The sequence below is a fragment of the Mustela nivalis genome (genome assembly GCF_964662115.1).
Source record: "Mustela nivalis genome assembly, chromosome: 4".
NCBI lineage: Eukaryota > Metazoa > Chordata > Mammalia > Carnivora > Mustelidae > Mustela > Mustela nivalis.
In genome coordinates, this window is record NC_139023.1 from 151,740,610 (window position 1) to 151,884,788 (window position 144,179).

General features: G+C 45.8%; 1 protein-coding gene across 3 annotated transcripts; it reads left to right on the forward strand.

Annotated features, from left to right (window-relative positions):
- The first annotated feature begins 16,635 nt into the window (after positions 1 to 16,635).
- Positions 16,636 to 87,487, forward strand: BLK (BLK proto-oncogene, Src family tyrosine kinase). Of its 3 annotated transcripts, none has more exons than XM_082726919.1 (13): positions 16,636 to 17,017; positions 67,051 to 67,159; positions 69,324 to 69,375; positions 71,402 to 71,495; positions 72,390 to 72,488; positions 73,620 to 73,723; positions 78,130 to 78,276; positions 78,714 to 78,866; positions 80,169 to 80,348; positions 81,541 to 81,617; positions 84,322 to 84,472; positions 85,763 to 85,894; positions 86,639 to 87,487. In XM_082726919.1, exons 2-13 carry the CDS (start codon positions 67,052 to 67,054, stop codon positions 86,842 to 86,844), a joined length of 1,503 nt encoding a protein of 500 aa, XP_082583045.1. In that variant the 5' UTR covers positions 16,636 to 17,017; position 67,051; the 3' UTR covers positions 86,845 to 87,487. The 3 variants fall into 3 exon arrangements, with proteins under 3 accessions (XP_082583045.1, XP_082583046.1, XP_082583047.1); XM_082726920.1 differs by having other exon boundaries at positions 16,657 to 17,017; positions 86,532 to 87,487; XM_082726921.1 differs by lacking the exon at positions 78,130 to 78,276 and having other exon boundaries at positions 16,670 to 17,017.
- The last annotated feature ends 56,692 nt before the right edge of the window (positions 87,488 to 144,179 follow it).

Below are 144,179 nucleotides of genomic sequence, written 5' to 3' on the forward strand. Positions count from 1 at the left end.
GTGGAATTACACCGCCCTTACCGGGGCCCGGGGTGAGTAATCCGCTCGGGTTTGCTTTCAGGAGCTTTTGTTCCCTGAGCGCTTTCCGTAGATTTCCGGAGGACGGGAATACAAATGGCGGCCCCCTAGTCTCCGGCCCGGAGGAGTTGAGAGCCCAGGGCCCCACTCCTCAGTGCGCCCTCAGAGAACAGCGCCCAGTCACTCCCGTCTGCCTGACCTCCGGCCGCGCTCCGAGCTCACCGAGCCTGCGACCGGTTCAAGGTCACCCCGAGCTGCGAGCTTACTGTCGGCTCTGTCTCTGCAGCCGGCTATCCCGTTCCAATACCGGCAAGCTCTGCGACACTCAGACACCCCCGATCCTTCTGTGACCCTGCGGGACCTGACGCCACGCTGACCCCGTGTGGGCTTTGCCCCGGGTAGCCTCTGGAGCGATGTCCCTCAGCGGAACAGACTTTTAAAAGTCCTGATTTTGTGCGCGGTTGCTCTGCTGCTTGCTGGGAGCCGGCCCCTCCCCCCGGGGTCTATCTTCCCGTCGCTTTGGATTCACTTCTCCGCCGGTCCTACCTTTCAGAAAGTGGTTGTTTTTCTGTTTCCAGAATTGCTGTTCTTCTTCTCTTCGATCTGCCGATGGATTTTCAGGTGTTTGCAATCTTTAGATAAGCTATTTAGCTGATCTCCGGCTAGCTGAAGCAGTCTCAGCTTGCTACTTCTCCGCCATCTTGACTCCTCCCCCCAGATCCTAGGACATTCTGAGCACCCTGAAAATCCTAAACAACCACATCCAGGCTCTGCCCAGCCTTGTTTTTGTATTTACTCCAAATTAGGTATTGCCTCATGTGCAGCTCTCTCCTCTGTAGCAGGGAGAGGCAGGCTGAGGGTGTTAAGAGGCCATTCTGAGCAAATAGTACAACTACACTGCTTTTAAAAGATTTAACACCGACAAGTCAATATAGAGTTTGGCTGCAAACTGTCAGTGCAGCTATGCCAACATGGATGTGCCAGACGTTGAGTGCTCCCTGCCCTCCCTGGGGAAACTTGGATCCACCCTCAATGTCACTTGTTTCATGAATCCACCAGCACAATTACAGCAATGATGGTAAGATTCTACACAGCCTTCAAGTATTGCTACCATGGAGATGATAAATGTCTACACGGGATTCATGTCTCATTGCAGTGATGATGGTCAATGTCTGTACGGGATCTGTATGTCATGAATCTTTCTAAATGCTTTGTACTGTCAGCTCACTGAATCCTCACAAAACCCTAAGAGACCCTAAGGCATTTTAAGGCAAAGAAACCGATCCCCCCCCCCCCCCGCCCGCTAGGTTAGACACTTGCCCAAGTTCTCGGGGCTCTTAAGTATCTATGGCAAGATTAGACCCAGATAGCCTTGTTCCAGACTCCAAGATCTTAGCCACTAAGCTATTTTAGAGATCCATGAGACTCCCCTGTAAGGACCCACATTCTTGAGGCATTGTGCCTTTGATTAAAAGAAAAGATAATGAACATTTTCTGAGTGCCTTGTCAGGGCTAGGCACTTTGCATATCTGGTACTCAAGAACCCTCAGGGTTGGGTTTTGTTCTTTTAGTGTTAGAGATGGCAAAGTTGATGCTGGGGGCAATTAGGTGACACGCTAGATTCTCCCAGATGGTGAGTCTATAAAACTGGGGATTTCACCTTCAAGCTGTGCATTGGTCAAGCCTGTGCTTGGCACTCTCGATCCAGTTGCTTCCTAGGCTCCAAAAAGTCCCTTTGAGGGGCTTTATGTCAAGTTTTTGACTCTGTGGGGCTTGTTGCCTGAATGGTGGTCAAAATCAATTTAGTACATCAAAACCAGCATTTAAAAAAGTGAAATAGGGACCCCTGGGTGGCTCAGCTGGTTAAGCATCTGCCTTCAGCTCAGGTCATGTTTCTGGTGTCCTGGTATCAAGCCCTGCCTCAGGCTCCCTGCTCAGCGGGGAGCCTGCTGCTCCCTCTGCCTGCCGCTCTCCTTGCTTGTACTCTCTCTCACTTTCTCTCTGTCAAATAAATTTTTTAACTCTTTAAAAAAAATAAAAATAAAGCACTTTTTCATGTGTCTGTTGGCCATCTGGATGTCTTCTTTGCAGAAATGTCTGTTCATGTCCTCTGCCCATTTCTTGATTGGATTATTTGTTCTTTGGGTGTTGAGTTTGCTAAGTTCTTTATAGATTCTGGACACTAGTCCTTTATCTGATATGTCGTTTGCAAATATCTTCTCCCATTCTGTCAGTTGTCTTTTGATTTTGTTAACTGTTCCCTTTGCTGTGCAAAAGCTTTTGATCTTGATGAAATCCCAATAGTTCATTTTTTCCCTTGCTTCCCTTGCCTTTTGCGAAGTGGTGATGCAACATGGGGGCTTAAGTGGGTAGGAGAAGAATCAATGAAACAAGATGGGATTGGGAGGGAGACAAACCATAAGTGACTCTTAATCTCACAAAACAAACTGAGGGTTGCTGGGGGGAGGGGGGTTGGGAGAAGGGGGTGGGATTATGGACATTGGGGAGGGTATGTGCTTTGGTGAGTGCTGTGAAGTGTGTAAACCTGGTGATTCACAGACCTGTACCCCTGGGGATAAAAATATATGTTTATAAAAAATAAAAAATTTAAAAAAATAAAAAATAAAAAAAATAAAATAAAAATAAAGAACGGAAATAGAACAGAAAAAGAATAAAGCACGCAGAAGAAAGGAGAAGAGATAAAAATAGAATACAGTAAGATAGAATAGAATAGAAAATATCAAAAATAACAAGTATTTTTTGGTGAAACTCGGCATTTAGTAATTCACGTGTATACTGAGCTGTAATGTAAACTCTGGGTCAGAATAAAAAACATATTGGTCTGTGCTCTCCTGACCCTTTGTTCACAGGCATCTCCTCTAGGGCCCAGGGGGTGATGATATTTATGATAGGCCCTGTCCCTGCTCCAGTTTTGAACTGAGCTATTTCTGAAAAAACAAGTCCATTTCCTGTTGGAGTTCCCAAGGATTAGGGACCATTTTGGTCAACTTTGGGATGGCTGCTAAAAAAACACCTTTACAGGACACCTGGGTGGCTCCGTTCATTGAGCTTTGGACTCTTGATTTAGGTTCAGGTCATGATGTCAGGGTCATGGACCAGTCCCTGCTTTGGGGTCCCCACTAAGTGAGGGGAGGAGTCTGCTTGAGGATTTCTCTCCTTCTCCCTCTGCGCCTCCCCCAACTCGTGCAAGCACATGTGCCCACACTCTCTATCTCAAATAAATAAATCTTTAAACCAACAAACCAGCAAACAAACAGACAAACAAACCACATTTCCTTCGTGTCTCTTCCATCGAGCACTCTGAGGTTTCTCTCAGAGCCACAGTCCCAGAATCTCCTTTGTATCTGGGTAGTATTCCACCTGTGGGCAGAGAATGTTTCCTTCCCATATCCTAGAGAGAAGAGGGTCTCTCTTTTGATTCTTATTCTTTTAAAAAGATCTAGTGTTAGGGTCTACCAAGGTCATACATGCATGTGATTTAAAGACTCAAAGAGGCTTGCTATGAAAACAAAGGGCTTCTTTTGCCTTTGCCAACTGCCTGCCCTTTTCTGCTTCCCAGAGCCTTAGCTTTTCCAACTGATACTTGGGACATTTACCTCCATTTTGCCAAATAACACACTTAGATTGCTACTTCTTGATTTTTCAGCTTTAGACAAGATCTTTATATTTCTTACTGTAAAATAAATTTAGCTCTTTTTCAGTCTCTTTGAGACACCCTACTTATCTTTCCTATATAGGTATATAATAATTTTTATTAGATAAATGTTCATTGTTTGTATTATGATTATACAATCTAATACAGCTGAAAGATACCATATACTATGTTTATTTACAAATTGAGTTTTCCCTTGATATAATTGACTTGATTTTTCATTTGCTTAATTATCTATGTGTTTATCGCTAATTCAACCCTTTGCCCCAAACCAGTTGTTTCTGGTTGTGTAAATCTCTTCTCAAAGCATTCAGATATAACAAGCAATGTGGTAATACTGCCTTACTGAAGACATCCCCCAGAGACTCGGACCTGCTCCAAAGTGTATGGGTTGAATAGGAAACTGTACCTCTCTTAAAAATCAATATTTTAAAATGTTGCATGACCCTTAAATGTCTTTATTCTACTCTCACCATAATTAATAGTTTGGCTTAAGACAGAATTCTAAGTTGGAAATAAGTTTCCTTTGGAACTTTGAAGACACATTACAGCACTTTCTAGTTTCTTTAAAGAGTCTGAAGCTGTTTTGGCCATTGATCCTCTGTTCACTCTGGAAATGCATAGATATTCCTTTTACTTCATTGATCTGAGATTTTATGCTGTAGTGCATTAGTGTAGGTTAATCTTTATCCATTATGCTGACCATGCAGTGGGGCTTTTCAATCTGGAAACTTAACATCTTTCAACTCAGACATTTTCCTTTAACTAGTTCTTGGTTAATTTCCTCCTTTCTCTTTTATTTTTCTATCTCTGTAAGGTTTTTGTTCTCATTTTATTTAAAGTTTGGACCTTCTTGTCAGTTAATTTGCATTTCTTTTCTTTATCTCTCTTTTTCTCTATTTCTTTGAGATTTCTTCAGCTTTATTTTTTAGTCCTTTCATTTCTTGTTGATCCCTAAGACTCTTTATTTTTAAAGTCTCTGTTTCTTCTTTCTTAAACATCCTGTTTTTCTTGTTTTGTGGTTCAATATTATTTGCTGACTCTCTAAGAATATCAGTAATAGTCTTTTTGAAGTTGTCCTTTCCTGTATAGGTTCTGTTTTCTCCGAGTTGTTTTTTCCCCCTCCTGTTTGCTTTGCCTCTGCCTGAAGTAGTAAAGGCTTTTTTAAAAAAAATACTTATTCTTGACTGGTTGCTCATATTACAGACTGGTGTACTCAAAATTCTTTTTGGAAACTTTGAGCCCACGGGTTGGGACTGTCAACTGTTCTTCTTAGAGAGTGATACCATGTGAGCTGTTCCCATAGAAACTCCCATGCTAGCATCTTTAGACTCTGGGCTAGTCAGAGTGCTCAAAGAAGACCTTTCTACTCTCCAACTTGGAAGCACAGGACTGGATGCCTGTGCTTTGGACACAGAGTTGGAAAGAAAACTGAGGTTGGCAGTTCTCAATCTTCAGTAAACAAATTTCACTTACTCCCTCTGAGATTAGTATATAGCTGTGTCTTCAGTTGTGCCTGGAGTCTCCCAGTACAGAGTTCCTCTGTGGTAACTTTGACCGGGAATAAACCTCCAGGCTTCTGCTGGGATGAGGAGGGGGCAAATGCCAGTGTGTGCTGAGTAGGAGTCAAAAAGCAATGGAGTGGACTCTAACTGCTTTTTAAATAAACTTTCATCAATTAGTCTGTTTTTAGCTTCCTTTTATCCTCCTTTTAAATTCCTGAATCTTCTAGAGATTCTATGTTGAAAATGGGGTCTTCTTTTTTCTTTATTGGTTGGTTTAGCTAAAGGTTTATCAAAACTGTCTTTTGGTCTCATTGATTTTCTCTTTTTGTTGGTTTGTTTGCCTTCTATTTCTTTGATCCCTACTCTATTATTTCCTTTCTTCCACTTACATCACATTTGATTTGCTCTTCTTACTCATTGATTTTAGGCATTTCTTTTGTTATTTTCTTATGCTGACATTTAAAGCTATAAATTACTCTCAAAGTACTATTTTTTTTTTTTTTTGCTGCCATAAATTTTGATGTGCTTTCTAAAAAATTTTGATTCAGGTTAAGATATTTCCTAATTTCCCTTCTACTTTCTCTTTTTTGAGGTTATTTAGAAATGTGCTGTTCTGTTTCCACATATTTAGAGATTTATCAGATTTACTTCTATTATTGATTTCTAGTGTAATATCCTTTGCGGTTGGAGAATGTACTTGAATAATTTCATTCTTTTCACAGTTTTGGGGGCTTCTTTTAAGGCCTAGCATAGGGTCTATCCTGGTAAATGGCCCATATAGACTTGAAAAGAATGGGTATTCTGATGTTGCTGGGTGGAGTGTTTATATGTCAGATAAATTGAGTTCGTTGTTAACATTTCTCAGATCTTCAAACTTACTGATTTTCTTTTTACTTATACTATCGGTTCCTGATAGGAGACTATCAAAATCCTAACAATAATTTTTGGATTATAAACTACATCTTCTTTAAAATTTATTTATTTATTTGAGAGACAGAGAGAGAGAACATGTGAGTGAGGGGAGGGGTGGGAAGAGAGGGAGAGAGAGAATCCTCAAACAGACTCTCCACTGAGCACGCAGTCTGATGCAGAGCTAGATCCCAGGACCCTGAGATCATGACCCAAGCAGAAATCACGAACTAATTGAGTTAGCCAGGTGCCCCTAAACTACATTTTTTAATTCTGTCAGTTTTTACTTCACATACTTTAGGGATTTTGTTGTTGTTTAAGGCCATGCACATTTATAGTTTTTTATGATATATAGTATATATATATATATATATATATATATATATATATATATATATATAGTTTTATTGATCTTTTGTTATTATGAAATAATTCCCTTTTCTCAGTGATAGCTCATCTTAAAGTCTATTTTGTCTGATATTCATATAGACACTCCATCCATTTATATTTATTGTTAGCATCATATAGATTTTCTATCTTTTACTTTATTTGTTGATCTAGCTTCAAAGTTGGTTTGAATTTATTTATTTGTTTGTTTGTTAATTTTTTAAATTTATTTGTAGCATAGCAGTATTCATTGTTTTTGTACCACACCCAGTGCTCCATGCAATCCATGCCCTCTATATTACCCACCACCTGGTACCTCAACCTCCCACCCCCCGCCCCTTCAAAACCCTCAGATTGTTTTTCAGAGTCCATAGTCTCTCATGGTTCACCTCCCCCTTCCAATTTCCCCCAACTCCCTTCTCCTCTCTATCTCCCCTTGTCCTCCATGCTATTTGTTATGCTCCACAAGTAAGTGAAACCATATGATAATTGACTCTCTCTGCTTGACCTACTTCACTCAGCATAATCTCTTCCAGTCCCGTCCATGTTGCTACAAAAGTTGGGTATTCATCCTTTCTGATGGAGGCATAATACTCCATAGTGTATATGGACCACATCTTCCTTATCCATTCGTCTGTTGAAGGGCATCTTGGTTCTTTCCACAGTTTGGCGACCATGGCCATTGCTGCTATAAACATTGGGGTACAGATGTTTTTCACTACATCTTCTTTTCACTACATCTTTTCACTACATCTGTATCTTTGGGGTAAATACCCAGTAGTGCAATTGCAGGGTCATAGGGAAGTTCTATTTTTAATTTCTTGAGGAATCTCCACACTGTTCTCCAAAGAGGCTGCACCAACTTGCATTCCCACCAACAGTGGAAGAGGGTTCCCCTTTTTCCACACCCCCTTCAACACATGTATTTATTTATTTTTAAAGATTTTGTGTATTTATTTTAGGGGGGAGTGGGGAGGGGCAAAGGGAGAAGGAAAGAATCTCAAGCAGACTCTACACTGAGCATGGAGCCTGGAGCCCAATGCAGGGCTCGATGTCATGACCCTGAGATCATGACTTGAGCTAAAATAAGAAGTCAGATGCTCAAGCCACTGAGCAACCTAAGAACGCTTAATGTTGCTCTGAATTTAGAGTGCATGTTTTGTACCCAGAATGAGGCTGGATCTTGCTTTTTTTTTTTCAGCCTGAGACCATTTTTGCCTTTTGATTGAAGTGTTTAATCCATTTATATTTGATGTAATTATTTATGTTTATATTTAGATCTATGATGTTACCATTTGTTTTTTACATGTCTCATCTCTATTTTGTTCTTCTGTTCATCCTTTATTACCTTTTTATTAAAAAATATTTTTTGGTATACCATTTTAATTCTTCTTTACTTTTTCCATCAGCTTTATTTAGCTATTTATTTATTTATTTGTTACCATGTTGTCACAAATGGCAGGATTTCCTTCTTTTTAAAGACTGAATATTATGTATATATATATATATATAAGTTTTCATATATATACTTTATAAATATATATAAAGGTATATATATATATATATATATACATATATATATATATGTTTATATTTATCCATTCAATTCAACAGACATATTGTTTCCATATCCTAGCTATAGTGAATAATGCTGAACTCAACATGGGAGCGAAGACCTCTTTGAGAAACCAATTTCATTTCCTTGAGATATATGCCCAGAAGTGGGATCATAATGTAATTTGATTTTTTTATTCTTTAAGAAACCTCCACATTTTTTGTATAATGCCTGTACTAATTTACTGTCTCACCAACAGCGTAGAAAGATTCCTTTTCTGGGTGCCTGGGTGCTTCATAGTCAGTTGAGCAGCCAACTCTTGATTTTGGCTCAGACATGACCTAAGGGTCCTGGGATCCAGTTCTGAGTTGGACTCTGTGCTCAGTGAGTAGCTTGCTTGAGGACTTTTTCCCTCTCCCTTTCCTCTCCCACTCACTCTCTCCCTAAAAATAAATAAATACATCTCCTTTTTAAATATTTTATTTATTTGACAGAGTGAGACACAATGAGAGAGAGAACACAAGCAGAGAGAGTGGGAGAGGGAGAAGCAGGCTTCCCGCTGAGCAGGGAGCCTCAGGTGGGGCTCAATCCCAGGACCCTGGGATCATGAATCATGACCTGAGCTGAAGACAGATGCTTAATGACTGAGCCACCCAGGTGCCTCTAAATAAATAAATCTTTAAAAAAGATTCCTTTTCCTCCACATCCTTGCCAACTTGTTATTTTTAGTCTCTCTGATAACCATTTTAACAGATGTGAAATAATACTTCATGGTGGTTTTGATTTGCATTTTCCTGATAACTAGCGAAGTTGAGCACATTTTATGTACCTGTTGGCTATTTGTATGTCTTCTTTTGAGAAATGTCTATTCAAATCTTTGCCCATTTGTTTTTTGCTTTCTTGTTTTGTTTTGTTGATGAGTTGTATGAGTTCCTTATATATTTTGGATACTATCTACTTATCAGACACAGTTTGTGAATATTTTTATTCATTCCATAGGTTACCTTTTCATTTCACTGATTTTATCCTTTTCTGCACAGATGCTTTTTTCATTTGATGCCATCCTATTTAGCATCTTTTCTTTCATTCTGAAGAGTTGGAGCATTACTGTAAATCATGTGTAGTGGTGATAAACTCTCTTAGTTCTTGTTTGTCTGGGGAAAACTACCTTTCCTTCAATATTAATGGATAATTTTGTTGGTTATAGTATCCTTGGTTGGTAGATTTTTCTTTCAATACTTTAAATATATTATTCCAGTTTCTCTGGAGCAGAGAGACACTATTCCAGATTTACAGGAGTGCAAGATTTCTGGTGAGAAATCCACTGATAGTCTTATGGGGATTTCCTTGTATGTAATGAGTTTTTTTTTCTCTTGCTGCTTTCAGAGTTCTCTTTGACCTTGACTTTTGATAGTTTGAGTATATTATGTCTTGATGTAGTCACTTTTAGGCTAATCCTATTTAGGGACTTTTGAACTTCATAAATCTGGATGTCCTTTTTCCTCCCAAGATTTGGGAATTTTCTAGCCATTGTGTTTTAAAATAAGTTCTCTCACTTCTCTTTCCAGAAATCCCATAATGCATAAATTGATTAATTTGTTAATTTCCCATGAATCATGTAAGCTTTCTTCACTCTTTCTCTTTCCTTTTTCTTCTCTAACTAGATAATTACAAATAGTTGAGTCTTTGAGTTTGAAAATTTTTCTGCTTGGTCAAGTCTGCTGTTGAAGCTGCCTATTGCATTTTTCATTTTATTAATTATATTCTTCAGCTGTTCAGTTCGTTTTAATGATTGCTTTCTCTTTGTTAAGCTTCTCTTATTCATGTGCTGCTTTCCCGATTTTACTGAGTTATCTATCTCTATTTTCTATGACTTGCTAAGCTTCCTCAAAACAATCATTGCATTATCATAGATTCATAGATTTCTATTTTTTTGTGGTTGGTTATTGAGAAATTTTTGTGTTCCTTTCATAATGTCATGTTTTCTTGATATTTCATTTTCTTGATATTTCATATTTCCTTGTGTTGATGTCTGCACATTTAAGAACTCCACAACCTCTTCCAGACTTTACAAACTGGCTTTGGTGAAGAAAGAGCTTCACCTGTTGGGGGGGTTCTAGAGCATTGACTGGGTGAGGGGCTGTGGATCCAGATCTTGGTGGGGGGGGGTGTAGCTTTAGCTCTAGATCTAGATCTGGACAAGACACAATGATATAGTCTCTGTACAGCTCCAGCAGCTGAGGTCAGCATTAGCAAAGACTGTGGAGGTCCTTAGCAGCCAAGCCTGCAGGTGTCCCTAGTGATGGTGATGGATCCTTATGCGTTGGTGTTCCCTGTTGGCAAAGGCTGTTGGGATCCTCCTGTTCCCTTCATTCCCCACAGGGGAATGTTGTGGCCAAGATCTTTCTTGGTACTGGATTTGGCATGCAGTTGTGCTCACTGTAGAGGTAGCACTGGTGTCTGAGCACAACGAGTGGTCATAGTGCCAGGTCTGGTGCACAAGCATGTGGAGAGCAAATGTAGCTCCAGAGTCTGGGGTACAGACAGGCTTGGTGCTAAGGAGCACTTAGCACTACAGGTGTCTAAGATGTAGGCAAATGTCAAGTGACCATGGCTCTGGAATCAACAACATAGGTGGACTTGTTGTGGTCCTGCCATTGTCTGGGGCATGATTTACGTGGAGGAGCTGCTGAGCTAGGGTATGAGGCATATGTGCAGTTGTTGGGGAGGGGGAGATGGGGGGGCAGGGATGCTCCAGGGGGTGTATCCCCCAGGGCAATACAGTAGGGTTTTGGGGGCAGGAGAAAGGCATAACAGCAGCTTCTTCTTTGGGTGGAGGGCACAGCAGTATCAACTCCAGGGAGCTTCATCATCTGAAGTTAGCACCAATAAAATACTGTGGGAGCCTTTGGTGATGAAAACTTTTGGGTGTCTGCAGGAGTGGTAAGGGCTACTGCAGTCCTCTGGATCTCCTTTTTCCCCAGGTGAGGAGGTCATGCTGAGGGACTCTCTTGGTACCAAGTTATATCAGAGTGGGGCAGATGATGGTCTAGATAAGATACTTTATATGCTTTTCTATGCAGCCATTCTTGGTTTTGTGTTCTACTGAGTTGCTGCAAGTTCTTAATTATATTTAAAGGTCTCAGTGCTTTTTTCATCTGTTCATAGTCCTTTATTCATTACTTTTTTTTAATGGGAGGGAGAAGTACTAGGATTGCCTAATCTGCTAACTTGTTAAGATCACTTTTCATCTTTACCTTTTAACTAAGTTCCTTTGAGGGATGCCTGGGTGGCTCAAATGGTTAAACATCTGCCCTCAACTCAGGTCATGGTTCCAGGGTCCTGAGATGAAGCCCCGCAACCAGCTCCTTGCTCAGTGAGGAAACTGCTTCTCCCTCTTCCTCTGCCTGCCCGTCCCCCCACTCATCCTTTCTCTCTGTGTGTCTCTTAAATAAATTAAATTAAAACTAAGTTCCTTTGAATTTGTTTTCTTTAGTTACTGTCTTGGGCATTACAATATGCACCTTCAATTTATCACAATTTACTTCAAATTAAAAATGATATTTTTTGGTGAAAAGGAAACTTTGCACTGGTATAGTTCCATTTCCTCTCTCCTCCCACATTATTATTTTCATATACATTTATATGTGTTATAAACCCCCAGTATGATGTTATCATTCTTGCTTTAAACAATCCTATATGTTTTATTCAAATCATGAGGAGAAAGGGTACTATATGTTTATATTTTTATATATGTATTTTTTATTTACCTTCATGCTTGCCATTCCCAGAGATTTTCATTCCCTTTTGTGAACTGGTTACCATCTGATGCTATTTCCTTTCAGCTAAAAGAATTTCTTTTTTCTTTCTTTCTTTCTTTCTTTCTTTCTTTCTTTCTTTCTTTCCTTTTCCTTATTTCTTCCGTAGCTTAAGTCAGATAAAAACAAATTCTCTCAGGTTTTTTAACATGGAAAAGGATTCATTTTACCTCCATTTTTTTTACCTCCATTTTTAAAGATAGTTTTATTAGATAGTAAATTCTTAGGTGACAATTCTTCAGCTTTTTTTTTTCTTTTAAGACTTCAAATATGCATTCCACTGCCCTCCAGCATCTAGTTTTCCCAATTAGAAGTCAATCTTGAGTTGTTTTGTTGTTGCCATACATATGATGCATTATTTTTCCTCTTGCTGCTTGCAAAATTATCTCTTTTCTTTGGTTTTCTGTATTTTGACCATGATATCAAGGTGTGGTTCTCTTTGTATTTATGTTACTATAGACTCGGTGGCTTATAACAACATAAATTTATTTCCCATTCTTCTAGGGGCTATAAAGTCCAAGATTAAGGTGCCAGCAGGTTTGGTGTCTGGTGAGAACCCTCTTCATAGATGGCTATGTTTTCTCTGTAACCTCACATGGTAGAGGGGAGGATGGGGGCTCTTTGGGGCCTGTTTTATTCTTGGGCACTAATTTTCATTCTTTTCCAGATAAATACTACTGAGAGAATTTTATTCTACCCAATTTACATGAGGCTCCACTCTCTTGACCTAATCGCCCCCCAAAAGCCCCACCTCTTTATACCATCATTCTGGGCATTAGGTTTCACCGAATGAAAATTGGGGAGACACAAACACTTTGAGACGTGAGTGTTACCACTCACATGAGTGTTACCACTCACATGAGTGTTACCTGAGTGTTACCACTCAGATGGTAACATTGAATCTTTAAGCAAATGTTATTTACTATGGGTGGAGAAATTTCAACTATGTTTTCTTCACATTATTTTTCTGTGCCTTTTTTTTCCCTCTCCTTTGGGGCTCCTATTATATTTATACTAGAACACTTTACATTGGCAAGTTTCTAAAACTCTGTTCATTTTTCTTAATTTTTTTTGGTATCTTTTAGATTGGATTACTATTGATTGCTCTATCTTCAAATTCAAACTCTTTCTTCTGTCATCTCAGATCTGCTGTTGAACCTATCTAGTGAATTTTCAATGTTAGTTTTGTAGTTTTCAGCTCTAGAAAATCCATCGATTCATTTTTTTTTAGAATTTCCACTTCTCCGTTGAGATTCTATTTTTGTTAGCTCTTTAATGTAATTTCCTTTCATTTTTTGAGCATATTGTCCTTTAATTCCTTGAACATAACTGTAACATTTGCTTTGAGGTCCGTTGGCTAAATTGAACATCTGGGCCCATTTGGAATAAGAATCTAGTGACTTTTTTTTTTTTTTTTAATCTGGTCACAGTTTCCTGTTTCTTGGCATGTATGATAATTTTTAGTTGAAAATTAGATATTGTAGTGACTCTGAATTCTGTTATTTTCCTGAAAGTTGTTGATTTTTGTTTTGTTTTGTTTTACTAATTTATCTATACCTCAATTGTTTTCTTCTATGGTGTGCAGCACCTAATATCACTGTGCAGTTTTTATCTCTTAGTCTTCTACTTTGTTTTTTACTCTGGCTTTCTAAGGGTATCCCCTGGTTCTGCATTGTTTAATAGTCAGGCAGTTATTTGAATGTAAGTTATGCTCAGACACTTTGAAAACGCAAACCTTCCATCTTCTGCTGCCTCAACTTTATGTGGTTGGAGGAACAAATTCAAATCTACAGTTAGCCCTTAGGTTTCCCTTAGTTTTCACTTTCTGCTTCTCTCTCTTGCTTCTTCCCAACTCATGCATATTATATCAGTCAGTAAAAGAGGTACGGAGTGTTTATTAGCTCAGCCCTTTCATGACTCTCTTACTTTTAGGATCTCCCCCGTTATCTTTCTGGGTGATTTTCTGCCTACTCTGAACAGAGGCTATAACCTCAAGCAAGTAAAGCAGATTTTCACTTCCTATCTAGAACTGATTCCATGACCTTTAACCCATAAAACTGCAGATTTTCATCTTCCCATCACAGACATAGCTGTCACCACTAGCTGGTAAGCCAACTGGTTTTCACTAACTAACAGCTCTCAAACCAAGCCCACTGTTCATTCCCATTGGAAAAGCTGTGATTTTCACCACTCAGGCTAAGGGATGGAAGGAGGGGTTTGAACCTGTAAGCAAGAAGGCCACAAACTCATGGCCATTCTAATGCAGTAGCAGTTTTTCAATACTAAACATTTCTTCATTTGTTGTTTGGCTTTGGTCATTTTCTAGTGCTTTGAAATGGTTGGTTTTGACATCTTAGGCTAGTTTTTTGCTTGTTTTCTTCAAAGGGTGATTGCTTCTCACACCATCACTCCTCCAGTGAATTTTCAACTAGATTACTTTAATGTTGCTTCTACTCAAATATTTTACTACCCTTGGTTTTGATTTTGATCAGAAATGTACTGGTGTCAAGAGGTTGGCTCAACCAACATGGAAGGAGAGCTCCAAATTTTGCATAATTCACCTCAAAAGTGCAAAAATAAATGGGAGAGCCAATGAGGCTGAACATTAAACTGGGGTTTCAGAGTCCAATCTCGGTGTAGCCATAAGAGTCCTCTCTAAGGTTCTTTAACAAACGTGTCTAAAAAGGATACTCCTAGCCTCACCTTACACATTTCACAGCTTCCTATCTTCTCCCTTGGGTCCTGCCCCCGCCTCCTCTCTGCCTTTCTCATGGATTTTATGACTCTGGGAGGGTGAAAATGGCTGAAATTAACTTTCACTTCTGCTCAGACAAGTGAAACCCAAGAGCAAGGTCATTTCCCCGTTCTTTTCTGAGTGACTGCTAGAATCCATTTTTGTTTTTTTCCGACCCCTGTCTATTGGACATAGATAGAAAGGTGACACTTTTTTTCCAGACCACACAAAGGCTAGCTTACCCTCCCTTTCCTGCAGACATTCACCTCCCCTTGAGCTCCAATTTTGAACAGATGAGCCAGAGTCAGAGGAAAATAGATTTTCTCCTTAGGAAGGTAGATTTCCTGCTCCCCACGACACTTTTAATATGCTCAGGTGCAAGTATATAATTTGTCCAAAAGTCACTTATTTAGTCATTTATTTAATTAGACATAATGGTACATAACTCAGGCAGCATCATTTGGATGCTTGTTCAGTAAAAGATTCAACCTAAGTACCTGCCTCTGAGAGTTTGAAAGATTCTTAGTCACAAACCATGTTCAAAGCCATCTGTTTGGTAACTTCTTCTAATAATCCCTGATGTTCCTATTGCTTTTGCCCCTGTTCTAAAACTGTGCCTTGTTGGGATTCTGTGGCCCCATTTCCCACCCCGCATTATTATGTCTATCTACCAGACATCCTTTCCAGTCTCCCTAGGATGACTCCCTCAAGGGAAGATCATGCTTATTTATACCTCAACCCCAAACCTCTGGCATGTGCTTAACACAGAGCAAACGTTCACAAAAGTTTGTTGTGTTAATTGAATTGAAATAACAAAGCTAAATAATCTCATCTCAAGTCAGCAAGTCTTTAGATCAAGAGTTTAAGGAGTTTGGGATTCTTTCAAGTTGTATTTAATGCTTAGATCCGACTCTCAGGTGTCAGGAGATGAATATAATAATAAATTAATAAGAGCTATGATTCACTGAGCACAACTCGTTCGGGACACTGTTCCAGGCTCTTCACTACCAAGGATAGAAGAAGACAAAGCAGTGTTAAGAATTAGGTTTGGGACTTAGATTAGACATATTCACATCAGCTACAAGTTATGTAGAGTTTATTATGTACTAAACACTGTAATACAAATTTTTACGTGTTAATCCATTTACTGTGCAAAAAACTTTGGGGGAAATCAGGTAGGTTTTTTTCAAAGAGCCGTGGAACCCAAAACTCCGTGTTGCTGCTACTGTTGCTATGAACATCTGCAAAAAGCTCTTTCTTACCCAAAACTCTCAGCAAATTACTGTCTTAGTCTTAAAATCCATGAGGAAACTGAGATTCTGGACTGTGGTTCCAGGCCAGAAGTAGAAGCAAGCCTGTCTGAACTCCATCCCTGCCAATGTTCCCAGACATAAAGACAGGAGAGGATCAAGTCCATGGGCTCCCTTTGGTCCCTCGATCAGAAAGCAAGTGACCAGCGGCTTACCATGTCTGGCTGGACCAGCAGTTCTCCTAAGGTTGTCTCAGCAATCTTCTTGGTCCTGTTGTTTCCTCAGCTGGTGTAGTACGGGACAACACCTCACCACTCCAGATGATAGGGTCCTTTCCCAATCACTTCTATCATTCTCTGCACCCCTGAGTTTTCAGAGCCAAGGGCAGTGGGACAATGGAAGAGGCTCTGTGATCAGAATCAATGACTGGTTAGACTACTATTTTTTTTTTTTTTAAAAATGAGAATTAGCATTTGTTGAGAGGCAATTCTGTGCCTGTCACACCCATTCTGTCATTTGTACCCATGGTATCTCTGGGCTAGGTATTATCGGCACTATTTCAAGACAAGACAAAACCAACAAGGCTGAGAGAACAGCTGCCCAGGCTCACACAGATGGCACAAGACAGCAGAGACCAACCTCTTTCTTGTCTTGCAGATAAATGCTGCAAGGCAGAGAGAAATACCTTGTAGAGTTAGCTTGGAGGTTTACTAACTCTGCCAAGTCTGGTGCAAGAAAGCACCACCCATGTCATTAAACCAAACCCCCATGAGAAAACTTTCTAGTTAGCAGAGGGTCATTGGAACCAGTGTGGCCCAGGGCCTGAGAAAGACCAGCTGCTTGTGGTCCTTCCTCCCAGGCTTTTCTGGGTCAGCGGTGCCCACTGGACCCAGTGAGGCCACAGACGCCTTCAGAGTGTTCCAGGGAGGGGCGGGGCTCCTTGGAGGAAGCTGGTGAAGCTCTGACCACAGACCGGGGAGCCCGCCACCTCTGCTGGTGCTTGCCACCAGAAGGAAGCCACAAGCTATGGGAACTGATTGAGATAACCACGATGGGCTTTTTCTTTGGGATTGTATCAGGAGTTGCTGGTTATCACTAGAAGGCTGTGGCATCATGAGGGTGCTGGGATTGAAAAAGCTATGGTGACAAGCTACTGAGCCTTACCAAGGTAAGACTGCTTCTTTGTTTTGTTTTGTTTTTGATTTATAAAAGCTCATCCATCCAGGGAGATCTTGTTTTTTGGGATTTCTAAGCTGGAAAAGCCAGTAAATGTGCCACAGAGGAAAGACAGGAGAAGACTGTGGGGTAGGAAAGGGGGTGGGCACATGCATACAGGCCGTGGGGCTCCTGACAAGTTTTTCAGCATCTCTATAAACAAGGGTAAGGGTACCTAAGAGGCAGACGTGGCAGAGGCTAGCAGGGATGTATGGGGAGTGTCTGCCTCAAGACAAATAATTTCCATGGTTTTCCATTTTTCAGACATCAGGGGTAGCGTGATAGAATAGGTTTAATGATTACTTTTTGGGCTAAGCGATCAGTTTCTGAGAAGGAATGAACAGTTGACAACACATTTTGGGAGGGTTTTTCAAATTCTAGGGTTTTAACAACTGTTCCAGTCATTTGCTATTTGGCCACTGCTTTCACCATCAACTGTCCACACAATCAAAGGACTATAGAATGGTTATCATCGTGCTGCCACAGTTAGAGAGAAAAATTGTGCATGATATATGTAGATACTTCTCCTTCCTGGATGGAGTTTGATTCCACTCACCTTTGGTGCCGAAGAGAGTTAGAATAAAATATGGAAATGGAAGAACAGGAACTCCATAATGGAGAATGCTGGCAGACACCACCTGAATCGGGTGAATCAAGGTTAACGTCTCGAGGGATAAATCGTGTTGTATTATATAACTTTGGTTATGGTGCAAAGAGAAAGTACTTCCCCTCTGTGCTGTTCTTCCCCCAAACCCTTAGCCCTGATCTCATAATGAAAAAACACCAAACAAACCCAAAGTGAGGGAAAATCTACAGAATACTTGACCTGTGCCATTGTCAAGGTTATGGAAAAGGAGGAAATATGGAGAGACTCTTACACGTCAGAGGAGAGTAAAGAGACATGACAACTAAACTCAAAACTCACATCTGGGATTGGAGTGGGTCCTAGGGGGAAAAAGTTATTAATGAAAAAATAGGTAAAATCTAAATAAAGTCTGGAGTTTAATACCATTGTGTCAAAATGGGTTTCCTCGTTCTGGCAAATGTACCATGGTTAAGTAAGATGGTAATATTAGGGGGAACTGAGTGCAGGGTATATATGAAGTCTCCAGGCTATCTTTGTAACTTTTCTGTAAACCTAAAATTATTCCAAAATAAAAAGCTAAAAAAGATTATACTCATCCTGCCTCAGAGCAGATGTGGTCAAAAGGTGAGCTTGCTTTGGGAAAACTGGAATCCATGACATGGTGGTTCCTGCCCTCTCTTTGAACTTTCTGGAACACAACAGGACTTTTGCATTTTTTACCATTGTCTCCCCCAACCCCCACCTTAGTCCTAGAAAGTTCTATATTTCTCTCTCTCTCTCTCTCTTTTTAAAGATTTTATTTATTTATTTGAGAGAGAGCACACAGAGGGAGAGGAAGAAGAGAGTCCAATGCAGGGTTCAATCCTGAGACCCTAAGATCATGACGTGAGCCGAAAGCAGAGGCCTAGCCAGCTGAACCACTCAGGTGCCCTTATATTTCTCTCTCTTTGTGGCATTTCTCATCATTCATGTATTCTTTTATTCAGAACAGTTTTTGAGCCCTTACTGCATGTCAGGGGCTTTAGGGCCAAGTGCTCCCTGCTCTGTCTGCCCAGCAGTGCTCACTGTGCTGGTTCAGGCTCACAGTCCTCTAAGTATACCCAAACCTGACCTCCTCCTTGGTGATGAAGCAGAAGGCCAGAACGGAAGCAAGTGAGGGCCCTGACCCTGTGTGGAATGCCAGGATGGAATCTGCCATCCTCTGGGCCCAGTCATCCCCACAGAACCTGTGGCCAGCCAAGAAGCTGTGAGCCCAGCCGGGAACTAATTCCCTGGGAGCCCACTGTGCCACCCTCAAGTCTGCAGCAGCCCAACAGAGCCACCAGAGGCCAGCATCCTTGCTTGTAAGGGTTACGTGTGTGGGGAGGTAGCAGGGGAACCAGAGCAACTCCACCCCCCCCAACACATCCCTTACCCACCCCCACCCACCCGACAGGCCTAGCAGAGCAGGTGTGCTCTGGTTCACGGGTGATGTCCCAGCCAGATTAAAGAAAGAAGAAAGAATCATGAAGCTGTAGGAAGACAGCACTTAGATGAAAATCACAACAGTTAGATGAAGATCAGTAGGGAGAGCAGTGATTACCACTGGGTCTCGGGTCCTTTTCCTGTCACAGCTCCTGTTCCTCTACTACCAGCCCATCTGCTTTGTCTAAGTCAGCCCTGTGCTGCTCTGGAAAGGTCCAGACCATGCTCCTACTGTTCCCTCAGCCTGGGGCCCCCCTCCCTACCTTCTCATCAGGGCAAGCCCCTCCTGTTCTAACTCCTGGGACCAAAGCCACTGCCTTCTCTTCGTTCCCAGTGCCCAAATCCATCCCTGTGTCCCCGTGAACTTCCAACAGATGCTGAGGGTTCCTTGTTTGCAGGAATTCTGGATCTGTGCTCCCTCAGAATAGGGAGGTGGGCCTCTTACATCCTCCCCTGGGTCCCAGAGCTCAGGAAAGTATCTGGAGCAGGGTGGATGCCCTGTGAAATGGTTCTTGAGGGAAACAACAAGGGCAAGTTCTGGAGTGCCAGCCAAGATTAAGACAGGAGGAAGAAAGCTTGAAGGCAGAAATGCACATAAGACTTAACGACCACCCTTAGGCGCAGTGACCACCCTTAGGCACAGTGACCACCCTTAGGTGCAGTGACCACCCTTAGGCACAGTGAGCTTCAGTGCCATCACCACACCCAGGGTTTTATTGCGGCCCTTGTGGAAGAAGGTGGTTGTCACTAGGTCTCTGGTGTGTTCCACTAGCTGCAAGGTGCAGTACCGTCCAGAGGAAGACGATAGGCCTTGGGGCCAGCCAGTTTTTCTCTAGGACCTGGTTCTGCCACTTCCAGCTAGATGAGCATGAGCAAAGGACCCAAGTCCCTGTAAGTTGGGAGCAGGTGCACTCTGCTTTAAGCCCAGATATGAGAACTAGATAGAGCAGGATGATTAGAGCAAAGAAGAGGCTCTGCATTGGTCCCTGCTGACCCTGCAGGACCTCGGCTCACCTCAGGCCACTGTGTGCTTTCTCACCAGAGGGCTGATGCTCAAAACCATGTCATATAAAGAGGTTCTCTTGGGTGCCTTGTCCTTACCTCTTTCTTCAGGCTTCTTCACATACCTTGGTATCTGAACTGCTAAGTTAGGACCAGGGTGAGGCGAGCGAGTCACCTGGGGTACAGAGTTTAAGAAAGTCCTCAGTCTCAGGGTTGCTCGGGCTCAGGAAATGTTTGTGCAGGTTTCTGTAGTGTCTAAAATGATGCGAGGTGGTCTGCGCTTAATGGATGAGGTCAGGAGTTCAGACCTCCAAGACCGCAGACCCTTGATGAGTTCATGGGGTCTAAGAGCTCTCTGAACTTGTCTGCAAGGTTTTACGCACATGTACACTCCCACACCATGCCCGCCCGGCTTCTATCACATTCCCAAAAGGATCCACCAACTCCAAATATTTGGAATCACCATGTCCAATATTTAGTAATAATAATTTAATTTTAGCTCTCAGTGTGTTGTGGATCCCAGGAATTAGAAAAAACGTGGGCATAGGGGTACAACAAGGCAGCTACGGCTGAAAGGTTCTCTAGGATAGAGGTTGGATGGCCAGCCTGTGGACCAGAGCGCTTCAGTTCAAGGTGTTGCCCTGCAGCTTTCTGACTGTGACTTGGACAAGTCACCAAGTGTCCTTGTGAAAAACAGTAGTTCATCCTCAGTCCATACTGACATAATTCAGGTAGGTTAATTTTACCCTGGAGTCTTACTTCTTCATTAGTTAGTAACAGTTGAAACTGAAAAGTATACAATATTTCCATCTAGATTCTATCCAGTTCGCCATGTGAGGATCACCAGAAGAGTCCCTATAGCTTGCAAAGAGCACTTTGCATGTTGTAACTTTTTAAATTAGTTTTTATGTACAATATTTATTTTGAAGTTTCAGAAGAGAGACCATGGTTTTGTTATGTTTCTCAAAGAGGAAATGCATTTAATATGACTGAGAAATGAATCCAGATATTTTGGGTGTGCCCCCTCCCCTTCCTTCCCCACCATCAAGCTAGTCAGTCCAAGATGCATGGGGTGTTCAAGGGATTGCATTCCAGAATCAGGCTCGGGCACACTTTCCTGGTGAGGGCATGTCATCCTAGGCTTGAGCCGAAGGTTGCTGTAAGAAGTAAGGTAGGGAACTGTGTCATTGTAACTGTGATGCCACTAAGACCGCTGTTCACCGTTCCTCTCAGGACCACCCTAAGAGTTGCAGGAGAATTTCTGTCAGGCTCCAGACTTGGGAAATCCATGCTTCTCTGGAGCAATGGATATCCTAAAGACACTTTTCCTCCAACAAATGATTACCCATTCTGTGCTTTGGACTACAGCACACTTAGAGCCTAATTTGCATCTAACCACTAGCAATTGGGTAGCCCCATCTCATGTTGGTTCTTTGTAACCAACTTTACCCTCAAATTTGTTTCTCTACCCTAATTTACCCTTTGGTCTTGATTTATTCATCTCTTTTTCTCTCCTATTGTTTCATGTTTGCTTTCAAAAGTGGCTTCAAATCTTTTTGGAAGCCTCAGAAAATGAATAAATAAACAAAATCAGAATAGCATTTTTGAAAGAGCTTGGTGCCTAGTGTGGGTGCTCAGTAAGAATTAGTTCCCTTTCTGTGTACAAAACAGAAACCAATTCTTTGTTTGTTTTGCCAAAGGGGTCAACCTATGGTGAAATGCTCAGCTGTGAATCTATAATATGTGCATAAACAGCTTGTTACACTACTTATTTTTAGATGTTCCACCTTGAACTGTAGCAAAGATTATACATAGTTATTTCCTTTTATTCCTTACTATACAGCCATCAAAACAAAAACAAAAACAAAATCTTACCATTTGCAATAACATGGATGGAACTGAAGTGTATTATGCTGAGCAGAATAAGCCAATCAGAGAAAGACAATTATCACATGATCTCTCTGATATGAGGAAATTAAGAGGCAGGGTGGGAAAAAAATGGAACAAGATGGGATCAGGAGGGAGACAAACCGTAAGAGACTGTTAATCTCTGGAAACAAACTGAGGGGGTGGGTGGGGAGGGAGAGGGTGGCTAGATTATGGACATTGGGGAGGGTATGTGCTATGGTGAGTGCTGTGAATTGTGTAAACCTGATGATTCACAGACCTGTACCCCTGGGGCAAATAATACATTATACGTTAAAAAAAATATATTCCCTTTATTCCTAAGCAAAGTTTTCTAAGGTCTGTAAAATACTTTGTACAAATTTGTTTGTACCTTTGTACTATTGTAACTCTTTCAGAGGGAACCTAGGTGGCTCAGTTGGTTGAGCGGCTGCCTTCGGCTCAGGTCATGATCCTGGCGTCCTGGGATGAGTCCCACATCGGGCTCCTTGCTCGGCAGGGAGCCTGCTTCTCCCTCTGCCTCTGCCTGCCATTCTGTCTGCCTGTGCTCACTCTCTGTCTGATAAATAAATAAAATCTTAAAAAAAAAAATCTACAAAAATACTGTTTCTGTTAATAATTTATAATCAATAAGTTAGTAAAAGTAATAAAAGTTATGTAATTAAAAAAACAATTCCTTTTATTCCTACCATTTCTATAGTACAATCAGATTTTTTCAAAGAAATTTATTTATTTATTTACTTATTTACTTACTTACTTACTTATAGAACATGTGCTCAGGTTGAGGAGGAACATGAGTTGGAAGGGTTGGAGTGGGGAAGGGGTAAAGGGGGAGGGAGAGAGATTCTTAAGGAGCCTCCATGCGCAGCATGGGGCTGATGCGGGGCTTGACCTCAAGACCCAGAGATCACGACCTGAGTTGAAATCAAGAGTCAGGCATTAAAGCTACTGAGCCACCCAGGTGCCCCCAAAGAAAATTGTTTTGTTTTTTTTTAAAGACTGCATTTGGAGATGGGACTATAAGTGATAATCCATTTCATGATTCTGTTTGGGCGGCTCTATGGGAAAGACTCAAATCTCTTTTCCCTATGCATTCACGTGGAAAGGAATCATTTCCATGTTGTGGTATCTGTCTGTCTGATGGGTTCCTCTGTCAGTGCAGTGTTGGGTAGGGGAGATGAGAGAGATTAGGTTAAGATAGGTATCTTATAGACTGAGAGCAGTGGTATTCTGGTAATGCTGGTAAACGTTCAACAACCAGCTTTCTGGGAAACAAATATTCACACATATACACATGTAAGTTAATTATAAACTGTACTGGTATACAGAATATGTAACACATAATTCACAAATAATAACAAAATATGCAATATTCTTTATTATGGATACCATAGAGACATCGATTCACCATAGAGTGCTTTTGCTGACTTTCGCCAAATTCTTGTGTCCATGGTCAAGCTGTAGTTCCAGTTGACACACAAGTAGAGGGGTGGCATGGATGTCCTTGATAGTTTCGTTTATGTTAAGAAGACTAAAGTGACAGAGACATATCAGCCACGCATGCTGGGCATAGGTAGCAATTTTCTCAATTTTTTGTGCTGTTAACGGCTATGAACAGGACACATTTTAAAGTTGAACCTACATTATGGGCATTTTTTCTGTCACCGTATTAAGTCCAGAAAATCAACAACAGCAACAACAAAAACAAATCAGCCCCAGGTTTAAAGCTCCTGCCTATTCCTGTGGTGTAAACACTCCTAGAGAGCCAACTTCAAGCTGCTCACATGACCTGGCCGCACAAGGGGCTGGGAAGAGACACCCAATAGTTACACAGTCAGACAGCATTTCCATCCCACAGATGTGACTGATGTAAACAACCTCAAGAGCAGAGATAATAGTGAAATGTAGTGAAATAACCAGGGAATGGTGACATTTGAGTGGTTATTACCTTCATTTCTAGAATAATTCACTTAATTATATTTTATATAATTTACCATTTTATGTAATTTTAATTTTGTATGGTTTAATTTTGAATAGTGATGTGCTTAGCAAATGGCTCACAAAATTCCCCCCAATTTAGCAGTTGACTCCCACAAACCTATACAAGTTGGCCCCAGCACACTGCTGATGAGAAGCTGACTATATCAGTTTCGAACCACAGATCAGCATCCTGTCTGCATCTGGCTTTGCAAAGCAGGGACACGTGGAGAAGAGCCTGCCTCTTGGGATTTCCTGAGTCTTGAGCCTTTCAAAGTAGGTCTAGATACCCAGGGAATCCTGCTGTGTGCTTGGTGGCAAGAGGGGTATGCATGGTGCTGGATAGAGAGGTTTTCCCTACAAGGGTCATGTCCCTGCACCAGTTCTGGCTGCTGGTGACCTAACTTTTGGAGACCATAGACCCCTGATGAGTTTCCTGGAGCTTATGAGCTTCTTAAACTTGCATGCAAGCAGGGCATCTGGGTGGCTCTGTTGTTTAAGCCTCTGCCTTTGGCTCAGGTCAGGATCCCAGGGTCCTGGGATTGAGCTCCACGTAGGCTCCCTGCTTAGCAGGGAATCTGCTTCTCCCTCTGCTTCTCTCTCTGCTTGTGCTCATGTGTGCTCTCCAGCAAATAAAATCTTAAAACAAAGAACAAAAAACTTGCATGCAAGCTGTTGTGGAGGACATGAGCAACCCTCTGCAAAGATCATTTCTGCAAAGATCCTTCAACAGATTTCATCAACTCAGGAGGGGTTGGGACTGCTGGCACCAAAAAGATTGACTTCTCGTGAGCTGCCAAGGAGTGAATGCAGCTTTCCCATGTCATGAGAACATGGGTCAACATGGGATGCTCTTTCCGCTCCAAGAATGACTCCTGGGAAGACTTCACCACCAGTGCCAGATAGATGTACAAAGTAGAGGTATTTCTTCAAGTGGATCAGGGCTCAGTGAAGTACAGAGGGCTCGTTGTTGGCAATTGTCAGAGGCTGAGATTGGTGGGACAACACCTGTTTCCAACTGTCTTGACAAGCAGGCCTGGTGGCTCTATCACAGGTGTGGGGGAGGTAAAGTGGGGTGTCCCTTGTACCTTGATTTCTGCCAGAGCCTTATCGTAGCTGAAGCTGCTTGCCTCCTGGGCTGTCAGAGAAAAGAGCCAGTTCTTACTCTGTCTTCCTGGTCAAATAAATCTTCCCAGGCTCCTTTGCTCCACCCTGTCAAACAAGTCAAGTGGCCTCTGAGAACCAGCAAATGGGAAGTGAAAATAATACCCCAGAGGGACTCCTGGCTCAGACATCACAGGGGACAGGCCCTGTGACTGATGTCTTCCTCCAAGCTAGAACCCTGGCCTCTAGAAAGATCTCATTGACTTGTATAATAGTTTGCTCGCAGAAAGGTCACACTTCTTTGTGGCATAGGAGAAGGGTTTAAAAGCTTCCTGCAGGAGGCCCCTCAGTGAGGGAGAGCGAGGCACAAAGTGAGGGCAATGCCACCTTCACTTCACTGCTGCCAAATGACAGTGTAACATTCATGCAGGTGGGTTTGGAACCTTCTGCTTTCAAATCACCTTCCTCTAATGGCTGCTTGCACATAAAGCCACTATTAGGATGTGACCTCCACCCTCCTCCTGGTTCCTTCCCCACCTCCGATTCATTTGTGTGTTGTCAAACCTGCCAAGGAAAGACAGACTACATGTAAGCAAAACCATGCCTCCGTGTTTGGTCCTTCTTTTCCTATTGATTGGAAAGCCCCTTGACAACTGAATGAAGTAAAGGCATGAGCAGAGTGGGGAAGAACCACGGGCCCTTGGGAGCTGGTTTTGCCCATATATGCTATTGCCATAAGCTTTTGATAGTTAAGATTGTCTTTGAATCTCCATGGTTATATGCTTTTAACTCCTTGCAGGTGGGAGTGGCTGCTAGCTGGTCTCCACCAAACACGTGTCCAAAACTCTCCAGTGTGGTGGTTTGCTGTTGGAGGTCAGCCCGAGTGACTGAGGGTGTTCTGCATCTCCCAACTCTGTGATATTCAGCCTGAGAAGGGAGTGTTTGTGGTTTTAGCCTTGGATATCCTAGAGCTTTCTGGCATGTGGAGTTCGGGGGAAGCCATCCATTTTGGATTTTATTTTAAGGATTTTATAACTAGAGAGGCAAAAAGAAAATCTCTTAAGGGAAGGAGATATAGGTTATTTTCTCTGTCTGTCTCTCATATACACAGACACACACAGACACACAGACTCACAGGTCCATGCACACACATGAACACAGACACACACAGACTCACACACACAAGCACGGATGTATGCAGGCACATACACAGAGAAAACACACCCACATACCTATCATCAACAGCAAAACATCACAAAACCCACCATCACAAATGCTGTTGCAACAAAGTGAAGGAATAAATCTGTCCCATAAAGAGGTTCCCAGGTTTTATCCATGTGGTAGAAATCCAGTTGCTAAAGCACCATCTTCCCTAAAGTTCTTCTCATTCGTTCTTGTCATTGAACAGAGTTTTCTGCTGTCAGATGGCAAACAATGTCTGTCTTCTAGTCCAAGCAGGTCCTGAGAAGGGAGGGAACATCCCCTTCCTACTCCCCTCACCTCAGGGCTCAGACTGGTGTGTTGGTGGCCAGCAGGTTGACAGGACCACAGGGTTGGGGGACGTCCGGGTGTCACAAGAGGGGCCATGGAGCAGTAGAGGAAAGAGATGAAGGAGACTCCAGGTCTGCCTAAAATCCTCAGGATCCCTGCCTGGTCTTTCACCGCCCTGCTAAGGGTGACTAAGTCCCCTGGCATCTCTAGGAGGAGGCTCTGTTCCCCGCAGAAAAAAAACTAAAACATGGCCAAAGTGAGAGTCTTAGCAAAGGCCAGAGGGTGAGCGAGCACACACACCAGTTTCCCTGAGTGAGGGCAATGCTGTGGTAACATTTGTCCCCTCCTTTCTCAGATTTGTCCCCAGATCTCCACTGCTTTAGTTCAGACCCTCTTGCCTTTAGACTGGATGACTGCCGTATCATTAGAGCTCCTGCCTCTGCCTACAGTGACCCACATTGAAGTCTTTCCTCTCTGTTGCTGGAAAGATGTGTCTGAAGCTCAAATGTGGCCCTATCACCCCCAGGGTAAAAATCTTCATTGACTCTTCATCGAACAAACCCTAGGCCTCGAGGGACCAGACATCTGGTCTATCATCCCAGTTTCCCTCTTGTCATCCTTCTTCAGATGCATGGGGCCCAGTAGTCCTGTCTCCAACAACTCCCTGTTGCCCATCACACCTCAGAGCTTGTGCTGAGCCCTCTTCTTTGTTTCAAATGCCCATCTGCCTGAGGAGAGCTCCCGGGCATCCTTAAAGTTCCAATCTCAAGGTCTCAGCCTTTGCGAGCCTGCCTATGTTCCACCCACCCTGACCCAGGCACCAACAGGCATGGCTCACCACTTCTGCCACTGGGCCCAGCAGGGGGTTAGCATAGCAACAGCCTCAAGCTTCATGCTAGGTGAACACGGCTCTTGCGTTTGTTCTCCAGGTGCACCATCATCAGGTTGTATCTCAAGTTCCCAGTAACACACCCAGAGGGCAGAATCCCTTTTCTGTGGTCACACAGATAAGCAGCAACCCACCTAACCCTCAGGCCAGACCTCCTAACTCCTCACTCTGCCTGGCCACACTATGGGGTGTCTCTCTAAGGCATCTGTGAAACGACCTTGAAGCTCTCCCATGACCTTTTTGCAAACCTAAGGGGTAGACAACACGCAGCTGAATTTGTCCCTTGGCTTTATTCTCTTTTACCTTCCCAGGGTCACACAGAGAAATATGTATTTGGCTCATTTATCATTCATTTAAAAAAAGAGAGAGAATTGCTGTTTGTGAGAACAAAGAGGCTAAGGAGAAATCTTTGAAATTGTTGACAGGGACATCAGCTTCACAGAAGGTAGAAGAGTGGGTTGAGTGAGTTTATTATGAAGGTGGTCCTATTCCTGTGGAAGAACATCCAGAGGGCTCAAGGAAGTTATAACAGAGTAGATCTGTGTGCTGTGAATATGCATTTTGGTCCACACTTAGTGTACAAAAATAGAATATCTAATCTGAGCATCTTGATTTCTGCTGGGTGTTGGGAAATAACCCCAGTGAGCTCAGCAGTCTCCTCCTTTCTCCAGGGTTGGGCCACAGTTCTGGGGTGGGGCTCATGGGACTTAATTCTTTGGGGGAGCCCATCTGGTCTTCATCAGAAATTCACACCAGCCACTGCCAGGATGTCTCATGCCAGTCTCTGACCCAGGTCTAGCCTTCTTCCAGGATTTCTGTGCCACATGATGGGTCAGGGGAATCACTTCTGTGCCACTCTGGACTGAGGGACTCTCGTTGAGATGCCCTGAGCTCCTGTCTGCCCAGATTGGCTCACCACATTTCTCTCAATCTGAGCCAAGAGAATTCTCTTATTTCTACTTTATCTCCCTGTGGCGATGGCTTCAACATGGGTGAGGAAAAAAATATTAAGTGAATAAAAGAAGAAAAAAAATCCATTCTTATCTCAAAAAACACGTGTATGCTCTACCTGCTGACAGAAACCATGGCTAAGCAACACTGGAGTTGTTGTTTTAATTTTTTTTTTTTTTTTTTTTTTTTTTGCCAACATAGAATATATTTTTAAATGGTGTCTACAGACTTGGGGAGCTGTGAGAGCTCCCGTTGATCAGGAAAAACAAAGGGGAAAGGAACTGAGGCAGGTGAAAGAAGGGAGGACAGCTTGCCAACCAGTTCTAGCTATGGGAAGAATGGACACAGGAACTTAGAGAGAAGGAAGCAGAGAGCCCTAATCCTAGATCCTTTGAGTGTGGCCTAGATCACCAGGAGGATGTTGAGATGCAAGTGGGTGCTGATGGATCCTGCAGACGTGGGGCCTGTCACTGCCTCTGAGGAGGGCAGATTGCCCTGGTTGGAGGGGAAGACAGTACCTATGTCTCAGAGGAATGGAAATCAACGTTCTAAGGATACTTTAAAAGGACAGAAGCCTGGTTGGTGACTCCAGTAGAAATAAAAGATCCAGGTCAGGGGGCCAGCCAGTACTTGGAATCCAGAAAGACCCAATCAGGGAATTCCAGGAGGCAGACTTGAGAGTTTGGGGAGGGGATACAAGGGTACATGTGAAGACAAAGCTGAAAAGGTGCCAAAGCTCAACCAGGCATTAGGGGTACAGAGGACTTTAGTAAGACAGGACGGTGACCTCAAATTAGCACTGGAGGAGGAGCCCGAGATCAAGAGGGGGAAGAAACCAGGAGAGATGAGAAGAGAATGGCTGGCCAAGAGGGCCAGGCTGTACCAAGCTAGTTCTGTCCCCGAGACTGCGTTTCTATAACTGGGTGCTTGCCTCACCATCTTGGCTGGGGGACTTCTCTCTCTGGGCTTCAGGTTCTGACTCTGCCAAATAAGTGGGCTCTGAGCCTTCCTTCCAGTCAACCCTTTGCTTGTCTACTTGGCACATTATGCATATCAGGTAGATGTGGTACATATCACTCATGCGGTACGTGAGTGCTAAGAAGTGTGTCAGGTGCCTTCCGCCACGATCCCAATTCCCACAAAAAGCCCTGTGATATCATCAGGAACTCACAACGGCCCTGGGGGGCTAGAAGGCCAGAGCCCAGATGCAGACTCAGGTCTGTGAGACTCCAAAACCAGGGCTCTTAGCTCCTCATTATTTGGTTTGTCAGCTGCCTGCTGAGCAGAGCCCTAAGCCAGGCCTCCAGTAAGGATAGGAGAAGCTTGGCACCCAGGTCAAGGCAAAGGCTAAATGCACGCTGTGAAATTGCAGCTTGCAGAACCACACACGGCAGCTGAGCAGAAATGGACAGCGGAGGGTGGAGGAGTGCAGGGTGGCGCTCACTCAGCCTCCAAGAAACCCCCACCTGAGGCGGCAGCTAGCACCAGCTCGCCTGAAGAAATGGCCCTCCTGACAATGCCTCTCTTGTCCTGCAGGCCAGGTCAGCACCTGCCAGCTTGGCTTTTCTCATCTGGGTACCATCACCCCTCATCACCCCTTGTCTATTCAGTAGCTCAAACTTCCTTGACATTGCCGTTCATTTCTCTGTTGCTCTGACATCCATCCACCCTTGGGGATCCATCGTCTCCTGAAATTTCCCCCACCCCATGGTCCCCCCGCCCTGGAACTGTCAGTTGCCCATCGTTACTTACTGTGACATGCGCTACTCAGCCAGACGCATGCTAGGCACGGAGGACACAACGTGAGAGTTGCTGAAGTCAAGCATGTGCCACCATCCTCCCCACACTCATCTGTTCCTGAGGTCCTGCCATGAGCTTTGGGGCCATCCGATGAGGGAGCCACTCATTGATCCAGGGGCCGGAAGAGCCGCAATGGAGGAGCTTCAGGAAGAAGCTGGTTTCACCAGGCCCAAGAGATCAGACCCCCGCGGAGGGTTTGAGAAGGAAACGCTGGATGTGCAGTGCTGCGGCTAGTGGGCAAAGGGTGGAGGGCGGAGGGCGGAGGGCTGGGGAGGGAGGCAGGTTGCTGTGGGAGGGTTGTTGTGGGAGGGTTTCTGCGCCTACTGCTCGTGTACCGCAGCCGTCCCCTCAGCCGCAGGCATCTCTGGGACAGGGAAGCAGCTAGGCGCTTAGTCTGGGAGAAGGGAGCCAGAGCACGAGCTGCTTTTCCTTGGGAGGCTCGGTCCTAATGAGCAGTGTGCTGACCGTGACCTTTAAGATCCACTGGCCTCCTGATGGCTGGAGCTGCTGCCCTCTCTCCGGCAAGCTGCACTGCAGGAAGCTTTTTCTTTCTGTCTTTCTTCCTTTCTTCCTTCCTTTCTCCTCCTCCTCCTCCTCCTTCTTCTTCTCTCTCTCTCTTTTTTTAAAGATTTTATTTATTTATTTATTTGAGAGAGCAAGAGCACAAGCAGGAAGGGAGTAAAAGGACAGAGGGAGAGGGAGAAACAGACTCCCCACTGAGCAGGGAGCCCGATGCAGGGCTGGATCCCAGGACGCTAGGATTATGACCAGAACCAAAGGCAGACACTTAACCAACTGAGCCACCCAGGCATCCCCAGAAAGCTTTGCTGTAATTGTCTCTTCGTGATTGTTGTGAGAGCAGCCAACCTCCCAGCACCCATGGGAAACCCATAGTAACCCCCGTGTCTGTTTCCAGCACCAGCAAGCGTCAGACAAGTCATTTACCTCTGACTCTCTGGGTCAGCCCACCTGTGCATGGCACATGGGAATACCACAGGCTCACCTGGATTTAGACACGAATGGCCTCAGGCTGCTTGCATGAACCTGTCTCCTCGTTGGCTAGACTCGGATGCTGACCTAAACAGTAAAAGGTCCGCCAGGGTGATGGAGGGTAGGGACAATGAATGTGTTCCCACTGCTCTCAGTGGCAGGCTTGGTTTTGGGGTTTGGGGGAAGTCTGGGAAAACTCTGACCCAGTCTGCCCACCCTGTCTGCCTTCTCCGCCTACTCAGGCGGGAAGCCCCGGAAGGAACCACTATTTGGAGGCAGGACAGGGCTGCAGCCAAGTGGAAGAACAGGCTGATTTTGTACAGATTTATCATTTATTTCCTTACTTGACAACTGTAAACATTACATAATACCCCCCAAATTTGAAAGCAGATACAAACCATCAATAATTCTACTAACCTCACATTTTTTCCCAAGAACTACTTATCTTGTTCATATGGTACAGCTTTTAATGGCTAGAATTATAAGGGGTTCCACTTTGCTTCCTTCCTTCCTTCCTTTTTTTCATCATAACATAAGCTTTCACGATGGTCATTTTTGTGGCTGTATAACGTTTCATTGTGTTAACTCTGCTTCACCATTTCTCCTGGATATTTGGTTGGCTGCTGCTGCTGCTGCTTCTTCTTCTTTTTTTACATTATAGAGGGCTATGATTAAAAACAAAATAACATGTAGTTTGCAAAGCTATGCTGAGCCCCATGATGCCCCTGAAGGCTATTCTTTCCTAATCTCTCCAAGAAATGCCAATTATCCAGGGAGGCAAATTGCTCATTTTGAGGGTGGAGTCGGGTGAACTTTGAACTGCGTTTTCCGTCATGGCGATAGTGGCCTGAGCACTTCATCCTCTCCCATCCAGCTTCTTGTGGTGGGCAATCGTGTTTGCCAGCGAGGGTGACCCATGTGGTCTTTGGCTAGAGAACAGGCTTTCCTCTCTGTGAAATGAAAAGACTCATGAAGAAACAAAACCAGAGCGCCTGGATGGCTCAGTTGCTTAAACGTTGGACTCTTGATTTTGACTCAGGTCATGATCTCAGTGTTGTGAAGCGATCCTCCTACAGGGCTCTGTGCTCAGTGGGGAGTCTGCTTCTCCCTCTGTCCCTCCCCCCCATATCTCCTCACTCTCTCTCTCCCTCTCAAATAAATAAATCTTAAAAAAAAAAAAAAAAATGAAGAAGCAAAACCCAAGAGTTTGGTCTCATCTGTCCCAAAGGTCTTAATCAGAGGTCTGTTAATTGCTGTGGTGTTTTTAGGGGAAAGGGCACATGTTTGTATGAAAGTGTATTTTCTGGGGAAAAGCTATACTTTCACCAGGTTCTCAAAGAAGGCTGTGACTCCAAAACTGTTTTAAAAGACAACTGATCTCTCTCTCTCTTTCTCCCCGCCCCCCCGCCACATACTCCCCACAGCTCCTTTTGGAAGAGTGGGATTAAAATGAAAGGATCCTAAAGATCTGTGTCTTTAAACGGAGGTCATGGGACAGAGAACACATTATTCCCATTTTAAGGATGAGAAAACTGAGGCTCAGAAATTCTTCTAAGAGCATACACCTAGCATGTGGGGAACCTTGGATTTGAACTCATGTCTGTTTCACCAGCAAGTCTGTATATGCATACCCATTATGCTAAAGTGCCTTATGGTTAGGAGAATTGTTTCTATTTTTATTACTTTAACCAAAGCTAATTGCTAATGTGTTAGTGAGAGATTCTGCTGTGATTGTGGCCAACCATGGTGCTTAGATAAAAGAAATATTTTGGCTTTAAAAAAACAAAACAAACAAAAAAAAAACCTTGCATTTTTCTCCAGGAAGTCGGGCTGATACAGAAATATTTGTAGTTGGTTAATTGTTCTTTCCTGCTACAAGCATTAACCACAGGAGGTGAACTGTGTTGATCAAACTGAAATGTTCTCACTCAAGGCTTAAGGAGCCAAAGAAACTGAAATTCAAGAGACCAGATCTGTCCGTTCAATCCAACAAACAGGGTGGGAGATTTCGGCTTGTGATTCCCTGAATATCATAGGCCCTTTCAAAGAGATGTTTTTATTAACAACAAACTATTGGACACAGTAAGTGACTTTGGTTTTCTTTCTCTTAGTATTCCTGTGCCAAATCTCCTCAAGCTCCAGGGCTAGCTGGAGGCAAAGAAGGTGGGGCGTGATTTAATTTCACTCTCCTGGCTTCCTCTGGAAATCTCTGCTAAGTTAGCCACTTCTTATTACTGAAAATTGGCAGCCCTTAAAGGGGAAAGACTTCTTCAATGATACTGTAATAGCATTGCATGGTGACAGATAGAAGCTAGACTTGTCATGAGCCCAGAACACATAGACTTGTCAGATCACTGTGTTGTACACCTGAAACTAATGTAACGTTGTATGTCAACTATACTTCTATTTAAAAAAAAAAAAAAAAAAAAAAAGAGGTGAGGGGGAGACTTCCTGAAATATGGGAAATAATTATGCAGTCAAAGAAAGGAAATTATAATTTAATTTGGGCATCTTAGATGTAATACAACATTAAACATTAGATCAGCATGCTTTCTTGGTCCCAAAGTGTTGGTTAATGAACAGTAATCAGCATTTAGAATAACAATGGCTTTGGTATAAATGACATTTTCTTACCGTTGTCCTGGTGAATTAAACTGTTTACTCTTCACGGTGCAGGCTGGATAAAAAGGCATTTTCTGATGTTTGGGTTTGTCTAATTAATTCACTCCCATTCAAAATAAGAAAGATTTATTGCATATCTCATATGTTCCAAATGCTGAGAATGGTCCTGAAGATACAAAGATTGAAAACAAACAAACAAACAAAAACCCTCCCTTCCCTTGAGGCACTCACAAGGGGTCTGATTTAGAAAACGGGCAGGTGATGGGACAGAGTGCCAGGAAAGCCTGGTGATGCCTCGACTAAGTCTTAAATGAAGACTCGTCCTTCAATCAGACCCAGGGAACGACATGCATGAAAGTCATGCTGGGTGTTCTTCAGCTCTTTCCCAGAACCTGCTATCATTTTTTGACATGTTCTAGTCAAGATCATTAGCATGAAGTCCTCATTCTCAACACTGTGCTGAAATCAACCTGCCGACACGTCCGTTATCAGACTATCTTCCAGATAGTCTGAAGACTGATGGTTCTGAACTTTTAGGCTTTGTAACTGTGGTCTCAACAGACGTTTTTCCATGTTACTTTATAGTTTACAAATTACTTAATGATTTCATTTGATCCTTTAAGGCAAGTGGGGAACCCTAGTCCTAGCACCATTGTACAGATAAAGTGATCTCTGAGGCCAGGAGAGATTTAAAAATCTCTTCCCAGGGGTGCCTGGTTGGCTTGGTTAAATGCCCTACTCTTGATGTCATGATCTCGGGGCTGTGAGATTGAGCCTCACATGGGGCTGTGTTGGGTATGGAGCCTGCTTAAAATTCTCTCTCTCTCTCTGTCCTTCCCCCTCCCCCACACATGCTCTCTCTCTAAAATTTAAAAAAAAAAAAAAATTCTTGTCCCAAATCACACAGACTTCTAAATAAATAAATATTATGGTTTCTTGATGGTTTGGAGTCACTACTATTCCTGTGCTGTGTAATAATAATAATAATAATAATAACAACAATTGACATTTATTTAACACTTACTGTGTGGTATGGTATTATTCTAAGTACTTTACATATTTCATCTTAATATAAAGTCATCCAGGAACTTCCCTGCATAAAAGCATTTTTGGCCTTTGCCTCATCTTACAGATGAATCTAGATGATTCACTTAACAAAGTTTTCTGGGCAACATAACATGATTGCCTTTCTAAAAACGTACTTATTCAAGGAAGACAAGAAGGTTCTCAAAATTTTTTGGCCCTCGGTAAGAGTATTTCTTTTCACATTTTATCACAATCTACCTCATCCTTTCCCTCCATACCCACTGCCTGGATTAAGCCCTGATGTCCACACCCTGGGCCTGGCTGAGGCTGCTGATCATTGAGTGGTTGTTTCAGGAACCAGGACTCTGAATCTTAGAGTGAGTATTAAGAAGTTGGGAGGTGAAGCTGCCCAAGGCAGGGGAGAGAGCCAGAGGGCAGCTGAAAAAAGAGCCTGTGATTCCTGGATCATGATGAGGGCAGCGGGAGTTGAGAGTGGGAGAGAAACCAGAGAAACATTTCCCGTGGGATCTCTGAGTCACCACCTTGGGCTCCATTGGGCAGTGAGAATGCAGAGGCTGGACCATCTCTGTATTCCATCCTCATTTTGGGAGCCGTCAGCAAAGCCTGGGTTCCCCCCAGATCCCTCTGTTCCTCTGCACCTCCAGAAATCTTCAGTGGAATTGCAGCCCACTGAAGGTTGAGGGCCTTCCCATGTGAAGGTTGAGGGCCATGTGGTAATCATATTTGTTTGTTTGTTTGTTTGTTTGTTTGTTTTGGTGATCATCCTTCTAAAGCCCTCATCTCACGGATGAGGAGGTGGAAGCAAAGAGGTGAGGTGACTGACTGGCTGGAGACTGCGCCATGGGTTACTAAATGGGATACTGAATGACCCAGGGACTCCCTGAAGGCATGATGGGATGTTAAAGTGCCTTCTGGAATAGTCAGAAAGAGGTAGGACATGCTTGCAACAGGTTGGGAACATTTGTTAAATTCCACGTTATTTAAACTTGGTCAGTTGGCAGACCATGTATCTTATATTGTATGTGGAGGCTGTGTGTTAGCAAAACTTGGGGTAGCCAGCACAGTCCACCAGCCAGCCAGGCTGGGTCTCAGAGTTTACCAAAATGGAAAAGCCTATGCCTCCCAGAGTATTTAACTCATTGGTGTTTTCTGAGGGAAATATTTAGGAGGCGGCCATAGCAGAGGAATGAAAGCGGACAAGCCCGGTTTGTAGCCCTACTGAACTCCACACCTGGCTGAGGGATCGCAAGCAAATCTTGCCTCTGTCATCCCCATTTTTTTTTTAACTTTGTAAAGTGGGGTCATCAGTGCCTCCGTATGCAGAAGCAAAGGGGGTTGTGGGTGAGGATTAAATAGAAGCTGGAACATAGTGTGAACCCAGGGAGCTTCTCAGTGGCTTAACACCACGTCCCCAGGGCCTGGCAGAGTGCCCAGAGCAAGTAGGTCCTGGGACCCACGGGTTCTCCCCTTGGTCCTTCTAACTTGACATATTTCTCACAACATAACTTTCCTCTCTGTTGCTTCTTTGTTTCCTGTTGCCCTAATCTGTGTATTTTGTTTCTTCTACCCTTCCATTTTCTTTAACTTCATTCTTTTCCTTCTTACATCTTTCGTTCGCAGGTTCTTGTCTTTCCAAATAATAGTATATGCATTTAAAATATAATTTTTCCTTAGAAGGACAATCCTTTCTACCTTGTACTCTACACAGACATGTTGTAAGAGGCAGGGAGCTGGTGGGACATCAACTTCCTGAGCTGCTTCGTTCACCTCTTTTCTTTAGAGCAGTGGTTTCAAATGAGAAATCATGGCCCTTTAGTTGTTCATAAAATCTATTCAGTGGATTGTCACAGCCTTTAAAATATGAAAAAAAAAAAACAGAGAATAGGAGAAAATATTTACAAATCATCTATCTGATAAAGGATTAATATCCAGAGTATATAAAGAACTCCTACAACTAAAGAACTAAAAAAAACAACCTAATTTAAAAATGGGCAAAGAACTTAAATGGACATTTTCCCAAAGGAGATAGACAAATCAGCCAGCATATAAAAGATGCTCAGCATTACTAATTACTGGGAGAAGTACAAGTCAATGGCCAATGAGTTATCACCTCCCACTCCTTAGGATGGCCACTAACAAAAAAATAGAAAACACGTGTTGGCGAGGATGCGGAGAAGGACGACACATGTGCACTGTTGGTGGGAATGTAAAGTGGTGCAGCCACTCTGGAGAATGGTGTGGCCCTTCCTCAAAAATTAAAAATAGAATGACCCCATGATGCCGCAATTGCACATCTAGGTATATGCCCCCCATTGAAAGTGTCTCAAAGAAATGTCTGCATCTTCATTTTCAGAGTGGCTTGTTCCTAGTTGCCATATTTGAAGGGATAAACAATGGGCAAGCAAATTGTTGCCTATTCGTGCAATGGAATATTATTCAACCTTCAAAGGAAGGAAATTCAAACACATGCCACAACCTGGATTAACCTGGAGAACCTTTGCTAAATGAAATGAGCCCATCAGAAAAGGACAAATTCTGAATGGTTCTACTTACGTGAAGTACCTACAGTAGCGAAATTCATCAAGACAGAAAGCAGAGTGGTGGTTGGGGCTGGTAGAGGGGAATGGGGAGTTGCTCTTTAACAGATACAGAGTTTCAATACTGCAAGAAGAAAAAGTTCTGGAACTAGTTCCACAACAATGTGAATCTATTTAACATCACTGAACGTCACACTTAAAACTTAAGACGGTAAATTTTATGTTATGCCTATTTTACCACAGTTAAATCTTTAAAAAGAAATGTAGTAGAACAGACTAGAAAAGATCCACTCTCATTGCTTGCAGTAAGGGTAAAAAGTGTTTCCTGAACCTTTGCTTCACGGTGGCAGGGGTGTGTGTGCACATGCGTGGCTGGGTATGTCCTGGCTTACAGATGTACAGTATTTCTTACTGAGGGTCACAGTGAACAAGGAAAAGAGTTTTGACAAACACTGCTGTGGACAACCTCAGACCACAGAGTGTGGGAAGGACACCAGCAGTCTGTTTGGAGAGATGTCCCCTCCCTGTGTGGCGGAGCTCAGAGCCGTCAGAAGAAGGGCTGCTCCTAATCTTCCGTCACTTTCCTGGGTCTTCCCGATCTGCACTAGAAACACTTATTGATATCTATGGAGAAAAAGATCATCTAGTGGGTCTTGTACATTCTTCATCTTCTTCCATTTTCCCCAAGAACTAAAATCTGAACGCTCGATGGGTGTGGAAGGGTAAAGAAATGACGAGTAGTTAGCACACTCAGTAACTGTGAAGGGAATGAGGGGGAAGGACGGGAGGAAGGAACTACAGAGGGAAGGAAATGGGGGGCAATAAAGACGGATTGGTCTAGATTTCCCAGGCTTGCAGGTTTTAGGTAAACCCTCTCTACCCTCAGGAAGCTCAGAGGCTCACTGAAAGCCTTCCCAGAAGGAAGGCGGAACAAGGGGTCCTGAAATCTCAGGTCTGGTTTGTGGAAGTGACAGGGAGAAGCACTCCACGCTGCTGGGCCTTCAAGGCATACACAGGAGGTCTCTTCTTGGGGAACAAGAGTGGCTCAGCTGCCCTACCAGTACGCCCAAAGGGAGACATTCTTTTGTCTCCAGCAACTATGGAGGGGCGCCTATTGAAAGTGAAAGTGTGGAGTGTGTGTTTAATAAAGGAGCTACCATCAGAACGTGGTCTATAGCTTCTGTAGAGTGCTGCATACAGAAGGTGCCAGAAGCTCTCTGACTAGCTCCCAGATGAGTAGAGCAAGAGTCCTGCCAAGAAGACACAGAGCTGGGGCTGAAATGGATTCACTGTGATCCACAAGTCTCACTCTTCCTGCTACGACAGGGAAAGTGACAACACTGGTCTGGCCCATGAGGTGAAGAGAAAAGCCAAGGTTTAGAGTCGGGGGGTGGGATTCCTGACGCATCACCACATCACACCAACCTCAGCACCCTCATCTCCAAAGCCTCAAAAGGCTGCTGCAAAGACCATATTCCATGACAACTTCCATTGCCGTTGTAGATATTAGGATGGGTGCCGTGTTAGGAGAGAGGCCATCCATTCATTCACTCAGAAACATCATGCACGGTGGCTACATGCAGGGAGTGGGGTTACGTCCATGGGAAAAACAAAGGCCTAGCCTCATGCAGCTTACCTTCCGGTGGGGGAAGAGGATACTGAACAAATCTGCACATATACACCATCAAGGGGCAATCAGGGCTACGGAGCAAAATAAATCCTACTGAAGTGCCTGGGTTGGGCATAGACGAGGCTTGTGTTATCTTCAGAGAGCAGGGAAGGTCCCACTGCTACTCAGGGGACATTTGAGCAGAGCCAGAAGAGGGTCAAAGGAGCCAGCAAGGTCTGGGGAAAGATATTGCAGGCAGAGGAAGAATGAGTATGAGTGCTTGAAGGTGGGAGTGTGTGGGTTTTTTGAACTCCCAAGAGGGAAGTCAGTGTGCTGGAAGCAGAGTGGGTGCAGGGAGAGCGAAAGGAGACCAGGAGGGAGAAGAGAAGGGTGTGGCTCATGGGCTTTGTCTGATATCTGTGGACTTTGGGGGATGGGAAGTGTGCACATGCATCTGCGTGTGTGTGTGTGCATGCGTGATGCACACAGTAAAATATACATCACACAAAACTGACCATGTTAAATGCACAGTTCAGTGACACTAAGTACATTCCCATTGTTGTGCGACCCATGACTGTCATGAACCTCCCAGCCTCCAAGCACACTCAGACCTTCCAGACACCTCTAGAATCTGGAGCACCTCCTGCCGTCGCTGCTTATGCCTTGCTCCTCCGTGCTTCACCTGCTTTCAGAGTGTATTTGAGAGTTTCTCTTGGGCCTGTGGGAGTGAGTGGCACCTTGTAGGGATAGAAGCTCACCACCCAGCTCCTGGAGACCATGCTCCTTGCCCGGCCGAGCCAGTAGCCCAGAAGAACCCCTTCACCCCCGCCCCCTTTCCGGTGCAGCCCTGTTCTGCAGTCATAGCTCTTGGCCCCGTGACCTGGTGGGGTCTTATTCCCCAAGGCCCCAAGAACTGGACCCCTCTGAGTCAGGGGCCCCCTCTCAGAGCTGAGAGTGACTCCTGGAAAGCCAGAGAAGTACCTTTTCCCTGAATTTTTCCATAGAGGAAGCATCAAGAGCAGCTCAGCCCCATGACCACAGAGGGAGCTGGCGGGGTAAGAGAGCCCCAGGAAAAGTCATCAGAAGTATATAGGAGCCAGGCATCCTCAGATGGCTGACCATCCTCAGATAACTGACCTTCAGTCAGACTCTCAAAGCTCACATTATAGAAGGGGAAACAGAGGGCAAGGGAATGCGCAGGGCCCACAGCCCTTTGAAGGTCATCAGGTCTAGAACCTGGTTCTCCTAGTTGCTGAAGACATGGCAACCCCCCACTGAGCAGCCCTGTGGCCTCACACAGTCCCTGGGGCCCTGTGTCCACAAGGCACATACCAACTTCCATCCAAATTCAGGCTCTAGCTAAGGCTCTCGATCGTCTTCCCCGATCAAGTACCCATCTTCCCGTGTGTTTAGTCAGGGCGCTCAGTGTTTAAAAACGGACCTGCCAAATCCCTGCTGGACACTGGGTTCTACTTCTGCAGACGCCCCACAGCAGGGGGCAGGGGGTGCAGCGGAAGGTTCTGACTCTTCAGGAGGTTGGAGGGGTATCTCTTTCCTCTCCCTTCCCCACCACATCTGAAGGTCCTCACCTTTTCACTGGCACCTCACTGTTTCTATGCACTTCCCCCAGTTCCCCTGACAACACCCCGGTCCCCCCACTCGTCGCTGTGCCTCCTGGGTTGTCTCCTCCTGAGCGACCCTTCTTCTGGGCTCCCACCCCACTGTCTCCTCCACACAGCGGCTGCAGCGATCTTTCTAAAAGGTAAGTCAGCCTTGTTTAAAATACTTTAATGCGGTATTTTGAAAGAAAACCCAACTCCTTCTTGGCCTGCCCCCCCTTCTTTGCCTTCACCTACCCGGCCTTCTTGCTCACCCTGTACCAAGCACACAGACCCCCTCCTGCTCCTAGAATGTGCCAAGTGCGTGCTGTCCTCCGAGCCTTCCCCACCGCTGTTCCCACTGCCCTTCCCAACCTCTGCAGAGTTGTTGCCTCAGTTTAAAAATGTCACCCTCTGGGAAAGGTCTTTCCTCACCGTCTGAGTAACCCAGTGCATCTGAGATAATTCTATCACACTGTCCTCTACTTTCTGCGCAGCACTTATCTCTTTGGGAAACAGTTGGTCATTTCCTTACTTGCTCTCCTTCACCGGCCACTGGTCAACGAAAGCGAGCTCTGGAGGGGGAACCTGGGCTGTCATGTGAGTGTCTGGCATTCACCCCGCAGCACAGCCCAGGGTCTGTGCAGAAAGTTCTTTGCTGGGGACAGAATAGGTCCTCACATGGAGGAGAGATGGCTCTGGGCTGCCCTGGGTGCAGTCAGGTGGAGCTCCTTGTCCCACACAGCTGCTGGGAACCCACATTGTCACACTCTTTCTGGAAAGCAATCCGACAGTTTGGATCAGGATCCTGAAACAGCCGCACACAGTATTGGTCCAAATTAGTGTTCCTTCTGAGAGCCTAAACTGAGGTGGAAGAAACCCGAAATGTAGGCAGCAATTTTTGCACAAATATTAGATAAAGCTGTCCATGTATGTATGTGTGCACACACATACAGACGGTAGGGCAAAATTATAAAATTGTGTTTATTTTAAGTCTGAATGATGAAAAAAGCCTCTGGTGTAGTGTTTAGTGACAAGAGGAATACAAAACTGTACGTACAGCCGGATCATAGCTAAAATGTATTTAGAGACTATTTGCTCCAGGCACTGCGCACTTTGCTTCTACCTCCTGCCTTTCTCCTCTCTCCCCGTGAGGCTGTTATTATTTTACAGCCTGGGAAAATGAGATTTCAAAAAATCAAAGATACTGATGAATGTGGTATAGTTTATAAATCATGAAGTCAGGATTTAAGTCCATTTCAAAGATTCCATTTTCAACCATGCTCCATACTGGTTTCAGCTTTGGAAAAGCGCCCTCCCCCATGCCCAAAAAAGATGTAAGATAAAATACCCCAAATTATTAATAGAGGTTGTCTCTGCATGTTGGGATTATAGGAAACTTTCTTTTTAATTTTTTATAAACATATATTTTTATCCCCAGGGGTACAGGTTATAGGAAACTTTCTACTTTTTAAAGTCTTATATTTAAATTTGTTGCTATAATGAGTACATATTATTTTCATACAAAGTTTATCATTTTATTAAAAAATAAGTTGTCACACATAAAGCTATACATAAATTTGGCTTATCAATATAGAAGCAAAAATATTTTTAAAAAAGAGATTCGAGTCAAATATGATATTTCATATATTGTCACTAAGTGAAGCTCATTCCATCATGAGAGAATTCAACACTAAGAAAAATATTAATCTGTCACATCAAGTCAAAATAGAAACGTAATTGTTGATAATTGTCCAGATAGATATTTTGAAAGACATTATACAGAATTCAGTGACATTCCTGTGAAAGCTTCTTGTAACCTAGAGAAAAGGAAAAGTTTCCAGATATCTATTGAAAGGCAACAGCCAAATTCAAGATAAATGAGATGGGCCTAATATTGATATCAGTTAGCTTTGTTTTGGAAATTTTACCCTGTATAATGTAACAAGACAAAGCAGTAAAATTACATACTTAAGGAAAAGATGTAACAGATGACATATTTGTCTTCCTGAGAAATCTAAGACAAGTAATGGAAAAACTATCAGAATTAATAAAATAACTCAAATACAAAAACACCAATAGATTTCTTTTTTCAATAATAACATTAACAAACCCATGTTCCAAAATTAATGCATGGATTTAAATGTAACACCAACAAAAATTAGCATGGTCATTTTTAACTTGTCAAAATTGTTCTTAAATTATATCAGAAAAGTGAGAAAGAAAGAAAGTCTTAAAAGAAGAAATTGAACTGCATTATTAAACTGAAGTAATTACACAGGAACAAATAGAGTCCAGAAACAAGCCCATGAATACGTGGAAATTGAATATTGGACAAGCAAGCATTTCAAATTATTGAGAAAGATGGGTTTTTAAAAATACTAATTTGTTTGGAGAGAGAGAGAATGAGAATGCAGAAGCAGGGGTGGGTGCAGAGGGAGAGGTCGGGAAAGAGTCCCCAGCAGGCTCCGAACTGAGTCTGATGCCGGCCTTGATCCCACGACCCTGAGATCGTGACATGAGCCGAAATCAAGAATCAGGCATTTAACGGACTGAGCCACCCACAGGTGCCCCGAGAAAGATGTATTTTCTTTTAATTCATCATACAGTATTTGATTTGTCAACAAAAATGTTTCTCTTCATTCCTGAAATATTCTATATATTTTTCAAAAAATTTAATTTTTGCCCTTGACATTTAGTTCTTCCGTCCATTTGAACTGGACAGTTGAGAGCAATTGTAAAGTAAGGATAGAATTTCATGTTTTTTTCTGTATGGAAAACCAGTTGTCCTGGCATCATGCATTGAATGGCTCATCATTTTCTTGCTAATCATCTATATCTCTTCTGGAATGTACTATTTTCCAAATGGGTAAAGGTCAGCTTGGGTCTCTCTATTCCACTTCTCTATTCATATGCCTCCACTCTTAATTGTCACAGTTTTTAAGAAGCATTTGTATCTCATAGGGATCTTCTACCTTATTCTTTTTCTTCAGGGATATATTTCCTGTTTTGGGTCTTTGCTCATGGGTAAAATTTTTATTTTATTTTATTTATTTATTTATTTATTTGAGAGAGAGAGCACAAGCAAGGGGAGCAGCAGAGGAAGAAGGAGAAGCAGGCTCTCCGCTGAGCAGGGAGCCCAGTGAGGGGATTCATCTTAGGACACTGGGATCAGGACCCGATCGAAGCCCATTTTGGGAATTCACAGTAGAGAGGAAGGAGCTCGCCTTACTGCCCTCTCCGTCCACAAAATCAATCAAAGCTTTGTTGTTGAGAGAAATTCTCACAGATGGGCGCAAGGGATCATGATCATCATCGTGCAATTTGTCATCATGAAAAGTGGAGACAACCTCTCTTCAGTAAAAAATGAATAAATGGGAGGCACCTGGGTGGCTCAGTGGGTTAAGCCTCTGCCTTCGGCTCAGGTCATGATCTCAGGGTCCTGGGATTGAGCCCCGCATCGGGCTCTATGCTTGGCAGGGATCCTGCTTCCCCCCTCTCTCTGTCTGCCTCTCTGCCTACTTGTGATCTCTGTCTGTCAAATAAATAAATAAAATCTTTTAAAAAATGAATAAGTGGTTATATAAAATGAGGTTTATTCACTAATGGAATAAGATTAAAAAAAAAATAGAAGACCTAGAGATCTATGTAGCAAAATGAGCAAACCTTAAAAACACAGTTTGGGGTAAAAAAAAATGCAAAATGGTGACACGCATTATAAAGTCACTTTTGCAAAACATACCAAACAAAAGTGTAGAATGTTTGTGGCTGTTTATCCATATGTCACAAACATATAAACTCGCACATGGCAATAGCATTCACTGACTTCGAGATAATTATTTTTTTTGGAGACGAAGAGGAAAATAATGATCAAGCTTTAGTTTTATCTGTGACATAAAAAGAGAAGGGAGGAAGGAAAGGGAACTGATGTAGATGTACATCATATAGGTATCTGTTTGATATTAGTCCTATTACATTAGTGCGCTTTGCAAATACATGAAATATTCATAAATAATAGTGAAAAAATATAAACTAGTTGTATATTTCTTTCATCTTGGGGTGGGAAAGATATTTCTAAGTGTGAACACCCAAGGTAAAAATTGGTAAGTTGAATAGATGGACTGGATAAAGATGTTATCCTTCTATGTACAATAAATACCATAAATAAGAAAGCAGAAGATAAGTTGAGAAAAATATTTACAATATACATGACAAAGTAATATATGAGTTAAATATATTTATCATGGAAAGAGATTCTGTATATCATTAAGAAAATGATAAACACCTCAGTGTAAAAGTGAGTTTGATTAATACAGGATAAATATTATTAGAAAATGAAATTAAAATTATGGTTTTTTTTTTTAGTTTTAGTCAAAAAACTATGAAAAGCTTTTCCTCTTTTCTCTCTCTTTTTTTAAATTTTATTTTATTCTTCTAGCGTTCCAAGATTCATTATTTGTGCGTCATACCCAGTGCTCCACACAATATGTGCCCTGCTTGATACCCACCACCAGACTCACCCATCCCTCTTACCGTCCTCCCTTCCAAAACTCTCAATTTAAATTTTAAATTTTAACTGTGAGTTGAGCAGTTTGACAAAGATTTCTTTAAAATTTGATAAAAACCACTGACGAAAGGCCAGACAAATGGGCTTCCTTCATCGCTGTGAGAATGTAAATGAGCATTACCTTAGTAGAGATCAATCCAGCATCAGAGACGAAGATCCTGACATCTATGTATCTTCCTTGATTTGGTAGTTCCACTTACAGAAAAACAGCTTTAAAAATATTGGACCAACGACTAAATACATATTTTACAAAGATGTTTATTATGGGTTTATTTGGAATGATAAAAGGTTGCAAATAACTTATTTGACCAATAGTGGTTAAATAAATTAATGTTGAGTCTGCACCATGGCATGTAGTTACTAATATTGGCTCCAAAATTGCATTTATTTATATGTAGTTTACCGTACTCTTTACTGAAATAACTGTATTATAATACTGTATACACAGTTTGGCCCTATTTTTTTAAGATTTAAATATTTGTTTTGAAGAGAGAGTAAGAGGGAGAGAATCTTTAACAGACTCCCCACTGAGCACGGAGCCCCATGGGCGGCTCAATCTCACGACCCAGCAAAATCATAACCTGAGCAGAAACCAAGAGTCAGATGCTTAACCAACTGAGCCACTCAGGTGCCCTGGGCCCCGGTTTTTAAAAAGTGTAGATACATCTATAAAAAACTCTATAAAAACTCCAGTGTTCATGGTGATTCTCCATATGTGGTAGGATTACAGGTGATTTTTATTTTGTTCTTTGCATGGATCTGAATTTTTCTGACTTTCAACAGGTATGTATTACCTGCCTATGAAAAATTAGGTTAAAAAGTAAAGGAAAATTTTTAAAAAATACGTTAACTTAGTATGAAGAGCATAATAACATTTTTCAGAGAAAGTACAGGGAAATACATACTCATATACTGTGGTATGAAATGCCTAAAGGCCGATTTGGCAAAATAGATCAGAAGACTTCAAAATGTTACGACCTTACACCTAGCAATCTCACTTCCAGAACTTTTAACCTCAACCAAGATTCACGGGGGACATGAACAAGGATAAGTACACGAGCAAAGGGCACCCTTGCCGCATTCCTTCTGATACTAAAAGATGGAAACAGCTTGGGTGTGTACAAAAGCAGTGGGTGAAATAAGTATGGTACAACTTACTGATCAGATGCCTCGCAGCCTTGTAATGTATACTACGGGCAGAATGGGTAATGCCAGGAACAGATGGACATGATACACTCTTTTAAAAGCAGGTCACCACCAAACAGGATGTAGATAATGATCCCAGCTCTGCTTTTTTTTTTTTTTTTTTTTTCAAATGGCAATGGAAAATTATGTACCAGAATGTTCACAGTGGTTATCTCTCTGGATGACGGTGTTATAAGTAATTTCTGTCTTCCTCTCTACTTTCTGGATTTCCTATAACAGAAGCAGATTCCTTGGGTAAAGAGAAAAGCATATTTAATGTGATTCATAAGAGGAGGGCGAGTCCTCCCACCTTGGATGGAACACAGAAAGGACAGAATTCCATCACGTCATTCATGCTTTCTAACGCTGCTCAAGGGCACACGTGCCCATGTATTTTATTTTTTGTAGATAATTGTCTAGTTTCTTTTTTTTTTTAACTTCACATTTTAAAATAATATTTAACGGTATTATGTATTTGAGCATGTTGCTTTGTGTTTAATCCAAATCGCACTGAGGTATGTAAAACAAAAATGTAAAGTCTGGGGCACCTGGGTGGTGCAGTCTGTTAAGCCCGGGACTCTTGGTTTTGGGTCCTGAGATCGAGCCTTCTCTGAGCACTGCATTGGGCTCCATGCTTGGGGAATCTGCATGAGATTCTCTCTCCCTCTGCTCTTCCCACTTGTTCTCTCTCTCTTTCCCTCTCTCTAGAATAGATAAATAAACCTTAAAAAAAGAAAAAGAAAAAAAGTAAAGTCCTCCAATCTTTTGGCTTGTGAATTTCATTCTCAAGAAGTGGCTCTGTTAGCAGTTTCATTTATATGAAGGGCTTCCAGACATTTTCTTTTCATTTGCAGATATATTTATACACTGCCTGCCTCTGCACCCCTCCCCCACCCCCGCCAACAAAGATCAACCCAACAGAGATCATATTATACAAAGCTCCTGCAATTTGCTCTTCCACTTCACAAGCATGTATTCTGGGCCATTTCCTTTGTCAGACACCTTTTTCTTGTTGTTTGTTTAAGATTTTATTTATTTATTTGACAGAAATCACAAGTAGGCAGGGAGGCAGGCAGAGAGAGAGGAAGGGAAGCAGGTTCCCTGCTGAGCAGAGAGCCCGATGCGGGGCTTGATCCCAGGACCCTGAGACCATGACCTGAGCCCAAGGCAGAGGCCTTAACCCACTGAGCCACTCAGGTGCCCCAGCCAGAAGCCTTTTTTATTTTCCCTTATGTATTTGGAGTAACACTCAGTTGCTACTATTTCTCTCTCTCTTTTTTTTTTAAGTTTTTTTATTAATTTTTTTAATAATCTTTACACCGAATGTAGGACTCAAACTCATGACCTTGGGATCAAGAGTCACATGCTCGGGGCGCCTGGGTGGCTCAGTGGGTTAAAGCCTCTGCCTTCGGCTCAGGTCATGATCTCAGGGTCTTGGGATCGAGCCCTGCATCAGGCTCTCTACTCAGCAGGAGCCTACTTTCTCTTCTCTCTCTCTCTCTGCCTGCCTCTCTGCCTACTTGTGATCTCTGTCAAATAAATAAATAAATAATCTTAAAAAAAAAAAAAAAAAGAGTCACATGCTCTATGGACTGAGCCAGCCAGGTGCCCGTCTGTCACTATTTCTTTTATCTCACATGCCATCCTCTTTTTTGGATATTTCCCCCCATTTTTTCTAGAGTCATTTGTTTTATGCCTAATAGCATCATTAATTTTCCCCTGTGGGTGTGTGTGCCTTGTGCATGTATACGAGGGGAGATTTCATTCTCTTAAGGCTTAACTTAAGATGCCAGAACAGGAATAAATCTTTTCCACCATGCTAAGAACTCAACACACCATGGAATGTGCAATTCAACACCCTTCAATGGCCTCCAAATGCTCTTTTTTAAAAATCGGCTTTAATGAGGTATAAATGACATTTGCCCATTTTAAGTGTACAATTATGAGGTTTACAAATATATGCCTTTGGGTAAAGACCACAGTCAAAATGTGGGCTATTTCCATCACCCCCAAAAGTTTTCCCAGGGCCCATTTTGTTCAATCCCTTGACACCATCCCCTTGTCCCTGAGAACCACCTATCAGCTTTCGGTTACTGTAGTTTTGCCTCATACAGAGCTTCATATACATGGAAGCATACAGCATGTTTTTGCCTGTGTGTTTGGCTTCTTTGTCGTAGCACAATGCTCTTGAGATTCAAACAGGTTCTTATAGGTATCAGTGTCTGTTACAACCTTAAATGTTTTTAATCCATTCATCAGCTAATGCACGTTTCAGTTGTTTTCAGTTGGGAGCTAATAAGAGTAAAGCTCCTAAGGACTGATGCATACAAGTCTCTGCGGTCATAGGGTTGCATTTCTCTTTGAATAATAACTAGAAATGAAATCTCTGGGCCAGAAGAAAAGAATTTCCCAGACTGTTTTCCGAAGTTACCGTTCCATTTCACCTTACCGTCGACATTGTAAGAAAGTGGCAGTTTTTCCACAGCCTTGCTGACACTTGATGTGATCAGTCTTTTGATATTAGCCATTCTCGCAGGTGTGTAGGGATAGCCCACTGTGATTTTTAAATGTCATTCTCGTAAAAGTCGATACTATTAAGCACCTTTTCATGTGCTTGCTTGCCATTCATCTATCTTCTCTGTTCTAGTATTTGTTCAATTGAATTTTTGTCTTCTTTTATGAAGTTATAAAATTTATTTACGTATTCTTATATCAGATATATATATTTCAAATATTTTCCCAGTCTGCGGTTTACATATTCATTTCCATAATAATCCTCTCTCCCTCTCTCTCTCTCTCTATATATATATATATGCACATACATATATATACACATATATATGTATACATATGTATGTTTCTTTTTTTTTAGAGAGTGTGTGCACAAGTGGGGCTGGGGGGCCACAGGGAGAAGGAGAGAGAGAATCTTAAGCAGGTTCCATACTCACCATACTCAGCACAGAGCCCAACATGGGGCTCCATCTCATGACCATGAGATCATGACCTGAGCTGAAATCAGGAGTTGGATGCTAAACTGACTGAGTCACCCAGGTGCCCCAATAATAGTATCTTTTAAAATGTACAAACTTTTAACTTTGAAAAATCCATCAATTTTTCTTTTACCGTTTATGGGGTTTTTTGTGTATTTTTTAAAAATTTTTATTTATTGGAGCCTGGGTGGCTCAGTGGGTTAAAGCCTCTCCTTTCGGCTCAGGTCATGATCTCAGGGTCCTGGGATAGAGACCCACATGGGCTCTCTGCTCAGCAGGGAGCCTGCTTCCCCCTTTCTCTCTCCCTGCCTCTTTGCCTACTTGTGATCTCTCTGTCTGTGTCAAATAAATAAATAAAATCTTTACCAAAAAAAAATTATTTATTTATTTGTCAGGGAGTGAGATAGAGAGCACAAGCAGGGGTAGCAGCAGGCAGAGAGAGAGAGAAGTAGACCCCCTGCTGAGCAAGAAGCCCAATGCAAGACTCAGACCCTGAGATCATGACCTGAGCTGAAGACAGATGCTTAACTGACGGAGCCACCCAGGCATCCCTATAATGTATGGTTTTTATTCCAAAAGATTTTTTTAACTAAGCAAAATCACAAAGATTTTCTGCTATGGTATTTTTCTAGAAATATAACATATCCATTTTTAGCAACTTTTATGATTTTTTTTTCTTTTTGACTGGGTTTTAGCGATTTGACGATGATATAACTTGATGTCATTTTCTCCATACATGAGGCTGATTGACTTTCTTGAGTCTTTGGGTTTATGGTTTTCACACACTTGGAATTTCCATCTTTCATATCCTCAAAGATTTCTTTTTCTCTTCCAGCCCCTTTCTGATAATCCAATTACGTTTTTTGGCCACTTAATACTGTCTCGTTGCTCACTAGAGCCCAATTCCCTTTTCCCAGTTTTGTATCTCTCTGTGCTTCACTGCGGATAGTTTCTATTGTTGTGCCCACAAGCTCACTGGTCTTTCTTCTACAGGATATAATGTGCTATTGTTACCTACTAGAGGTGTTTTTTGGTCTGTTTTACAGATCACATTTTTCATCTCTAGACGGTTGATTTGTGTCCTTTTTATCTTTTTTTTTTTCTCTTCCTATTCTATTTCCTGATTTTATTTTTTAAAAGATTTTATTTATTTATTTGACAGAGAGAGAGATCACAAGTAGGCAGAAAGGCAGGCAGAGAGAGAGGGGGTAGCAGGCTTCGCACTGAGCAGGGAGCCCGATGTGGGGCTCAATTCCAGAACCCTGAGATCATGACCTGAGTTGAAGTCAGAGACTTAACCAAGTGAGCCACCCAGGAGCCCCATATATCATGATTTTCAATTATACATCCCAGTCTATCTATATAATTTGTAATGGCTGTATTAAGGTTCTTGTCAACTAATTATATAGACTTGCTTTCTGGTTCTATTCCTGTTGATTTGTGTTTCTCCTGGTTACAAGTTATGTTTTTCTATTTCCTTGCAGGCTTAGTAATTTTTTCTTTTTTGAAATTGTATAATTAAAATACAGGGTTATATTAGTTTCAAGTGTACAACTAATGATTCAACAATTCTATACATTACCCAGTGCTCATCAAGATAAGTGTGCTCTTAATCCCCATTACCTATTTCACCCATCCCCCACCGACCTCCCCTCTGGTAACCACCAGTTTGTTCTTTGTATTTGAGAGTCTGTTTTTTCCCTTGGTTCATTTGTTTTGTTTCTTAAATTCCACATATGAGTGAAATCAAATGGTATTTATCTTTTCCTAACTGACTTATTTCACAAAGCATTATATCCTCTAGATCCCTCTATGTTGTTACAGATGGTGTGCCTACTAATTTTTATTGGGTGCCAGATACTGATTTTTATAATGAAGTTGAATATTGTTGTTCCTTTAAAGAGTGTTATTCTTCATTATGGCACACTATTAAGTCTCTTACGGATCAAACTGATCATTTCAAGGCTTGCTTTTTTGATTCTTAGAAATCATATCAATGTACATCAGTCTGCTTTGGACTCCTCTGCTAGCATTAAAGATAGAAATAAAATCATCATTTTGAACCAAAAAAAAAAAAAAGAGTCATCACCAAACCGAGGTCAACTGGATTTTCTTCTATATTATCTTCTAGGAGTTTATAATTTCATGTTTTATGCTTAGGTCATGATCCATTTTTAGCTAATTATAGTGAAAGGTATAGGTCTATGTATTATTTATTTATTTATTTATTGTTGTGTGGATGGCCATTTGTTCCAGCATTGTTTGTTGAAGAGAATATAGTTTCTTCACTGAATTGCCTAGGCACCTTTGTCAATGACTAGTTAGCTATATTTGTGGTCGTCTATTTCACTGTTTCTTGGTACCCTGTTCTGTTAATTGGGATTGCTTTAAATCTGTAAATCATGTTGGAAAGAACTGAGATGATAATAATATTAGTCTTCCTGTCATTGTAAATTAAACATATATTTATTTATTTATTATTTAGATCTTTTTTTATTTCTTTTATCAGAATTTTTTAGCTTTCTTCATATACATCTTGTTCATATTTTGCTCAATTTATACTTTATTCTTTCATTTGTTTGAAGTAAATGGTATTGTGTTTGTAATTTCAAATTTCAATGCTTTATTGCTGTTATATAAGAAAGCAAATGACAGGTTGCCAGGGTGGCTCCGTGGGTTAAAGCCTCTGCCTTTGGCTCAGGTCATGATCCCAGGGTCCTGGGATCAAGCCCCACATCAGGCTGTCTGCTCAGTGGGGAGCTGCTTCCCCTCTCTGCCTGCCTCTCTGCCTACTTGTGATCTCTTTCTGTCAAAAAAATAAATAAATCTTAAAAAAAAAAAAGCAAATGTCTTTTCTATATTAATCTTTATTCTGCAACCTTGCTATAATCACTTATTAGTTCCAAGGGGGTTTTTTGGGTTGTTGATTCTTTTGGATTTTCTACATAGACAGTCATGTCATCTGTGAACAGTTGTCTTTCTTCCTTCTCAACCTGTTAGCCTTTTATTTTCTTTTCTTGTCTTACTGCATTAGCTTAGACTTACAGTATGGTGTTGAATGGGAATGGTAACAGTGAACATTCTTGACTGTTTGCTGTTTTCTAGGATGCTGCTTGACATTATAATCTAGATCATTAACTTGGAACTCCCACTGTATCCATCTTAATATTTTTCAATCACATTTTTAATTCATAAGAACTCCTTTTTTCTGATTTTTCATTTTTCACATCAACATATTCCTTTTAAATTTATACAATATCATGTATAATCTCTCTGAGGACACTAATTATAGGTTTTCTTAAAAGATATTTTCTGCACTTTATCTCTGCTTTCTCCTGAATTATTCCATTTGTTTATTATTAACCCTCTCTTCTATATTGCTCAATGTCTTCTGATTCTTTTGATACTTGGTTGACTTTATATTTATGCATAAAGGACATTGTTCTGTATTGATAGTTGATATAGCTTTCCTCTGTAGCTATGTGAGACTGTTTCTCCATTGACCGGTTCCCTGAATAGAATGACAGACTGTGCATTTTGATTAAGTTGTGTGGGGTCTTCTGAAGGTGCAAGAAATAAGTAAGAAGGTAATAAGACTGGCTTCCTTAAAAAGTGATACAAGGTTTGTAAAGCTAATTGTACTGCCTGGGACCAATAATCATATTAGTTGCTATTATTGGCCATGGTGGTAGTGATGGTGGTTGTATCTAGATTTGTGAACTTCATACCTACTAGAACATCTAAATCTTTTCCAGGCAAAAATTACTATTTTTATGTAGCCCAATCTACATGCCAAACTCGTATATATACTGTCTTTATTCTTTACAGTAATTATTCAAGGTAAGCATACTATTTCCACTATGCAGATGGGAAAACAGGTTTGGAGTAAATAAATCACATTGCCTTTCAAACAGCTATTAAGCAGCAAAGCCAGAATTCCACACATTTCTGTGAGTCCCCAAAGTCAGAAAGTGCTCTCTCCACCACACCACTGTGTTGTCCCTCACACACTATTACTGAGTCTGGCCTTTCTGCTATGATGCCTCACTGGTTGATTTTTTGAGCCTTAATTGCATGCTTTTTTCCTCTTATTTTAATTCAACTTGTTTGTTTCAGGCTTTCATTCCTGAGGGATTTTTTTTTTTAATCTGACTCTGTTAGTTTTCCCCCTCATTGTATATGTTCTGATTATCTAATGAACAAAATTTTTGAGTCTGCATATTGCTGAGAAAATATTGACTAAGAAATGCTGAAGTTAGAACCCTGAAGCATGCCACTATAGTCCTTCCTCGATGTGAGATTTATCTATTATTTAGCACTACTCAGTAAGGTAGCTTACTTAGACAAATTTGCCTGGCCCTGGAATAACAAACCTTGCCCAGAATGAGACTTACAACAGGAATTATAAATAAATGAATAACTTGCAAAACCTCATCACAAGTGTTTTATTTTTATTACTTCCCATGCTTTGGAACAGAATGGGATCAGTCAGACTTCAAAGCCAGGTAGAATTGGTTTTTAAATATGTGGCTCCAATGGGGCATCTGGGTGGCTCAGAGGGTCAAGTCTCTACCTTTGGCTCAGGTCATGATCTTAGGGTCCTGGGATTGAGCCCTGCATCAGGCTCTCTGCTCAGCAGGGAGCCTGCTTCTTCCTCTCGCTCTCTGCCTGCCTTTCTGCCTACTTGTGATTTCTGACAAATAAGTAAATAAAATCTTTAAATATGTGGTTCCCTGTATGGTCTTGGGCAAGTCCTTAAACCTCACTGAACCTCAGTTGCTCTGTATGTAAAATGGGAGGAAATATGTCTGCTGTCAGGCATAGACATACTACATATAAAGCACATGGCATAGCCTCCAACCTTGAGGAAGAAGGAGTACTAGGCACTGTGCTAGTACATATGTTCATGTAATAGGCAAATCCTACAACAAAGAGTTTTATATATTAATTTTAAATCTCTGTGTCTCTGGACATCTGTGTCTCTAAACCCATTCAATAATCACAATTGGCCCCAAAACATCAGGGATCTGAGACTTTTTTCTTCGTTTCTTTTTCTGTCTTTAATCTTTTCCAGCTTCATCTTTGAAAGCATAAAATAAAGCCAATTTTTTCCAGTTCAAGTATGTGCTCCTTGCCCCCTAAAACCTGGTAGATAAAGGTGCTTCTCTGCACAACCTTCCCTTCTATTTACACATTCCATCTCTGGGTTGTGTTTAATAAATGTTGGAAAGATGGCTCAAAAAGACTGAATGATGGATAGTGTCTTTTTTTTTTTTTTTTTTTTTTTTTTTAGAGAGAGAGACTATGTGTGTATGTGCATGCACAAGTGGGAATGGGGTGGGGAGGTTCGGAAGGGCAGAGGGAGAGGGAGAGAATCTTATGCAGTCTTCACACTGAGCACAGAGCCCAATGCAGGGCTAGATTATACAACCCTCAGATCATGACCTGAGCCCAAATCAAGAAGTCGAACGCTTAACCAACTGAGCCACCCAGGAGGCCCCAGATAGTGTCTTTTTAAAGAAGTCCAAGTCAAAGGGGTGCCTGGGTGGTTCAGGGGGTTAAAGCCTCTGCCTTCGGCTCAGGTCATGATCCCTGGGTCCTGGGATTGAGCCCCGCATCAGGCTCTCTGCTCCGTGGAGAGCCTGCTTCCTCCTCTCTCTCTGCCTGCCTCTCTGCCTACTTGTGATCTCCTTCTGTCAAATAAATAAATAAAATGTTAAAAAAAAAAAAAAAAAGAAGTCCAAGTCAAAGGGGTGCCTGGGTGGCTCATTGGGTTAAAGCCTCTGCCTTCGGCTCAGGTCATGATCTCAGGGTCCTGGGATGGAGCCCCGCATCAGGCTCTCTGCTCAGCGAGAAGCCTGCTTCCCTCTCTCTCTGCCTGCTTCTCTGCCTACTTGTGATCTCTGTCTGTCAAATAAATAAATAAAATCTAAAAAAAAAAAAAAAAAAAGAAGCAGTCCAAGTCATGAATAGACAGACCTGGGAAAATACCTGTGCACTCAGTAAGAGAGAACAAATCTTTGAAGACAGAGATGAGACTCAAATCCTTGTTCTGCACCTCAGTTTCTTTACCCCCCTGCCTTCAGTGTCCTGTCTGAGGACGAGGAGGAAGGGAAGATAGAAAAAAATTCATTTCATTTAAAAACAAGATCACCGACAGGAAAACTACAAGCATTATTTATGAAGGGTTCATATGAAGAAATACCCAAGCAGGCCGTCTTTTTAATCTTTTTTACAAGTAATACTACAAAAGTGCAGCCAAATAAAGAAAGGGTCTTTGTGAAGTGGGATTGGTGAACCTGTCTGCATCAGTATCACTGGGGATACTTGTTAAAAATGGAGACCCCCGGGGCATCTGGGTGGCTCAGTGGGTTAAAGCCTCTGCCTTCGGCTCAGGTCATGATCCCTTGGTCCTGGGATTGAGCCCCACATCAGGCTCTCTGCTCAGTGGGGAACCTGCTTCCTCCTCTCTCTCTGCCTGCTTCTCTGCCTACTTGTGATCTCTTTCAAATAAATAAATAAATAAAATCTTAAAAAAAAAAAAAAATGGAGACCCTGGCGCCCCACCCTGGCCCAAATATCAGAACTGCTAGCTAGGGCTAGGCCTCGGGAATTTGAAAACTCCCAGTTGGTTGTACTGCAAACCAAGGTTGAGTACAGTTGTGCTAAGGAAGCATGATTGACTCCATCAGGCAGTAGTGAACTCATGATTTGATCTCTTTTTTTTTTTTTTTTTTTTAAAGATTTTATTTATTTATTTGGCAGAGAGAGATCACAAGTAGGCAGAGAGGCAGGCAGAGAGAGAGAGGGAGAAGCAGGCTCCCCGCCAAGCAGAGAGCCCGATGTGGGGCTCGATCCCAGGACCCCGGGATCATGACCTGAGCCGAAGGCAAAGGCTTAACCCGCTGAGCCACCCAGATGCCCCATGATTTGATCTCTTGTTCAATTTTTTTAAAGAAAACAATGCCAAAAAATTTAGAAATTAAAAAGTAGATTAAGACCCATAGTCCCATCAATACAAAGTGCAACAGTAGTTGTATTTATGTTTTGGGATAACAGAGACATGTTTTATTTTTATTTTTTTTTTTTTTTAATTTATTTTTTATTTTCAGCATAACAGTATTCATTATTTTTCACCACACCCAGTGCTCCATGCAATTCATGCCCTTTATAATACCCACCACCTAGGACCCCAAACTCCCACCCCCCACCCCTTCAAAATCCTCAGATTGTTTTTCAGAGTCCATAGTCTCTCATGGTTCACCTCTCCTTCCAATTTCCCCCAACTCCCTTCTCCTCTCTAACTCCCCATGTCCTCCATGCTATTTGTTATGCTCCACAAATAAGTGAAACCATATGATAATTGACTCTCTCTGCTTGACTTATTTCACTCAGCATAATAATCTCTTCCAGTCCCGTCCATGCTGCTACAAAAGTTGGGTATTTGTCCTTTCTTTTTTTTTTTTTTTTTTTTTTTTTATAAACATATATTTTTATCCCCAGGGGTACAGGTCTGTGAATCACCAGGTTTACACACTTCACAGCACTCACCAAAGCACATACCCTCCCCAATGTCCATAATCCCACCCCCTTCTCCCAAACCCCCTCCCCCCAGCAACCCTCAGTTTGTTTTGTGAGATTAAGAGTCACTTATGGTTTGTCTGCCTCCCAATCCCATCTTCAGAGACATGTTTTAATTATCATTACTGTGGGTTTTTTAAAAATATAAATTTGCATGCTGTCTCCAAATAAGGGAATTTTATTCACAGGCTAGGAATTATAACAAGAATTTAGATATCAACACGATGCCATTTTTCCTCATAAATGTCTACCAAATTTCAAGCTTCTCCATGTCAGCAGAATCAGATGTGGGTGACTCAGTCAACATGTGTCTATATTTTACTTAACACAGATTCACAAGAATGCCGTCTTCCTTCCTGAAGCTTGCTCAGCACCCTCAAACATTTTACCACTCAAAAATCTTTTCTATTAACTCTACCACAGTGAGGAGTAAATTTCCACTGTGGAAACATTTTTACTCTACAAAGTTGAGATAGCCACATGTGTGTCTCCTCAATGTGCCTGAATTGGCAGTCAGTTTGACCAAGAGCACAACTACGTTGCAAGTTTAATCACTTCTAGCTTGCCCCCTGGCAGGGGTTCGTCCGCGATGTAGAGGCTCTACATGCTCAGCCAGGTGTCACAGCTCTGTATCGGGTCCTATACCAGTACTGGATAAATATGCTACTAGTATTTAAAGGTATCACCCAAGGTGGTAACTGTGGTTTCTTGAATAATTCCATCATACCCTCTACAATCCAGCCAGTGGAAAATACTCTTTCCTGAGCAAGGTTTCTATCTCTATGTCTCTGGAAAAGCACTATTTCTTTATATCCAAATACAACCCAACCCTGGTAGAACTCTACATGGCATTTTTTTTCTTTCTGAACCTTTAATTTCTCGACTCCCTACTAACAAATGTGGAAGGAATTTGGAATTAGAGCATCAGTATTTAGTAATATTTAGTAGCCCTTAATGGAAACATTAGTTGAAGTGTCGATGAGGAACTTGGCAATGGAGAGATCAGACCAACATCACTTCAACCCAGATCTACGCTAACATCATTAAAGTGGCATAGCCAGACAGTGTAAGCCTCCTGATAGCATGTAATGTGGAGCACGTAGTCCTTCCATAAGGCATCCCTACGAGAAAAAGATGAACCTGGATCTAATGGAACCCACTGAGTTAACTCTATGTAAAGGAATAGGGAGATAGAGAAACAAGTCATTATAAGGGAGCAAAATCCAAAATCCAGAATATTCTATAGGACCACTAACCTGGTTTTTACAAATGATGGCATGAAACTAACTAAAATGGGGGGTGTGGGCTACTCTAGTAGAGAGAGAGAACAATCATATGTTATGTATGAAGTTTGTTTGAATCCCAAATAGGACAAACCAACAGCAAGAAGCCATTTTTGAGACAATTGGGGAAATATGAATACAGATAGGCTGTTAGATAATACCATGGAATTATTGCCAGCTTCATTAGGTGTGATAATGACATTGTGGTTGTGTGAGAAATGTCTCCACATTTTAGTGATGTATGCAAAGTATGTGAAAGTGACATGGCATGTTTCAAGCCATTCGTTTCATTTCATTTCAGAAAGTTTCAATCCTTTATTTATTAAATGATTTGTCTTAATGTCAAGAAAGTAATGTACAATTATAGAATTGGGTGATGAGTATGTGGGTGTTCATTATTCTCCATATTTTTTTATACTTTGAGAATTTTCATTAAAAATCATTTTAATCTTGGGGCACCTGAGTGGCTCAGTGGGTTAAGCTTCTGCCTTTGGCTCAGGTCATGATCTCAGGGTCCTGAGATGGAGTCCTGCGTCGGGCTCTCTGCTCAGCAGGGAGCCTGCTTCCTCCCTCTCTCTCTGCCTGCCTCTCTGTCTGCTTCTGATCTCTATTTGTCAAAATAATAAATAAAATAAAATCTTTAAAAAATCATTTTAATCTTAAAAAATTACATTTGAATTGTCCTTTAAGATCTAGCTTGTGGGGGCACCTGCGTGGCTCAGTGGGTTAAAGCCTCTGCTTTCAGCTCAGGTCATGATCCCAGGGTCTTGGGATCTCTGCTCGGCAGGGAGCCTGCTTCCTCCTCTCTCTCTGCCTGCCTCTCTGCCTGCTTGTGGTCTCTATCTGTCAAATAAATAAATAAAATCTTTAAAAAAAAAAAAAGATCTAGCTTGTGTTTCCTTCCACGTGGAAGTGATTTCTTTTTGCTGAGCTCAAAAAACATCTTTTTAGTATGTAATTCTGTCTGTCTACATTGAATTGTTGTAACTTGGGTATATGTCTCACCTCTATCCTGCCACAAGGACGGACTCTGTCATTATTTCTTCTCTCCGTCTTTGCCTGACACAGTACATGGTTGACAGCAACTGAATGAACACAAGAATATAGAGCTCTAAGAGCCAGCACTACTGCTATTTCACGTTCACATGTGGAGGGAAATATGAGGCAGCCTCATTCAAGCTGAGTTATCTTGAAGTTGAGACTCGGAAAATGGGTTTCAATTCAAGTTCTTTGGCTCCTTTACTGATTCAGAGTCACAGGGCCATTACTATACTTTTCTCAACTAGGAAAGGGATGAAGCACTAATGACTTCATGGGGGCAGGACTTGGAATTCCTACATGTTGGAAAAGACATAAAGGAAGAGAGAACTCACTGAAGGGAAGCCAATATCTCGTCATGGCGGCGAACACCTGGGCTGAGCCCTGGCTTTGCAGATAGGCTCACCTGTTCCCCCTTGATGCTGCCCACCCATGCCTGACAGGTCAAGTCAGAAGGGTAAAGTTTTTAGCAAATAACAAGGCAAGGTTTCCAGACTGCAGACTTAGGAGCCAGTCAGAACTGCATGGAAGACCCACCCCACAGCTTGACCTGGACAGACGCTTTCATGTCCCAAGTTCATCTCTCTGTAGAAGGAAAGTAGCAGTGCCTATCCCACACTGTTGCTGAAGAGATTATTATTGATAAATCGTATATGCGGAAAAATAGTAAATCATTTATCAGACACTGACTTCAGACCAGACACTTTCTGAGATGGCCTAAGAGCCTGTAATAACTAATTTAATCCTGGCAACACTCTGTTGTAAGTAGTTATTCTCACAAAACTAAGAGACAGAAAAGTTGAGCAACTTTCCCAAGGATACACAAGTAGGAGATAGCAAAGCCAGGATTCAGAGCTCAGTATTCTTGTCCCCTGTGCTGTGTGGTCTCCCTCAAACATGACAACAAATGTAGCATGTCTGGCTTAGTGTCTGGCACCCGGGAAATACTTCAGACGTTATAGTATTTGCTATTTAAAAATGTAAACCAGAGTCAACCTGACAACTTCATGCATGAGACTTTTTTTTTTTTTTTCCAACCAAATCATCCCCCTGCCTCTAAAATAACATGTCTGGGCTTCTGGAGCAACAAGTGTAGGTGGAGGGACTCAGAGTCATCAACACTCTTCTGGACCACACAACAGCCACCATCTCCATTGGCTTTGTGCACCCCTCCCCACCAAACACCTTGGCTTCCGACACCAGGGCCTCAGAAACCCCTCCTAAAAAGAGGTGGGAATCCCAGTGCATCCCAGGGCCATCTTTGGGCATCATAAGGCTCTGGAGAGTGGAAGTGTCACCCAAGTTGCTCTGGGCGTCTTCTAGTTAATATTTATTTAGCACTCTCTATCCTCTGTTCTTTTCCTGCTCTCATCTTGTTGGTTTGCATGACAACCATGAAAGTTATGTACAAGCTGTTAGTCTTGACCTTTAGAAAACCTACATATTTGTGTTTCGCTATCCCAAACCATTTTCCATATGTTGCATTGGAGCTTGAGCACGTCAGCTGGTTGAAAGAACGTTCTCAGCATCACGGGGGCTGGTGACCACCTGCTAAAAGCTCAGTCTTGGCAGGGCAACCATTTTTGCCTGGGTAGTAGTGTTTGCACAATTGGTTTAATACTTTGGTGCATTTTTCTCTAATTTAACACAAATAGTCATGGAAATTACATCCATAATGATGGGTGAGCTCCTAATTTAAAAACATCTGTGAGAGGCTGAAAATAGATGGTGAAGATATGCCAAATAGACAAGACATAACTGAGAATTTCATAACATGGCTTAATTCTACAGACAACTGCTCTTTCCCCACAAAACAACAAAGTCAATTGTTTGATTTTTTTTTTTCACCATTCACCATTGAGTACGCTTTTTCAGGAAACCTTTATTTATGAACAAGGAAAAGTTTCATATCTCCCCATTTTATAGATAAGGAGACTGAGACTCAGAGAGATAAAGGGGTTTCCCCGAGTTCACAAGGCCATATATAGGTAGTTTTGAGCCCAGGTTCCTCGAACCCCCAGCTACCTGCACTGCACTAGGGAGTTGGGAAATCTGCCTGAGTGTGCTCAAACTCCAGAGGGGCACACAGCCCCCAGACCTTTCTACTCCGGTAGCAACCCCAGAGGTTTCTCCTCTGGATGGAGGGCTTCTGAGGCACCTGGCAGCCCCCACGGAAAAGACGATAGGGTATCTGAACCTAAACCTGAACTGTGGGTTAAGGGCGAGGGTGCTTCAGGTAGGGCCACTTGTGCACCTGCTTTGAGCAGTGAGTTCCAGACAGTACCAGGCAGAGAACAGCCTCCAGCTTCTGGCCCTTCCACCTCAGTGTGACCTTAGCAAGCCACCTCACCACTCTTATCTTCAGCCATAAAATGAGGATATTTGTAACCAGCCTATCGATGTTTTCATGAATATCAAATAAATCATATACGCTAAGTGTTTTTCCACCTGTGGACTGCTGGGCAACTGTAAATACAGGGTTTCTAATTTCTCTATTTTTAGTTGCTCCCTCCACCACATCCCCTGTCAGGCTGAGGCTGTGGGCCTGTCAGGCTTTGAGCATCTCCCCTGGGGCAAACACTGACCTCCCTGCTCTGGTCAAATTCTGCACGGGGGGCTTGAATCCATTCCAAATAAACAAACAGAAGTTCTTTGCCTCACCTTCCCCTCCTCTTGCTAGCCATCCCCCACTACACACACATACACAACACACACACATCTGGGCACACTCGCGACCTTGATACATGCACCGGTGCACATGTGTACACCCTCTCACCTTCTCTCCCTCTCTGTGTCTCTCTCTCACACCCACACAGACACACAGACTCACACATTTCTTCCACCCATCCTCTGTCCTTCACCACTGGAAAGGAGGCCAGTGTCTTCTCAGTGCAAGAAAACCACCTGGAGCCACCCAGGACACGCATGTGTTACACTTTGGTTTTGCATGGACTTCTGCATTTCCTGGCTCCGCCCAACCTGAAACTGTTAAAATATCACAGCAGGGGGGGGCAGCCCCAGCCCCCAGACACAGCTCTAATCGTCACAAGGCCTCCTGAGTAGCTCTAGTCCCCAGTCAGAGTCACTGGGGTAGAGGGACCCATAGAGAACCTATGTATGTACAGAAACTGTGGAAAGTGATCTGTATATACACCGCTAAGGAGGTGAAGGACAAAGAAGTACGAGCAGTGGGTAATTTGATTTCAGGAATTTTACTTTCTGTCAAGTTGTTTAAACATTCAATTATGTTGTTTAAGGGGACGAAAATGTTTGTCAGGAAGTTTAAAATTGGTGGCAATATGGCTGACCAGATACGGCTGACCATTTGGGCCGTGGCAGAAGCAGAAGTCCAAGTTGGAAAAATTCTAGAAGCTGCTGCCTGCTGACCCTTCATTGAGCCAGGAGGTCAGGAGAAGTTAGGAAAGGCATGAGGCTCAGGCAGCCCTCATGGCTACTCAGTGGCTGTTCTTAAGAACTGGGGATGACCCTGGCTCCAGGCCTCATGCCTCTCTGTTGCTGGACCAGGCACTGGTATTCTCTTTTTTTTTGCTGGTACAAATAATATATGCTTCCTATTAAAGAATTCAAGGAACATGTAAAATTATATGAAAGAAGGTAATAAGTTACATGAAGTCCTATCACTTGAAATAAACAACATTAACATTTTAAGAAATATCTTTTGGGGCCACAATATGTGCACGCGTGTGCGCGCACACACACACACACACAGACAGAGAATTTTTGTAATTTGCTTTTGTTTTGTTTTTCTCATTTTCCACCTCCCTTGTCTGTCTCTACCTCCCCCACCAATAATGAAAGTAAACAACTTTGCGTTCATCCTACTAAACCTCTCTTCATGTAACATAAAAATGTATGCGTGTCTGCATAGAGGTTTCTTTTCTCATTCTTTGGTATTTCCAAATATTGAATAATTTTATGCACCTCTGTGCATCTTGCTTTTCTCATGTAACAGCATGTTCTAGAAAAGTCCTCTTAGCTTCACTTGTAAAGATGCAGTACATTCTTTTTAAGAGTTGTATAATATATTAGAGATTTTAGAGTGCATATTTATTCAACAATTCCCCAAATGGTGAGCAGTTACAGAGTTTTTTTGTTTTGCCTTTTGTAGCTACCAGTATTGCTGCAATAAACATTTTTATACTGCGTATATTCCTACATAATGATGTTTGATTAGTCTCTGAGATTCCCAGAAGTGGGATTGTAAATTTAAAGATATATGTATTCTTTAATTCTAATAAAACTGGAAAAATTTCTACACAGTCAGTAATATTTCATATTTTATTTGTCTGATAAATATCTATTAAGTCCTTACTCCTTGCCAGGCAATTTGGATTAAAAAATGAGTTAAGATAAAGATCCCAGCCTTCACTGAGGGTTGATCCTAGAAATACAATGGGTAAGAAGAGATGAATGAAAGAACAGTAATTATATTAAATACTTTTGTACCAGGAATGTATGAAAATGTAATTCTCCCTTGCTTTCCCATCAACAATTGGTATTATCATTCCTTTTATTTTTTCCCCAATCTTACTGATGTAATGTGAATATTTTATCTTAAGTTGCATTTCTTAATTTGCATTTAATTTAACATTTTTCATGTTTGTTTATCTAGTGGGATTTGTGTTGGATGAACTGACATTCACAATCTTTATTCCTTCTTTTTATTGAGTGGGTCATATGCTAGACCATATTCTTGTTTAATTACATGAGCTCTGTGTATATTATAAATACACATTTATCTGCAGTATGTCTTGCAAGTCATTTTCCCAATCTATTGCTCAGGTACTGACTTCATAATAATTTCTTTAACTATAGAATACCTTTAGCTTTTATAAATTTGTATTTTTGCTATCAGTATGTCTTTTTGTCCTTTCAGCATCTGACTACCCTTCATTGTTCATTGTTATTTCCAAACTCTGGGTCAAATATATAGTCTCCTAAATTTTCTTTCAATTAAATTTTTTTTAACTTTTTAATATTTTTTCAGTACATGTGGAATTTATTTTTTAATATGGTGTGAGGTAGGGGTTCGATTGCTTTTTCTTCTAGGTAGACAGCCACTTGTTAAATGTCACTTATTAAAATCAACCATCAGTTCTCCTTTGAAGTAAAATGTATCTTTTTCATATATACAATTCCAAATGCTCTATAATCTGTTTGCATGCTTATTATTCTGCTCCATTGATAATATGTCTGTTCTTACTCCAATTTTATGCTGTTTTGATTACAGTCTACTTTATCATTATTTTAAAGCTAGATTAAAACTTTATTTGGTCAAAGAAAATTTCAGATAATTTTATCCAATTAAAAATTGTAATTGTTGGGCACCTGGGTGGCTCAGTGGGTTAAAGCCTCTGCTTTCGGCTCAGGTCATGATCCCAGGGTCCTGGGATGGAGTCCCACATCGGGCTCTCTGCTCAGCAGGGAGCCTGCTTCCTTCTCACTCTCTGCCTGCCTCTCTGCCTACTTCTGATCTCTGTCTGTCAAATAAATAAATAAATAAATCTTTTTTAAAAAGCTAATTTAATTATATTAGGAACAAGAAAGAGGACATAAGAAAGAGACGATGTTGAAATAATTACAAGACAATACTACATAAAACTTTATGGCAACAAACTGGAAAATGTGGAGGAAATCAAAGATCTATAAATCATATAAATCATCAAAATGGTGCAAGGGAGAGGGAAAATGGGAACTGACAAATTCTTGTAGAAGAAATTGGAAATCTACTTAAGGACCTACTTTTTATAAAAGGACCCCTTGGAGTTCTAAATAGCCTTTAAACAAGAGAGTCCCAAGGTTATTAAACAGTTCAAGACCATAGGAAAAGGGTGGACAGTTCCCCTGTATGTTATAAAGCCAGCATTATCTTGGTGCTAACTCCTCATACACAGAACCCGTTCAGGAATATTGATTCTCATTTGAAATAAAATATTGGCAAATAGGATCCATCCATGTATCAAAAAGACTAGAGAACTGTAACCAAACAACTTTTATTTCAGAATGAAGAGAAGTTTCAGTAGCAGAAAATTTATCAACAGAATTCATCACATCAACATATTAAATTATCATATTAAAAGATACTCAATAAGTACCTGATAAAATTTAATATCAATTCTTTTTTTTCTCTTTAAAGATTTTATTTACTTATCTGAGAGAGAGGGAGAGTACAGAAGAAGAGTGAGAGGGAGAAGCAGACCATCTGCTGAACAGAGAGCCCGATGTGACATGAGGCTCAGTATCAATTCTTAATAAAAACCCATAATCCCTTGTGCAAAATTCTGATACCAAAAAAAAATCTCTAAAAACTGAAATGTTGGCCCATAACTTTGGTACAAATTTCATTTAAAAAGTCCCATTCTTTACAAACGTGAAGTATTGCAAGCCCTTTACCCAAAGCATACCTCAATTAAGTATTCATGGATAATTTATTGTGGCTCTCTGTCCTGTATTTAAGATTATTATAGTCTTCCTTTTCTTCAAGGAGAGTTTGAGGAAAAGTAATATGAGACATGTGCTTTCACCTTTCTGGAAGAAAAGCACCACTGCATTTCATTAAATCTAAGACACCACTCTTTGGAAGGCTAGCATTTATTTTATGTATGACTGACATAGGGGAAAAAAGATGCTGCTAATTACTTTATGAACCATCACTAGTTGTAAAACACATCATGGTTTCAGAGATACTGAAATGTGAAAAAAAAAAAAAAGGTGGGGTGCATCTTGGAATCAAAGAAATGCTATGAACACCTCCAAAAGCAGTCAGGAACACTCCACCAACTGCACGGCCCTTCAGACAAGAGCAGGAAGGCAAGGTCCTTTCCTCTAAATGTCTGCCTGTTGGGGATGGGTCAGGTGTGAGGTGGAGTGGAGTAGCCAGTGGTCAGCCAGGACTCCAGAGTTGGCTCTTCAAAGGTTAAGTGACCATGAACCAGCTATGGAACATGTCAAACTTCAGTCTGGGACAGTGATCACGCCTATTTACGCTTACTTTAAAGTGGAAAGGATGACGGAGACAGGGTTTGGGAAGTTCCCGGTCAAGTGTAAGCTCCTCTTAAAGAACCAGCCCTGGAACGGAGGCAGTGCTGATGTCCTGGTGACGCTGCCTGTGGTCTCTAGCATCTTTCCCACTTCCGTCGTTCTATGATCCTTTACCCAAGAAGAATCTTGCTTGTATTTCTCTCACCTCTAAGGAAGTTTCTCTGAGATTCCTGAGAAGAGGCAGTTGGCCTCAGATGCCTGAACCATCCCTGGGGCCTGAATTTATAGCCTCTCACCTGAAAATCTGAGACGGAAAGAACCTCAGCCATGTTCTGACACGGGCTGGGAGAGGGACGTGACCTTCCCATGAAATGCAGACTGTGGCAAAGTGAAGACTAGAACCCAGCCCACCAGAATCATCATCGGACACTTTCCGGATGCCAGGGCTCCTGTCCCGAGGGCACTGGGGTCCACCCCAGCAGTTTCTGGCAGTTTGCTCAGGCAGATGATCTCTGTGTCCTAAACCCAGTCATTCCTTCTCTCTGGACCACTTGTTCCTGCTCTGGGGGGAAAAAGACAATGCAAGCTTAGCCTGCCAGATCCCCTAAACGGATTCCATGTTCTGATTTTGACTTTCATTGCCCTCCCACTTCCATCCCTCCTCCTCTTCTCTCTAATTGGCCATCCCGAAGGGGCTGGGGGAGCTCTTCTGTACTGAGGCTCTGAAGGCCTACTCACGTCGCCAGTCTGCTGTGTGTTCTCCGACAGGATGGGAGTGGTGAGCAGCAAAAAGCAGGTGAAGGAGAAGAGTAAGGCCCGATGGAGTCCTGTGAAGGTCAACACCCAGAGCAAAGAACCCCCACCACTGCCACCCTTGGTGAGTGATGGCTGTTCCCAGCTGGAAAGGGAGGGGGAGGAAGAAGAGCAGAGAGCACATGCTTGTCTCCAGCCAGCACCAGGGCCATCTCTAAATAATTCAGGGCTCTGACAAATCTGCCCCTTGCCCCTGCCACCAAAAGTGGCAGCCACCTTGTGCCAGTGTGGCAATATAGTAAGAGATGTTTAACAGCCAGAGTGCCATGTTTACCCTGAATAGCTGTGTGCTTTGAAGCAGGTTACTTAACTCCCCTATGCCTCAGTTTCCGCATCTGTAAAATGGGTATAGTGAAAGTGCCTTTCTGATAGGGAGGTAACAACATGGGATGTATATACAACCATGCAATTCCGTAACATACTACCCTTCGAACAGAACCGGGCATGTGTAGTCCCCCAGTAATTCTTAGCCGGTTCTCATTTCACAAAGGCAGCCTTGAAGAGAAAAAGAAATCAAAAAGATCCAGAAGAGGGTGTGGTGGGAATGGGTCTGAGGCACTTAGCAACGTCTGCTGCCCCCACCCCTACCCAGAAGCTCCTGGACAACAGTCCCCTTCCTAGCACTGCTGCCCACCTTCCAAGGAGTTACTCTCCAGGAATGAGGAACCCTAAGACTAACCACATCTCTCCAGCAAACCCTCAGCTTCCCGTGGAACCTGAGATGCTGTTCTGGCTTGTTTACAGAACACTTAGAACCCTTCCACAGAGGGTACTACATTCCAAAGAGGCATTTTTAGATGTCTATTTGTGACACTCCCCTCTCCCACCTGGCCACCTATCCCTTTTTGGTTTGGGGCAGTTGGGAGTCATGCCTGGAACCTGCTCTCTTGCTCTCTGCCTCGGGGGGCACATTCAACTGTTCATCAATTTAGTCCAACGGTGACCTAATGGGACGTAGGATTGCTAATCCCATTTCTTAGACAAACAAGGCATTTTATCTGTGTCTCAACTTAACACAGAACACTGAGATGCTTGTTGAATGAGTGAATGATGGCTCGATAACTTAGACTGAGTAATATTGCCAAAGTTACATGGTAATAAGTTATAGAGGCTGGAATATTTTAAACTTTATTTTTTTAAAAAAGACTATTTATTTATTTGAGAGAGAGAGCGTGCAAACATGAGCAGGGGCAAGGATCAGAGGGAGAGGAAGAAGCAGACTCCCCGTTGAGCAGGGAGCCTGACATGGGACTCGATCCCAGGACCCCAGGATCACGACCCCAGTCGATGGCAGATGTTCAACTGACTGAACCATCCAGGTGCCCCAGAGTTTTTAACTCTAAAAAAAAATCATATGACATATTCTAATTGTGGAGAAAAATTATAAACACTCGTGATCCCACTAACCAGCGATACCCAGAGTTAGCGCTACAGAACCCCTGCTCCCAGACCCTATTGTCGATGTTACTTATATGACATGTTTATATTTTCAATGGAGCCATACTGTATGTACCATGTGGCAAAATGCTGCTTCAAAATTGTGTTCAATAAATATGGAAGACAAACAAAAAATACTCATAACATGTCCATCAGATTAAAAGGATAATGAAATGAATACCCAGCACAGCCCCTTTGGTCTTCAGGAGCAGTGACCATTGTCCCCACCCAAGTCCATCCCTCACCCCAGGCCTCTACCCTGAATGTGTCCATCATTCCTTAGCTTACCATTTTGTATCATCACATGTGCATATACTCCTAAAGACTGTTTAGTTTCTTCTGCCGGTTGTGAACTTTTGATCGGATCAGCCTGAATTCTTCTGAGACGTGGTTGTCAGATCTCCCATTACATCTGTGACCTTCATCCACGTTGATGCGCATATCTGGGCTCAGAAGTTCCACAGCGGCGTAGCATTTCCTTGCATGACTGTGCCCCAGTTTGCCTATTTTTCTGTCATTAGTCCTAAGGACAATTTCCACCTTTTACAATTCTTATGTATTATTGTAGTTTTGCTGGGAGCATTCTTGTGCATGGTTCCTGATACACTACAGAAGTTTCTCTACAGGGTATATACCTAGGGATGTATTTGTTGAGTTTTAGGGAAATACGCCCTACAGAGCCCCTGGGTGACAGGTGCAACAGCCTCCCAGCCCAGGCCTTGGGTTTGGGGGGTGTGGAACTACTGCAGCGTGTGTGTGTGTGTGTGTGTGTGTGTGTGTTTCTGCTGCAGGTGCTGTTTAACCATCTGGCTCCTACACCTCCGGACACGTGTCCAGACCAAGGTAAGAAGGGGCTGCTTTTGAAGCCGAGGCTCTCCAGGCCATCTGCTCTGGGCCCAGGTCTGTGCAGGCAGAACAGGGGCTCAGCTGGGAGAAGCTTCCTGGAGAGGACAGGGGAGGCCCTCCAGGGTCAGAGAGGCAGAGGCTATGGGGGGAGGCAACTAAACCAAGCGTAGCGAGGGGTGTGGCCCAACTCTGCCCCAGGCTTCAGCTGCCCACGAGGGGGGGCCCCCTCCAGGAATCAAGACCCAGTTCCTGTATCTGAGCTTGGGTGTTTTTTTGTGTTTTGTTTTTCAAATAAGAACTACAAACTATAAATGAGACAAAAAGAAAAAATGTTACAATAAATACAAACAGCATAAAAAACAAAACTAAGCTTTCTTTTTTTTTTTTTTTTGAAGATTTTATTTATTTATTTGGCAGACAGAGATCACAAGTGGGCAGAGAGGCAGGCAGAGAAAAAGAGGGGGAAGCAGGCTCCCTGCTGAGCAGAGAGCCTGATGTGGAACTCGATCCCAGGGCCCTGGGATCATGACCTGAGCCGAAGGCAGAGGCTTTAACCCACTGAGCCACCCAGGTGCCCCCAAAACCAAGTTTTCAAAGATTCTAAAGCCCCACCCTCAAAGGGTGAGGGCCGATGGGTCTGCGTATTCCCTCCTGCCCTGAGTCTGTTCCGAGAAAGATAGAAAGCATTATCTTTCTCCGCAACTTCCCCACTTTCCAAAGCTGCTGCTGGCCTTCTGACCACTGACGCCACCCTCCCTCACCCCGTCTCTACTGCCACTCTGGTGGGTAGGACAGTGGGGGATTGTGTAATGAGTGACCATGGCCCTCCTGGGTCAGGGGTTTGGAGCCTGGGGGGGGCGGGTGTGACTCACAGGACGGTCCCTTCCTTCAGAACTGGCTTGCAGGAGCATGAGGAGCTCTGACAGCCTGGGTCCCTCATTGTCTCACCCGGCATGCACTAAGCAAACAGTACCCACTCTGTCCAAATACTGGGGAGGCTATAAAATTGAGTAAGACGTGGCTCCTCAACCTGAGAGAGCTCAGAGTCTGTCAAGCTCCCAAACAAAATGCTGAAACCAGATGTTTCTCATCTTGGTGTTTCTCATCCTGCTGGGACTCACGACTGATTACCACAAGGCTCATCCTTCATTTCCTACTTGGGGGAGGGGGGTTGGCGGTTCACGGCCCCAGCAAGGAAGCGCTGGGCAAAGCAATAAACTAACAACCTTTGATGCAAAGACTTGAATCTTAGAACTGGAGGTGGGGGGCATCGTCATCTATTCCAATCCCCTCTTCCCCCCATGGGGAAGTGACTAGCCATCACACCACACATCGGTGACAAAGTTGAGTCATCCGCTCCCAGGTGAGCGAGGTGGTCTCCAAGTGACCTTTTCCAGTGGCTCTTGGCTCCCCAGAGCTAGCAGGAAAGACCTCCTTACTCGCAGTGGCCATTCGGATGTCCATTCCTGGGACTAGCAGCAAGTCAGGGTACCACCTGCCAGGAGCACAAGGCCACAGTTACAGGTCAAGGTTATAGCAGCCACATTCCCAAGACCACTACCCTCTTTGGAATAGAGGTGGGGAGGGGCAGCTGGCAAAGAGGAAGAGAAGGGAAGCTGATGTGACTTTGAAGCAATAAGGAATCAGCCAACACTCATTCCCAAACTTGGGATGGCAGCCTTCAGCCCAGTGCAGCCAATCTCCCTAAATCTTGGGCTAGCCAGTCCCTGAGAGGGTAGCTCTGGGCCTTAGCGCTTTCATGTGGAGACCAGAAGGGATGACAGGATGGACTCTAGGGGCAGCCTGTCCTTATTCCCGGCAGCAAAGTTAGAAGGTCAGTCTGGTAGACAGGAGATTCCCCTGCTGCCTTGGTGAGGGAGAAAGCACACCACAGCTTCCCCACTGTCCCTGTGTCCTCCTGACCTCATGGCAGCCAGAGATGGCCCAGAGCACAGACTCACCCAGCCCCTGCCCTCACTCCGCTGGGCCCAAGTGGTGCACATCTCTTCCTTGTTCCCTCTAGAGGAGCACTTCGTGGTGGCCCTGTATGACTACAGCTCGGTGAATGACAGGGACCTGCAGATGCTGAAGGGGGAGAAGCTGCAGATACTGAAGGAGTAAGTTCCTGGAATGCGGTCCTGTGGTCAGGGGACTCTGAGGCTCCCTATCACAGTGGGACAGCCACCCAGCCGTCCAGTCCAGTCACCCACCATTTCTTTTTACCTTGACCCAGTTTTCTCCTTCTATCTACCATTCCACAGTCTTTCTCACAAGGTGGCTTCCACTCACTATCTCCCACTTCACTGTCAAAATCATACTTCTCCTTCAAAACTACCTCCAACATCACCTCCTCCATGAAGCCCTCCTGATGGGCACAGTGCTTGCCTGGCTGCTCTACCACAGGTTTGTGTGTCTCCCTTGCCAGCCAGAACCTCGCACAGGATTCTGCTCATGAAATCATCTTTACTTAATTTCTAGGGCTCCCTCTCAGAAACTCCTCCAAAGTCTGCTCTCTCTCTAACGTCGGGCTTGTTATGTGGAGCCTAGAGGTTCTGCTTTTGTTCTTGAAGTTCTGCGATGGCCTTGAGCCCAAAGCACAAAAGCCTCGACCTTCTGGGCACACGTGGGCTGCCCGGCTCCTCCTTTGGGCAGCATCTCTCCTCCTGCTATTGTCTTTCCTGTCTGGTCCCGACGCACTCACTAAACTCTCAATCTGTCCCATTAACCAAGAGGAAGGCTACTCACGGAAGACAGGGGCCCTCTGGCGTGGTCAGGCTGTCTGGACAAACTCTTCCTCTGGAGTCTTCACCAACCCCTTCCTCCCTGGACCAGTCTGTGAGATGCTCAACAAGTTAGCACCTCCCCACTGAGCAATTCATACCAGTTCCTTCTCATCTGCCCTCTGCATCCTCTGCCTCAGGGATGAGATTGGAGTTGGGGAAGGGCTGTGAGCGCCCCCCAGAGATACCCACAGGAGTCACTATGCCATTTTGGTTTTCCCTTCTCTGTAGAGTTGGAGACTGGTGGTTGGCCAGGTCTCTCATCACTGGAAGAGAAGGCTATGTGCCCAGCAACTTTGTGGCCCGAGTGGAGACCTTGGAAGTGGAAAAGTAAGTGGACAGACGGAGGGCCCTTCAAAGCCGAGGCCCACTTTTTGCTTCCCCCCTGGGGGCTGCTGGGCAGGGAGGGGTCGGAAAGGGACTGAAAGGTGAGCCTCTGGGAGCATAGCATGGAGGGAGCTAGAAAGGGGCTGCTGGGGAAGTCTTATCCACAGACCCAGACAGCCTGGTGCTCAGGGAACTACTTCTCTGTGCTCACCTCACTCTTCCCATCTGTGAAATGGAACTGCTCCTCCCCTGATTTATTTGGATGTAAATGTCCCTACAGGCCCATGACCTTGCAAGCGAACCTTGAGGCACGATGATTAGCCCCATCTCCTCCAGGGCCTCTGACGGGCAGGACTCAGGGGTACTCACAGCGTGATGGCCTCGCTCAGAATTGGCCTCCAGAAAGCAGTACTCCTCAGAACCCTCATAACCCACTTCTGCACAGAACCAGTCACTCATTCCCTCCTACAACATGCACTGAACAAACAGAACCCAGACTGTGACTCTGTCCACATGTGGAGAAAGCTGTAGAAATGAGTAAGATGGGGCTTTTTCCCTGAAAGAGCTGAGAGTCTGTTAAACTCGTGAGCAAAGTGCTGGAACTGGGTTAGTGGCTTTACCTGGTATCCCTCATCCAGCGATGGTCGCCCTTGGGAGGATGTTCTGTCTGGCACTGCCAGGCCTGCACCTCTCCCTGGAAGAGTGTGTGGGGTCATGGACACTAACACTGATTGGTCCCTGCTTGAGAGGAACATGGCGGGAATCTGTGCTCTGAGGGTCTCAGCACTTTGTGGAATTCAGACTTGACCTCAAGGAGGGGCTGCTCTGAGGGAAGGTGGTTGGGTACATTTTCCCAGAGTAGAATTAACAAAGAGCACCCAAAAATGTTCTCAGTTCAAGAAAGCAGTAAGTCCATCCACTGATGGGAAGTAAAAAGAAAAGGGGTCCAGGGGCCAAAGGGCATTTCATGAATCAGGATGTGAGGAGTGTTGTTATTTCAGGGTTAACCTGAAAACAGGAAAACGCTATTTTGGGGGGCGGGGGGGGTGTACAGCTTAGAAGGGGGGCATGGATAAGAGTATTCCAAGGAGTATGTTCGGCCTCTGAGGTCTGCCTGCCTTTTCTCTTTCCCAGATGGTTCTTTAGATCAATTAGCCGGAAAGATGCTGAGAGGCAGCTTCTGGCTCCAATCAATAAGGCGGGCTCCTTTCTTATCAGAGAGAGTGAAACCAACAAAGGTAAGCATGGTGCCCAGTGTACCCTTCCTGTGCAGTCCCCAGGAAGCGCCCCCCCACCCACCCCCGAGGCTGCTTCTGGGAATGCCAGCCAGGGGAACCTAGAGGCTTCCGGGCCTCCTGTCTCCCTTTCAGTTCAGGCCCTGCCTGGCCAGCCCATCTAGTGTCCAGAAGCTGAGTGTGAGGCTATGGTGCCAACAGGTGTCCATTGGCTGGGCTGGACATGAACAGGGTGCAGGTAAGAGAGGCAGCTAGAGAGCTGCTCCCGCCCAGGCCACTGTGCATCGTCTCTGGCTCAGTGGGGACACTGAGGCTGGTGAGGTCTGAAGAGAGGGAGAGACCCAGAGCCACGTTTTGGAACCAAAGGATTTGGGAGCCCAAAGACCCCTTAGAAATCATCTCAGCCGAGGCACTTACGGGCACCTGGAAGGTGACAGAGTTTGGAGAAAGGCCCGTGGCTGGGTATGAAAGACTGGGGTGGCCATTGTGGAGAATGGGGAGCACGCATGGATTTAAACCCCCCAATTGACCAAAACATTTCTGCCACCGCCCGCAGGCCACCGGGCTTTCTCTTTCTCTTTCATTTGTTTTTCTCTCCTTCTTTCCTTCTTAAAGTTCCCTTTGTTATGACATATAAAGCATATAAAACTTGCATAAATTATAAGTGAGCGTATAATTACAGGAAACACCTGTGCAGCCACAGGAGAGCGAACATTCCAGACATCCACAGCCCTTCTCACCACTCCACTTGTGTGACTCAACCTACCCCTCCCCCAAGAGAAATCATGGCTATCTCAACTCTTAAAGAAATTCTCTTTTCTTTTTCTTATTTTTTTAAAGATTTTATTTATTTATTTGAGAGGGAGAGTGCTCACAAACAGAGGGAAGGACAGAAGGAGAAGCAGACTCCCCACTGAGCAGGGAGCCCAATGCCAGTTCTATCCCAGGACCTTGGGATTGTGACCTGAGCTGAAGGCAGATGTTTAACTGACTGAGCCACCCAGGGGCCCCAACTTTTAGGGAAATCCTTTCTTGCCTTTCCTTATGGCTTTACCACCCATGGTTCCCATATTCTTCAACTTGATGCAAGTGGAATCATACTATTTTTATTTTTATATGTCTTGTTCCTTCCACTTGACATTGTTTGTTACAGTCTATATTAATTTACTAGGCCTGCTGTCATAAAGTACCAGAAACTGGGGTGGACGGCTTCACAGAAAGAAACTGTGTCATGGTGCTGGAGGCTGGCAGTCCTAGATAGAGTTGGTGGCAGGATTGGTTTCTTCTGAGGCTTCTCTCCTTGGCTTGTAGATAGTTACCTTCTACCTGACAGACCTCCTGACCTGGTCTGTCCTCAGTCTGTGTCCTAATCTCCTTTTCTAATAAGGGCACCAGTCATGTTGGATTAGTCAACCTGTCTCCCCACCAATGACTTCAGTAGTTACCTCTTTAAAGCTCCCATCTCCAAATAGAGTCACATTCTGAGCTACTGGAGGACTTCAACATAGGAATTTGGGAGGGACACAATTCAGCCCATAACAGGTACCCTCATGTTGTTGAGGACAGTGGTCCGTTCACATTCACTGCTCTACAGAACCCAGCATATGAATATTCTGTAAGCTGTTCCTCCTTTCTGATGTTGGGAGACATACGCTGTTTCCAGCTTGCAGCTATTATGAACGGGTTGCTCTGGACCTTATTATATATGCTTCCTGGTACATATTTGCCATCTTTGGGATGCTGAGCCAATAGCCCCATTTGAAAGATGAGGAAACTGAGTCCCTAAGGGAAGAAATGATTCCCATGAGGCCAACAGTGAACAGGGATCAGAGGATCAGAGCCCAAGTCATCTAAGAGACTTTACAAGGTCTACAGTGTGTCTGGCAGGCCTGTCGTGAGCTGATGGAGGTGAATATCCCTGAGTAAGATGAAGGAAGCTTTTGTTCATCATGACATGGCACATAAGGACCTCTTACGCCCTTGTGGCCAATTTTTAACTGGAGGAGAGGTGGTGACAGTGACATCAGAGGAGGAAGGGAAGAGATGATGGCTGGGCTGCAAGCTGGTTCCCTGTGCTTGGGGCAATGAGAGGAGACAGAGGTTCTGCTTAGTGGGAGCACCCCGCCAGCCTCGTCCTCCAGCTCCATCACAGCTTGAGAACCACAGCGAGCGGAAGCCCCAGAGCAGCAAACAAGGGGCAAAGAGGGCTGCTCATTATACCCTGGGAGGCTCAGGGGAGATCCCGAAGCCTCCCCGCCCTTCAAAGGGTCAGGGCCAGGTTGAGGAGGTGGGGGGTGCATTGGTCAGTTGGGTGTTCTATATAAAATTTCCGGAACTGTACCAGTGGATGAATTAAATCCATATATATCTATATATGGATATTGCCATATTGCCACGACTCCATTTTGGCAAAGCACTTTTGACCAAGAAGCGATATGGGAATCACTGGAGATGACATACCTGTTTTGTTTTTAGAGAATATTTCAAACATGTACAGAAGTAGAGAGAAGAGTATGATGGAACCCCTTGTGCCCACATTCTGCTTGGACAGTGATCTCTCAGTCAATCCTATTTTCTGTATATTCCCACCTACCCCTACTATGTTGACACAAGTCCCAGAATCATGTGATCTCGCCCTGGACATGATGTCTTAGTCATTGTCTATTGCTAAGGTGCCTTCTGGAAGAGAGGGACTCCCCAACCTCAGGATGGAGGAAGGGGTGCTCTAAAGGTGGGGGTACCCCTCTTGTCCTTGCCCACCATGGGGAAGCTAGTCCAAGCTGGAAATTGGCCAGTTTGAGGCAGGACTGCCTCAGCATCATCAAGCCCACACACATAGACGGACACAGACACATTTGCACACATGCTCCTCAGAACTCCGAAGCAAGTGCCCTCCCTCTGCATCTGAAAACTGCAGCCAGCGGATGGAAGACAGGGAAGGAACGCTGCCCACAGAAGCCGGGAAAATGAATTCTCACCCTGTATTGCCTCTGTCATTCTCTTAGCCTCTCAAACCTCTGTTTATGGGTACCTGGGTGAGGATCAGCTAGTTTCCCAGTCTGAAGGCAGACAGTTCTGCGGGCATTAAATCTCAATCTCTGGGAGCCCTGAACCAGCAGTTGAAAGTATTTGGAGGAATAACAATAAGAAGAATATTAAACTGTGAAAAGAAATGGGGGACAGGCCCTTGGATGAACCCCAGGCAAGCTAGAAGCCCTAAATCATGAGCTCTGGTAGCAGCATCGTGGGGAAGAGAGCAGGGTCTCCTAGGCTTCTTATGATGCAGCCTACACGATGTCCAGCTGAAAAGAAAAAAAAAAAAAAAAAGAGAGGAGGGGGGAAGAAAGGCCCTCTTCCTCACTACCGGGGTGGTGCAAGGTTCCTTGAACTCATTAGAGCCACTCTCCGGTTGCACTTACCGGGGCAAGGCAGGGGAGACAGTTTGCAGCGAGCAGGGTGGAGCTGCGGTCGCGGACGTGGGATGGGCCTGGCGACAGCAAGATGCACACACACATCTTGCATGGTTTGTAAGTAGGTGATGAGAGGCGCAATAGCTAAGGGAGGGGAGAGGGAAAGGTGGTTTGCGAGGGAGACAAACAGCACCGCGGAAAAACCAGGCGTGCACACCCAGAAGAGGCGTCCGAGCCTGACACCTAGCGGTGGAGCTTTGTAAAAGCTTCCTCTCGGAGCGGGGAACCCCCAGCCGGCCACTAGCATTCCCCTTCCTGACCTCAGTTTCCTCATCTTCCCATTAAGAGTAGCGGGCGTGTTACCCAAAGAGCTGGACAGAGACATTTTATGAGAACATCAAGTCGTGGAAAGGCGTTTCTCCAGTGGAAACTCTTGCCTCCTAAATTGCTCTTAACCTTTAGCTTCTGCTATCCTTGTCTGCAGGCAGACAGTAATACACATGACAAGGTACAGAGATGTTTATGAATTTGAACAGAATTCCTGGGAAATAGGTTATTATATTCTCCTCCACGGACATGAGTGCTTAAGTTTGGTATTTGCTATTCCTTGTGGGGGCAGCGCCAGCCTTTTCAGCTAGAATGAGTGAGTTGAATAATCCAGGAATCAATCAATCCTCTAGTTCCTTCAATAACTCTACATTTCTCAATAAATAGTCCATGGCAAAGGGGGGTCCCTGGATGACCAGATGTCCAAGTAGGGGACAGCATGTTTGCTTCAGAGTTCTGGGATTCCCTGGCTTGGAGAGAAACATCAAGGTCTGAGTTGGGTGGCGAGGATAGGGAAGGCTTTCTGGAGGGCTGAGGTTGAGATGAAAGAAAGGTAACTTATGGTGGGAAGAGTTAAAGTGGAGGGCAGAATTTGGGTGGTTTTGAAATGAAGCCCAAATCTCAACCCTGATTTTCCCCTCTGTATGCCTTGTACCTTTATTACTCCTCTAGGTGCCTTTTCCTTGACTGTGAAGGATGTGACCACCCAGGGGGAGATGATCAAACACTACAAGATCCGCTCCCTGGATGAAGGGGGCTATTACATCTCCCCCCGCATCACCTTCCCTACACTCCAGGCTTTGGTGCAGCATTATTCTCGTAAGAGGGGAGGATGTGACCCGGGTGCAGAGGAGCCCTTCGATCTATCACTAGATCTCAAGATCATGTGAATCACTGGTGCCATCTTAGGGGAGGGGGCTATCCCAAAGCTGGGCAAGTATCGGCACAGTGATTCAAAGTCGATTTCCCTAATCCCTTCTACTGGCTCACTCAGCGTGTGACCACTTGGAGCATAACGAGGATTTTCAGTCTTAGAGCAGGTCAATGACAGCATGCCTTGCTTTATGCAAAATGAATGCAAATAGCAGAGAGTGTGTACAGCAAATGTGAACACAGGCATATGTGTACTTGGACATGGGAGTGTGGTTGGCAAAAACAAGAAAGGGACACAGCTGGGAAGGATATGGTTCCCGAGGGAGACCTGTGATTAGGCTACTCTGGTAATCTCCAGCTCCATCTCTTCTTCCCTAATGCAGAGAAAGGGGATGGTTTATGCCAGAGGCTGACCCAACCCTGTGTGAGTCTGGCTCCCCAAAACCCCTGGGCCCAGGATGAATGGGAAATCCCCCGGCAGTCTCTCAAGCTGGTCAGGAAACTCGGGTCTGGGCAGTTTGGCGATGTCTGGATGGGTGAGTATGTGGCCAGAAGCCTCTCTCTCCCTGCCCTGTGTCCTGAAGCACAGAAGGCTCAGGATATACACACTGTATTGTGCTTCCCCAGAAAGCTTGTTTGGGAGAAGGGCCAGAGGCGATGGTACCCATTTCACAGATGAGGTAATGAAGGCAAGCCTAAGACACTGCAGTGACTTGGCCTCCACTGTCAGGACACCATGGTGGTGCTGTAGGAACAGACTCCAGCTCTCCCAACACCTTAGTTGGTTCCTTCCCTCACTCTTCACTGCCCGGGGCTAGTCTGCCATGGATGGACTGGTCTGTGAACTTGAACATCTGGCTAACTCCTCTTAGCTTTGGTTTGCCAGATGGAAACGACCTGTTCAACATGGTCAATGGTGACCCAGGAGCTCCAGAAGTCTAATAATAGACCAAGCCACTGCTTGTAGCTGGGTGACAAGCGAGGTCACTGAGCTCCCCAGTCCCTGTACGTGTAGCTGACGACCACTCTTGTACTCACCAAGAGCACTAGCAGACTATGAAAGGCAGTGCTTTATTTTATTCCTGGACCAGTCCATAGCTCTGGGGCATGATCCCCAGGTGAGATCCACCTGTGTCCCCAAACCCTCCTCCAGCAACCGGGACTGATGCCTGAAACACCTATGTGCGGAGCCCTACATAGGTCCTTGCAAAGATCTCCTGAGAAGGGTGTGTCAATTATTATTTATCTTTTACCTTTCAGGGTGGATGGGGGAGCTTGATGGAGGAGAACGGGGTTGGAGGAAAATGTGGGTGGGGGAGAATGTGGAGGTACAGGGGAAGGAAACTTGCAGGGCACAGAAAGGAGGGAAAGAGGTCTACAAGCCACCTCTGCCTCCTCGGCAGTGTTGCCATGGGCTGTGATGCCCATTTCCAGGCTGAAGGTATCGTGTGGTAGAAGAGACTCGCGTCAGGAGAGGAGCAGGCTATAGGAAGGACAGAAGGGACACGACACACCAGGACAGACCTGGCGCAGGGGCGAGGAGGTAAAGCAGCCTCCCTCCAGGCAGGGAAGTTTCTCAACTCCCTGAGGCTCCAGTCGGGCACAAGAGGCTGAGATAGGCTGGCATCCTACAGGAAAAGCCAGCTCATCTGTCACCTATAGGACCCGGACATCCGAGCCCAGGGCTCCATCCTAGGGGGGCAGTTCTGACCTCAGTCCTCCACCTATAGAATAAGGGTGGCTCCTGGAAGCTTATAGATATTTTAGTGAAGTGATCACCTCCCACAGTGTCCAGGTCTTCTAAATGGTTTCTTTATTCTCTCCCTGACCCGGCTCAGGTTATTACAAGAACAATGTGAAAGTGGCCATCAAGACCTTAAAGGAGGGAACCATGTCTCCGGAGGCCTTCCTGGCAGAAGCTAACATGATGAAAACTCTCCAGCATGAGAGGCTAGTTCGTCTCTACGCCGTGGTCACCAAGGAACCCATTTACATCGTGACCGAGTACATGGCCAGAGGTGGTGCCCTGCATGGGGCTGCATCGTCAGACAGGGGTGGGGAGGGGCAGGGTCAAGGCATAAGGAGCCCAGAAGGCTGAGGCTGATCTGCTGCAGTGGGTCTGCCAGTGAGCGGACCTCCATGGGGGATCCCTGGGCCATGGGCCCCACCAATTAGCCAATATCCTACAGATCTAAGGTTTTCCATGGGACTGAGGGGCAGGAAGGAAGGATGGTGGGAAAAATATGGGTCAGTGGTTCTTTCAGAGCTGTGTCCCCATTCAGACACACTTCAGGCAACATTTTTGGAGGGCACCTTCTATGCCCAGCACTGTCTGATGCTCACTAGGGAGGGCAGAGCACTGCCAAGAGTGCTCGACTGGGCATCCAGAGATGGTTCTGGTCCCAGTTATGCCACTCACTAGCCATGGACTTCTGAAAACCATAAATGACATCATGGATGAAAAGAGAGATCAGGCCAGCTGGCCATGGAAGTCCACAGTGAGGCCAAGATCTCATGGGGCAGTGGGTGGGGGTCAGCCTGTGAGCTCCTTCCCACTCTTCCTGTGACCCTGATTGCCCAACACTTCTGTAGGATCCTAACCTGCCATGTTAACCTAACTCCTTAGAAATCATCCTCAAGGGGGCCCCCCATTGAGCTGGGAACTCAATGCCTCCACCGCCCACCAGCCCCCCCTTAGGTGACCATCCCTCCCTGTTCTTAGATGTCACAGTGGAGCTGCATTTGTCCCCCGCACCAAACCCCAGGAGGCAGGGGTCTCTGTGCTGGCATTTTTTGCACCCTTGGTCCTCAGAGACAGAATCTCTGCCAACAAAGGGTGAAGGGGACAGGAAGACGCTGTGGAACATCATGCCAAGAACAGGCACTGATACAGAGTCGGGAGATCAGGTTCTGCTCCTGGCTTCCCGGCTGGGTGGCTCTGACCCTTGCAGAAACTGAACTTCTCTGAGCAGCTGGGAGCACAGTGGCTGCCTCCTGGGATGCTCTGATGACCGAGACTAGAATTTCTGTAAAGCATAAAGCACTCTACTCTGCAGCTGTGGGTGGTTTTGTTCTCTGTGTACCGGAGATCTGACAGGGTGCCCCATGTTTCCTGACACCAGGTTGGGGGCAGCGCACACATGGGAGGGACCGGCACAGCCGGGGTTGGCTCATTTTGCACAAGAGCAGTTGCAACTTCTCTTTCCTTAGGATGCTTGCTGGATTTCCTGAAGACAGATGAAGGTAGCAGATTGTCCCTCCCCAGACTGATCGACATGTCAGCCCAGGTTTGTGAGCTATCAAGTATAGCAAATCCCAAGAGTAGTGATGACCAAGTGGACTCAGAACCCCACCCTCTCCTCTGTGCCTTGTGGCTTCATGAAACTGACTATTCAGAGGTTGTAGCCACTCAATTTAGGCTGGGCTGGGAAGGGCAGAAAACACAGAGTAATAACGGTTTAAATTTGTAAATATCCAGAGGTGTTCTGTGTGGGGGCAAGTAAGTGGGTCTTTCCCCCAAAGACACAGAGACCCATATTTCTTCCATCTGCTCGGCACTTAGCATGTCATTTAAGCCCACCTTCTCCCTTCTAACAGCTGAGCCACTCAGGCTTCCCACCTTCCTCCTTCTAGAGACATGTCCCTGAAGTCACCTACTATCCTTACTTTGACATTTCTTTCCTTGCCCCCAACCATGTCACCTGGCCACACCCAGGCTGCGAAGGAGGTTGGGAAATGCAGTCTTTATTCTGGGCCGTTGGGATGAAGTGAGGTGAGTCCAGTCATTCCTGAAGAGAAGGAGAACGGATGGTGTGGGGAACCCGGAGAGTTCACCTGAATTCCATGTGACAGTGTAGGCAGGCGTGTCATGACCTCCTTTCTTCCTCAGATTATGCCCACAAATGCCTCTTCCAGCAGGTGAATCACAGTCCAGGCTTCATGAGGTGAAGAGCAAAAGGGAGAGAAGGGGTCGTTCCTCCCCGGGGATGTTAGCTGAGGGTTCTAACTGGCAGGGAAACACACCTGATGGCCCGGAGTGTGTGTGTCTGCTAAAACTGGAACTCTCAGCAGAAGAGCTCTGGTCTGTGGTCAGCCGGTGAGACCCAGAAACACACACACATCCGCCTCCAGAGAGGAAACCTCCCCCTCACCCCACACCACCACCCCATCCCCACCTTGTCTGGTATTATCTGTTATTAGTATCAGTGCAGGAACTGATGTCACCATGCCCTTTTTCCACTAAGGTTAGTGCACCTGGGTTTGGGTAGGGTGCTGAGTGGTCTCGGAAAATTAACACTGGTAACCAGCCTCAAACCACAAAACGGTGTTAAGAGTGGCCACCCCTTCTTTCTTTCTTTCTTTGCCTTTCTCACTCTCCCCTGTCTCTTTCTCAGTTCCTGGGGAAATCTTGGGTCTTCCCAGGGGCAAAGGATATGAAAAGCCACCTGCATGTATACCTAGGGGTGGCCAAGAATCTAAGGATTAGGAAACCAGAAAATCAAAACCTTCCAAGTGAACAGCTTCTACACCCCATTCAAGTCATGCTTGCGTCTCAGCACACACGTGTGTGGACACACACACACATACACACAACCCTTCTGGGCACTCCTTTTCCTGCTTTGCAGGATGAAATGCAAATCCCGCCTATAACCGTCATCTATGTGCCCTACTTTGCAGCCCCACAGCACCCCCCCCCATGTCCTGTCACACCCCTGACCCCTCACTCAGGCTGCCCCTTTCACCCAGAATGCCTGGGCAAAATCCTAACCGACATTCAAGACCCAAGTTAAATTCAATTCAGATTTCCCTGGATGGGAAAGGGGCAGAGAACACTTTCTGCATGAGTTTTAGTTAGCACCGTGTGTGGTGTAGTCATCTTGAAAGCCCATCTGGTTCCCCCGCAAACCCCCCCCCACCTTTGGTATGATTTCTAGTACTTCTCAGTACGCATTTGTTAATGGGAGGAGTGCTGGTAAATGTTATCCAGATCCAAGATATTTGGTATTCAGCTTTCTAGCCCCCACAGTAACATACCAATAAATGTATGATTTAGCAAAGGAATAAATGAATGACTAAGTGAATGGATTCATGAATAAACCAGGGCAGATGGACGCTTACGGAGAAGTAGGATGAAGTCCAGTGCTGCCTTCTTGCCATCGCTGGTCTGGGGGTACATTGGCATTTTATGCTCTGCCTCGGTTCCTTCATCCATCAAGCGGGAGTGAGAAGAATAAAGCCTCAATGAGTTTCCTCGACTACAAGACACAAGTGCCACATGAGCAGCTATTCCTGGCCCAATGGTGGTGATGGGGGACAGAAACGGCCTCTGGTCCACTGGAATTCTGCGCATGCCCTCTGAGGGCCTAGTTAGCCACCTGGCCACATGTCTTGTGTAATGCCCACCTCAACTCCACACCCTGGAGACCCCTTTCCTCATGTTCCAGGTCAGGACAGAAACCCCTTAGAGAGCTTAAGCAGCTCCAATCCAAGGCTCCCTGCTCTTGAACAGTGCTGCTGACTTCCCTCCTTCCCTGACCTTTTTTTCCCCGACCCCTTAAAAGACCTTCTTCTCCTGCTTTCATTCTGCTGTCTTCCTTCCCTGCAAACACTTGGAAGGACAGAGAGTGGGTGAGGGGTTCAGGCAGCTCTGGCTCTGATATCCATGTCTCTGCTTTTCTGGGCTTTTCGAGGGCTGCGGTCTATGGTTTATTCAGCTGAAGAGTGGTGGAAGCCAGTTTTCTCCACTCAGGAATCTGCTCCTTCTCCTTCTCCAGCAGCACTCCTCGTCCCCTATGCATCTGCCAACAAACACAAACACAGACCTCCAAGTGTTCCTGCCCCTTCCAGGCTATGAGGGGGTGAGGAACAGCCCTCCAGATAGGTGGGCAGGTCCTTCCTCTCCTGATAGCGGCTCTGCAGGGCATGCTGGTTGGCTCCATCCTTGCCTGGAGGTCCCTGCGCTGTTCTTCACTGTGTGACTTGTTCCCTCAGATTGCCGAAGGAATGGCATACATCGAGCAAATGAATTCGATCCACCGCGACCTGAGAGCAGCCAACATCCTGGTGTCTGAGACCCTGTGCTGCAAGATCGCAGACTTCGGCTTGGCCCGCATCATTGACAGTGAATACACTGCTCAAGAAGGTGGGCAGAGCCCCCATCTACAAGGGAGACCTTGGGCCTTACCTTCCCCAACTCCTTAAACCCCCTTGTGCTTCTCCTTGACACTTCAGAGAAGAGCTTTGTGTTTTTTCCCAATTCTGGCCTCACTCCCAGGTAGATCAGCGTTTCTGTAAAGGGGCTTCACTAGTGTCTGATGAGGAATGGTTTTGTGATGAAGTAGGTTTGGAGATGCTGCATAGGTTGTTCAGACCCTCTTTGGAGATTCCTGGTGCACACCAACATATGAAAGGCACTGACAAGTCCTGCAGCAAAGAAACAGCATATATTTGCTTCACCTGTCTCTCCAAAACTAATTTGAGCCCAAGGTACCTTTTTCACTTGGCTTCTGTAAGCCTCCCACAGATATAGGGTTTCTCAGAACACACTATGGAAAACATTTTTTTGAAGCATGAATAGGCAGTAAATGCTTATACCTGAATTAGGGTTTCCACAGAACACTCGGCTTTTCTTCATGAGACAAAAAAAAAGAAAAAAGAAAAGAAAAAAAATCTTCATGAAAAGATTTAAAATGGTCAAATACATGTATCAAGTAAGCTAGCAAGCAATATTAGCTGAGCATATTAATCAGTTGGCACAGGAGAAGGATCAATAGGGCTTGTTCCCTGAGGAAGCTTCAGCCTGGCTGGGGAAACCGAGAAAGCAGGACAAGGAAGGAGGTAATCCCATGCTGAGCTGTATGCTGTCTACTCTAAATGCTGACCAGGCTGCAGCTCCCCAGGGGGCTTCACAGGACAGCGGGATTGGAATGCCCTCCTCACCGTGACCCTAGGTGGCACACAAGTCCCTTGTCATCAGTTCCATTTTGCAGGTAGGGATTAAAAGGCAGGGACCTATCCAGTTAAGGTGAATTGCCCAAACGATGGATTTCTGTTATTAAACACGTGAGGTGGAAATGACTCTTCTGTCCCAGGTGGAAACACATATGGGTTGCCTTGTGAAGCCCACGGAACCAAGACCCAAACAGGGTGACAGAGGTTGTCTCTTGGGCTGTGCACCCCTAGAGTCTTCAACATGCCTACTCATGTGTTCTAGTGGGTCTTAGTGGTTCTCTGGAAGCATCTCTGGAAGCACTCTAGGGCTGTGCACCCCTAGAGTCTTCAACATGCCTACTCATGTGTTCTAGTGGGTCTTAGTGGTTCTCTGGAAGCACAACCAGAGATGGTGGTCCAAGGCCTGCTAAAAAGGGGGAGGGAAGGTGCATAGGGACAGTCTGTCATGGCCTCACAAAGCTGCCTGTGGCTTTTCTCATAGGCGCCAAGTTCCCCATCAAGTGGACTGCCCCAGAGGCCATCCATTTTGGGGTGTTCACCATCAAAGCAGATGTGTGGTCGTTTGGAATCCTCCTGATGGAAATCGTCACTTATGGGCGTGTACCCTATCCAGGTAGGCGGCTTGGTCCCGCAGTGATTAGATGGGCTCCCTACCTTCCAGAAATGACTGCAATGACAGATATCCCATCCTTGGTGCCTGGAGCTGCCCACATCTATGTCAGAATGGGGTCCCGCAGTTGGAACAGAGACTCATGCATGTCACTCTGGAGACAGAGGCTCTGTGCCCCTTCCTCAACATTGCTTTGGCAACAGGGCTGTGCCCCTTCATTCAGGAGAGGTCAGTAAACCCCCAAACCAGAAATTAAGTGAAGGTCAGTGTCTGAACTCAAGTTCACTCCAAATTGGTTCTCACTTGAGGACAGCTTGTCTCTCCTCTGGCCTTGCACCTTGGGTGTAGTTCCGGAAGCCGTGCTCTGACTGTACAACTTCCCAGCCATCCCCCCACCCCACTGGGCCGCTAAAGGGCTTGGCCAACTCAGCAGCCTACAGCCAGCGGTCTCCCTCCGCGGGCTGGTGCATCTTCACGGAGCACCTGGCCAGCGAGTGACGGGCTTGGGCTGTGTGCCCACGGCAGGTAAGCAAGACAGGGTCCCACACACGGAGGAACTGCCCGCACTAAGGAGACAACCCAAGCCTCCCCTCCAGCTGTTCTCGGAGGAATGACATGTAAATAAAGGGTTATTTCTCAGGGGCACCAGCTGGGCAGCCCAGTGACCTGCGAGGGAGGATGCGGTGGTCTGGGCCTCACGGGCTCCCGCCGCCCCTCAGCCGCGCTCTGCGTCCCGTCCGCCTGCAGGAATGAGCAACCCCGAGGTCATCCGCAGCCTGGAGCGCGGCTACCGCATGCCGCGGCCCGACTCGTGCCCGCCGGAGCTGTACCGCGGTGTCATTGCTGAGTGCTGGAGGAGCCGGCCAGAGGAGCGGCCCACATTTGAGTTCCTGCAGTCAGTGCTCGAGGACTTCCACACAGCCACCGAGCAGCAGTACGAGCTGCAGCCCTAGGCCCTGACGCAGGGACACGCGTCCGGGGCGCGCGAGGCCCGGGGTTGGCTCACACCTGCGACCCATCCTGTAGAACTGACCAGGCATGTTCACCTCGCAGCTTATATTCTAGCCACAGCCAGCCAGGAAGGGCAGGGATGAATTGGTATGCCCATTTCTCAGATGAGGAAAGTAGAAGTAGAGGCGGCCTGACGGGTGGATCACACAGCACAGACTCTGGACATTCAGTGGCAGCTCCCCCCACCCCTTCTCTGGCTGTGTGACCTTGGTGAGCCACTCAGCCTCTCTGTTCCTCCGCTGTCTTACTTGTACAATGAGGGAAGAACCATGATAGTACCTACCTCGTATGTTCCTCGAGAGGATTACATTCGTTAACCCCAGTAAGATGTTCAGAATAGTGCCCGGCAAACGCCTGGCACACCGTTAAACGTTTGACTTCGTGTGACAACCCTGAGCTGGCGCCAAAAGCAAGAAGTCGGCTACAGGTGACTGGGGAGTCCGGCTGCTCCCACCTGCGCCGTCCGCGCCCCTGTCCTGCTCGCTCTCTGCTATCCCAGAAGCAGGACTGGGTCCTCTGAGATGTCCGTTCAGAGAAGCGTCCAGCGCTTTGGGGACTTTTCCGTAATAAAGTCACGAGATCTGACCTTCGCCGTGTCGTTACTGGGGACAAGCCTGGATCTCGCTACGTGACACAGGTGGTTTGCATGAGTGACGCGGCAAGGGACTCGCGGATTTGTGGAAACCGAGCCCGGCCTCAAGGACAACACCGCAGACCCAGGGGTCATGGCCTTTTAGGGGAGGCTTGAGCGGGGCCGGCAGGTGGCGCCCTCACCTCAGAAATCCCTGGGCTTCTGGCCTGAGCCCAGGACCCATTTGCTGAGGCCTGGCAGTGGGAGAGTGCGAGCTGCACTTGTTGGGGGTGCGTGCACGGGGAGCGAGCGCCCTGGGCTCTGAGTCCTGCGACCAGGTGCAGCAACGAGGTGCGCACGGTGATGGGATGGTAACACCAGGAAACATTCAAGGCTTCACACTGTTCAGGAGGCTCGCTATTGGTCGTGGTTTTTTTTGTTGTTGTTGTTTTTATTTATAATAGATTTATTATTATAGATTATTATTAAATAGATTTATTATGATAGATTTTTTTGAGAATTTAGGTTTATGAAAAATAAGTGGAAAGAATAAAGAATGTCCATTTACCCCTCACCCCCCGCCCCTCTATTTCCTCTATCATTAACATCTTGCCATAGTGTGGTTCATTTGTTACAAGGACAGGCCAAATTAACACATCATTACTAGCTAAAGCCCCTAGTTTACATTAGGATTCGCTCTTTGTGTTATATTGTATGCGTTTTGGACAATGTATAATGACTTGCCTCCAGCATTACACTATCATATAAAATAGTTTCAATGCCCTAAAAATCCCTTATGCTTCTATTCATCCCTCCCTCCCTTTAAACCCCTGGCCATCAACTTGCCATGTTTTGACCCCTCTGATCCTGGTAACCCAAGGAATATTATGATGTTGTGTACAGAGGAAGAAAGGCAGGCACAAAGAGATTGGGTGGTATTCCCAGGTCACACTGCTTATTAGTGGTGGGAGGGGATTGTGGAGGCGAGCACAGCTGCTGGACTATGGCAGCAGAGTCTTGGCGGGAGCTGCTGGGCTGGGAGAACCTCACCGCAGGAGCTGCCCCTGTAGGGGAACAGAGGTGACTGGGCAAAGAAGAACAAACATCTGTATGTTTGCATCCTTGGGATTTCCAGTATGCATTCCTGTAAGGTCCTTGGGATTTCTAGTATGTGTTCCCATACTGTCTCTGGATTCTCAAATAGCTCTGGGGAGGCATCACCATTGTTATCAAGCCTATACTCCTTTCCATACAAGAAATAAACGACAGAGGCTCCACACCATGAAGCTTATTCAGAGGCTCTTAGCTGGCCAGTGCTGGACCCCAGATTTGAACCCATTCTTTGCCCCCAGCCCCTCTCCACAAACTACTACGTAGGTGAACACAACACTCCCAGGAGCAGGCGATGCTGGTATGCGGAGGTGAGGCAGGCTCACATGGAGCCTAGTGAGTGTGTGTGAAGCAGGCAACATGGTCAGATTGGGGCTTGGACAGATCTCCTCTAGGCCATCCAGGCTTTGGGAGGTAGAGGGCTCTAGGGACAAGAAACCTTGTCCTCAGGGCAGTGGGGAGAGGGAGGGGCAGAGAATCGCCTCTGAGTTCCCCCAGGAACCATGGGCACTTTGGGCAAGAGTACTGCGGAGTCTTTCAGAAAAAAAATTCACAGCTCAGCCTCCCCCACTCTGGAGAAGGCCTAGAGCCCACGCCCCATCTCCTCAGAATATCTGGGAATTGGGGCTGTCAGGGCCAGACCCCAAGATGAGGGAACATGGCTGGAGGGAACTAAGCTGGAATTCAGGGTAACCTGTAGAGGGTTGGGGAGGGCACCAGACACAGATCTGAGCCCGTAAGGCTTACAGATGAGCAGGGTCTGAGAGGACCCAAGAGTGACTCTGGAGGGAGGACTAGAAGGAATCCTATCAGTCAGATAGAAAATGAATCCCACCTTCCTGCTTAGCAGCCTGGACCTACAGCCTGGGCACCACCTCCCTGTCTCTCATGGCCCCTCTGAAGTAGTTTCCAGCAACTTGGGATCCAGCTGTCCAGAGCTACAAGGCCTGGGGCTGGCTCGTCACCTCGCTGGACCCCACCACCTTCCCCATAAAGATGAAGTGGGTTCTCTCGGTGCTTTGTAACTGCACTGCTTCTAAAAATCACTTCAGCTCCTTGTTTTGAAAAACAGGTTTCTTGGGGTGCCTGAGTAGCTCAGTGAGTTCAGTGACTCTTGGTCTCAGCTCAGGTCATGATCTCGTGGGTTGTGGGATCGAGCCCAGCACTAGGCTCAGTGCTCAGCAGGGTGTCTGAGATTCTCTCCCTCTGCACCCTTCCCAAGGTGCTCTCTCTCTCTCTCCCTCTCTCAAATAAATAAAGCTTCAGGAGAACATAATAAATAAAAGACAGGCTTCTAGTCACTCTCTGGGATTCTGATCCAGCGGGTCTAAGGTGGGATCTGGAAACCTCATCTTTCCTAGAGCTCCCAACCCTGGCTGCAGTTCAGATGATGGTGCGGTGAAGGTTAGACCATAACACAGGGGAAGGAACATCTAAAAATACCAGTGCCAGGATTCCAGGAGGGGCCTGACCATTGGCACATTTTAGATGTCTGCAGCTGATACTAGAGTTCAGCCAGGATTGGGAACCATGGGGCTAGGCTGCATGGGGTTGGGAAGGACCCTTTCCCAGGAGGGCAAGCTGCAAGGCAGCAGGGGTTCCTAGTCTGATGCTCAGGCCGTGGAATTGCAAGACCAGTTCATGTCTGTTGCTTTTCCTAGTTCTCAATGCAAGTCCTAACCTGCAGAAACTAGAAAAGAAACCCATGAGCCCAATGTTTTCTCAGACCCACATTGTCAGGCTCACAGAGGTTTTCTGGAGGTGAGGCTGGAGCCCAACCTTGAGGGACCAGAGAGACTTTTCACCACCAGGGGGCGCCCTTGCCTCAGCGGTGCCCAGAACTGAGCCTGAGTGCCCCAGGAGGTTTTGTTAGGACAATCGTTCAATTTATAAAGACCCAGAAGCTTTTCGATTCCCAGCCAGAAAGTGAAGTGTGAGAGGATGTGGAGAGAGATGCAGCATGACAGAGATAGATACAGAGAGAGACAAGACGGAGAGAAACAGAGACACCGAGAGAGCCTGAATGGGCAGAGGCGACATTTCCTGCTCTGGGAATTTGTCTTCCCAGTGGGAGGGCTGCTCACTCAGGGCTGTGGAGGTCCTATTCTCCCGCCAGGATCTGCGAGTGGGAGGAAATCGCAGGGAGAACCCGGGCCTGAGATATTTGATCGCTGCCCGTCTCCCAGAGCTCTGGCGAGGAGCACACCCGGCCTTGGACCCAGATGTCTCCCTGCCTGTGATGGAAACCCTGCCTTCCTTTCCCTCTTCCTCCACAGAGGCAGGACACATGTGCAGCAATGGAATTGCTGCAGCATTTGAAAATGAAGAACGGCAAGATCTTTGGGGTTACATAGACCTGGGTTCAAATACAAGCACTTCCTTTCCCAGGATGTGTGACCTTGGACCCTTGGCTTGATTTCTCTGAGCCTCAGTTTCTTCATCTATAAAATGGACATAAAATAAAAATACCCAAAAGAGGGGCACCTAGGTGGCTCCGTGGGTTGAGCTTCCAACTCTTGATTTTGGCTCAGGTCATGACCTTGGTGTCATGGCATTGAGCAGCTTGGCATTGGGCTTCACAAGTTTAACACAGAATCTGCTTGAGATTCTCCTTCCCTTTCCTTCTCCCGGCATCCAGTCACACTCTAAATAAATGAGTGGATGGATGGATGGATGGATGGATGAATAATATTTTTAAAAAACACCTAAAATATAGGCTTGTTTCAAGGTTTAGACAAAATAGTACATACGAGGCATTTATCATTGTGCCTGTCTTCTGCAAATGCTCAGAAATGTTAGCTTTTTTTTTTTTTTAAGATTATTTATTTATTGGGATGCCTGGGTGGCTCAGTTGGTTGGACGACTGCCTTCGGCTCAGGTCATGATCCCGGAGTCCCAGGATCGAATCCCACGTCGGGCTCCCAGCTCCATGGGGAGTCTGCTTCTCCCTCTGACCTTCTCTGCGCTCATGCTCTCTCTCACTGTCTCTCTCTCTCAAATAAATAAATAAAATCTTTAAAAAAAAAAAAAAAGATTATTTATTTATTTATTTGACAGACAGAGATCACAAGTAGGCAGAGAGGCAGGCAGAGAGAGAGAGGAAAGCAGGCCCCCCTGCAGAGCAGAGAGCCAGATGCGGGGCTCGATCCCAGGACCCTGAGATCATGACCCGAGCAGAAGGCAGAGGCTTTTACCCACTGAGCCACCCAGATGCCCCAGAAATGTTAGCTCTTATTATTATTCTTAGGATAGCCCCCAGAGAAAGGCCTTTAAAGACACTGAGTCACAACCTCCAACACCTTACCTGGGTTTCCCTGTCCTCTGTGATCTGTCTCCAGACTTGGGCTTCTAATACCACCAGTATTCTGTTCTCCACTCATTGCCGTGATTTTTCTTTGTCATCTCTCACACCCCTCCCACCTTTGAGGAAGGACTTCAAAAAGAACACATGGGATTTGAAGTCAAGGACCTAGGTTTAGCAGCACTTTCCGGCTGTGCAACCTTGGATAAATAACTCAAGTTCTCGGAGCCTCCACTTCCTTGTCTGTGAACAGGTGAGAACAATGACTCCCTTGCAAGGTTGTTTTAAGGATTTAAAGAGTAGTTTAAAAATGGAATGGTAGATTGGGCTGCCGGAACAAGTACCACAGAGTGGGGGACGTCAGCCACAGAAATGTCTTTTCTCATAGCTTTGGATGCTTGTTTCAGAAACAAGCTTATTTGGTGTGGGTAAAATTCTCATCTACAAATAAGTAAGATCCACAGAGAAGCTGGAACACCAGTGGACCAGCTCCTTTTTTTTTTTTTTTTAAGGTTTTGCATTTAAGTAATCTCTCCACTCAACTTGAACTCCAAGCCTAGTTCGAGAGTTTCTTGCTCTACCGACTGAGCCAGCCAGGAGCCCCAGCAGAGCACCGGCTTCCTGTAGGACGGTCTAGATTTACACAAAAGACAAATCTGTCTTTAAAATGAAATGATTTATTTTATAGAAGGGTCCACCACATATTCCTTCAGGTACTTTAAAAAGCAGTCTTTGAGGTTCCTCAAGCCTCCTGTCGTCCTCGGTTTTGGTTTTGGTTGTGGTAAAACACCCCTCACATAAAATGTCCCTACCAGCCCAGGCACTTTCCAAGTGCGCTGGTCCGCGGTGTCCCGTTCCCTCACATTGCCATGCAGCCACCAGCACCCTCCACCTCCAGAACTTCGTCTTCCCAAACTGAAACTCTGTCTCCACTGAATGCCAGCTCCCCCCTCCCCTTCCCCAGTCCCCCCCACAACCCCCCAAGCTCGCATTCTACTCTACTTCCTGTCTCTGGGGATTTGGCTGTTCTAAGTTCTCATGTAAATGGAAATTTGAATCCTATAGCAAGTGTCCTTTGGTGTCCACTTATTTCATTCGGCATGGTGGCCTTCAGGTTCATCTGTACCGTGGCCTGTGTCAGAATTCCCTCCTTTGAGATTGAATGAGATTCCACTGTGTGTTGTCTGTCTTGCATTTTGTTTATCCATTCATCTGTTGAGGGGTACTTGGGTTGTTTCTACCTCTTGGCTGTTGTGAATAATGCTGTTACGAACATGGAGTACAAATATCTCTTCAAGATTCAAGCCTGGGGTGCCTGGGTGGCTCAGTCAGTGTCGGCCTTCAGCTCAGATCATGATACCGGAGTCCTGGGATTGAGTCCCACATCAGGCTCCTCGCTCAGTGTGGAGTCTGCTTCTCCCGCTGACCCTCCCCCATCTTGTGTGCTCTCTCTCTCTTACTCTTTCTCAAGTAAATGAATAAAATATTAAAAAGAAAAAAAACAGATCTAAGTCAGGACCATAGAGTAGTTCTATTTTTCTTTCTTCCTTCCTTTCTTCCTTCCTTTCTTTCTTTCTTTCTTTCTTTCTTTCTTTCTTTTTTTTTTGGAGAGAGAGAGCCCATGTGCATGAGTAAGGGGTGGGGCAGAGGGAGAAAGAGGGTCTTAAGCAGACTCTCTGCCAAGGGTGGAGCTCCGCCAAGGACCCTGACATCATAACCTGAGCCAAAACCTAGAGTCAGATGCTTAATGGACTGAGCCACCCAGGCGCCCTATTTTTAATTTTTTACAGAACTGCTGTAGTGTTATCACAGCAGCTGCTCCGTTCTGCGTTCCCAGCAGCACTGCACAAGGCTTCCAACTCCTCCCCACTGATGTCTTCTGCTTGTTTTGACCCAGCCCTCTTACTGGGTGTGAGGTGGACGCTGTCATTTAACAGCAATCACCCAATATCGTTCGACTCTGGGCCCCACAGAACCTCAGGTCCTTCTGACAGGCCCTCAGGTGACTCTGGGTTTCTAGGGGTGCGTTATTCCCTGCATGTGCTTGACAAACCGCTCCGGGATGGTGCCTCTGCTGTCTCCCACAGGACACAGTGGCTCAGGGGCCTTTGTAGGCTTGGCTGAGAGGTCCCAGGTGAGTGGATGTCCTGAGGTAGGGAATAGCACTCTATTTTGAGGAAAAAACCTCTCAGCTTCCTTCCAGGGGAGTCCACCCCAGCACCACCTCAGGGTGACCTGGACTTGCCCAAGGCTCTCACCAGCCATCCCCAGGTGGGCCTTCACCATGGTGGACACATGTGAAGGTGTTCACAAGGGTTTGCAGGACACGCAACATCTCCATCCTCACTGGAATGAACTATGTCCAGCTTGGGACACTAGGCTGTAGGAGAGAGAGCAGAAGGTATCGGCCACCAGGCAGATCAGGGAAGACAAGAGACACCTGGACCTCCAACGGGCTTGTGGTGAATCCTGTAGCCAAACTGGGCTCTTCAAGTTTTCTGGAATGGACAGCCAACCTTGATACCATGTTTAGAATCTTAGAGAGCTGAACAAAACTTTCCTGATCAGTCAACATTTATTGAGTCTGAAGAACCATCAGAACCTGGAAAAGTAGATCCTATGATCCTCATTTTATACATGAGGGGACTGGGGCACAGAGAGGTAAGTAACTGGTCCAAGGGTACACAGCCGGTAAGTGGTGGCATGAGGACTCACTACTTAACCATTCTTCCAGAAAGACTCTGGTCAAGATGTTCCAAGCTGGGTTCCTGGGAGCCTTGGGGATCTATGGTGGGTTTTGGGAGTAGGAAGCTCCCAGTAGGATGGAAGTAGGAGTTGAGATGGCCCCACTCACCCACTTCAGGCACCAAGGTTCCTCTTCCTATCTATTTCACATGTTCAGCTGCCCTACAAGGGTTATTTCCCTGTCCACCCAACACACTCGGATTCCTGGTGGGCAGATGTTCGTTGACGCCGGGTTTTTCTGAAAATAGAAATCCTCATATCTGAGCACTCTCCAAATCAGGTTAGTTGATTCCCTAGAAATCTCCATTCCGTAGCCATGCCAGAAGAGCTCTTTATTTCTTGGAACAGATCATAGAGCCTTAAACACACTTGCCATTTACAAAAGGGTGTACTCGCTTTGTGTTGCCTGGCATGTTTTCCCCGGTTCCTCTTCCTTCAGGCCAAGAGGAAGGCAGTGATGCTGGCACATTCCCTGCCATCACATCAGAGAGAGTGGAGGGGCTGGAACGCAAATCCCAGGCTCCTGGCTCCATGCCCAGCACTTGAGGGACCCAGCAAGTGCACTGAGATTAAACGTGCACTTGAGAAGTGAGGAACAGGGCAGACACAGCCTGCGCAGGGCCTGCTGAGTGGCCCTTGAGGGGCAATCCTTTTAATAAGGTTAAGCAAAACGTTCCAAGAGGATGACAGGGAAGTTTTGTGAATGCCTGGTGGAAAAGAAGCAGGGGAAAGAAACATCTGGCACCGATGAGGCCACCAGGCTTAATGGATTCTCATCCTTGAGACAGCAACGTGGCCCCTAGAGAGGTGAGGTGGCCACAGCCCCCAGGCATGAGGTCAGGAACTGTGCTGGTGATTCATAGAGTAACAACTCCGCCTGACATCAGCCAGAGACCTAAAAATAGCCACCAGAGAATGTCCAGAAGATAATGGGAGAAAGTCAAAATTTGTGGGCAGAACAGTGGCTGCACATGGAAAATGTCTCACTGGCACCTGCAGAGAACTAGCGACCTTTCAGGTCCTTTCTTGACCCTAAAGGGATACAGCAATGGGGAAGATGAGAAGCTACACCCAAAGAACCTTTAAGTCTGCCCTCATCCATGGGAGCTTAAGTCTCATACCACTCGTGCTCATGATTGAGGATGCTGGTAGCAATGCCATTTACCAACGTTACATGTCAGGCTTAAGCTCTCCTTAAGCTTTATACACACAAACTCATTTAGCCCACAAGACAACCATCAGAAGCAGGTTCTGATACTAGTTGCCTTTTATAAATGAGAAAACCAAGGCTCTCAGGCTCTCGGGGGTGAGGTCATCTGCCAAGAACAAGCAACTAAGACTTGAGCCCAAGAATACCCAACTAAGTAAGACTCAAGCCTCTGAGCAGAGCCTCTCCCAGCTAGAATTCCCTAAGAGAGGGCGCGAGCTGAGGCTTTGAGGCTGCCCACTGCACAGCAAGCTGGAGGCAGAGCTGGAGCTGGCCCCAGAATTCACTGGTGGGGGCTTTGCCCACACCCCTTTGGCCTCGCTCTCATGCCAGTCACCAATCATGTGGACGGAGAGGTTTTGGAAGAATTGGGCAGTGTGTTCACTTTAACTCTTGGCTCTGCCTCATACTGGCTATGGAATTCCCTGACAAATTATTTAAACTCTCTGAAACTCAGTTTCATCATCTTTAAAGTGGACACAAACATACCTCAAAGGGAAGCCGGGATGAACTGAGGTAATGTACATGAACCTGTGGGTACAGGGTTGTGCCCACAGTAGGACAGCAGCACATGCATGCTCCCATCCCCCTGTTAGAGCTCAGGCCAGACAGCGTCCTCCCTGGGTCACCTGGGAGCCAGTGTGGGAGCCCTGCCTCCCCACCCCCACCCCATCTGCCTCCATCTCCAATCAGCAGTTGAGCCCCAAGGCTACCACATCTCTGTGGCTAGCAGAGACTGACAGGGCCTGATGGGAGCCAGTCCCAAGGGGTCTGAAGGCAGATTACTGAGGACTGATGAGGTGAAGAGGGATCGCTGCCATGAGCTGACAGAGTTGCCTGGGAAGATGGGAAGGCAAGAGGGTAAGGGGGTTCCCTAATCTCACCTGATGTCTTCTGGAAGGACAAGGGTACCATCTGGGGACATCGCCGCTGGAACTTCCTTCTGTGCCAAGATCACTGCATCTCTTGGTTAAAATTAGCTTCCTGCTCATTACTCTGGACTGAATGGCCTTTTCCCATGAACCACCAGGACTTGGTCTTGTACAGATAGGGGCTGGGCTGTGCCCTCTATTTTCCAGAGAGCAAACAGGGCACCTGTTTCCATTCAGGAGACTGGACAGGAGGTGGGGTGTGTGCATGAGAGTGTTTACACATGTCTGCAGGCGTATATAACCAACCAAACCAGGGGACCCAGGAAGAAGTCTGAACCCTAGAGTCATGCAAGCTTCTCATCGTTGGCATCATTCTTTTTTTTTTTTTTTTTTTGAGATAAAGTGAGTGGAGGATGGGGGTTAGAAGGAGAGGGAGAGAGAGAATCCTCAAGCAGATTCCCCACTGAGCGCAGAACTCAACATGGGGCTCCATCCCAGGACCCTGAGATCATGACCTGAGCTGAAATCAGGAGTCGGCTGCTTAACCACCTGAGCCTCCCAGGCACCCCGGCATCATTCTTTGATTGTGCTGTTTATTTCTTACTTCCAAGGCTCCCATGTGACATCTGGTGACATCATCTCACTCCTGCATAGTTCTAGCTTTCAACAGAAGGCCCAGTCCACCCACATGCACCACACCTGAACCCCAGGAGATTCACTTATTCACTTCACCACACCTGAACCCCAGGAGATACTTATTAAGTGAGGGAGCAAATGACAAAAACAAAATGGTTTGGCTAGACAGTCCCCTCTGTTAGGCTGAGCTGTGTCATTTCCCACCACGTCCCCAGTTCCTGGCACAGGAAAACGCATAGGGAACATGGGAAGGGCACAGTGGATATTTGTCAAACATATGAATGATTGGGAGCAAGTTGAAATTTTGCTCTTTTCCCACATGCCCCTAGATAGTAACATACAAGCCAAAACATGCTCCATGCGAGTCAGGCAAGGATGGTTTGAGCCATGTTAGCCAAGGAGGCTGAGACTGGGAAGAAAAGAGCACAGTGGTCAAGGCTCCAGAGGCTCAAATTCTGCTCAGCTGAGTGACTGATTCCTCACCCATCAGGTGCATCCACCAGTCAGGGCCCCTGCCCAAAGTGGATGAGACGGTGCCTCTCTAGCCCTCTACATGATGGACAGTCAACACAGGGTAACCATTAATATTTTTACCAGATTTCCCCCAGAGAAATGTGGGTTAAACATCCAGAAACATAGGATGCAGAGGAGACCCTCATGAAGGACATAGGAACAAGTTAAAAATAAGCATTAGACAGGAGAAAATATTTGTGATGCTTATATCAAAAGCATTTCTGCAAAGAAAACACAAGGAGCTCTTCCTGGTCTCAACAACCTAAAACAAATAGACAAATGATAAGACACAGGAAAGAGAACTTCAAACACCTAATAGAAAGAGAAAGAGAACTTCAAACACCTAATAAACATAGGAAAATGTGCCCAACCACAGCAATAAATGGAAAAATGCAAATTAAACAGCAATGCAATATTTTTTTGCCATCCAAATGGCAAAATGGCAATACTGCTAATATTCAATTATATTGGGGATGATGTGGGAGAATGGTTCCCCTCCTCATCAAGTGTTGTTGGAAGTGTAATTGGATAAAGTCTTTTGGGAGGGCATTTTCGACAGCACCACCCCAGATTGGAGATGTATATACTCAGTGATAAAGCAGTTGTCCTTCTAGAAGTTTATCCTTCCCTAAAACGTGCCCCCAAAGATGCATGTACCATACCCTTCACAGCAACATGTTTGCCATACCAAACAGCAAACACTGAGAACAACTTAAAGGCACAGCAGTGGGGAAGGTATAAGTCAAGGAGGACACACTCATTTCATGAACTACTGTTTTGGCATTAAAATGAATGGGGCACTTCTCTAGTTACTGATACAGAAACACGGCCAAGACAGGTCAAGGAGAGGAGAAAGGTGGAGGAAAACTTCACATATGGCATGACTCTACATACACACAATTTTATATTTATCACACATGCACATTTATGTGTCTATAAATATGCCCGAAAGGGATCCAAGTGATACCCACCCAGGAGAGCCCTGAGTGACCTCCGGGGGGTGGGGTGCGACTAATGGGACAAAAGCGGATAAGGGAGGGCACTCACGTTTTATGCTGTTCTTCCGAATTGCTCCAGACTTTTAGTATGAGAATGCATTAATGCATTGGGAGAAACAAAAAAGACAGGCAGAGGTCAGTGATGGATTGGTCAGTGCAATTGTGCCTGGTGGCAGAGAATGGATGACATGACCCCTGGGGCTGGGTCCAGCCCTGGGGCTGTAAGCAGCCTCCTGGGGTTGGGCCTCCCTTACCTACCCACCCCCCCCCACCCAGTTCCAGCCTATTTCCTCTCCAGATAGCGCCCTCCACCAGGTTATCATCCGGCTCTGAGCCCTGCACCACGCCTTTAATGTGCCATCACGTGGCTTATCGGCTTATCGTCCCTGGCCCAAAGCAGGGCGGGTGGGAGGTCCAAGACTGCGCCTCACCCGAAGTAGACTGGCGCTGCTAGATGGTGGGAATCCCCCACCTCTTGGCTTGGGTCAGCAGCTAATGCCGTGGGGGTAGGGGATTAACTCCCTACCAGCAGCATCTCCTCTCTCTACCACTGGGGCATCCCTGTGATAGTCCTCAGACAGCCGTCTCTTCCTATTACAGCAGTTAACGTGGATTGTATGTCTACTAGGTACCAGCCCTGTGTTAGGGAGTGAGTGTGCTTTTTTTCTTCTTAATATAGACATCATACTAACAGATAGGTACTAGGGTGTCCACATCACAGATGGGGAAACTCTCAGACATACTAAGCGACCAAAGCCACCACCGAACATAGGACAGAACCAGAATTTCGACCCAGGCCACTGTATGGACTTCTGCCCAGAAAGCAGGAGGTTGAGTGGACCTTATCTATTCTAGATCTTGGTCACCGCCAGGGACCCTCTCCACTGGGGGTAGCACACACAAATGTCATTAAACTTAGCCCAGCTAATTAAGAATTTGTCTTCTGGCATTTTGAAGGAGTGGAGTAAAAAGAGCACTTCACAAGATCAGACACTTGGCAGGCCTCCCAGAACCTCAGCCATGCCATTTGCCAGCTTCAGTTTTCCCATCTGTAAAATGGGTATAATAAAAGTACCTTGGGGGTGGTAAAGGAGGCATTAATGTACATCACGCTCTTGGGTATCAAGTAAATAGGTGTCAAGAGGAAAGGTTAAATGATCTTTGAGGTTTCTCCCAACTCTATTTATAATCATGACTGACCAAGGTGAAGTTTTCTTGGTACCGTCTATGAGAAAATAGGATTGGCCAAACCAGAGTAAGTGAGACTGCGGAGGAAATACTTCTGAGTTGAGGAAACAACTTGCATAAGGCTTCCAAGAACCTCTGGAAACCTACCAAACACATTCACCACAGATCTTCTACTCTGAAAGCAATTCCCTGGCAACTCCATCAGCCTGCCCACCTCAAGTAACTTTATATCCCTGAACGTATCAGGACAATCTTACTTTCAAACTCTTCACCTTTCCACCACAGTGCTTCTGTGAGTCAGACTCACCTTCCCTTCACTGGAAAGGGTTAGTACAATGGGATGGGAGAAGGACCCCGTTGTGTGGGATCTCAGGGAAGTGTGCGGGAGTCTAGGATCTGGGGAGCTTTGGAAAAGTTTTAGAAAATTCTGGACAGAATCCCTTCATGAGTTTAGGGAGCAGCAATTTCTGGTCTTTGGAGAAGATAGCTGGATTTTCAGAAACTGGTTACCTGTTCTAGGCCCATCCCTACTTGTGAAACCACAGCACTCTCCCAAGTTGAGACGCCCTTTGGGCATGCAGAAAGTTGTTAGAGGCCTCAGCACAGAAGGGACCCTTATGCCATCAGAGCAGGAAAGGCATGGAGTTCCCCTAATCTCTTCTGCCTGGGCCCAACCCCCAAGCAATTGCTGGCAAGTTACCTAGATTCTCTGTGCCTCAGTTTTCTCTTGGGCAATTTGTAGCAGCCCCACCTCTTGAGGTTACTGGGAATGCTGAGCACAGGACTGGCTGGAGAAAGCCTTCATCCAGCATCCCCTAGCTCTTGAGGATGATGATCAAGACTTAAAGGAACTGATTGGGGAAATATCACCACCTCCTTCATTCTCCCAGAGGCCTTTGGTGACAGTGTGCCATTCTTCCAGGATCATTTCCCAGGGAGGCTGAAAGTGCTGGGGGACCCTGTCCCAGGGTGCAGAAAGAAGGTCAAAGAGTGGCGGGTATGTCTTGGGCATCGTGGGATTTGAGGACTGGAGTTTCATGGAAGAATCGGTGTGTTGGAGGTGGGGGGTGTCATGGTGTGAGGACGTTTTGGAAGGATGGGTGTATCCTGGAGGTGTGTCTTAGAGGGCATCAGCCTCCTCACCCAGGAGTCCCCACCAGCAGGTCAGATATGTTCGTGAGGTCTCTGGTAAGACAACATCCAGGGGGGCTGCTGCAATAGATGAAGCAAGGGAAGGAGATGGTTGGAGAGAGGCTAGAGTGGACAGAGGCAGCAGCCAGCAATGGCTTCAGGCACCTACAAAGGGCCTCCGGCAGTGGAATGGGAGTGGGGGAGATTGACGCCAAAGTGTCCCTTCTGGGGTATGCGTCTTCTAAGCTGAACATTATTCTTGGTGACTCAGATTCACCCAACACACCCTTAACGACTGGGTGCGTGGCATGGAGCCAGAAACTTCCCATGTATCATTGTGTTTCCTGCTTTAGAAACCCTGTGAGAAGGCACAGATGAAGAAACTGAGGTTCAGGAATGTTGGGTGACTTGTCCAGCATGGTTTTAGACTTCCTGTCCAGTCCCCTTTGTGGGACCGCCCCCCAGCTACTCACAACACAATTGGCTCCAGAGAACACTGTGACTCGAACACAGAGGCAGTGGGTGAGCAAGGACTCGGAGGAAAATATGATTTCAGAACTCCAGTCAAGGACCTCCCAGCAAATTCTTTTGGGTCAGCGTGACCTTCTCAAATTTTAGGTTGGACTATTTGAAATTGCCATTTAATATTCAAAGTAATTGAATATTAGCAATTTCATGGGTCTCAACCTAATAGTATTTGGAAAAATCTTAAAATATAATCAAACAAACAAACAAACAAACAACAACAACAACCCAAAAAAACGGTGGAAACAACAGTGAGAAAGACTTCTGTCCAGCTCAAGGATTCTATGACTTGTCCCTTGAGTTTAATCACATCTATGATCAGTCTTATTAAGATGAAGGTTGAGACTCAAGAGATATTACAACCCCAATTCCTGCCATCACCCAGAGGAGGAAAAGCACAGTCTTAGGGAACCACAGGCAAGTCTCTGTGGCTGGAAGAACCATAATGCTAACATGGTGTGTGTTGATGGTGAGATTCCCTGGGGAGTGGGGCTGGAGTGGGACCCCTGGTGGGCAGTGTACTCACCAACACTGAAAACCCTCCATCTTTACCTCCCCTCTCGCTCTGAGGTCCTTGTGTCCCACAAGGATTCCTGACCCCAGACTTTGATACAAATCAAGTCTTGGTGGGAATTGGTGTGGGCTTCAGTCCAGGGCAGGAGAGTGAGGTGAGCACTGTAAAGGCCAACACACTGGGATTAAAATCCTAGCACTGTCACTTCCCAGGCGTGACCCCACGCAAGCGTTCCCCATCGCTCTGCTGCATGCGCATGCCTGTTCCCTCAGCTGCAGAATCTGGCTAATAAAGGCAACCAACTGTTGAGGGCTGTTGAGAGGGTAAGTGGAGAAATGTTTGCCAAGCACTCAGTAGATGGTAGCCAGTGTCTGGGGTAGCGTGCCTTAAGGCAGTGGGCATTTAGAAAGTGCTCATGTGAAGCCAGGCCTGGGTCCATGGGCCTGAGTGATCCTCCCCTATCGTCCCCCTTTGCTCCATCACCGCCTTGTCTTGGCCTCATCGTTGGTGGTCCTGGGCCCACCGCGGCAGTTTCTCCCTGATGATAACTCTGGGGTCATGGGGGTCAGCCTGGGGCCAGCAGCTGGGCAGGCATCTTCCATCTCTCCCCGCTCCCTGCTGCTGAGGGACTGTGCGGGAGGCTTGAGGCTCTCATCTCAGAGACAGCGGTGTAAACACTGAGATGGACCGGCAGCCACCGCAGCAAATCTGGATGAGCCAGGAAGCACGTCGCCCTCTGCTGGAAGCCTCGGTCCCTGGGGGAGGAGGGCCGGGCGGAGAATGGTAACATCCCGTCATAGAAGAGCCTGTGCCAAGGACCCAGTGTCCCCCAGGTGTGTCCAAGGTGGGCTAAGGGATGTTCTCCGAGGACTCCTTCCCCAAAATACTGCGCCTCTAATATACTCCTTTGAGTTCTTCGGGACCACTGTGACCGTCAGGGTCCTCCTCTGTACCTAGCCTGGAAGGACAGTGAGCACTGGATTGTGTGGTGCCCAGCACAGAGAAGCAGTCAGTACCAGTCAATATCATCCTGCGAGGGATTCTGCCCTCTCTAAACATCCTTTCCCAAGATGTTAGGGTGCCTGCATTGGGCCACGGAGGCAGCCTGGTCTGTGACATCTCTCAGTGAAGAGAAAATGATGGAATTACAAAACTTTGGAGTCGAGAGGTCCCTGCAGAGCTGGAGTGGCTGAGTGGCCCAGTCATACTTTCCTACTTTATAAAGGCTAGTCACATCTGTAATTCTGAGTCGTGTGCACTTTGAAGCAGGCCCTCAGCCTCTACGCCTCAATGTCCTGGTCTCCATGTGGAGCACAGTGACAATGTCCGCACCGCCAATCTCATAAAAATGAGGTGAGGGACAAGAAAAAGCTTCACAAATTTAAGGTTCCTACTAGTTATTTGCATTTAGAAGTTCAAGTAGCCAAGGGTCTCCCCAAAGTAGCTTGGGCTGGGACTCACCCCAGCCTGACCTTCGGGCCGCCTCCCTTTCCTGGTCCACAGAAGGGGTGAGGTGGGAAGTCCACAGATGGGGGCCCGTGCAGCCCTGGGGCTGAAGGCAGGCTCCATCCCTCCGGCTCCTCCTTCAGTGCTAGTAGCTGACGTGCGGGGCCCATATCCTGCATGCTCAACCCCGCACGTGCTTGGCTTCGTAACCCTCTTTCCAACATCCACACGAGGCAGATGCCCTGACTTCCTTTTCCAGGCTCCCTGTGTGCAGCGCATGCTAGGTGTTATATGACGTCATATGACAGTCACAAACGACCCGGCCTACCGGGGGAGATGACTTAATTATAACCGTGACCATGAAAATGATGGTGCCTGCTACTTCCTGAGTGGTTACTACACCCTTGAAGCTTGGTCCTATTACCTAATGCTGCCCTTCTGCAGTGGGGAATGTTCCTATCCCCATTTCATAGACGAGACAACTGAGGACTCATTAGACCAATAATCAACCAGCTGAGATTGGACCATAATGTGGGTCTTTCTGACATCAGAATTCTTGCCCTCTGTTTACCATTCTTCTAGATACTCTTCCCATCTCCTTCATCCTGTGAATTAAGCCTCCACTCCATGCACATCTTCCAGCTTCTTGTAATTCTAAAAATTTTGAGCCATTCTTTTTGTTTTTTTGTACCCCTGTGTAACCCTGCCTTGTTTATTGTAAACCACCAACATGGAGCAGTCTTTCAAGGTACGGCTGCTTCAGTTTTCCTCTGAACGATCCTGTTGACTTCTGAGCTCTGCGTCAGCCAGGCCCTAGGCGACCCAGATCAATGTCATGGTGGTGACAAAGAGGTTCAACCCCTACTTCCCACTGAGCATCCTACCCCAAGGCCAGTGTCTTCTCGATTCCTGGCCTCTCCCTCCCATTCCCACATGAAATCAATGATGTCAAGGAAGAAATCAATGTCTTCTCTACCTACTTAACAACCCCACAATTAATTAGTTTACATTTAATTCATACATGAAAGAGAAGAAAGAGAAGGAGAGGGGAAAGGAAAGATTCTGACCCATCAGGTCGGAGGGAACCCATCTTGGCTTCTAGAAATCATCACACATTTTCTAAACATTTGCAAACTACGTGGATGGAAGCTCCGTGAGAGCAGCTGGTTTTGCTCCCTGGCCTAGAACAGAGCTTGGCATATTGTAAGTTCTCAGCAAATACTTGTTAAATGAATACATCTGAAGCTCTTTACGCCTGTTTCCCTCCACCATGTTTGTTCTGGAGCCCAGTGGCTCGAGGACTTTCTCCAACTTTGTCTTCTCCTCTTTCCCCATCACCTAGCCTACTTCCCCGGACTTCTTCATACTGCCTTGGCCTTGCTCCCTGCCTCAGAACTTCCCCTGTACCAGACCCAGGATCCCAGGCTCTTTGACCCAGAGTCCTCCTTTTGAGAGCATGGAGAGTCAGGAAATAATTGCCGAGTGATGGATTAAGAAATCAACAACTTCAGATACTTAATTCAGTCTCCTTGATTTCAATCTCTTCACCTTGGTCAGAACCGTTTGTAAGAATCTCCGTGAAACGGTTTGCATTTCCTCTCATTTCTTTTCCTCTGTATGTGTCTTAAAGTAAGCAACAAAGAAGAGGCAAAGAGACTCTAGGATGGGAAAATGAGAGGTCTGGAAAATCCCCATCTGATAATCAGGACTGAGTTTCCCAGGCTCACGACAGTTAGCCTAGCAGGTTTGCAGACTGCATTGTGTGAGAATGTTGGAGCCAGGTGAGACCTGAAATTCGGTGGTCTCTAGGGGTGGACTTGCACCTGCCCGTGGGCTCCTGTTCTATATTGTGCTCATTTGGCCTCACCCACCTTGAGGGGAGACAGTGAGCGTCAAGGTAATTTCATGTCCTACTTCCTGTTTCCTTCATTAGACTACCTCTTCCCCAGAACTTGCAAGACCCACTTCAGAGGAGTTCAGAATCTGCCTTGGGGTCTCTTGCCTCCTATTTCCTGCCTCTCAGTTCTGCTGGAATAGGGCTGAACCTTTGATGCATGAATCCTAACATTATGCTAAGTGAAAGAAGCAAATCACAAAAGGACAAATAATGTATCATTACAGCTGTAGTAGTCAATTCATAGAGACAGAAAGTACACTGGTTTCTAGGGCTGCGGAGGGGGGTGGATGGGGAGTTATTATTTAATGGGGACAGAGTTTCACTTTGGGATGGTGAAGAGCTCTGGACATGGCTGGTGGTGAAGGTTACATAGCAATGTCAATGTCACCGAACTGTGCACTTAACGATGGTTAAAAGGGCAAGTTTTATGTTATATATATTTTGCCACAATAAAAAAACTAAAGAAAATTTAAAGTTGGCACCTAAGTTGGTAAGTAGTAGCCCTAAAAATTTTTGTTGGACCTGTTATCTCTGTTTCAGAATTTGGAACAGCTTTCCAGAGGTCTGGAGTGAGTCAGCCACTTTGCTCACTGGGCCTTAAGCAGTGCTGGGCACATGGCAGGTCCTCAGCAAATAGTGAATGAGTGAATGAATGTATAAATGAATGAATGAATGACACAGTGGGAACCCCATGTGCCCTCTTTCCTACCTCCCACTCCTCCCACCAACTTCTCTTCCCCATCCTCATCAGAGAACAGAGATCAGCTGCCTTGGTCTTGATGACCCATGTGGAAGGGACCATCAGAAGCCATTTGTTCATGCTCCTTCCTGTAGTAAGACATGTTTCAGACAATCAGTGTCTGTGTTCTTAGAGGCCTCCAAGGAAGAGGTCTCGCTAATCCCCAGGGTTACGTTTTAAATGCTCTTTGATTGATGGGGTAGTCTTCCACACTTTAGTCTGCTCTGATTTAAACCTCCCACACCCACCCAGCCCATTCTTTTCCCCTGAGAGATGTGAGAGGCAGCTGGGAGAAGCAGGTGGGGGGTGCCACGCTCGGCTCAGGATAGAGAGTGGGTAAGAATAGGACTCGGCCATCTTTTAAGTCCTGTCAGTCCAGACAAAATATTCTGAGGATTGATGAGGTCTTCCCTGAGGCTGGAGATGGATTGTGTGGCCTCAGGAAGTCCCCTTTCCAAGTCGTGGAATTCTCAGAGTCTGTGAGGCCAAATGAACATGGCTCTGAAGAGCCCGGGTGGTGTGAGCTGCCATTTTGGAACCTCTCTCTGATGAGCGTGTGTTTCCAGGAGTCAAAAAGGGAGGACAGTTAGTGACTACTAAGACTCATTGGAGACCCAGAGAAATAATTGTGCAGCAAAAGGACACCATGGGAAAATATGAACAAATAGTCAAAACTCACAAATTAAGTAAATGAATTCTTTCTGGCAACCAGAAGGAAGAGGGTTCCTGAGTGAGGGAATAGTTTGGTCGAAACTATAAGCAAATGCTGAAATGGCCTGATCTCCTAGTATTCTGTTGCCTTATTTGAAGATTAATCAGTTTTCCATAGATCTTAAAGATTATGAGTAACTGGCATTATAAGAAGACGGTATGTGTAGTAGGTACATGGTTAATTAAACGTATAAGCAGAATGTATATCACTATGGGCAGGTAATTTATTCCCACAAAAGTAATCATACTGCTATCTTCCAGTTAGTATATTTCGTATGAGAATTGATACAGGAATTATATCAGATATTCCCAAATGATGTGCTCTACAGCCCTATAGAATCAGAGACTTCTTGAGAGAGTAATACATATTAGCATATTAAAAAATGTAAAAAATACTTTAATAAAGAAGTCTGTTTCACTTTGCCATATAACATTTCTCCAAACTAATTTTCTACAAAAGCCTCTGTCCATCATTATCTATCATTCTATGGAAATAGAATTTCTTGGAATATATTTAGGAAAATGTTTAAGTATGTCATTCAAATACCCTTGACCTCCCCCATGATTCCTTAAACAGCTGATGTCCATTCACAAAGATGGACTCTGCTGTCCCGACACCAGGAATGCAGAAACACAGGAGAGCAGTCCCCATCCACCAGAAACTCGTGCTGCATGCTATGGGCTACTGGCTTAGCAAGGGCTGTGTAATTTCACAAAACAACTCAATAGGAGTTGGAATAGAGAAAGCATAAGGTGCAGGAGACACACTTACCCCAGGTAGGCAATTAGGGAAGGCTTCCTGTAGGGAACCAGCCAGGCTTATACGGGGAGAAGAATGTTCTAGAAAGAAGGAAATGCTTTTGAGGGACTTGGAAACACAAGCAAAAAGAACCTACCCAGGAGACAGAAAAGAGTTTCTGTATGACTAGAGAAAAGGGTGTGCACAAAGGAATGGGGAGAGGGATGGCTGGAGGAGAAGATGGGGAAAGATCATAGCATCCACCATCTTAAGAAACATGGGCTCCACCCCAAAGGTAAGGTAGCAGCAGTGAGGTTCTAAGCGTGCAATTGTCATGCCTCATGATCTTGCCAGCACAAGATGTTTGTCTGCACGGAGGCAGATCGGGAAGAGCAGATGCTGAAGAGACGATCCTGCATAGGGGATGGGAGGGACTTGAGACAAGACCTACCATTTCAGGCAAAGGCAGCATCCAGGCAAGCAATTTTTATCAGAGAAGTCAACAGTCCCACGATGGATACCATTCCCTACATAGGCAGTGACCGTCAGAAAATTCCTCTCCTAGGAAGGAGAGATGACATGGAGATACAACAGTAATCTAGGGAAGCTTTTTTAAAAAGAGGAAGTAGTGGTGAGGAGGTAAAAGAGGGTAGTGGAAACTAGGGAACAAGTGAGAACTTGGTGTCAAGGATAAAAATTAAAAGCTTTGGTGATACTGTAATAAGATCAGTGGGTAAACATGAAAACCGGAGCTCCTTAAAACTCTGGTAACTAAGATCAAGATGGACTTTGAAGCTTGGGGTTCAGGGGGTGATTAAGCGGCCTTCGCTGAGAGGTGGAGGAACTTCACGAATGCTGGAGATCAGGCAGGTCCTGATCTGAGCGGCACCTTAGCCTCCACAGGTTGGGAAGAAAGCAACAAAGCTGTTCTGGTCTATGCTGCCATCTGGTGGCTGACAGTAAAAACTGGGAGACCGGCTCTTTCTCTCTCTCTCTCTCTCTCTTAATTATTTACTGATTTGTCAAAGAAAGAGAACACAAACAGGGGGAGCAGCGGGCAGAGGGAGAAGGAGCCTGATCTGGGACTTGATCCCAGAACCCTGGGATCAGGACCTGAGCCAAAGGCAGACGCTTAACTGACTAAGCCACCCAGGCACCTATCCTATTTCTCTTTTGAAGGAAATATGAACACTGTGCCCTCATCCCTTTGCAACATTCTTTGAGTCTCCACCCAAAGCTTAGCTCACTCCAGATCAGACACTTGCTCATGTTTACGTCCTCTGTCCTCTCTTAACCCTGCATCTCAGCCTGAGCCCTTGCCAAGCTATCTCAGAGGAAATCTCCCTCCCCCGTTTCTGATCTTATTTTCTCTTGTTCTTTTTCTGCGTTTGCTTTGGGACAGAAGGACATTTTCTTTTTTTTTTTTTTAGATTTTATTTATTTATTTGACAGACAGAGATCGTAAGTAGACAGAGAGGCAGGCAGAGAGAGAGAGGAGGAAGCAGGCTCCCTGCTGAGCAGAGAGCCCGATGCGGGGCTCGATCCCAGGATCCTGGGATCATGACCTGAGCCGAAGGCAGCGGCTTAAATACTGAGCCACCCAGGCACCCCCAGAAGGACATTTTCTTAAATGATCCCAATCATAGTTGGGAAAAGATAGCAAAGGGTCTGTATTAGTGGAAGGAAAATGTATGAGGTTTGAATTAAGGATAATTTTATAAGACAGAACGATATCATCCATCTTCACAGGTGAGCACTAATTGGTCTCCACCTACCTCTCCACTTCTGATTAAATCTATGTCTCCTTAGGACCCAGCAGGAAACAGACTTCTTTATCAAATTTTTCATTTTGTTCCTTTAAATTATGGGTTTGCAATAGCATTTACTTTTCATTACAAAACCATGGCATTTGAGGCACTGGGTTTAAAAGATCCAGGGGTTTGGGAGGATTGGAAGTATTACTGGGTTTTTCCAGGGAAATGTGTTACAATTTCCAGATGAAGCCATCCATAAGCAGCAGCTACCTGTGCCATTAGTTCCTTAGCTTCAAGATTGAGACAAGGTCTATGGGCACAGATGTAAGTACACTGGGGACAGCAGATCCTGCCTGCTTTGCATGAAGACGACAGAGAACTCACTGATGGCATTTGTCTTTCTAGAAATACTAAGGATACCTATATGAAACACTCCTAGTGACTGTGCTCTTCACATCATGGGCAGAGCACCTGCCAAACTAAAGGCAAGGCGTCCCTGACAGGTCCACAGGTAGGACTTCCACGTGAGACTTGCAGCATGAAGCCAGGTCTGGCTAGCCAAAAGAGACTGAACTGTTACTAGGAGGCTCCCCTAGAATGCACACGAGTTATGAAGCCAGAATGATATTTGCAGGCACCAGAAGAGCTCCACAGTTCCAACTGCTGGTTCCTAAACCTATGAATGATGTCTTCTGTGCTCCTGGTCCTGGGAGAGTAGGAGCAGCTATGGCTCCTGGATGCCAGTGTCTGCCTGTCTGTCCCTGCCTTGTCTGCCTCTCTCTCATATGCACACGCACACACACACATACATGTATGTATCCGTGTATGCACGTGCACACACATGTATGCCTTTAAGCACATTCTTACCTAAGACCTCTCCTTATTTGGGGCTGAACAGTAGTCTGTGTTCTTTCAAAGGACAGAAGAGCCACCAGCCCCTGCAGGGACACTCTGCTCTTGCCTTTGCAGAGTGACCTCCCAGAGAGCCAAAACAAACTGACAAATTTCACTTGTGCAGAAACTCCTGGAAGGCTCTTCTCCTCAGTGGGGCTGCAGAGACCACACTCTTGCCCTGGAGCAGAAAAGCCAGGGTACATGACAGCAGCTACCACAGGGACACACAGGACCACGAACGAACCCCATGCTCTTGTGATTTGTGAAAGAGAATAGCAATGACATTAAGATTGGGTTTTTTTTTTTCTTCTTCTTGTCTTTCTTCCTTATTTATTTTCTCTACCCTCTCTTGTTTCAGGATTCCCCATTCCTATTCCATGCCTGTTGATTCTGGAAGGTCCATGTAGAAGGGTCTCTGGGCTCTTTTGCACAGCACTTTTCATAAGGTTGCCTCGAAGACCAGGGACTCCCGTGGAGGTTGGGGGAGGCTGGCCCCCCCCCACGCACGCCCTGGCGTGGCCTGGCTCCAGTCCGCTTCTTAGCCTCTGTGTCTCCGGGTCCCTGTCCCACCCCTGCATGCTGCAGTCACCTGCCTCGCTCCTTGTGGCACTCCTGTCCTGCAGAGCAACCATCTGGCTCCCCATCAACTGGACAAGGCATTTGTCAGCTTTAATGGATGTACGGCTCCCAGCCCTGACATGTTTTATGCATCCCCAGGGGGCTTTGATCTCCTTGTCTACATACATAAATGAGAGGATTACCGAGACATCCAGAACAGGGCACCGAAAATGTCTTTCACTGAGGTGCTTTTGCCTCCAGCAGATAAGAGTAATAAGCTGCAATCCCCAGGGGCCATTAGGGCCCGGAGCTAGAGGGTAACTTCACTCAGGGAGAAATGGTGTAGGGAGACTGGCCTAGAAGGAACTCCCTGTCATGATTCCCCGATATTGTTTATATCTGGGTGACGTGGATAAAGAAACCAATCACTTCTGGCACCGCCTTACCTCCCTGAAGATTACAGACAACTGTGGCTGACATTTGCCAAGGTTGCTTTGACTGACTCGGTGGTGGCATATGGTTACTGTCAACATTTCTGGACGTGGGGGCTGGGAGAGGACATGGGGCTGGGGACTGGTATTTTTAGGACACTTGGAGTCCTTGGCTGGATTCAGGCCAGCTCTCCAGACTGTTACGAAGCCTCAGTGTCACTCCTGCTTTGCCCCATCTCCTGAGAGAGAAAGGAACAGCAAAAGAGAGTTTGGGGGACTGTTGCCCTGATCATCCTCTGTCTGGTGGGTGCTGCTGGCCAGTGTTTGGGGGTGGGGTTTCTTTGAATGCACACCCAGTTTCAAGATGACAACAGAGAAAGGGTAACGAAACAGCAGAGAGACGGGGAGGAGATAAGCAGCAGGGAGGTGGGAAGGGGCTTCATTAACCCTCAGCCAGGTGACTAGGGGGCCTCACAAGTTGCTCAGCTGAGCAAGCAACAGCTCTGATCCCAATTCTCTGACCCTTATTTGTTGCATAAGGCTACTGGATCTACTGACCTATTTATCATATGTGCCTATATGTTCTAGGGACAGTGAGTCAATGAGGCATCAATAAGCTCAGGACTTTGCCATCATTTTCCTCTTAGGGAAATAACTGTGGGCTTTCTGGTTTGGAAGGATTCTGAAGGACCATCTGACCCAACCTCATCTAAGGTTTGAGTATCTTCTGCAGTATCACTAAGAACCATCTGCCTAAGCTCAAGTACTTCTGGTGATGAGTACCTCCCTACCACAAATCACTGGCACCTTTGATGATTATAAAGCTCTTCCTGTGTTGGGCCAAAATTTGTTTTCCCTTACCATCTACGCCTTGGTCTTCCTCCTTATCTCTGGTGCTGAGAAGAAAGAGTGTCATCTACCTCCACTTAACTCACTGGAAAGTTATACGCTACGTCTGTGAAATGGCAAAGTAAAATCAGGTAAAGTCTAAGTGCTGCCCTTCACCCAACCCTAGGCCACTGACCAACCCATCCAGGGTATTTACAGAAGTTAGAAAATGGCATCTTTCTCCCAGACTCAATACCGCCACCTGCTGGAAGACTGCACAATACTCCACGTAGTGGATAGACTCCCCACTCCCTGCGGAGCCCCACTCTCCCGGCACCCCCAGACCCCCCAGACCACCCCCCCCACCCGCCATCCCCCGGACTACAGGTTTTGTTTTCTTTGATTTGCTCTGGCATGGGAGAAGGAAGTTCAGGAGGCTCAACATAGGAAGGGGGTTGATCATGTGTCATCTAAAGCCAAAGTGATTTCTTAAATTTATTATATAAGAACAAACAAAAATTTCTTAAGTATCTAGACCAATCCTCTTAAATTTCAGAAAGCATCTCACAGTTCCAGATGCTTTTAGCCCCTGTTCTTACCCCCTTTTTCTTTCGTTGCTCTGCCTTTTTTCTCTTCTTTCCTATGTTAGTGCTTCATTCTCGGGCCCCAACCCTTGCTGCTTCATTCAGGATTGGATGGAGGGAGTCTGTGATACTGAATTATGGACGCCTGCTAAAGAACAAGCCGGTTTTATCATTTTCCCAGAAATGGGAAAGGAGCCACCAGGAGCAAGCAGGAGAGGCAAGCCCAGTCTTCTCACTCCCTCAGGTTCTGAGGGCCGAGCTGGGGACCCATGTGGAGGCAAGAGGCCCAGCCCCACCCTCCAGCAGCTTCCAACCCAGTAGAGTATCTGCCTTGGACTCGAGACAGACATTTCCTTCTTGGCAGAAAAGGCCATTCTATCTGTTTGACTTGTTCCGTTACTTCCAACAATGATGTTAAGCGACAGGGATACAATATTCCACGCCCGAGTTTGGCAGAAGCTTGGAGCAACAGGTAGACCTTTGCTGTCTGTCCCATTTTAGGCCATCTGGGGATGCTGGATGGGTGAGGGCCAGCTTCTGGAGTGCAACTTTCTGGGCAGTTCTCATCCTCCAGGCCCGAACGTATTCAGCAACTGTGTGGAGTGCGGGGTTCTAGAGGAGGTGACCTCTGGCAAAGCGAAAACAAGTCAGGCTACCATGACTAGGTGAATGGAGAAACAAACTGTGCTCTAGCCTTATGACAGAATATTATTCAGCCTTCCAAAAGAAGGACAGTCTCACCCGTGCTACAACATGGATGAACTTTGAGGACCTTGGCAAAATAAAAGAAGCCAGGCACAGAAGAACAAATACTACAAGATTTCCTCCTCATAATCAAACTCAGAGAGACAGAAGGTGGGACAGGGTTGCCAAGGGCTGGGGGAGGCAGCCAGGGGAATGAGTGTTTCATGGGGGCCGAGTTTCAGTTCGGGAAGATGGGCTCAGTCTGGACACCGACGTGGGGTCTGGTATCCAACACTGTGAATGTTCTCACTGACACGGAATTGGACACTCAGGAAGAGACAAAATGTCAAGTTTATTTTGTGTATGTTTTACCACAATATCTTTTAAAAGTTGGGCTTATTTGGAGATCGGAGGTGGGCGGGGACTGCATTCAGGAGGCGGAGTGGAGGCCTGTGGGGGCTTCTCTCCGCTCACAAACAGGAAACAGAGTTTGAATTCTTCCCTATGGTCGCTCGTCTAGGGCAAGTCATCCTGCATGTCTAAGCCTCTACCTTGTCCTCAGTGGAGTGTGACACTACTAATCCTCCCTCCATTCCCTCCTGTAAAGAGACCATGATGATCAAGGGGAACAGCCTCTGTAAAAGGGCTTTATAAACCACGGGAGCGTGAGCAGGGGCGGAGCCGGGGATTGGTGGCCCCGTTGCCGGCCACTGTGAGGACAAGGACTTGAGCTGCAGACTCCCCAGATCCAGGTCCACATCCCAACGTGTCCACGGCTGATTGTGTGACCTTGATCAAGTCACTCAACGCCTCAGTTTCACTTAAAGTCATTTGTAAACCGGGATCCGCATTGACTGCCCACAGGGGATGCACCAGTCAGGATCCAAGGCGAAGGGGAACCAGGGAAAGAAGAAATCTGTTCTGAGGCTTTAGTGGGGTTTAAAACTGAGGAGTGGTTAATTAGGTGATGCAATTGCTCCCAGCCTAACAAAGAGCAGGGAGGGCCCCAGAGTAAGCAGCGCAGGAAGACACCACCCTGGGTCTGGGGCACAAGGAGCAGGCTGTGTTCCTGAAGCCCAGGAACCAGAGAGATCCAGAGGATACGGGAATGCAATGGGCCTGTTCCAAGGGAGCAAAGGCCTGGATCTGAGGGTAAATAAGACAGGACAGAAATGCCATCCGCTCAGCACATATCTCGTCCTTGCCCTGGTATTGAACTCTGAAACCACTTTGTCTGACAGGGCAACTTTCCCTCATAACCCAAACCCAGAAGAAGCCTGAGGGCACAGAAGCAGCCGAAGTCCACACACAGGGCAGCTCCTAGAAAGATCAGGTAGAGAGAGGAGGAGTTGGGGTGAGGGGTGGGGGGACAGGGAGGTGCCTTGCACGTCGTGTCCAGGAGAGAGTACTGGGCCCTTGAAACCTGCAGTGGGGTCTGGAGTCCTGTAGGCTCTCTGTCTCCACATGGGTCTGCCCCGGTCAGGTCCCGCCTTGGATTGGAGAGCTGAGTGGGGGCTGACGAGCCAACGTTCCATTCCTGGGCCTGGTCAGGGTGGATGGGGCCCCACCTTTGTCCTGGCTGCGAGTCTGGCTCCCTCAGCCGGGCCACCTCCACGGAGGGTCACCCACCCCCTGGGGCTCTCAGCTAGCCCCCTCATCCGGGTCCCTTCCAGAGCACACGGGACTAACCCAGAGCCTCTCCACAGCTAAGCGTTCCTGCCAGCAAAGGTTTTTCTCTGACGTGCCTTCCCCACGCTGGCTCCCTCGTCCGTCACCCTGAGAGGCGGTCCCTCCCGCGGCAACACAAGAGGCAGAGCCAAGGCCCTTATCCCGTCCTTGCCTAACTCGCCAGCCCCTGCAGGAGCAGTGTGGGCAGGAGGCCGAGGCACACCATCCCACCACCTGCCGCCTTCTTCCACTTCTAACTCCCTCTTCTCCCATCCTCCGGAAGCTCGGGAGCAGAAGACATTCATGCCCCCTCTCTTGGGCCAGGCCACTCCCTTGGGCCATACTCTCCCCCATCTTGAGATGAGCTCTGCCCCCCACCCCCTTTCCCTGGGCCCAGTGCCCTGGAAGACAAAGTGCAGGAGCAGGAAGCCAGCTGACCAGTAGGGGAACAGAAGTCAGGAGGAGTTTCATCCGGGTGATAGCGGACCAGCCAAGCCCGGGCCCGGAGCGTGAAGGCATAGGGACTCCCAGTTGGCCAGAAGCTGCTGGCTCACCAGACAAGGGGGCAGGAGCACTTGTGAAAGTAAATGGGTCTTCTCTCCTTTGGATTCAGAGATTTGAATTGGGTGCTTTGGGCCTAAATGTACTGAGACAATGGATCTATGCTTTAGCCAGAGATGGGATAAAGTCTCCTTGAAGGAAGACCTCGAAGGACCCAGTCCAACAGGCAGTCTTCACCTTCCTGAGGGCCCTTGCCCACAAACACCCACTCAGACCCAGCTCAATCTGCTTTCTTGGCTCTCTGAATACCCTGATACCAACTAGCACCCCATCATCTCCCCCGTCCCCTCCCTGCCCATGTGCCTCACTCTCTAGACCCATCATGCTCCTGGGAACCCCTCCCTCCCTACATCGGGGACATCCTTCCTTCTGCCACAATGCCTGGCAGGCTGAGATGTGCTCTGAGTGGAAACTTGAACTGAGCCATCTGTCCCTAGAAGCTGTACCACCACCGTTAGGGACCATCACACCACAATAGGCATCCAGCATGTGCCTCCTCTGGGGGGTGGACAGCCTTGAAGAGCCAGCCCACAGGTGCAGAATTAGAAGAACCTATATTTGAGTCCCAGCTGCAATGCTGGGTGTCCTTGCCTATGTCACCTAGCCACTCAGAGCTCTAGTCCCCTCAACCATGACATGGGAAACAGGACAGCTATACCTGTCTCGCCTTTCTCACCAGATTGTGGCAGAGACGCAGATGGGGTAAAAAAAGTAACAGGGCATGGCAGGTGTAAGTCAGCTGGCAAAAGTGAGAGAGGACTGTTGTTATCCTGGGTACTTTGTGTCGGAGTTTTAGGAACAGAAAACTCTTAAGTTCCAAACTGCTCCCCAACTCTCTCTCCCCAGAGACACCTCCAGACCAAGCTAGTGGACAGGCTCCATCCACAGGCAGAGGAATGAAGTAGGAGGGGCCTTTAGATACCATGGATTCTTTAAAATATGTCTATTTCAGTCCCTGAATTACTGTTTTAAATTTCTGAAATGCCAGAGAAGCAAAAGCCGCCTCTGACCACGTGTTGCTGCCTCCCACCCTGTCTCCTGAGTCTTTCTCCCCAAGGGGCCCCTCCCGGGTGAAGGGCAGACCAGGGCCTCCCTCTGCAGCTTCCCACTGCGCCGGCCCGAAGCCTGGCGCTTGGACCCAGTCCAGCCTCAGAGCCCGGATAACAACACAGCTCCCTTTCCAGCATTTGAGCCAATTAAAAAGACAAATGACCACCGGCTTATCTTCCCTCCTTCTCTACTCCTCTCTCCCTTTCCACCCCCATACTTTGGGCCCTCCCCTCCAGGGAAATGGGGCTAGGGACCTCCAGGCTGTGATTGCCTTCTGGAACAACTAGGCTCCCCCTGACCCTCTCTCCTGCCCCTCAAACCTGCTCTGGGGCCTTTCAAGGTCTTAATGGATGTAGCTTCTCCAGCCTCCTTTTGGAGATTCTGAGTGTTTCTGAGCCCTTGTGCTGGTGGGAGAACAGTGCGGGGGGAGGAGCAGACCGGAAGAAATCAGAATAGAAAGGCAACAGGCTCACAAAACATTTATTTTCAATGAAAAATTCTTAGAGTTTATTTTCCAGATCTGGACTTGGGGCCCTAGAGTTTTAAGACAAAGCTCTGATTCTGGTGGGGCATTTAATATATTCACTCCATGGTTAAGATGACCAGATTCTCTGCCTCGAAGGAGGCCAGGCTCCCCAGGAAAGAACAAGAGTTTTGGAGGTGCAAAGCTGTGGCTCTAATCCAGCCTCCAGCCCTAGTGAGCTCCAAGACCCAGTGCAAATTACTAAAGGCCTCTGAGCTCGCACTCCCATTCGTCAAATGCCTATCTCATGGGAGGGCTAGAAGGAATAAGTAAGATATCATGCATTAAGTGTCTAGCACAGCACTGGGCATGTCCAAGGCATGCTGTTAATATCCCTCCCTCCTTTACTTTAATTTCTCTATGGCTCACACCTTTACCTCCTATCATAACTTGAAGGGTCTCATAAGCATCATCGATAGAATGAACGTTCATCATGAAATCTAGCTGAAAAGAAAAAAAGAAAAAAAAAAACTTTCTTGTTACTTTTACTCCCTGATGAACTCCTATTAATCCCTCAAAACCCAGTCCAATTGCCACCTCTCTGGCTTTTACCTTCTCCACTTCTCCCCCAGAACCTTGATCACACTTTCACTTTCACTCTGTAATACTGTCATCGTTCCATTCAGTTCATCGGTATCTGTTGCATGCCTGCCGCGTGCAAGGCTCACTGCCAGGTCCAAACAATATTCTGGTGAACAGGAGGCAGGAAATCGCTGCTCTCCTGCAGCAAATATTCGAGCTGGAGGAAAGAGACATAAAAAAATAAGCAACTTGTCTGTCTCCTAGACAGTAGACTCCTTGTCTTCTCCCTCTTTGTATTCTGAGAAACCACATCGTGCCGACAGAGTGGAAGCTCAGCAGATGTTCATTGTTTCTCTAGACCATGCTTCGTTTTCCATGTTTCTCTCCTCTGGGAAGATGACGGAAGCCTGTTCACAGGCCCTTTTGGCAGTCAAGGTCCATGGCTCCTTAGGTCTGCACAGTTCTGAGCACCGTGTTTCATGGACACACCGGTAGACTCAACAGCCCTCCCTCATTCCACCAGATTCTCGAGGCCCTGCAGGGAGTCTCACCTGCTGCTCACCTCTGGGCTGGGTCCCCCAGGCCGGGGGGTGGACGGGATGGGGGGCAGAGGGAGCAGGGAAGGGCTCCCTCCAGGCGTGTGTGTGCAGGCTGGAAGGGAGCCTTCTGACAATCAGGAACTGTTTGCTGAGTCGTGGAGCTGCTTCCCAGAGGACCCTGAGAGGCAGGAGCCAGGCAGGAGCTGGTTTCCTTCCTGTTCCCAGCTGCAGCCAACTTTTTGTAGAGGAGCATTTGGGGTGATGTTTGGCTCAGCCAAAGCCCAGAGTCACTGGGGTCCTACAATGATGGAACTGAAAAGGAATTCAGAGGTCAGCCAGCTCAACTCCCTCACTGATAGAGAAGACAACGGAGACCCATGAAATAGCCACATTTTAGATGAACAGGGTCTTGCGGATCTCCTCCGTCAGGAAAGGGAGACTTAGAGATTTCATGCTCCTCCCTCAATTTCAGCACACCTCACCGATCAATGACAGCACCCCCATCCCACCCCCGCAGCCGAACAGAGACAAGGCACCCCGATCCTCTCGGCCTGACCCCAGGACAGACTGCTGAGTCAGCACATCGAATAATAATGAGACTCAGGATGGTTCACATGGATACTGGAAGCTTGTTTTGTGCCGAATTTCTACAGGTGTGGCCTCATTTGATTCCTAAAACTCTGTGGGGCAAAGACTTTCATCATTCTCATCTTGCAGATGAGGGAAAGGAGACGGAGAAGTGAGTAGCTCGCCCGAGGTCCCACAGCTAATAACCAGGGCTTGCACAGCCTCTGGGGCTTGGTCAGCAAGGAGGGAGGACAGATGGACAGAGAGGCATGCACATCAACCCGAGAGCTCATTCTGAGCCACAGGCACCAGCACATTTTCTCAGGACGGTACATCAGGGAAGCACCCCCCTGCCCATGCTAGTCATATATTGTTAGTTGCCATTACTAAGCTTCAACGAACGACACATCAGGTGTAGAGCTGGATAATTGATGTATACGTGATCCCATTTTCATCCCCAAAGCAGACCCAAGAAGTAGTCATCGTTGCCTTCATTTTACAGGAGGGGAAACTGAGGCTTGGCGCAATTAACTAACGCCCAGGAGGGAAGTAGCTCATCGGTGGTAGCCTCAGAATTTGGACTGGGGCCAGACTGACTCCTGAGTCCATGTTCTATTTTCCATTGACCTCTGCCTCTTCCCAGGAGTGGTCACCCCAGCAGCAGGTGTTGGGGGAAAGCAAGGATCTCCTACGTCTGTGGGCCCGGCAGCTCCTGCCAGCACAGTCCCTGGCTCATTGAAGAGATGTGGCAGCTAGGTCAGGGGCTGGATGGGCTCGTCCCCTGGCCAGTGTGTACTCTCCCATGCACACTCCCCCTCCTTCTGGTCACCAATCATCTCAAGCAGCCACATGGTAACTACCCCGAGGGCGGGCTTGGTCCCAGACCCATGGGTCCCATTCGGGTATGGTGGTGTGATGGAATAAAAAGTGCTCAAGATCTGAAGTCAGGAGAGTCCCTTTAAGTCAACTCTGACACCAACCACCCTCATGGTCCTGAGTCCCACGTCACCCCCAAACATCAGCTTCACCTGAGAAACGAAAAGCAGCAGAATGACCTGTCAAGGTTATAGAGGGGACCAAAGAAGCCCATGCAGGCCGAGAGCACCACCTTGGCAGCCAAAGGGCTTGCTCCCGGATGCAAAAGTGTCACCCAACAATGGAGCAACCCTGCCCGAGGCTCAGCAACTATGCTGAGTCTCAGTTTGACGGTATGGACCATCAAATCTGTCCCACCCTTTACTGTGCAGACCAAATGGAGGGGTGTCTGTGAGGCAACTCTAGATTAGGAAGCACCAACCAGATGGCATTTTGCACGTGCTCCGTAAATCACCATGGTCTCATAAAACAAAACTTAACTTCCTTAGCAACAATGTTAATGGCACGAAACCAGCAGTTGCAAAATGCTGCCAGCTGCCCTTGGTCCTGCAAACATCCTTGTGCATTCCCAGGGTCCTCAATGATTGCACCCTCGAGATCGAGGCTCTCGGACCCTTCCTCAGACTGGGTGGTTTGTCGGGACCATCTCTGCCTGGGCGGCCGCAGCTGCTGCCTGAGACATCTCCCTGCCCTTGAGAAGGTAGCTTGCTAATGCAAGTTTTGTCTGAAATTCCATTCCGGGGCCTCCCCCTGCCCCAGAGCGCGAGGCCTTGAAGATGTTGCGTGCTGTGTGGGCTGGACCAGGCAAAAGTAACAGTGCGAGAGAAAGGGGAGCGAGAGAAGGAGACTGTGAGCACGATAGCCATGGGGTCAAGGCCAGAAAGCACAGTGCAGACTGAAGGTTTCCAGGATCCCCCTTCTGGCTGAAGCAATTGTTAGTGGTGATAAATAAAAACAAGCCTGCTCTGTAGCTCCTTCAGCTCATGACCTCAGATGGTCTTCCCAATATAAGCCCCTCTCACAGCCTTTGTCCTGGAAGAGCACCAATACCCTCTGGATTCCAGCTGAGCCACATTCAGGCCTTTGCCCACCTTTCACCTGTGTCTTTTAAACAGCGGACACCTGAGATCCTTCCCCATCACCATCCAACCCCACAGCCTGCTCTGGTTTAGTTACGGGCTGAGTGCGTCCCGTCCAAGTTCCTGCATTGAAATCCTAACCCTCAGTAACTCAGAATACAACTGCATTTGAAGATAGGGTCCTCAAAGCAGTAACTGAAATTCAGTGAGGTCATGGGATGGCCCTAATTTGATATGGCTAGTGTCTTGATCAGAAGAGAAGATGAGAACATGAACATGCACAGAGAAAAAGCCATGCAAGGACCCAAGCAAAAGGTGACCATTCTCAGGCCAAGAGACAGAAGTTTCAGAAGAAACCAAGCCTGTTGATCCCTTATTCTTGGGCTTCCAGCCCCCAGAACTAGGAAAAAATAAACTTCCATTGTTTGAACCTTCCCCCTGGACCCCCCATCTGTAGTAATTTGTTATAGCAGCCTGAGCAAACCAATAATCCTTTCAGAGTAGCTTCATTCAATTCAAGAGCTACAGATGGCCCAGCCTTTGTTTGCCAGGTACTGGGCCACACAGTGCAGATCTGAAGCTGAAAGACACACAGCCCCTGACCTCAGGTTGCTCACAGTCCAAGGCAAGGGCAGATCATTTCAAGGAAAGAATTCATTGACGGGGGTGGGGTTCAGGAGGAGCACAGAGTACGGGATGATGAATTACATGGGAACATCAAGGATGACTTCTCAGAGGAGGTGAAAACTGAGAAGGTTTTATTTTTTTTTTTAAGATTTTATTTATTTATTTGGAAGGGGAGGTGGGTGACGGGGGAAGGAGCAGACGAAGAGGGACAAGCAGACTGGATCGCATAACCCAGAGTTCATGACCTGAGCCAAAATCAAGAGTCAGATGTCCAACTGACTGAGCCACCCAGGCGCCCCACCTGAAGAAGTTTTAAAATAATGGAAAAGGCTGGACCAGGCAGGGAAGAAGAGGGACTGAGGGCTTGGCAGACACTGACACACGAAGGGACGTGGCAAATTTGGGAAATTACCCAGACTACAGGAGCAGATGAAACGCAAACTGGGGTGGATGATGGGAAACCAGGTAACCTCTGGGAGCTTAGTTTCTTCATCTGTAAACTGGGAATAATAGTATTTCACACAGTTGATAGGAGTCAACTACAATGGAGAAAGAATGTTTAGAGCAAAGCACTCAAAGCTTACTTCAAATAAACTCATCATAAACCCCTTCAATTTCCAACTCTACTCACCTTGCCCTACTATTATGTGCAATCTTCAAGTAGGCATCCATTAAATCAGGCCAGGCCTGATTTTTTTTTAAGATTTTATTTATTTATGATTAAGAAAGAGAGAAAGTGAGAGAGGACACGAGCAGGAGGAAGGGCAGAGGGAGAGGGAGAAGCAGACGCCCCACTGATCGTGGGATCATGATCCCATGACCTGAGCCAAAGGGAGACCCTCAATGGACTGAACCACCCAGGCAGCCAGGCCTGATTTTTTTAATTAAAAAAATAATAATAATTAAATATTTAGAATAGATTTAGATTTGCAGAGAAGTTGCAATGACCGTACAGAGTTTCCATACACCGCCCTACCCAGTTTCCCTCATTGTTAATATTTTACATTAATATGATACACTTGGTACCATTAAAGGACTGATATTGATACATTATTATTAATTGAGGTCCATATTTATTCAGATTTCCTTAGTTTTTACCTAATGTCCTTCTTCTGCTCCAGCATTCCAGTCCAAGATACCACATTGCATGTAGTTGTTATGTCTCTTTAAGCCCCTCCTGGCTGTGGACCACTCTTTATTCCAGGCATACAACATTTTCTCAGAAAGGTACCAATGCACGGAAGCAGAGAGTGGGGGAAAGAGCTGGGAGATTTCCTGAGAAAAATGTGATCTTTTTCAGTGTTGTATCATGTGGCTTATCAGCAACAGACATTGGTTACAAATGAGACTTCTCTATTTACTGAAGGAGACCCAAGATGCCCGTTTGCGGTATTCTCAGCTCATTTTATCTTTTGTCTCAAAATATAATAAACAATTTATATCAGTCAATGCCCAATTTTAAAAAGCCCCCCCCCCCCCGCGACAGCCTGAGTCTTTTCTGTTTTCCCAGCAATGCTTCTGTGGTCCAGGTGTCCTGTGATCCTCAGACTACCCTCAGGTCGGTGTCTAGTGGAGAGGTGAAGAGCTTACTCCATCCCTGGAACCCAGCGCCCCAATGGGATGAAGGAAGAGGACAAGAGCTGTGCATGCCCAGTGGCTTCCATTCTCTCTGAGGCCCTCGTCTGTAACTACCCCCGGGGTCCAACCCAATGCCGCATGGTTAGTTAGATGAGATGCTTCCACTCTAAACCTACCCGGGTGCCCCCCGGAGTGCAGTGGGCTCTGGTGGGACTGTTACTGGCTGTTCCTCATAAACATTAGAGTGGAGGAATGTCTCTGCAGGTGCTTCGGGCTGCTGCAGGAAGCACATCCACAGGCTGCCTAATGGAGGATGAAGGGAAAGTGCCCCACAGGCTTGCCGGAACAGCCTTCTGCGTCCAGAAGACGCTAGGTCCTAGGACTCTGTCCTAGGTGCTAGGACTCTGTCCCTTCACAGGTTTCACATTAAGTCCCCATCGGAATGACGAGGAACCAGAGAACTCGCTGGGGCGGCAAAATGTATGAGCCCGTAGCGTCAGAGAGCAACAAACCCCATGTCCCACCCCACTCACACCCACTGCCTGCAGGGCCACAGGTAATCACAACATCGTGCTCTCAGCTGAGTGCATTTCTTTTCTTACTTCTTCTTGATGTTGTTGAAATTAAAGAACTTTTTAATGCTTTGAAACATTGTTAAAAGATTCAAACAAGCAGATGAAGTAAAAATGCTTCTTGAGCTCCCCTTCATCTGTGTCCCCTCCCCAGGATGCCAGATGCTATCAGCTGAGCATGTGTTCTGACAGACCTTTTTCAAGGGATTTACATGCATGTAGGCACACATTTAGAAATAGAGTGTATTTTTAATATACTATACTAATATGCTGGGGATATGCTATTTTAACATACTATTCTCATCTACTAGAAATACAGACTTTTGCATAGGATTTTTTTCAAAAACTTTTTATTTATTTTAGAGCAGAAGGAGGACCATAGGAAGAGAGAATTTTTTTAAGATTTTATTTATTTTTTCATTTTTGCAAGAGAGAGAGAGAGAGCACATGAGTGGAGGAAAAGGGTATAGAGAGCGGGAGAAGCAGACTCCTCGCTGAGCAAGGATCCCAATGCAGGACTCGAACTCAGGACCCTGGATTCACGTCCTGAGGTGAAGGCAGGTGCTTAACCAACCGAGCCACCCAGCCACCCAGGAGTGAGAGAATCTTAAACAGACCCCACACCCAGTGCGGAGACTGACAATGGGGGTCCATCTCATGACCCTGAGATCATGACCTCAGCCGAACCCAAGAGTCAGAGCCTTAACCAACTGAACAACCCAGGTGTCCCTCCATAGGATTTCAAAAGTAAGAATGTTGTATGGTTTATATAACTATTTGCTTATAGAAATTAAGGGAGGTTTTTTTTTTCTTCTATATAAACCATGCTATAATTAAAGTGTCCCTTTTTTAATCTGTAGGTAAGACTGGTAGGTGTCCATGTCCCCATCAAGGCCGGATGACCAGGTATCCTTCTTTTCATCCTGGGAAGAGCAAGAGACCACCACTTGCTGTGCATATTTGCCCAGGGTGGCTCATGTGGGTGGCCAATAGCACCCAATGTCCTCTTGAAATAGTGTCTACTTCCACAAATACAGCTGATGAATCATTTAAAGGCTTGGTATTGTCGATTGGCATGCCCAGTATAACTATTCAGGCTTCAGGCCACTTAGGCTCAAGATGATCACAGAGATAATATATATATATAGACATCAGATTTCCATGCAGTGACTGCCATAACAAATGATCACAAACTTGGTGACTTAACCAACAGAAACTTATTCTCCCACAGCTACAAAGGTCAGAGTCTGAAGTCAGTATTTCTGCAGAGCCATGCTATCTCTAGAGGCTCTAGAAGAGAACCCCTCCCAGCTTTTTCCAGCTTCTGGTGGCTCCAGATATTCCTTGGCTGGTGCCTGTATCACTCCATTCTCTGCTTCTGCCTTCATGTGGCTTTCTCCTCTGTGTGTCCATATCTTCTCTTCCCCCTTTCATAAGGATGCTTGTCATCAGATTTAGGGTCCACCCAGCTCTTGTAGGTTGACATCATCTCAAGATCCTTAAGTATATCTGCAAAGACCCTTTTTCCAAATAAGGGAATTCACAGGTTCTGGGCGCTAAGACATGGACATCTCTTTTGGGGTCACCATTCAACCCACTACAGGGATCCATAGCTCAGTCTTCCACTTTACAGATGAAAGCACCCTTTCCTGCCAGAGGATGATAAATGCTATGGAGAAAAATAAAGCAAAAGAGAGACTCAGGGAGGTGCCCACTGAGGGTGGGTTTCCTCTTTCAAATAGGGTGGTTAGGGAAGTCCTCTCTGATAACAAGACATTGACCAAAGAATGGCAGAAGTGAGGATGTGAGTCATACACGTGTCTGGGAGAAATCCTTCCAAGCAGAGGGGACAGCAAGTGCAGATCTGGCCTGTGCATACCCTTAGCACGTTGTTCCTACTGTTGTAATAATTTACCACATTCCTTTTCCTTTAACCACTTACATATTTGTCTCCAGGATTAGACTGTGTGTTCTTTGAAGACAAAAACTCTATCTTTCTCCTTGTAGGATCCCCAGCACCTAGCTTAGTGCATAATGCATGATACATGGTCAGTAAATATTTGATGAGAAAGCAAATGAATGACAAAAAGTATAAAGAGATGCATGGCTTAAATGGCTTGCCTGAGGTCACACAGCTGGTTGGGGCAATGCCAAAACCGGAACAGCAGAGCTCTGGTACTCATGAGAAAACAAGGTTGTGTATTTCAATGGAAGCACATTCTTCTAGCTGATTTTCCTTAAAGAATCAATTATCTCAATATGTATTGAGACACACAGAGTAGATGTGACAACCCACAAAACAAGGTGGCCTTGGGAGGAGGTAGGGGATAGAATGGTGCACAGTGCTGGGCAGTTGGGTCAACTGAGTATCAGCAGGGATTGTGGCAGTTAAGAGTGAACCCTGGACTGGCTTGGAGGCTGGGAGTCAAGGCCACCATGGATGGGGTCAGGTGAGTTCAGGTCAGCAGGGCTTAGAAAGTAAGTATAAGCCATACAGGAAAGGTTTCATGAGGTCCAAAGCCAAGAAAGGGAAGAAGCCCAAGAACATAGGTAGATTAAACGGAGCACAGGTCAAAGCATTTGCAGGACCTTGGATAGCTCCACAGGAGGCTGGGCTGAGGGGCTTTAGATGACTGAACTTTCAGCCTGCAAGTCCCAACGGTGAACATTTGGAGCCACCTCTCAGAGGAAACTCTGAGATTTAAAAGACCACAAAAGTCCACAATCATGGTGGACCTAACGTGTTCATTTTGAAGAACAGAAGACTAGTACTCTCTGAAAACATTTTCCAAAAGTAGTGGCTTTTTCAACATGTTTAAGATGTTATGTAGACATGACTGATGGTTGTGAAAACCGCAATGAAGCACCAGAGAAATCAGTGGTCAAAGGAGGGGCCTTAGCTAAGTTCCAGATCTCCCACACCCAAAGGTGCAGACTCCATCACTGACCTGGCCTGTCTGCTCCAGTTTTTGGACCCTGGCTACATCTTGAGCAAGAGGTAATCTTCACCAATGCAGGAATTCCCAGGCATCCTCAGGCCATGCTGATGCACCTATGGTATGTCAGAATAAGCATGGACTTTGAAGCCATCTCAAAACAGAGCTTCTTTGGGCCTCTATTTTGACACCTGTAAAGTGGGTACATTAACATCTTGCAAAAAGATTAGTAAAGCTGCACAAAGTGCCTGGCATGTAGCAGAAGTTCCATGTGGGATCATGGTAGGACAGAAGCCATTCTCCATCCTTCTTAAGGTTTTACCAGGGGTCCAGCGCACACCTCTTGGAAGTGGCACTGTCTTTCTTCCCAGAGTTTTTATCCCTGCCACATCTCACCCAAGTTTGAAGCTCAAGTCCAGGCAGGATCGTACCACATGATAAAAACAGAGAGCCAGATGTAGGATTTTCAAAAGCCAGTGGAAGAAGAACTCAGTTGCTTAAGAATTGCTTTATGCACTAATAAAATCTAGCATTTGTGGAGAGCAACAGCTGCACAGCTTCTGAGAAGGGCTGATGAGGAACTCAGTGACAGTATATCCAGGCCAGACTTCCTTCAGAATCACGCCAGGTCAGTGGGGTGCTTCCCTACCAATATAAAAATGCTGGTGGCATCACTTGTGACTAAAAACCTTATCCCCTATGAGGAAGAGAATCCAGAGTCCTGGAATCAAACAGTTCAGAATATAAATCCTGTCTCTGGTTTTCACTAATTCTATGGTCCTGGGCCAGTTACATAACCTCCCTGTGCCTTGGTCTCTCCATCTGTGAAATGGAGGACTAACAGCTACTTCAAACAGCTATGGTGAACTGTAAAGGAGTGAAAAGTTCCTGGCACATAGTAAGTACTCAACAATTGTTAACTCCTTGTCTACCTTCCCCTAGGAGTAAATATCAAGATTTTGAGGGGAGAAAAGACCTAGCTTTTAGATTTTTTGTAAGTTTTCTTTTTTTTCTCTTCCTTTTTTCCAGCCTTTTAAAAATGATTTTATTTTTGATTTTTTAAATTTGAATTGTAAGTTCTTTAAGTGAAATGGACAATGTTCTCTCCCTTGTCTTAGGCAAAAGTAGAGTCACAGAGCTGAGAAAACTTCAGCAATCACCCCTTTCAATGCTTTTATTTTAAAGATTTATTTATTTACTTACTTACTTACGAGAGTGTGTGTGTGCAGGAGAAAGAAGCAGAGGGAGAGGGAGAGAGAGTCTCAGGCTGACTCCACATTGAGCACAGAGACCGACGCAGGGCTTGATCTCACAACCCTGAGATCACAACCTGAACCGAACCGAAAGTCAGATGCCCAACTGACCACTCCACCCAGGTGCCCCTCAATACCTTTATTTTAATGAATAAAACGAGTCAATGAGGTACTAGAGGTGATGTGGTCTTCTGTTTCACAACTCCTTTAGCTTCAAGTGACCAAAATCCAACTCAGACAAAGCGAAGTAAAAGTGAAATGTTTGGGATATGAGACACTGCTGGACCTCATGCGGGTTTGGGGGCAGGAGAGGGGGAGTAGGTGTGGAGCAGCTGGGCAGAATCCACCCACCCTGTTCACCAAGTCACCCAGCCAGTGAGTGGGTAAATACTAGAGCATTCTGGTTCTAAATCAGTACTTTTTTCTCCTCCATCTGCTCACAGTCCCAGACACACTGATAGACCTTATTTACTAGTTGGTGGGAATGATTTGTGATATTTCAGTCCCTTAGGAGATCTGGAGACAAATCAACCAGAATTGATGGTGTGATCAGCCTGCAGCCATGGTCAAGATTATAATCTGGGGCTCCACAGTACTCTGCATGAGCACCTGGCTAACCTGTCCCACACATCCATAGGTGTGCTGGAAGCGGTATTCTCAATAGTCCAGCAATGGTGTGAACACTAAGCTGTATCTCTGGTCAGGAATTCCTGAGCCTCGAAAGAGACTCACTAAACAGACACACTACACACTCACACTGTTAGGACAAGGTCTTTATCTCTCTGTGAATCCCCACTGGGCATCTCTGAAAACACATAGCAGGTCGGTTCTGTAAAGTGGCTGTACATGCATCTGGTGCTATCTTCACAGTTTATAGACCTTCCAGCACAGAGAATCCAATCTCCTGCTCCCACTGAAACAGCCAACAAACCTCAGCACCAGCTGATTTTGACCTGTGGCCAATCCACAAGGAACTCTTGGATGGCTGGTGTCAATGAATGTTAGAGTTGGAAGGAGCCATGGAGATAATTCAGCCTTTCTTCCATTTTACAGTTGAGGATGCTGAGGCACAGAGAGAACCATGTTATTTCAGAGCAGGGGTTTTCAACATTTGTACAACAAATATTGAGTCTGGCCTTGACCAGGTAAGTGCTGGCCTAGGGGCAGAAAGGCTAGACCACGAACAGAACACCTGGGCTTTCCATGAACTCCCTCCATAGCCATTCAAGTCCTGGGAGATGCTGGGCGTAAAGTCCTTCTGGTTCCCTGGGACCAGCAGTGGGAGAATTGGCTGGCCTTGACAGAAGTCCAAGCAGAGTCCTGGCAGAGTCCTGGGGTCACCAGTTCCTCTGGGGCAACCCCCACCACCCCTCAAAACAAACTGTTAGAGCACTTAGGAGACCTGTCTTGGCCAGCTGTTCCTTTTCTATCTGAAGAGCTGAAATTCTAATAGGGATGATTTATGAGTTTCTGAGCGAGGGGAATAGGAGCAGCACTTTCCCCTGACACAGAGCCTGGTCCCGCGGGTGCCGGGATGAGTAATGCTCTCCTGGGGGGCAAAGGGCTCTTGTCTGAGTCAAGAGATGATTTAAGTCCTCAAGGAGCCAGCATTCCCTCCAATAACTCACCCTCCCCAAGAAAGGGAGTGAAGTCCCCCTGTCCTATCAGCATCTGTGCCCACTCAGGGCAGGAGGCGCCTCACGAGCCATCAGCGAGGACACCCCACAGTTAGCATCCTTTGGAGCAGGGCAGGGGCTGGCAGTGAGGCACAGGGCATGGGTACATGTGCTGATGGCTAGGCCGGTGGCTGGTCCAGACCTCTGAAGGCAGACACCTAGCAGAAGAAGGAACAGCCTTAGACTGGCTGATCCTCAGGGCCAGTTGTAAAGAATACAAGAGGCCAGTTGTAAAGGACACAAGAGAATTTGAACTCTGGATAAAAGAACTTCCTGACCATCAGACTGGCACACCACCCCCTAGAGAAAATAAACTGTCTTTTGAGGCAGCTGACGAGGACGTGGGTGCGCAGGAACCCTGTGCATTGCTGGTTGAATATAAAATTGTACAACCACTATGGAAAGCAGTATGATAGGTACTCAAAACCTTAAACGTCAGATTACCATTTGACCCAGAAATTCTACTTCTAGATATACGATAGAACAGTCGAAAGCACAGATCTGAACAGATACTTGTATACCATGTTCACAAGAGCCAAAAGGTACAGACAACCCAAGTGTTCCTTATGAACAGATGAACGGACAAAGTACGGTCTGTCCATACAATGGAGTAGTATTCAGCCTTAGAAAGGAAGGAAATCATGACACAAGCTACAACAGGAAGGTACCTTGAGAAAGTTGATGCAAAGTGACAAATCCAATCACAAAGGACAAATCCTATATGATGCCACGTATACGAGGTACCCAGAGACGTCAAGTTCTTAGAGGCAGAAAGCAGCATGGGGGCGGGCAGAGCCTCTGTGAAAGAGGGAGCGTGGGGAGTTTATGTTCAATGTGGATGGGTTTTCAGTTTGTGCTGCTGAAGAAGGTTCTAAAGACAAACAGCAGTGATGGTTGCACGGGGATGTGAGAGTACCTAATGCCATTGAACTGTACACTTTAAAATAACTAAAGTGGTAAGTTTCAGGTTATGTGCACTTTGTGAGAATAAGACAAAAAAGGGATAAAAGGAAGCTCAATCATCACAGGAGAAGGGACTCAGAGTTCTTAAGGACCCAGACATCTTTGAAACTAACAGGTTTCTTTTGATCATTCGGGAGACCTATGGTTAACTTGAGAGAAAAATGGGAAGACAAATTCTGGATCGTATCCAGGACAGGTCCTCTTGCCAGAGATGATGGCGCCCGGGGCAAAAATGGCACGGTCTTTGAAACACAGATGCAAAATTTATATTTTGCATCAATCCCAACAATCCACTTCCTAAATCCCTGTCTGTCGAGTCATCTCCCCTTGATACGTTTTCTGTAATGTGAATAATAATTACCAAAATTCTCACGGCTAATATTTATCTGGTATAGCCTCTGTGCCAGTCACTGTGCTAAGCACATTGTAGGCATGGTTCAAAACTCACAATGAACCTAGGAGAAAGTGCTGTTACAGATGCGGAAAACAGAGACTCAGTGCACTTACACATCTTCAGCGGGAGATTTTTCCAGACTTCCTCTCCCACTCAACATGCTGTACACACACACCAAGGGGCTTGAGAGGTGGGGATGAAGCTGGTAGGAAGGAGGCATTTCAACTGGGCCTTCAAGGAAAAAGAGGCTCTAGCCATGAATCAGGTGTTGGGCTCATTACTTAACTTCCCTACCCTAAGCTTCAGGCTCTTGTCTGTAAATGAGGATGATCATCACACCTGCCGCACAGGTTGGCCATGAGGAGGAAACGAGGCGACTATGAAGTGCTTAGCACAGTGACTGGCTGCAGGGGCTGCCCATGGAGAAAGGGCTGATAAACCCCAGCTATCCTGGTTGGTATCCACCTCTCCCTCCTCTGAGCTCTCCAGGTGCTCTCGCCTTCACCCCTCTTGGTGAACTTAGCAATTGCCTCCGTGCATTAGAGAGAACACTCTAACTCAGTCCAGTGGCCGCCCCACTTCCCACACATTCTACACTATGGGAGGGCAGAGGTCGTATTTTGCTCCTCTCTGGGTCTCCAGCGGCCGCGTAGGAAGTGCACAGTCAGGCGACATAATAAATGGATGCGTGATGCTCTCTGACCAAAAAAAAAAGAAAGAAAGAATAAAGAAAACACAAAACCCTCCCATGCCTATAATCAGAGCCGCAGCCAGCCTGCTAATGAGGAAGGCCAGAGCACTGTCCCGCCCCATCCTTGGCGCAGACAGCCAGACGACCAGCTGGGGCAGGGCTGATCTCACCAAGGATAAGAGGGAGCAGGGGGCTTTGCAGAGGGGATAGCCTTGGGTCCAGCGGTGCCGACCTCCTGGCCGACTGTCCCAGAGGAAGTGACGGGCCTGGGCCTGGAGGCCTCGGGGTGCAGCTCCGAAGCACGACGTGAGCTGGAAAACTGAAAAAATGAGAGTGGGAAATGGGAGTCAAGGAGCCAAGGGAAATGGCCGATCTGTTAACAGGCTGTTTTTGCTTTTGTCTCTGGAGAAGGAAGAGGATGGAGAGCAAAGAGAAGAGAGTCGCAGGCTGGCTTCCTGCCCTGCCCGGCCAGGGTGGGAGAACGCCAGATAATGGCTGATAGCGGTGGAAACGGGGAGACAAGATAAAGGGGAGGCTGGCCCCAGGCAGCAGACCCCCGGAGCCAGGGAGGAGCACCGGAGGGACTGACGAGGAAGATGGGGCGGAAGTACAGAGGAAGTGCTAACAGGGAGAGAAGAAAGGCCTCTTGGAGACCCTGAGACAAGCATCCACTTAGGTCGAGCTGGCCTGGGGCCTTGGGGTCTGAGAGCTGACCTGTCTCTCAGGCCCAGGGCAAGCCCCACACTTTCCAGCAAGTTCCTCACCACCCTGAGTGTCAGTCTCCTCTGCGGTAGACACGGGGTGGTGGAGGGTGGGTGATTAGAAACCTAGCGTCCCACACTTGTGTTGGCTAAGAGAGCTGAGAGGCAGCAGGGTGAGCAGCTGGTACACCACTAGTGATCAGGTAAAGGGCCTTTTCCTCTCCTTCCCTGAGAGTGGCTTCAGGGATGGTCGTCTCCAACATCTCTTCTGGCTCCTGATGGGGGAGGCTGTGATGTAGAAAGAAGCCACCTTGCTGTGCAGCACGCACCCTCCCTGCTCAAGCTCACACCGGCTCTGTCTTCCCTATGAAACCTGCCTTCGAAACTCCAGACACCATCCCTTCTCCCCTAGAATCGTTGGTCTTTGTACAACACCCCGGTCTTCATCAGCTTAGGCATTCCTTCAGCCCATATTTTTTGAACACCTTCTGTGGGCCAGCCCCCTGCTGAGACCTGGGGACACAGCAGAGAGTGACGTGTCCCTGCCCTGAGTGTGCTTGCGGCCTAGAGGTGGAGACAAGAGCGAATGATAGTGACAAAGTCCACTAAGGGTTGTTAAAAGCTCTGTGGAAGATAAAAATTGGGGAGGGGGGGTGCACCATCGAGCCAGAATACGGCATGTCCTCCTCTAGGCCACCTACTTGTTGGGTGAGTCTTGATTTACCATGCAAAGGGGCAGGCCATAAGGACACAGGGGAAAGGTGAAAGACCGGCAGAAGGGAGAAAGGAGAAAGGGGACTAACCAGACATTGTATGCTAACGTGCTATTGGTAAAGCCCTGATAACTCTCTAAAGGCTATCATTTACCTGGGAAGGGAGGAGACACTTCAAAGTATGTGAGAATTTTCAACGAAACCCAGTTAGACCCTCGAACCTCCTGAAAACCACACACTGAGACCCTCAAAGCTCAGGGAGCCTCAGTGTTGGGCTGAGCACAGAGACACCCAGGAAATGTGGCCTTGAATCAAAGGAACTAAAGGAATACATGCACCGCAAATGAAACCACCCATGAACAACAACAACAACAAAAAAGTGACAGGTGTGGAAGAACTGCCAAGTGGGTAGCTTGTGTCCTGTTTCTATACCCCACTTTCTCTTGTGCCCTCTCTCTCCTCAGTACTTACAGTCGCCATCTGCACTCTTAGAAGACAGCATGGAAGTTACTCAACCCCACTAAAGTGTTGATGACATTGTGTGTTGGGCCATATGGAAATATTTGCCCCTTAAAATGGGACAAAAGGAATTTGGTGGAATTTTACCCAGTCCTTGAAAGACAGATTTGAGACATAGAGGAGCCCTTCAAATCCCCTGGGGCGAGAGGATTCACTTGGCTTAAAGCAGCCCTTGCAAACACCGTTTCCCATCCACACAGACCATCCCTCCTCCCCCTCTCCTTTGGACCTACCAAAGGAGGGGCCTGTCAGGAAAGAGAATGCAGAAACCATGCGGTCTGGAATTGCAGTCGAGGAGGAGCACCCCTTACCCTGGCCTTCTGGCCCCCTTCATCCTGATGTCTGGGCCAATGTCCCCAGGATGGCGGTGCACATGAGACCCCAGCAAGCCCCTTGTGAGTTAAGTTCACATAGACTCAAAAGTCCTTGGATTGACTTCGGGCTCTCTGTGGGCCCAGCTTCCTTAGTGGAACATCCGCACAGCATTCCTCCCTGGTGCGCCTCACAGGTCTGGCCAGAACCAGCCAAGTGGAACGGTATTCCCACATGGACCCCCTGAGCTCTAGGGTATTGGCCTAGGGGAGGAGGTAGGGGGATGGGAAGAGTTTCAACAGTTGTGGTAAGCTGTGGGGAGGGGACTGGCCTCTGGGTGGCCTGAGAGCTCTGTGATGTCCTGAGTGTTATCCAGCAGGCCCTGAGCCCTGCGCTCTTGCACGGAGCAGGACCTGCTTACCGGGTTTGAGTGTGTGTCCCGTCAGGTGCAGGTGCCCCGGTAGAAACTACCTTTACCTGGAGCTTGCCAACCACATTCCGAATTCCATTTTCTCAGGAGCACTTCAACACAGATCTTTTACATATAAATTTCGATTCCGTGGAGGACAGAAGTCTCTAAATTCTTATGGTAGGCATTCAGTTTCTGTTTAAAGTCCAGGCAAGAACTGGAGGCCCCGTGGGCTCATCTCGCTCCCCAAGAGCCCACGGCAGGCTGGCCTCAAGGGCAGGAGCCCACCTCCTCTTCTCTGCCCCAGCTCTCCAAGGAGGGACCCAGGAGCACAACTTCTCACCCCCCTCCCTGGCTCTTCTCCTCTGACCTGCTCAGCAGGTCCCCACACCATTGTGCAAAGTCTACAAACAGCTGTACTCATAACAGACGCCATTTAATGTGCTCATACCATGTGGCAAGCCCCCAGCTAAGCCCCTTGATTATTGCAGTTCCAGCCTCAGGACAATCCCTGAAGCAGTACCTGCTTAGTGGGTGAGGAGACTGAGTCTTGGAAAAGTTAAGTCATCTGCTCAAGCCGACTGCAGCAGGGCCCACCCCATCCCAGAGCTCCCCGCTTTCTCTCTTAACCAGATTTGCAGCAACCAAGCACACCACACAGACACAGAGTCTCCTGTGCTCAGGCCTCCACTGTGAACAAAGAGACTCAGACAAGGACTAAGCACAGGAAGGTCAGCGCAGACCATATTTTTAAGACTTTCCTCGGGAATTGGCACAATCTGGGGCAACAGTTGTTGGGATGAGGGGAGATGGGGTCTTGAGTTTTCTATCTGCTCGCAGACTGGACTCTCCCAGCTGGCTGCCCTTTGGTTTAATTCTGCAGATATTTACCGAGATTCCTACTAAGAACGGGCTCCGTGGGGACCTTTCGGGGCTGCAAGGAGATTCAGAGAAGAGCGGCAGCCCCTCCCCACCCAGAGCTCATTAGAGGGGTTCACAGCCCAAAGCATATAGGGACAAAAAAGCGGTCCACAGCATCCTGGCCACCCTCCTCAGCATTTCAGCTTTGAGGGAGGCCAGCGGGGTCGAGAGGCAGGGACAGAGAGAAAGGCCAGGAATTGTGGCTGGGAACCCACCCCACCGTGGCGCCCTCAGCGGCCCCACTGGAAGGAGGAAAGGGGCGAATTCTCGTGAGAATTCTGATAAATGGGCTCCTCCACCCCTCCCCCTCCCCCAATTAAAGCGGAGCTCTCCGAGCGCCGCGATGCAGAAACCACTTCCAAGCCAGGCATGACATCAACATTTCAGTGATAAGGGGTGGACAATGGGGTGTTAGACTAATAGAAAAACACCGCTGGATAAGGCCGGCTCCTGATACCCAGGCTGATGGGAAATACCATTGTCTGTCCGCTGTCAGCTGAGTCCCGGGGCGACAGGGATTCCAGCGGCCACAGGCTGCGGCGGGGAGGGCGCCGCGGGAGCGGGGAGGGGCGGGGCCCGGGGGCGCGGGGGGGCGGGGAGGTGCCGGGCCGCCGGGCTGGAATCCCGACTGCGGCGCTGGCTCCGGGCGGCACGCACTGGGGTCTCGGGATCTCCGAGCCACTGGGCGTGGCTCGTGGCGGAGACCGCCCCGCCCCTGCGCAGGTTCAAGTGCGGCGGTTCAAGTTTCCCCCGGCCGCCTCGGGTTGGCAGACGCCCGCAACCCCGCGGCGGGACCTGCGTGTTCACCAGCCTCGGACCTGCCGCCCGAGAACCACCCCCCCCCGAAGGCGCGGTGGGCATGCAGGGTGGCCCCCCACTTCTCTCCCGGCGGGGGCACCGTGTTGTCTGACTTCATTGCTCATAGGTGTATTTGCTTCATCAAGTCTCAGAACTGGTTGGTTTTTTTTTTTTTAATCAAAATAATACGCGTACAGAGTTTTTATATTTTAAGTCAATCAGTAATGGAAGGATGTTTAAGAACAGCAAAACTGATTTCCTGCTCCCCATCCCGTCCGTGTACCCTGTCCTGCTCCCCAGAGGCAGCCAAACCCCGGTCCACTCCTAGGGCTGCTTCTGGCATTTGCCTATTTCTGAATAATGTGCCATGCTGCTGTTTCTATTGATCAATTTTAGACATCCTCTAATGACTTTTTCATATCGCAGATGAGAACTTAGCACCTTTGCACAACCCTTTTACCTTCTCTCTCTCATCCTTCACTAGTTGTACAGAATTATATTAGAGTAAAATAATTATCAGCGATTATTCTGACAATAAAAATATTGCCGTAACGCTGTTTCCTAGACCCTGTTTCCCCTACTTTGTTAAGGTTTTCCTTTGTCTTGCTGGATCATTTCCTTCAGTACCTTCCTCAGAGAGGGCACATTTTTTTATTTGGTAAGATTTGAAGCCTAGACTGGAAATCCTTTTTTCAGAGTACTTTGAAAGGATTGTTCCCTTGTCAGACTTCTCAAGACACACGTTCCTCATCCGGAGACTCTGTGTGGGACCTTGTCTTGTTTTGTCACCGGAGGCTCTTAGGAAATTCTCTCTATACCTGTTGTTGGAATGTTTCATGGTGATAGTTCTTAATGTGTCTTTTCCCTCCTTGTCTTGGATATCTATCAATAGGCTGGTTTTGTTTTGTTTTTTAAGATTTCATTTATTTATTTGACAGAGAGAGCGCATGAGAGAAGCACAAGCAGGGAGAGTGGCAGAGGGAGAGGGAGAAACAGGCCCAGTGAGGGGCTGGATCCCAGGACCCTGCGATCATGACCTAAGCCAAAGGCAGCTTAACAGACTGAGGCACCCAAGTGCCCTAGACAGCAGGCTCTTAATCTGGAAAAGCAGCACCTTTGATTCTGGGGAAAATTCACCTATTATTTCTTGGCTAATTTCTTCTCTTGCCCATCTTTTCTATTCCTTCTTCCTAGGACTTCTATTAATTGGATATTGGATATCCTAAACTGATAATCTAAATGTCTCATCTGATTCCTTCTATTTCTTTGTCATTCTGTTCCACCTTTGGGGAGATTGTTTTTCAACTTCATTTTCATGCCCTCCTATAAAATCCTTTTTTTTTCCTTCTGTATTTTAATTTCTAATAGATCTTTCTTGTTTTCTGATTCCTGCTTTTTCATAGCTTCTAGTCTTATTTCATTAAGGCAACATCTTATCACCTAAAATACATTAATTATAATTCTTTTAAAGTTTTCTTCTGCTCCTCACATTGCTTTTTACTTTCAGCTTCGTTGTATCTGTTTGTCTTGGTGTCTGTTTCTGAGGTTGGAAACTTTCCTCAGATATGTGGTGATCTTTGGCTGTGTCACTAATGGGTCATTGGAAGTTCTGAGTGCACAAGGGACTTGTGCCCTGTGGGGCTTCAACCTGATGACTGGGGGAGAACTTGGTCATTTTCTTGGACTAGTCAGTTTCTCCAGCTTCTGTCTTGGGACCTACACGATGATCTGGCTTTATGGGATTGAGGCAGAGGAAGGCATTTATGTGGGTCTGATGATTCAGTTTGCCAACTTCTTATCCTCATGGTCAGGGCTATTCCTCAGACCCATTTTCCACTCTGTCAGATGCCCCTGAGTCAGTGGCCTCCCCAGTTCAGTTTCCACCAGAAAATACTTTATTTCGCGTCTAAAATACCATTTAGGACATAGCAAGTCCTAGGATTATGCCCAAGATCTAATGGAAACCCTTCTTTTGGCAAAGAAAGAATCCAGAGAGAAATGACTTGTGTTAGACCTCACAGGAGGCTGGAGCAGCGCTGGGCCAGGGTGAGCCCAGTCCATGACCTTGACCTTTCTGACAGAGAACACAGCTGGTGGGGAAAGTGCCTGGTCTCCTTTCCCCCTTCCATCTCTCTGTGTTTTGCTTTCTATTCCTTCCTCTGTTTCCTTCCCCCCCTCCACTGACACATCACAATAGGGTAAAAGACATTTAGTATGAACTGCATAAAGGAGAGACTTGGGGCGCCTGGGTGGCTCAGTGGGTTAAACCTCTGCTTGCGGCTCAGGTCATGATCTCAGGGTCCTGGGATTGTGTTCTGCACCTGCACCTGGCTCTCTGCTCCGCAGGGAGCCTGCTTCCTCCTCTCTCTCTGCCTGCCTCTGCCTACTTGTGATCTCTGTTTGTCAAATAAATAAATAAAATCTTTAAAGGAGAGACTTGGATAGTCTACTCATTTTTTTAAGTGATGGAAAAGAAAAAATTTTTATAAAAATAAATCTGTAAATTTATTGGTCCTCAATTTTATATATTTGGCTCTCATATACCCCATGCTTTCATACACAAATACTTAAGAATGTCTTTTCCTGTGCCTATCTTGGATGTTTGTATGGTATTTCTTGAAAGAACTTGGAGTTTCGCGAGGGGGTGCTGCCTGGCTGCAGACGACTCTTGGCCCGGTCACCATTTTTGTCGGTTTGGCCGTGCACGTTACCACAATTATCTGTATTATATTGGCATATTTTCCTTCATTATGTTACCTAATGAAATGGAAAACAGAAATGAAAGTGCAATACTAGTGATAAAACAGGGTTAGGTCAAGGGAAATTCATTCAGTTGAGGCAAGAAGCTTCCCAGAGAGGCTCAGCCAATCTTCAGCTTTGAGCTGAAGCGTGTTGAGTTAGCCTGGTTGGTGGTGTTCAGTTTTGAAGGAAAACAGCACAATTAGAAAACAAGGTGTAATTGAAGAGTTTGTAATCTTTTTTTTTTTTTTTTTTTGGATCTCAGGAAATAGAATCCCTTTATAATATATAAATGTATTGCTTTGTTTGGCACATTTGAAATGATCTGTCGTTTGTTTCTTATTCGGAGAGAGAAAGTGGATAAAACAATGGGACTTTCCAAGCCTCCTCAGTCCCTGATAGTACTCCCAGGATCAGTGTCCCTGCCCATGTCCACAGCTGGGCTCATACGAGCACACTAAGAAAGTACTCGCAGGTTTGGAAAGCTCATATGCTCTCCCACTCAGATGTGTCAGGGTCTGGCCACTCCTCCTTGGCCCTGGATGGTTTGCTTCCCTCCCAATATGACTCTTAGTGCTATTTTAGGACAGGGGGCTTCCCTGCTGAGACTGCTGCCTGCCTGGATCACCTACACTCTGGTGACTAACCCAGTACCCTTCATCCTCCATGTATGCACCCAGGGAATCCAGGTGAACAGAAGCCCAACCAGGAAAGTCAGCCTGGCTTCTTCCTACACCCTGCCCCATTTCTACCCCCTCCACAATGTCCTGACCATGTTCTCCAAGTCACTAAGCCAAAAGCCTGTGAATCATTCTCAACTCCTTCCAGGCTTACATCCAAACTTTTGCAACACTCTTTCTCAATTTTACTAAAGCCTCCCTCGACATCCCCACAGCTACCACCCTAGGACAGGCCACCACTGGTCTCATCTAGGTTATTTCTATCACCCTTAGGCGGTCTTCAGCTCCAACACATCCCTTCCCCAGTCCACCCTTCATAGGGCTGCCTGCATGATCTTTCCAGAATGCCACTCTGATCACCTCAGGTCCTAATTAAAATGTTTCAGGATGGACACCCGGGTGGCTTAGTCTGTTAGGCGTCTACCCTTAGCACAGGTCATGATCCTGGGGTCCCAGGATTGAGCCGTGTATCAGTGGGGAGTCTGCTTCTCCCTCTGCCCTCCTTCTTCTCACGCTCTCTCTCTCAAATACATAAAATCTTTTTTTAAAATCCTGTCAAGACCTCCTTACTGTCAGAGTCCAGACTCTAGAGCATTTATCCCCTACCTGCTTCTCCATCTTTTTTCCCACCTCCTCCCCATAAAGCCCAACTGGAAGCCACAGGACACCACTGAGTCTCCAGACTTTTGCCAATGGTACTCCTTGGCTTGGAATGCCTTCACCCCTTGGTGATGATGTCACAGTCCTCCTATTGTTATTCCTTATCCTTTCCCTAGGAAGAGTTCATCACTCCTTCCTCTGTTTCTACAACTCTCCCTTGAAACTGCCCCGTGTTATAATACTCAGGTTGTTTCCCTTCTTCCCCACAATCTTCTCAAGGCAACACTGTGTCTTCAATCTATCTTTAGTGCCTAAATCAGCCTTGGCATATAGTTGGCACCTAATAAAATGCCTCTTGAGCTTCTTTCATGAAACTGAAATATGTAGCCCCTGACTACGTATGGTTTATCTAAAAAGTGGTTAGAGAACTGTTTACATAGAATCGAAAGTATGTCTTCAAATGCCAAGATAAAGATATTTCATTTAAAATAATTTGCTAGCAGTCAGAGTGAGTGGCCACCCCATGCATCTCACTGAACATCTGTAGAACTGAAGGGATTCTCCCAACAAGACAAAGGACACCCTATTTTCTACATTCCCAACACTTTAATCAGTCTTAAGCAGAATGTGAGGCAAAATTACGGACATAGAAATGGAGGGGAATTTGCATTTCTTCTCTGACTGACCCAGAAATTCTGGGTAGTAAGAACAGATGAAACTTCCTCAGTGTCTTCCATATACCAAGCACAATATCTAATAAGAGCCGTCTTGTGATTATAGACCCCCCCCCTTTTTTTAACAAGAAATAGATTAAAGTATGGTTATCACATCTAAACTTTTTATATCCAAATGAATTTAAATAGATTGAAGATAACTCCTTCAGAGAAGCCTCCTTGCAACTCCCTGACTAGGTTAGGTGCCCCTGCTCCCTGCTCTCCACCACTGTGGACTGCTATATAATTACTCCTTTAATATCTGTCTTCTCTACGAGGCACAAACTCTATGAGGGCTGGAGCTATGTCATTATGGTCACTAGGATAACCTTGACAGGTGACATAATGCCTGGCATATAAAATGGGTGGATGAAGGGTGGGAGAGATAGATGCTATCCTGGTGTCTGGTGTAGTGTCTACTCATTGTCCATCCTTACTCATTTTGGCATGATTTTCTTTTTTCTGCTGCCCACATTGGCCTGCTTTCCATGTATACTGAGACTTTATTATCCTGGTCCATTCAGTGTTCTCATTCTCCCCATCTCCCCCTCCGCTCCCTATGTCAATGGCTGAAGCTGTCCTCCAGGCATTTTGCTGATCTATGACTCCCAAGCTCCTAAGCATCTTTTGGCCTTCCCCAAGTGCCCAAGCTTTGAGTTAACCTCTGAGAGTATGGAATTCACGACTACATAATACCAAATTACTACTGTTCTCCATAGAATCTGCCCGAGATTCTTTCTACTGCTAAGTGAGGTTCAGAATAAGTTACTCTCACTAATGATCCAGACATGACATTAGTCATGACTCTTGGGTATGAATAAAAAAGCTAATTCAAACCAACCTAACTGGGAAAAGAGGGAAACTATTCAACCTATAATTACTGAGTCTGAGCTGTAATGACTCCAGGCAAGACCACAGTGTCAATGCCATCAAGCTCTGTTTGTCTCTCTCTCCATAACCAGCCTTTGCCCTCCTCATACACTTGTCTTGATTCTTACAAAAGGGTCTCAACATGATAATAAATATGCTTTGGGAACCTCTGAGTGTTCTCATGTCCTTACAGCTCATGATCCAAAAGGAAGAAACATTTTTTTGGAGTCCATGTGTCAAATCTCAAGGAAGGATTCTGATTGATTCTGCTCAGGTCACATGTGCACATCTGGCCCAATCACTACGGGGACTAGAGTAAACAATTAGAATTGGAGTGTCCTAAGCCCTATATCATCCCTAAAGCTTCTGTGTTTGATACCCCATTAAAGCCATGTGAGGTTCATATTGTGTTTCCCCCAGTGAAAGCTTGCTTGCAGATTAAACCTGTCTGTTATGGTCATCCCCGGAATAAACACCTCATGAGTACCCTCTTAGAACAAAGCACCATGTTAGGCCTTGTTGGGGAAAACAAAGATTAATCAGACTTACCTTGGCCAAAAGGTGTTTTAGAGTCAGTAAGGATTTAATTATGCATAAAATATCTGTAGTAGAATGCAGTTGAGCCCTAAAGGTACAGACAGTGTCCTTAGAGGCCCTAGAAGGGACATATCGAAGGGTCACCTATGAGAGTCAGTGAACAATCCAATAAACAGTGGCTAATTGGATGGTTAAGGATGAGGGAGCATCAACCCTGTTTACCCAGAGCTGGTTAGATGTCTAGGCATGACTTTAGAGAGGTCCTTCCAGACATCTGTAATGCTGTTTTCTTTCAGGTATGTCCTCCCCTTCTTCCATTCACTGTCCTGTTCTGCATCACTCAGCTCACGTCAGACCCCAGTTTTCCCCTTGGTAATCTACCAGGACGGTCACTTTGTGCTACCATTATCACAGACATTTCTACTAGTGATTCCTGAGCTCTCTTAAGGGACCTGGAGAGTGATGGTCTTTAGGTCAGATTGGGCTTTGTTCTAAGGCCTCTTCTATGGAATGCTTCAGTCGCTCATCTCTGGACTTCTAACTGGTCCTCAGTCTGTTGACAAGAACTATCATTCCAATCACACCCAACCTGCTAGAAGCTCAGTTTCCTAGGACATCCCTCCTTTTTCATCCCAGCATGCCTCCCTTCCCAGGATTCCATCTAAATTTTGAACCCTTTATGCAAGAGGGAAAGTGAAAATAGCACAATGGATAGGGACAATGTTGCTTGGAGGCAGAGACACATCTGGTTAGAAGGGTAAGTCTCAGCTTGCTAGCTGGATTGGCCTCTTGGGTTCAGTCAGTCCATAATTTCAGTTTATTCAGTACATGTGTTTCATAACTGTGCATGCTCCAGAAAATGCATGTGGGTTTTTTTTTTTTCCAAGTACTGGCTAAAATGAGAAAAGTTCATCAGGAGCATACAGTATGTTTAAATATTTTTCATTCTTAATAATTCTCTGAGTTAATTAACTTTTTTGCCCATTGAGGTGAAATTCATATAACACTGAATTACCAATTTTAAGGTGTATATTCAGTAACATTTAGGACATTCACAATGTTGTGCAGCCACAACAATCACCACCATCAAATTCTGAGACTCATCAGCCTAAAAGAAGACTTCGTGCCCCTTAAGCCACTCACTCCCCACCCCTCCTTTGCCCAAGCCCCTGGCAACCACATACCTGCTTTCTGTCTCTATAGGATCACCTATTCTGGAGATTTCTTATGAATGAAGTCATACAATATGGGATTTTGGGGGCCTGATTTGTTTCACCTAGCATAATGTTTTCAAGGTTCATCCACCATCTGTCATCATCATAAGATGTATCAGCACTTTGATTTCTTTTTATGTCTGAAACATATTGTATGGATACACCACATTTTATTTATCCAACAGTCTGTTCATGGACATTTGGGTTTTTCCTGCCTTCTAGACACTGTGAATAGTGTCACTATGAACATTCATGTAGAAGTATTTGTTTGCCTACAAGTTTTCTAATATTTGGGGTATATACGGAGAAGTGGAATTTTTGGATCACGTGGTAATTTGATATTTATTTTTTTGAGGAACCACTATTCTACTTTCCACAGCAGATAAACCATTTAACATTACTGCCAAAAATGTACAATGAATCCAATTTCCCCACCTTGTCTCCAAAACTTGTTATTTTCAAAGTTTGCTGTTGTTTTTTTCATTACAGCCATCCTAGTGGGTGTGAAGTGTTTTCTCATTGTGGTTTCGATTTGCATTTCCCTAAATACTAACAATATAAATCATAGTTTCATGTGCTTGTTAGCCATTTGTATAATTTCTTTGGAGACATATCTATTCAAGACTTCTTCCCATTTTTGACTTGAGGTTTTTGTCTTTTTGTTGTTGAAGTGTAAGAGTTCTCTATAAATTCTGGATATTAGATGTTTATCAGATTTATGATTTACAAACATTTGCTATCATTCTGTAAGTTGTCTTTTCACTTTCTTTTTTTTTTTTTTAAGATTTTATTTATTTATTTGACAGAGATTACAAGCAGGCAGAGAAGCAGGTAGAGAGAGAGGAGGAAGCAGGCTTCTTGCTGAGCAGAGAGCGTGATGTGGGGCTCGATCCCAGGACC

What these genes read in the sequence shown, in the direction of transcription:
- BLK (XM_082726919.1), top strand. Translation starts at nt 67,052, where the DNA reads ATGGGAGTGGTGAGCAGCAAAAAGCAGGTGAAGGAGAAGAGTAAGGCC. An exon ending in GAGACCTTGGAAGTGGAAAA is followed by an intron (nt 72,489 to 73,619) that starts GTAAGTGGACAG and finishes TCTCTTTCCCAG; the next exon opens with ATGGTTCTTTAGATCAATTA. An exon ending in TGAATACACTGCTCAAGAAG is followed by an intron (nt 84,473 to 85,762) that starts GTGGGCAGAGCC and finishes CTTTTCTCATAG; the next exon opens with GCGCCAAGTTCCCCATCAAG.